General features: G+C 44.5%; 1 protein-coding gene and 1 non-coding gene across 4 annotated transcripts; both read left to right on the plus strand.

Annotated features, from left to right (window-relative positions):
* The first annotated feature begins 6,274 nt into the window (after positions 1-6,274).
* Positions 6,275-108,543, plus strand: Susd6 (sushi domain containing 6). 3 transcript variants are annotated; one of them, XM_036206063.1, is made up of 8 exons: positions 6,275-6,617; positions 22,069-22,237; positions 23,594-23,711; positions 53,851-54,076; positions 95,257-95,454; positions 96,405-96,543; positions 101,654-102,081; positions 104,762-108,543. In XM_036206063.1, the coding sequence occupies exons 4-8, from the start codon at positions 53,956-53,958 to the stop codon at positions 104,785-104,787; spliced, it is 912 nt and encodes a 303-aa protein (XP_036061956.1). In that variant the 5' UTR covers positions 6,275-6,617; positions 22,069-22,237; positions 23,594-23,711; positions 53,851-53,955; the 3' UTR covers positions 104,788-108,543. The 3 variants fall into 3 exon arrangements, with proteins under 3 accessions (XP_036061956.1, XP_036061955.1, XP_036061957.1); XM_036206062.1 differs by lacking the exons at positions 22,069-22,237; positions 23,594-23,711; XM_036206064.1 differs by lacking the exons at positions 6,275-6,617; positions 22,069-22,237; positions 23,594-23,711 and adding an exon at positions 53,570-53,588.
* Positions 108,544-120,090: 11,547 nt separating this feature from the next.
* On the plus strand, positions 120,091-120,209 carry LOC118595867. The gene has a single exon (XR_004946568.1). It is a non-coding gene; the product is annotated as a 5S ribosomal RNA (ribosomal RNA).
* Positions 120,210-143,735: the final 23,526 nt, after the last annotated feature.

The following is a 143,735-nucleotide window of genomic DNA, read 5'->3' on the forward strand; positions in this document are numbered from 1 at the left end:
TTGGAAAGAGATGCCTTAATAGTACTACATTAGTATTCCCAACATACAGATAGAGTAAATGCAGATAAACTTGACAGCAGAGAGAAGAGTACAGCGTAGTACAGTGATATTTTGAGTATCACATTAATATCGCACTTTATTAAGTTTTCTGTATGTGGTTTAATTTTGTTTAACAATCAACTTAGAAATTTGAATTATTTTTGTTTTTTGTCTCTGGGGATGGGACCCAGGACATTACACATGTAAGCATGTGAGCACTCTGCATGGTAGCTGTCAGGGCCTCCCTCCCCTAATGGTCTAAAGGAAGAGACTACTCCATTCCTTCATCTACCGATACCTCAGAACTTGCTAAACCAATCATACAGCTCTCTCTTCTCTCCATTAAGTCACGGGGAAAATGAACCATCAAGAAACCCGGAGGAGGAAGAGTCATCAAGGGACAGTGGTGTCAGAAGACCGAGAGCAGTGTGGGTGAGGTTTGTGGGTTGGCTGTAGCTACAAAGGCCTCAGGCCATCAGCTGCCCCCTGTTCCTTCCTCCTTCCAGGCTGGCTGTCTTCCAGAGTCCCTGCCCAGCTCTTGGGCAAAGGTGATCTGGTTGGCCAGCCTTGGGCGTGTGCCTGGGACAGGATCTGGCATTTTTCTCCCACTGGGTTACCACCTGGGCCACCTGAGGACGAAACAGATGGGCTCTCGTATTTGATTTCTTCTCTCCCTTCCTCAATTCTCTCTCTTCCTTACATGGTCGCATTGTGTAGTCCAGGCTAGTGGATGCCTTCTATCTGGCCTTTCTTTTGTGTGAAAAATGGGTCCAACCCTTTCACCCAGATGACCAGATCTGTGTTGGGAATAAAAATGTGGTTAGAGTTTGATGCTTCAGAAAATCAGAAATGTGGGCATAGTCCACATCAACGGGCCAAGCAGACTCCAGTACACATTTTCTTTCTTTCTTTTTTTTTTAATTTTTATTTATTTGAAACAGGGTTTTCTTTCTTTCTTTCTTTCTTTCTTTCTTTTTTTTTTTTCAAGACAGGGTTTCTCTGTGTAGCTTTGCACCTTTCCTGGGACTCACTTGGTAGCCCAGGCTGGCCCCGAACTCACAGAGATCCACCTGGCTCTGCCTCCCCAGTGCTGGGATTAAAGGTGTGTGCCCAGCCAGTGCATAGTCTAAGGATGGGGGCAGGGCTGGGGTGCACATAGCTCTAGTTATTGTGATTTGAACCTTGAGCTTTGCAAAGCCCTATCTGACTGGTTGTCTCCAGACATCTGGATATCAAGTCTGGCTCTCTCGAGTTCCCATCAAGCCGCAGGAAGGAGCATCCTCATGACAGTGCCAGGTCACAAACCCAGAGCTTCCTCCTTTGGATAGGCTCTTCCTCTCAGCTCAGGCTGGTGGGCCCCATGGCCATCGACACTAGACTTCTGCTTTCTTTAGCAACAGAATACTTCTGCTTCCCTTGGAGTCAAATAGGTTTCCTTTCTTGAACTGTGAAGGCTACCCAAGGAATTTTTAATGAAAACCCAAAACTGAAACCAATGCCTGTGTGAGATGAAATAAGCCAGTTGTCTCTTGTGGTAGTTTGAAAGAAAATGGCCCCCAAAGGGAGTGGCACTCTTAGGAAGTGTGGTTTTTTTTTTTTTTTGGTATGCTGTGTTTGTAGGTATGTTCTTGTTGGAGGAAGAGTGTCATTGTGGAGGCAGGCTTTAAGGGTTCCTATAAGCTCAAGCCAAACCCAGTGAGACAGTCCACTTCCTGTTGCCTTCTTATCAAGATGTAGCCAGGACAATGTCTGTCTGAATGCCATGATGATAATGGATTGAACCTCTGGAACTGTAAGCTGCCACCTCAATTAAATGTTTTTCTTTTGTAAAAGTTGCCATGGTCCCAGTGTCTCTTCACAGCCATGGAAATCCTAACTAAGACATCTCCTTACCTTAGCTTCCTTGGGTAAGATAGGGGATAGTCAAGGATCTTCGTTTTGTGGGAATGCTATGAAGATACAATGATCTGGTGTGTAAAGATGCCCTTTGAGAGAGAGGAACAGATAGACACACAAGAACCATTGTGTCATGTGTTGCCTCCCCCCCCCCCCCCACCCTCCGACCCTCTCCCACCCCTCCCCACCCCCCCATTCCCCCTACCCCCCGCCAGGGGTAGGAGAGGCTGCATGCTTTGCTTTTTTTTTTTTTTTCCATGGAAAAGAATGGCCTTTGGAACAGACAAGCAAAAAACTCTAGTTTTGCAACATACCTGCTATGTGGTTCTTTTGAAACCTCTCTGTGAGCCTCTCTGGTAAAATGATGTTGATGAGATGCTTGACTTGGAAGATTGTTAACAGAATTAGAAGTTACAGGGATAAAGTTCCTAACAAGTAAGTACCTGGCACATAGTAGGTGCTTTATAAATAGTGGCTATCATTGCAGCTGTTGTAGGTCATAAACACAGCAACAATGATGCCACACACTTATTCTGAGCCAACCACCCCTACTTTCCATCTCCCAAAGAGCTGGGTTTCTCTGTTCCTGCCCAAGGGCCCACATACTCCTGGCTGGGTTCCTGGGAAAGGAATGAATACTTTGCCTCTGGACCATTTCCTAAGGAACTGACCATCTTACCTGTTTTGCCCAAGAGGGTCCTAATTTTAGTGCTGGGTGTGCCACAAGTCAGGAATCCCCTTAGTCACTGACAAACTGCGATGGTTGGCTTTTCTACTTCTCACTGGGATTAGCCCAACCTCTCTGGCATAGATATTAGGGTGCCTAGATATAGAGTATTACAGTTTGTTTTGGAGGCTACAGAAGTAGCGCAGTGGCAGTCAGCACGCCTTAGCTCCTGAGCCCTGGGTACCATACTTACCATAGTGTCCTTTGGGGGTCCTGAAAATGTTCTAAGATTGACTATGGTAATAGTTATACAATACTGTAAATATATTTTAAAAACATCCAATCGTATATGTTAGATGTATAATTGTACATTTAAGCTGTGAATTGGTGATGAGCTGTATAACAAAATAAAACATTAAAAGATAATTTAAGGTTTTAAAATATATGTTTATGGGTGCTGCAGAGATGGCTCAGTGGTTAAGAGCACTGGCTGCTCTTCCAGAGGACCGGGGTTCAATTCCCAGCACCCACATGGCAGCTTACAACTGTCTGTAATTCCAATTCCAGGGACTCCAACACCCTTACACAGACATACATATGTGCAGTCAAAACACCAATGCACATAAAATAAAAATTAATTAATTAAAATGTATGTTTATACAACTGGTTTTTTTTACTAGTGTGTGTGTATATATGTGAGTGTACATCTATCTCTACCACCACACACAGATGGAGGTCAGAGGACAATTTGAGGAAGTCAGTTTTCCCTTCCTCCAAATGTGGTCAGAAGACCAAACTCAGGGCATCAGGCTCATACAACCTTTCCTGGATGATCTGCCTTGCCATCCTTAAAGTTTCAAAACAATTTTTAAATAAAATTGAAGGATAGGATGTCATATGTCTGTATTCCTATTTCTCAGGAGGTATTGGAGATCTTCAGTTCAAGGCTAGCGTGGGCTTCATAGACTCTGCTTCAAACCCAAACTGAAAAAGCAATGCCCGGAGGCCACAGATGCACAGCTCAGTGGTAAAATGCTTGCCTGGCACGCATGCAGACCTGGGTTTGGAGCACGCCTTTAATCCCAGCTCTCAGGGGTGGAGGGGCAGAGGCAGGCGGATGTCTGTGAGTTCGAGGCCAGCCTGCTCTACAGAGTTAGTTCCAGGACTGCCAGGGCTACACAGAGAAACCCTGTCTTGGTGGGGCAGGGAGGTGGGAACCTAGGTTTGACTCCCTAGCACCATTTAAATTAAAAGTGAAAAAAACTCTCCTCCTTAAACCAGTGTTCCTCTTATACGCTTGAGAATCTAGTGAGTCCAAATTATTCTTAGTTATGCTGTCACAATTTCACATAAGTACATCTGTGATACACTTGGATCATATTCCATCGCCCCATCATCCTCTTGTCCCCAGCCACCAAACCCTTTCTTATCAGCAGGTCACTTCTCTCGTACTTTGATGACTTTTTTGGTATGTGTGCCCTACTTCATTTAATTAGCGTTGCTTGTGTGAGCACAAAGCAGTCTTAACCTCCATCTTGGGGTATCTCATCATTGGCAAAAACAAAAACCAAACCAAACCAAACCACAACAAAAACTTACCCTAAGCCAGGAAGTACCATCTTCATTTTGTAGGAGAGTAGAGCAAGGCTTATTATAAGCCGGATATAAGAAGATCTTTGACCTAGATCTGTAAGGAGAATCGGAACGTAAGCTATGAGGGGTAGGTAGGAGGGAAGAGGTTGCTGAGCCAGTATTGACAAGCCAGAAAAGGGATCTTACCCTGGTCCTGATTCTGGCAATACAAGGCAAAAGGAATACTGTATAAATGAAGCTAAACCAAAGCACCACAGAGGGACAGAAGAGGAAGAGCTGCAGAGTGAGGAAGGGTCACAGGAGAAGGACACTCCAGGTCTGGGAGCAGGACTCAGAGGTGTGACAGGTGGTGGCTTGTTAGAGGTCTGCTACAGGTGGGCATGCCGGCTGGTGAGTTGTTCAGAGAGGTGATGTGGTTGGATTTCTGCCAGACTGTGGCGAGTCCTGGACACAGTCTGTGCTGCGGACTTTGTTCTCAGTTGTGGACTCTGGTAGGCTGCCAGCAATGATAATACCATTTCACACTGTGAGACGTGGCAAGTCCTTCATGAGGTCCCCTGTTAATGGTCAAACTGCTACACACAGCTGGAGACTCCACCGCCCTCTCTGGTATGAGCCTTGCCTTTTTTCATGCTTCCATTGGGTTTCTCCAGTCTCTCCTTTACTCTTTCCTCTGTTCATTTCTCTTTGTCTCTTGGGTGTTCCTGCTAGGACCCCAAGTTTTAGCAAGCATGCTACAGTCCTACAGAATTGCTTATCTTTTTTTTTTTTTTTTTTTTAGGCAGGATCTTGCTTTGTAACTGAGGCTGGCCTTGGCCTTGTATTTGGAATCCTCCTGCCTCAGCCTCCTTCCTAAGTGCTGGAATTACAGGATGTCCAGATCCTGCCAGGCTGTTTTTCAACCCCTTAATGGTCTGGGCAGTGCAGTTCCATTAGTGTGGGTTTCCCAGGGGAAAACAGGAAAAGGGGGAACACACCACGGGGTTCTCTGAGGTCCACAGGGAAGAGCTGTCTAGAGGGTGTGTGTGTGTGGTGGTGCTCATTCACAGCACCTTTATTGAAAGCTTTCTAGGTGAAAGGCCCTGAGGTGTAGCTTCGTTCAAAGGGCACCTGGAAAACAACAACAACAACAACAACAACAACAACAAACCCCACCTCCTTCCCAGCGGAGCTAGGTTGGGCACTTGCCTAGAAAAAAAAAAAAAAAAAAAAGAATAGGGCAACTCCGCTAAAAGGTCTACCTGATTTATGAGCCACTGATTTTCAAGGAGTGTCTCAACATTTATTAAACACCTCTGAGACAGGTCAAACACGACGACGTGGGCACAAAGAGCCACAGTTTCCACTATCATGTGGCCACCCCCCTGCAGTGAGAGGTCACCGTTGAATGGATACAGCGGTCCAGTATAAAGTTTGCTCACCCGAGATGTGCTGAGAGCAGAGCAAAGCTGGGGGCCATGCCTGCAGCTCAGGGTTCCCCAGCCCTCGCTGGAACGTCAGCTTTTCTCAACTTGAGATCCACCAGCTGCTTTTGAATGCGCAGCAATAGCACTTAGGGACATCCATTAAAAAAGATTCCCGAAGTCCACCCCAGCTTTATAGACTCTAAATGGCTGGATCTACATTTCCACACCTACCTAACCCCTCGGGGCACTTTTGAGGTAGTTAAGGTACACACCATAACCCAGAGTAATGCTTAATAGGGAGATAATAACCTGCTTCAGAGATAGGTCAGGCAACGTGTGCGAAGGAGCCTCTTAAACAGCCATATACTTGTTTGCAAATGACAGTAATTAAGACATCCAAATAATAACCAAACAATACAGTAAAAGAACTGGAGAGCGCTCTAGAAAGGTGGCGAACTAGAGTCCGTATTTAACAGCCAGTGTCGTCAGAGCGACTGTCTCTTTAAGGCACCCCGCCCATTTCCCCGCCCCCCCCCCCCCCCCGTCCCCCAGAGGCGTGTCAGACAAGGTCGGCTGCGCGTGCGCACGAGACTCCGCGGGGCGGTCCCCGCGCCGCGACGCCGCCGGCGCTTGTTGCGTGCGCGCCCGGCCCCGCCCAGGCCCCGTCCCTTTCCCTCCCCCTTCCCCCCTCCGCGGGGCCTCCCCCGCCCTCCCGGTACAGCTGGGCCAGTGACGCTGGCGCGGCGGCCGCGGCGCTCCATCCATCCTTCCATCCATCCGTCCATCCAACCAACCTCCGAAGCTGGCCCCCGCTCGCGTCCTGCTCCTCCCGTAGGCGTCCGACCGCACGAGCCGGCCCAGGGCACGCCAGGCGTCGCGGGGTCCCGACCGGGAGTGCAGCAGCCGGCCGGGCGGGCGCGCGCGTGCAGCGGCGGAGCGGGTTCTGCGGCGGCGGCGCGGGGTGCTGCGAGCGCCCTCCCCTCTTCCCCGGAGGTCTCGGCGCGGACTCCCCCTGGGTGAGTTGTCACCACCGCCGCCCCGGGGGCCGGAGGGCCGGCTTTGTGTCAGCGGCGCGCGGGGGCTGGTTGTCAGGGCACGGGCGGGCGCGCACCTCCGCGGGGACCCCCGGGCCTCGGCGCGGCCGCCTGCTCCCGCCCCGGCCGGTGTCAGCGCCGCGAGGCGCGCCGAGGTCGCCGGGCTCCGGCGCCCTGAGGGCGGCGGCGGCGGCGGCGGCGGCGTGGCTGTGCGGTGTCGGACACCCGAGGATCGGCGCCGGGCTCCGGGGAGCGCGCAGCGGGCCGAGGCCCTCCGTGTGGCCCTGCTGGCCCTCCGGCCCAGGGAAGCCGCGGCCCGGCGCGGCGGGTCGGGCTTGGCCGAGGAGGGTTTCTTGAGGGAATCTTGCAGCCGCTCGCCGGGGCGCGTGAGCTCCCGGGAGCCCCAGCGCCTGCTCGCCTCTTGAGTCGCAGAAACTTTATTATGTGGGCTGCAACTCGCCCGAAGCCACTTCCTGTTTTGTGTTTAATGGGACTGCATACAGACTTTCTGTTTTAATCCTTGCAAAAGTCGTACATGTTTGTGAGTCCGAACGGCCCCTCACGGTTGTGGTTGTGCAGCCACCGGGGTGGAAAAACTTAACCTGTAACGGAACTGGGAGGACAGCAAGGCCCAGGAAAAGAGGAGTCAAGTTCATTGGGAACTTCATGGCTCGACAGGAGAGGCCTAATGTTGTGGCCACACACTTCTATGGTGACAAGGCAGTGTGCTGCCCTTTGTTGCTTTTGCTGACTGGGGTTTGAAGTGCTGTACAGAGAGAGAGGTGCGGGGGACGTGATCCAGTTCAGTTAAGCCATGGGTATTTACTCCCTTCCAGATCTGCGGCGTCTTTCCACTCTCCACAGTGATCGGTTCGCTTTTTGCTGTTAGAATCCCTTGAGTTAAAAAAATTCACACACACACACACACACACACACACACACACTCACTTTTGTGTTCTGGGAATTCTACACCCAGATTGTCACCATCTAGTGGAGACTAGTAGAGACATGCCCTTGGCACTGACTTCTTAGTTTTCTGAGCTTTGCACTTTCTCAGTAGATGCAAATAGAGATGAGAATTGTCTGAGTTGCAGGGTGTTCCTGTACCTCGGTAAAGGAATCATTTCATAAAGCGGTTGACAATATGGACAACTTCTTGAGGGTTCATTGTGTTCCAAGCTGGTTCTAAAAAGTTTCACTTAAAAAAAGCTACATTTATTTGGTGTATGTGAGTTCGAGTGTGTGAGCTTGTGTTTGTACACGCCAAGGTGCTGGTGCAGAGGTCAAAGAACATCTTGCGGGGGCTGGTTTTCTGCCTCCCAGCGGTTGAACTTAGGTGATCAGGTCTAGTGGCAAGTGCTCTTAACCACTGAGCTATGTCATGGGCCCAGGTTTCACTTTGGATCTCATTTAATAACATTCGAGGCAGGGTGGATGTTATCCTTATTTTTCCAGTTGAGATAAAAGCCACACACGTTAAATAATTTAGGGCCACACATTAATTTCTGGAGTCCCTAGATCCTTCTCAAAGCTCCCCTACTTGAAGCTGTTTCTCTAATTATAAGCATCCCTAACTCTTTCCTGGATGCACATTTACGGTTGGTGTGCACAGTACGATGTGTTTCGTTCTGTTTCATGTGATCACAGCTTATACCAGTGGGTGCCTTATATTAGCGATACTGTGATGAGTAAAACCGAAACCAGACAGGTCTTCATGGTGCTCAGTTTTTTCCCCCTGTTTTGTTTTTTGTTTTTTTGGGGGGGGGCACAGGATTTCTTTGTGTAACAGTCCTGGCACTCACTCTGCTCACCAGGCTGATCTTGAACTCACAGAGATCCATCTGCCTCTGCCTTCCAAGCACTGAGATCAAAGGTGTGCGCCACCACACCAGGCTTGGTTCTGAATTTTAAATTTATTTTATTTTGGTTTATTGTGGTAATTTTGCTATTTTTTGGAACTTGTACCCATTAAGTGAGAGGACAGTTATGAGTTTGAAACCTGTAGATGGGAGTCCTGTCTCCAGAGGGACTTTGAAAATGTAATAGGAATGATATACGGGTCAAATCCTCACCTCCTGCTATGGAAAAGCCTCAGGGTGTGCAGTCCTGGGAGCAAACCCAGCACATGGCAGTTTGACCTGCTGTGCCCAGCTTCTCCAAATCTAGCATTCAGGCTCAGTGAAGGAAGAGGAGGACAGGTAAAAAGGGGTGCTGCAGCCTGGCAGGTGGCAAGACCTCAGCACTCTGGCGGCTTTCTGGCTGGTCTCCATGGTGTGGTGATTGATCTGGAGCTCTTATGTAATGATGGGTCTTCCTGACAGGGGATTTCCTGCTGCTGTAGCTGGGGCAGCAGTTCCTGCTTCCCCGCTTCCCCCAGACACCACACATGTGTGCAGAGGTAGCAATTCACTTGGCTTCTAAAAGTCAGCCTTTCTAAAAAGAAGTTTATTATTGCTCTTCTGCTCACATTATGCTTGCCCATTTCTCAGATTAAAACTTACCTTTGGTTGTGCAGTGTCTGTAATCTCAGCACTGGGGAGGCCTGAGGTCGGAGAGTCATGAGTTCCAGCTAGCCCTGCTACACACCGTGAAATCCTGTGTCAAAATCAGATGTCAAAAAAACCCAAACAACCCAATGGGCTGGAGAGATGGCTCAGAGGTTAAGAACACCGACTGTTCTCCCAGAGGTCCTGAGTTCAATTCCCAGCACCCACATGGTGGCTTACAACCATCTGTAATGACATCTGGTACCCTCTTCTGTGTATATAATAAATAAATAAATCTTAAAAAAAACCCCAAAAAACAAATTTCCCCCCTCCCCCAATATCCTTGCTCTCATTTCATACTTTTTCCTTGTGCTTTTTCTGTATCTTTGGCTCTCTTGATAGCTGTTCACTGCTGGTATCCTCTGGAGGCTTAGAGAAATAATAAAGTGTCTTAAAAATTCGGTTAGGGGGCTGTAGAGAGAGCTTAGTGATTAAGAGTGATGCTGCTCTTGCAGAGGACTGGAGTTTGATTCTTAGCACCGAACCAGCTCACAGTCATTCGTAACTCCAGCTTCGGGGCGGGGGTGGGGGGTGGGGCATGGGTGTTGATGCTCTTTTTTGGCTCCAAAGTGCACACAGACACCTACACAGAAACAATAACATCTTAAGAATTTTGTGGAGACTAGGCGTGGTAATGATGCCTAGTCTCTGGGAGGTGGAGGCAGAATCTGAGGCCAGTCTGATCTACATAGTGGATTCTAGGGCAGCCAGTGCTACAAAGTGAGAGCTTGTCTTTAAAAAAAAAAAAGAAAAAAAGAAAGAAAGAAAGAAAGGAAGGAAGGAAGGAAGAAAGGAAGAAAAAAAAGAAAAGGAAGAAAAAAAAAGAAAGGAAGTTAGAACATGATTTTCCTCATTTCGGTACCAAACAGGTGATCTGGAAGAATGAGGCAGAACCATTTGCCGGCAATGAAGGAATGCCAAAGAACACATGGTACTTGGTTTTCCCTTATTTCCATTTACCAAGTGTCACTTCATGAGAGGTAGTGGCAGGTCCTTGGAGCCCACTTGGCTTGGCCACCTGTCTGCCTTATATTCATTAAACATTTTACTGAGCTCTTGGATTGGCATGTAGTCTAGCTGAAGCTTATGAGCAGAATTCATTTCCCCTTTTCTGTCTGCCTGAACTCACAGGATTCCTGCTGAGAGCATTCTCTCAAGCAGTATGAGAATGGAGAAAAGGAACAGATAAAGGAATCCTGTGTCAAGTTCGAGGCCAACCTGGTCTACAAAGCAAGTTCCAGGACAGCCAGAGCTGTTACATAGGGAAACCCTGTCTTAAAAGAAAAAACAAAAACAAAAACAAAATAATTTCTTGCTGGGCAGTGGTGGCGCACACCTTTAATCCAATACTTGGGAGGCAGAAGCCGGCGGATCACTGTGTGTTCGAGGCCAGTTTGGTCTACAGAGTGAGTTGCAGGACAGCTAGGACTACACAGAGAAACCCTGTCTTGAAAAACAAAAACAACCACCACCACCACAACAAAAGAATTGCTGTGTTGCCGACTTGACTGTGACGATTATGACATTTGGGTTAAAGGCAAATATTGAAACAAATAATATGTGATAAGAGATTCTTTGGTTTCTCTGAAAATTGCTTCTATGCAGGGAACACTCTCTGTCTCAGTCCATTTCCTGTTATTGTAACAAAGTACCTGAGATGTGGTAATTCATGAAGAAGAGCAATTTATTTGGCTCAGGGTTGGAAACCAGGAAGTTGGGGAGCTTGGCACCAGCGTCCTGCATCATAACACAGCACAGGGTATCACATGGTAAAATGAACAAACCAGGTAACTGGAGTCTCTTCTCCTGTAAAGTCAGCATGGGTGCCCCACCCTGGGACCTCACTAATCCTAGTTGTCTGCCAATGGATCTGTTCACCTTCTAGTCCCAAGTAGACTTAATATATGACTTTGAGGGTTTTCTAGTACTTTTAGGGGCACATTCAAACCATGGGATGAAGAGGAGGGAAGATTCTGAATTCCAGGTTAGCTTGAGTTGTTTAGTGAGATCGTTTTCAAACCAACCAACCAACCAACCAAAACACAGCACCCACATATGTAATAACAAAGCCTTCACCTAGTCGAATGGTTTTTAGAAAATTGGTGCTCATAAGGTATATGGCCACATTGTAGGATGCTTAAAAACTTAAAGCAGTGGAAAATAACTGGTGTGGGAGAGCTGTTTGCTTGCTGATGGGACGGAAGGATGCAGCTTAGAGTTGGGGCTAGAAGCTTTGTGATACCGAGTATTTGAAGCTGTTGATCTTGAGACTCAGGAAGCAGTCAGGCAAACCTTGGAGTGACTGACCTTGGGCATGAAGGTCTGTTTACTAGATCATGGCTGAGATTCAAGTAAGGAGACATTGTTCCTTTGGTTGGTGTATGATCATGAGTGCTGCCCTGTAAACATTTTTATGTAGGACTGGCAGGCACCTGTTGTCTTCTGTCTTTATTCTCATATCTGTGCCTGTCTGTCTATACTACTCCCCCCCAGTTTTTTTTTTGGGGGGGGGCTGGAAACCAGTGAGGTTTCTTCATTTGCTCTTTGTCTTCTGGTTCTCGTCTGTGTGTAGAGGTCTCCAGGTACCTTGTAGATCTGGAAGTGGTGCTGAGCTGGGTCACTGCTGCTTCAATCCCAAGGCAGAGGAACAGTGGAGTTTGTGAAGGTGCTAGGTGTAAGAGTAGCAGGGAGTAGAGCAGCTACAGTGGGAACTGAGCAGGGGTTCAGACTCTGTGTTGTCTTGATGTGTCTCCCACCCAGAGACATCTGAAGGCTGCATGCCAAGCATTCATGCAGTACTCCCGAAACAGGATATTAACGAAGCATTCTCTCAAGCAGAAACAGATGTAGTTGCCTGTTACTGTGGTCAGTGTTGAGAGAGCTCTAAAATTATCTGGTAGCCATGTGCCCTGCCATACTCCCTCCAAGTACCAATTTAAGCGTTTTGTTTTTATTTTTGTTCTTCGCAGTGCTCCCTTGCTTGACTTGTGAAGCTAGCCTGGGATTCCTCCTGACAGCAGCAGACTCAGTGCTTTCTCAGCCTGCAGAAGTGGTGACTAGCCGGTCTTCATTACTCAGAGCAGGATCTTTTCTGTTGAGAAGTTAAACGGCTCAGGATTCTTTACTCCTGTAGGTTGAGATTGGGAGCAAAACCTCAAGGGATTTGAAAAGGGACTCTTCCATACTCCCTTTTCTTACTTTTGTCAAGGAGGAACATGTATCTCATCTCCTCAAACCCAATTTACCACCACTAGTGACTCATCCGCACCCACAGAAGTTTAAGATTGGAGAGGAGTTGCTGAAGTTCTCTCTTGGCTGGAATGGCTTTGGCTTTTGACGAGGCTGTGAATGAAACTGGATTTTGGGAACAGGATAGCTGCGTGTTAGTCCAGATCTTCCTCCTTTGGGTTGCTTTCAGTAGATCTCTGTAAACCACGTGGGTGGAAATCTGAAGAGGGGAACCAAGGAGCTGGGTTGCCTGTTTTGCATCTTAAATTGTAATTGTCTGTGCAGACTGTTTGAGGAAAGACTGAAGGGGAATTTTTCCTTTAATTGCCATTAAAGTAGGAAAGGGTTACAGAAAGGTTGGAATACAGGGAGAATAAAGATCATTATTGTGCAACCTAACATTCTCTGTTTCTGTTTCTAACATCCTTGTGGTAATCCTTAAACATCCAGTTTTGAATTTTGTTTTTCTCAGCATTATTCTTTAACCATTTTCCTTTGGTTAACCCTTAATAGTTCAAATGGCTTGTGGTTATATATATATTTTCTAAGTTCACCAAAGGAGTTTTTTTGTTTGTTTGTTTTTTTGGCATTTAGCACATTATTTTGTCATGTGACTTTTTAAAGAAATGGCTTTGTTGGCTAATAACTTACATGTCATAAAAATCCACCTATTTAAAGTGTGGCTTCTTTCACTTAGCATATTTTTGAGGTTTGTGTTATAGTATGTTATTCTGTTTATTACTGAGTAATATTTCTTTGTATAGATGTACCACTTTTTAAGATTGTTTTATTTATTTTTTGAATTTTTTGAGACAGAGTCTCTCTGTGTAACAGCTCTGGCTGTCCTGGAACTTACTTTGTAGACCAGTCTGGCCTCGAACTCGGAGATCGGCCGGCCTCTGCCTCCTGAGTGCTGGGATTAAAGGCATGTGCCACCACCACCTGCCTAAGATTTTTTTTTTTTTTTTTTTTTTTTGAGAAAAGGTCTTACAATGTAGCTCTGGTTGTCCTGGAAATCAGTATGTAGACCAGGCTGGCCTAGAATTCATAGAGGTCTACCTGCCTCTACTTCTTGAGTGTCAGAATTAAAGATGTGTGCCACCACTGCCCAGTCTATACCACTTTTTTTATGCATCAATTGATAGACATTTGTGTAGCATGACTCTTAAAAGTTCTTATTAATAAAACCAAACCTGGAGCCAGGTATTGGGGTGAATGCTGGAAGATCAGAGAAGCAGAACAAACCACAGCTTCCTCACTTTGCCAATTCCTCAGCTGATCCTGTTTCCTCAGACTGGAAGTTTCTGTGTCCTCATCCGAAATGGGTCTCAGCTGAACTGTGCTGCTCAAAAGCCTAAAAGCTTAACCAGCCAAATGCTGCTAGTTCCTGGTCCTCACACCTTATATACCTTTCTGCTTTCTGCCATCACTTCCTGGGATTAAAGGTGTGAGTCACCATGCTTGACTGTTTCCAGTGTGGCCTTGAACTCACAAAGATCCAGATAGATCTCTGCCTCTGGAATGCTAGGATTAAAGGCCTAACCTCTATGTTTAATATTGTGGCTGTTCTGTTCTCTGACCCCAGCTAAATTTATTAGGGTGCACAATATTTTGGGGAACACAATACCACCACACATTTGCATATACAATGCAACTGTTTTTTAGTATGTTTGCAGGATTGTATAAGACCACCCCAATTTAATTTTAGACTACTCTCATCAACCCTCAGTGAAATCTATTACCTATCATTTCTCTACAGTCTCCCCAGTCCTCAATCACCACTGGTCTACTTTCTGTGTATGTTTACCTTCTTGGACATTTCATATTGTAAGTATGGTATGTAGTCTTTAGTAACTGGCTTCTTTCACTTCTGGTTACTTTTTTTTTTTTTTCTTTTTAATGTGTATGGATGTTTTTCCTGTGTACCATGTTCATGTAATACCCGTGGAGGCCAGAAGATGGTGTTAGATTTCCTGGGACTGGTGCTACAAACTGTTGTGGGCCATTGTGTGGGTGCTGGGAATTGAACCTGAGTCCTCTGGAAGAACAGAGGTGTTCTTAACTGCTGAGCCGTCTTTCCAGCCCCATTTACTATTGTTAAGGTTTATTGGTGTTGTATCATTTATCTGTGCTTCAGTCCCAGTTTATTGCCAAGGAATATTTCTTTGTATAAATATACCACACCCTACTTCTGTATCAGCTGATGGACATTTGCATTGCTTCCACTTTTGGTTTTGAATAATGTTGCCATGTATTATGGTCTGTATATATATATATATATATATATATATATATATATATATATATATATCAATAATGTAGTCATTATTCTAGGCTAGCTTTGAATTTGAGAACCTCCTGCTTCAGCCTCCCGAGTGCTGGGATTACAGACATGCGCCACCACTGCCTGGCTCTCTTGGGGCTATATGTTAAGGCTGCATCTATAGTTCTGGTTTTAGGTTAACCTTCTTGACAATGCAGTTTAAGGAAAAACAATGTTAGAACAAAATCTCTTGTTCTGTTGTGATTGCCCTAAACTTTGGTGCAGAACCTAATGATGAGAGTTGACAGATAGAATGATATCTAAATTTAGTGTGCAAATACTGCTTCTTAAAGAAAAAAAAAAAGTAGAATATTTTCAGTGTGAAGCCTCAGTTCTTTTTTTGGCTGGGGAGGGGGGGTTTCGAGATAGGGTTTCTCTGGTGCCTTTCCTGGAACTCACTCTGTAGCCCAGGCTGGCCTTGAACTCACAGAAATCCACCTGCCTCTGCTTCCCCAGTGCTGAGATTAAAGGCTTGCGCCACCACTGCCTGGCTTATGAAGCCCCAGTTCTAAAGGGTCATTGTACTTTTCAGAGACATCTTTACCCAGTATGCCACAGTGCTTTCAGTATTAAATGTGATCTGTAGTTCTCAGCAGTTTTTCCTTTCCTTGTAAAAATTGTGCTGGGGTTCCATGTACCTTCTGGGGAGTTAACCAGTATGGTAGGGGAAGATCTGAAGTGGCCATGAGTGCAGTGACTATGTAGATGTGAGAAACAGTGCTCTTTAGGACAGCTTTCACAGTCCTCAGATAGGTGGACTTGGGCTACAGCTGAATTTAAAAAAAAAAGATCAGGCTAGACACCAGAAGGAGCAGATGGTGCTGCTGAGAGTGTCATTTCCTCTATGGGATCTAATCCTGAGCATTTACTTCAAGCCAGCCATCGTACTGGGATAATATAATGGCTTGTCTCCTTTCGCCCTTGTCCTATTTGGAACTGGCCTTCATAATCATCAGGTTCTGCTTTTTTTGCTTCTAGATCATTACTAAAAGCCCTTGAAACGACAGACACACTTACAGGCCACCTAGTAGTTGGTTTTTTTTTTTTTTTTTTTTTTTAATCAGAGTGTCAAGACAGTTTCTTTCTAGAGAAACATAGGGAAGGGCACATGCCCTCCAAAACACAAATATGGGGAACTTTAGTTAGCCTTCTCATTTCTCTAACCAAGCCAAAGATTAATCCTCCCGGAAAGTTCTTCAGGTGTGTGTATAAATATTCATGAATGCAGCTATAACTTACCTGGCTGAGTTCATTGTCTAAAATGTTGGGATTTGGAGTAGGCCCAACTGTTAATGCAAATTCTATTCCCGAGCCCTAGAGTTTCAAGATGCCCAGTGAAGAGTCAAATTATTTTTTATTTTTATTTATTTTGAGACAAGGTCTATTTAACCCTAACTGTTTGGAACTCATTATGTAGATCAAGCTAGCCTCCAATTCACAGAGACCTGCCTGTCTCTGCCTCCACAAGGCTCTGCAACACCATACTGGCGTAAAATTTCTGACTCTAGGAAGGTTTCTGGATTCCATCAGGTTCTTGTGCAATAAACCAAGTATATGAAGAGAGAGTGTAGGCTCATTAAAGTTGGGAGAATTGGACTTTTGAAGTCTGAGTCTTCTTTCCCTCTTAAAAGAAAAAGGAGAAATTGAGTCTCAGAGCTTACTTTGAAAGGATCAGTGGAGAAGCCAGGCTCTTACCCCAGTGTGATCACCTTGTCATCTTGTTTCTTGTCCTCCTCTGAGCCTGTCTTTAGAAAGTAGATTGGATCCCCAGCCAAGTTGGTGACTCATTGTTTTGTTTCTTTCTGAATAAACTCATGTTCTTCTATGGTGTGTTGTTTTTTGAGACAGGATATGTCACCAAGTCTGGTCTGGAACTGGCAAGTATCTGAGGATGACCTTGAACTATGGTCCTCCTGCCTGTTTGTCCCAAGTGATGAATTATAGGCTTGTATCTTGATTTGCTTCATAGTCGGGATAAAACCCAGGGCTTTATGAATGCTGGCAAATAGTCTATTGTCTAAGTTACCTTAGCCTCTGCAATGGTGGTTTTGAGTCTTAATAGTGAGCAACAAAGAGGAATGTGCCTTTATGATGTTTGAAGGAGTAGTTAAAAAAAAAAAGAGAGACTTTTTATTTTAGGGGGGAGAGAGAGAGAGAGAGAGAGAGAGAGAGCGCGAGCGAGCGAGCACGTGTAGGGGTATATGTACTTGAGTACAGGTACCCATAGAGACCAGAAAGGGGTGTTGGAGTCTCTGGCCCTGGAATACATGTGGTTGTGAGCCACCCAATTACTTTGCTGGGAATCAGTCTCTGGTGCTCTGGAGGCAGTACATGCTCTTAACTGCTGAGCCATCTCTCCAGCCCAAGGGAATGCTTTCTTAATATGGGTACAGTTGCATGATAGCTAGGCTTCTTCACTATTTTTTTTTTTTTCCTGTGCTGTGCTTTTTTTGTGATTCAGAAATGCTACTTGACCTCAGGCCAATGGGTTGTGTCCTCTGTTGTTTTTATTCTCCTTAGGTCTTCCAGGTGAGACCGTGGCAGGCGCTGTTGCTGTTAGCATCCTTGACACAATAGGATTACTTGAAGATTGGGAGACAGCAGTCCTGTGGAAGAGCCCCACCCCCCACCTCCTCTTTACCTTCCCCCTCCCCACTCTGCTCTCTCCCTTCCATTAGCAACAGAACCCCTTCATAGCTGTGGGTGTGACTTCCTGGGGTTGATGATGTGTGCAGTCAGCCAGCCACTTAAAAGACACCTGGACACACATCTGTAACAGTATGTCTCTAGTCAGCTAGGAAAGAAACAGCTCATATATTCTCTTTTCCCCCTTTCCTGAAAGCTCGTGAACAAAGTTTTATATTTGGTGCTGTTGTTTTGTTTTGGTTGGTGTTCTCAGGGCATTTCTAGACCATTAGTGAATGGTATGCTAACTGTTACAGACCCTTATTGTTAGTCCTTGATTATTTCTCATCCATCTGCAGGTAGACGCTCTATTCAAGAAGACCATCTTCTTCCTTGTTTAATCCTATGGGGATTTCACTTGGTACATATCAGGGTAGCAAGAAAAGCAGGCTCTGGGTTTTTTTAAGAGTTGATTGGGAGGCTGGAGAGATGGCTCAGCGGTTAAGAGCACTGGCTGCTCTTCCAGAGGTCCTGAGTTCAATTCCCAGCAACCTCATGGTGGCTCACAGCCCTCTCTGTAATAAGATCTGGTGCCCTCTTCTGGTCTATAGTCATATGTGCAGACAGAATGCTGTATACATTATAAATAAATAAATCTTAAAAAAGAGTTGATTGGTCCCTCTTTTTTCCTGTTTATGTATACCTTCAAGTTTAATAATTTATGAGGGGATAATCAGTTTGGGTTTGGACTGGTGAGAGGCAGGTAGTTACTGCAAAAACCAAAAGGAAGTAAATTTATTTATTCGGCATGAAGTGAATACATCAGCTTGGTGCCATATATACATTTTGTTTGTTTGTTTTTTGAGACAGGGTCACTCTATGGAGTTTGCTCTGTAGATCAGGCTGGTCTCAAACTCACAGAAGTCATTTTGCCTCTGCCCCCAGATTAAAGACAGGTGCCACTATGCCCAGCCCATATATACAGTTCTAAAAGAGAACAAAATAGTCACAATACTTGCCTGTATGGAGTTATCAGTCTGGGGAAATACCCAGGAGTTAATTTGGAGATCTCTGTTGTATACAGTAGACACAAAGCCTTACTGTTCTGGCTTTGTTAGTGGTTCTTTATATTGGGCTTACAGTCACCCTGAAAGGAAGGAGGGCCTGGGACAGAATCTTTGGGGAGTTGCTTAATCTCACTAACAATGAACTACTTGCTAGATCTAGGAGCTTGATCTGGTTGGTATAAGGCTTTTTTGTTTTACTTCACTTAATCACATTTTAATCTGAGGTGTTGGGACCCTGGAGTCTGTGTCTTTATGTGTGTGTTGACGGGGTGGAGGCTAAGCAGTGGCTCGGGCTGACCTGACCTCTGAGAAGAAATGACTCTCCACAGAGATAAAAATATACAGGGATTTAGGACTATTGGAAACCTGTGTCTTTCACTGTTTATAAAGCCACAGTTAAATAGTGTCAGGAAAAGATCTTACCAATTAATAGTTCTAACAGGACATGGCCCTTATCTATTACTTAGTCTATTCAGTCTGAGCCAAGGGACTCTCAAGTTTGAGGTCAGAAGCCATATGGTGAAACTCTATTTCAAAAATAAGTAAGAGTTGTACCATGTGTGTGCCTGGTGCCTGTAGAGGCCAGGATCCCTTAGGACTGGAGTTTTCAGGCTGTTATAGCTGCTGGGAATCAAACCTGGGTCCCTTGGAAATGAAGCCAATACTCTTAACCATTGAGTAATCCCTCCAGTCCTTGGCCTTGACATCTTGCCTTTGTCTCTCAAGTGCTAGGGGTTTTAAGTAGGTACTTTTATGCTTGGTTTATGTGTTACTGGGAATTGAACCCAGGGCTTTTTTAAAATTTATTTTTATTTTTTAAGATTTATTTATTTATTATGTATACAGCATGTATGACTGCAGGCCAGAAGAGGGCACCAGATCTCATTACAGATGGTTGTGAGCCACCATGTGGGTGCTGGGAATTGAACTCAGGACTTCTGGAAGAGCAGTCAGTGCTCTTAACCTCTGAGCCACCTCTCCAGCCCAAACCCAGGGCTTTGGGCATGCTATGTGTGTCCTCTACCAACTCAGCTACGTCCCAAGCTTTCTGTTGCCCTTTGTTTTCCGTTGAGAGAGAAAACAGTAAGCATGTGGGAGAAGGGAATAGATAGGATAAGTGGTGTGTATTCCATAGATACTTTTTTCCCTCTCTCGTTTCCCTCAAGTCTTCGTATTTTACTTTATTTATTTGATTTCAGGGACAGGATCTCATATATAGCAAGGGCAGTCAAAAACAAACTATAATGGACTGGTGAGATAGGCTTATCAGTTAAGAGTACTGGCTGCTTTAGAGGACCTGGGTTAAGTACCCAGCACCTACATCATAGGGGATCTAAAACACACTTCTGACCTCAGTGGACACCAGGCACATACATGGTGCATAGACATATACATGCAGGCAAAACCTAGACACATAAAAATAATAAAAAATTTTTTAAAGACACTACAGGTTCTTTAAGTGTTATGGTTGAAAACAAAAAGGTGTATTTGCTAATTTGCAGGTGCGGGTTTTGTTTATATAGTCTTGTTGGCTTTTGTAAAATCTTTGGTATCACTTATGCCCTAAAACTAATTTATAAGTTTGTTTTGCAACTTAGAGAAGTAAATATATTTGGCATGAATGTGAATTCAGTTATAGATAAGGAAATGGTTAACACAGGATGATTTGTTTCTTTGTTCTTCAGAAATGAGTAATTCTGTTGGTGCTCCTCATTTGTCCTGTGTATACTTATCTAGAAGTACATGCTTATTTTTAGGACTATAGATAAAGAGTGGTAGCATGAACAGATGTAAAAGCCATTGGTGACACCTCTACTAGGGAAGATCTAGATACGGTGGTGCTAAGGTAAGGAATTTTTCAAGTAATGCATTTCAACTCATGTGCTAATTGTTCAAGAATTTATTGAATGCCCTCTCCCATATTCTTTGCAGCACAGTTTAACACCTAATAATGTATTATTTGAATCATTCTCCAGTGTTTTCTTACACATTTCAAACCTCTTAATTTCATCTGTTTACTCTATGCTCTAGCAGCAAAAATGCAAAAATTTTCTGCATTTTATATGTTCTCACACGGGACATTTCATATAAAGCATATGTGCCCTCCACAACTTTGGGAGTTTTTCATCTATAGATTCAGCAAACCTTACATTGACAGTTTGCAGAGAGAAGAATGTGTCTCTGTTGGGCAATGTATAGACTTTTTTTCTTGTTCTCTAAATAATACAGCATGACAATTATTTGTACAGCATTAGGTCTTACAAGTAATCTAGAGAGGTTGTAATGTATATGGGAGGATATTTGTAAGTAACTGCTGTGTGGGTTTTTAAATAAGGTACTTGAATAGTCTCAGATATTGGTATCCATAGGGATCTTGGAACCAATAATCCTTGTGAATACCAAGGGACAATTGTATATCATTTTTAGCCCTGTTATACAAGTGAGAAAAGCAAAACCTTTGACAATGAGTTGAAATTTTAAAAAAAATTATTACTTTTAATGTGTGAGTGTTTTGCCTGTATGTATGTATGTAAGTGTGTGTATGCGTGTGTGTGTGTGTGTGTGTGTGTGTGTGTGTGTGTGTGTGTATATATATATATATATATATATATATATAAAATCACCTGTGTGCTTTGGTCCCTCAGAGTCCCTCAGAGGGCATTGGATCCCCTAGAACTGGAGAAAGTTACAGATAGTTGTGAGCTGCCATGTGGTTCCTGGGAACCGAACCCAGGTACTCTGTAAGAGCAGCAAGTGCTCATAAATACTGGCTATCTCCATCTCCCCTCCCCTGAAGGAGCTGCTATACTTATATAATTGAAGTGCTGACTCAGCCTTAAATCCAACATGCTCCTGCTGGGAAATGGAAACTTCTAGGGATTTCAGATCCATAGAACTTACTTGCTGAGTAACAGCAGAGTAATAGCAGTAGCGCCTTTCCTGTTCCCCTAGCTCAGCACAGGAGTCCCAAAGTCAATATGCTTTTGTGTGTTGATGGGGTGAAAATTCTAGTGTGGGCTGGGGAGATGACACAGTAGTTCAGAGCCAGTACTGCTCTTGATAAGGACCTAGCATCTGTGGATCCTCAACTGCCTGTAACTCCAGCTCTGAGGGGATCCAGCACCAACAATGACCTGTGCAGGCACTGGCACTCAGGCATGTTCACACTTGCCTACCGACACACACACACACACACACACACACACACACACACACACACGATAAAAATAAATCTGAAAAAAATGGGAATGTGTGTCATTTGAAAAGGCAGCCCTAATATCTTAAGGAAAAATGTTCCCATATAATACAAAAGAGGAGGAGGAAAGTCCCCAGAAACAGAAATACTATCTCAAAATCCATGTGGTGGACCATCAGATAGGAGTAGAACAAAGCAGAAATCCTGAGTTCATTAGTTTCCAAACACTACCCTGGGGATTTTGAGTGGCTCAGCAAGCTCACCCCAAATTAGGTATTCTTGGAATCTTGGTTCTGACTGTCCCTTTGTAGTCATCTGATGGTCTCTTAGCCTGGTGGTGCTTCTGGGCTTACATAGGCTTCTGAAGACACTAACTTCCTTTTGATATTACCAGGAGGAGACCAGCATGGTCTCTGACTCTAAACCATTGTCCTTGTATTGTTTCCAGAGGCCGGAGTTGAGACTGCGCTGTAAGGACATTGTAGCAGTGGCAGCCTAGAATAGAAGGAATATGAAGAAGGAGTGCCAGCACTCTTGGACCAGAGATGTACTTGGGCAGCCTGCCTGCTTTCTCATTTAGTTGGGAAAGTGGAGGAGTGAAGCTGGCGGTGGGCCAGGTACAGTTTCCCTGTTCCTGTGTCCTTTGAAAAGGACAGTTGTTTTCAGAAGACAGTACTTACTTACTAGGAGGAGCAGAGAAGGTAGTGGGTTTAAGTGACCTTGCTTCAGGCTCAGCTCGTCTACTTCCCAATTGTATGACCTTGAGCAAATTGAAAGTTGATTTTTTAATCTTTGTTTTGTTTTGTTTCTCGAGACAGGGTTTCTCTGTGTAGTTTTGGTCCCTGTCCTGGATCTCGCTCTGTAGACTAGGCTGGCCTTGAACTCACAGAGATCCTCTTGGCTAAACTAATTTCTTAAACTACTTTTCTGTGTTACTTGAATTTTATACTAGTGGTATGTTTAACTGGAATAACTTATTAAAACCACATTTCATGTAATTGATAAAAGATCAGATGGACATATTTTAAAACAGAAGGCACAGTCCTGATAACTAAATGATACTCAAATCAAATAACAGGTTGAGGAAGAAATGATAAAAGCAGCTAACCCTTGCCTTCATACTCTTAGTTTTCTTTCTGAGTACGTGGCTGTGAGTAATTCTTTTGCCAAGTCTCAGCTTCTTCGACCGAAAATGAGGTTAATAATTGCGTGTACCATAGGCATGGGTTTTGAGGATTGTATGAAGCAAAAACTGTGAAGTGCCTGGTATCTAGCACATGGGAAGTACTGAGCTAACATTGGTCTTGGCAGCTCTTATTCTCACAGCAATAGCTTGAAGTGAGGTGGGAATTTCACTTTAAAGTTACTGAAGGTGATTAAGTGACTTTGCCTCCCTCCTTCACACCCTCCTTCTTCCCTCTTTTTCTCCTTTTCTTTTTAGATAGGATCTTGCTCTATAGCCACTACACTGGGTTTCGTGTTTAGGAAGGCTTTCTGAAGGCCAGATGTTGTGTTACAACTGCAATAGCATTGATGCCTATGTGGTGCTTGGAAGCACCTGTTCTGCAGTGTAGACTGTGGCACACTGGAGGTCGTAGAGGTGTCCATGCATGTATTGGCCAGGGCTGTGGACAGTGACATAGTAGAGCACCACTGTTCTGGCCCCAGGGGTTAACAAGGCTCAAGTTTGATGGGACTGTGGCCAGTTTGGGACCTCATCATTTCCCCCACATCCTGAGTTACTGAAGGGTAGGACTTGTTTCCTCTCTTCCCCTTTCCACATCTACCTTGTTTGGTACATGGCAGACTCTCTATTACCGTTGTCCCTGTTTGTGGCTCAAGTTTCTGAACTCTGTCAGGTCCAGAACATTCTAGTCTGTCTGCTGTGGAGCTGTCCTCTCTTGCTGCTGGCCACCCTGATACCACAATACTGAACCTGTGCTTACATTCTTTTTCCCCCTTTGTCCCAACAGGCCTGCACAAGACAGGTTGAGCTTCTCCAGGGGAAGACCTCCCTCTCAATCCACTTTTGTGGTTCCATGATTATCTGCCTATTGTTGATGACTGAAAAGTTTAAGGGCCAGTCCTGAGGTACCAGCTTTTTCATACTTAAGACCATCCAGGTGCCTGTACCGCTTTAGCAAGTCTGTCTGCATCCCTTTTGGCTTGCGTCTTAGGAGGTCTCAAAGACTTCATGAAAGAGAACCTCTTTCAAAAATAAGAATCATTAGAGGAGAAGCATCCTCTTATCTCTTTGTCAAAAGTCCCTTTTTAAGCACAAGTTGCTGAGGACTTTTTTCCCTTTTCTCTAGTATTGATATGGTTTTTGAAGATAGTCTGTTTGAAGTAATTCTGGTTTTAAGGGTGATGACTGAAAGTTTTGGACAAGGTTCTTATAAAAGAACCAAGTTGTGTGTTTATTTCAAGGCTAATGATGAGTTTGCAGAAGCAGCTTTAGGATACCAGGAAGAGAGACCTGGCACAATGTTTTGGAGCTGTCATAAAGGATTCTACCTCTTGGGAATCAAATTATAGACAGTTCTTGGCCTCTGAAAACTTCGGATCTTACCAGAAATTAACCACATGGGGACCAGTAAGATGGCTTAGTGAGCTAAGGTCCTCATCCCCTGAGTTTGATCCTGGAACTTACTTAACAGTAGAAGGAGAGAACTGATTTTCATAGTTTATCCTCTGACCTCCACATTCATGTCCCCACTTACAAATAAATAAATAAATGTTAAAACTTTTTTTTTTTTTAATAAAGAAATGAACCAGATGGTATTTCTAATAAAACTGACTAATGCTCTTGCTGTTAGGATAAAATTAACCTGTAAATGTGGGATTGTGTGTTCTCTTGCTTTAGGAGTTTTGGTCACATGTGGCAGGTCTGTTCTTACCATATAGAGACTTAGTGACTCTTCATTTCCATCCCTTCTGATTAAGGAGGTAGATGCAAAGTGACCAGAAGGTTGCTGATAGGACCATGTGTCTACTACAGAGATAACATCACAGAGTGAAGCCACTCATTTAGGGTAAGACTTTGAGGGTTGAGGTATGATACCTTGAGTGATTATATCTAAGTAGTAGCATAAGGGGAGAAGGACAGTCCTCTGGGGGGTAGGACAAGGCAAGAACTATTGGATAGCACTGTGGTGGGTGTTTGACCTAGGCAATCTGGTTTCATTGGATAGGTCAGGACACCAACCTCAGTAACATGAAGTACTGTAATTTACTGTGTTGCAGCTAGAACTAAAATTGCAATGATTTCAGAGCCAGTGTTTCTTTCATGGAGGACAGTCTGCGAGGACAGGAATATTGAAGTGTGGGTTGAACTGGAAAGAGAGGCAAAACAGTTATCTGAAGAGGGCAGGGCCATGCAAGGGTATTTAGGAGTGGATTGTTTAGATGAAGAAGAGTATGGGAAGGAAAGGCCAATAAAAACAGGCTAGTGTGGAAATAGAGAAGTCGAAATATATTTGTGGGGATGCATGTGTGATATTTGAGCACAATTCTTTTGTGAGAGATGCTCCCTGGGGTTTGTTCGGGGTGTAGAGGACCAGATAGTCTCTCTGTTTAGGGAGGTGCAGTTGAGCCCCCACAGGAAACCTTTTAGTCCCTGGTATTTATAGACTGGCCTCAGCTCTGTAAAAGGCAACTCCCCCTTCAATTAGCAAGGCATCATTATGTGCCTCTGAAGCATATATGGATCCCCATTTGGCCTGGTGGGAGGGCTTGAACAATGTCCCATTACATTAGCCTTATTCCCTGCTGCTTCAGAGGTTATTTCTGCAGGGGCAATACTGACATTTCCCTCTAAGTGACCCCTGGCTGCTCCCTCCCCTCTCAGGAATGAGTTGGAGTCTGGCCTGGGAATAGTAGCCCTCTTGTCTGTTCAGGCTGGCTAGGAATGCCCAGGAATGATGAATCCTGTTTGTTCCCCATCCTCTGGCTACAGGGCTGGGGTTGTTCTGTTGTTCATAGCCTGACAATTGTGCAGTCAGTCTACTTTAACATGGATTTATTGACTATGTGATAGTGCAGGGTAGGGGTGGGAAAGTATTCAGAGATGGTGGAGACAGGTCTCTGACCTCAGGAGGGAGATTGCTGTGTATTTCAGTTCCTACCCTTTGCCTAGTTGTTTTTCCTTATAGCAGGAACTGTCTATCGGCATTGAGTCTGATCTGTCTTACATGGGTATTGTAATATATAGTCACAATGGATTAAATCACATTTAAAGTGCATAAAGCCCAAGTTTGTATAGAACTAAATTAATGCAATAAGATAGAGTGATACTAAATGCCAACATGTATAGAACGATGTTTTTGTTTTGTTCATTTTGAGTCAGCATTTTGAAATTTAGCCCAAAGTGTCTTTAAAGTTAAACATAACCAAGGCTGGTTTTTCACGGCTCTTTGTCTCACTGCTCTGAATTCCGAAATTTCAGCTATGTGCCATCATACTATTGAAAGCTTTCTTTGTGGTAGACACTGTTCTTACTGTTTTGTTCTATGTATTAATTTATCTTCCCAGCAACTTTGAAATTGTTTGTAACCATTCTGTACTTATTTATAATTTAAAGATTTTTTTTTTTTTTTTGGATAGTATTGAGTATTGAACCCAGTGCTTCCTGTACGCTAGGCAAATGCTGTACTACTGTGTTACATCCTAGCTCTATTTTTTTGTTTTTTCGAGACAGGGTTTCTTTGTATAGCCCTGACTGCCCTGGAATTCACTATGTAGACCAGGTTGGCTTCAAACTCACAGAGATCTGCCTGCCTCTGCCGCCCGAGTGCTGGGAATAAAAGTGAAGTGCTTCACTACCCCCTGGATTTTGTTGTTGCTGTTTTTTTTTTTTGTTTGTTTGTTTTGTTTTTGTTTTTGTTTTTGAGACAGAATCATGTATACCAGGGTGGCCACAAAGCTTTCTACATAGTCAAGGATAACTTTAAACTTCTGATCCTCCTGCCTCTACCCCCCAATTTTTGGGATTGTAGGTATGCATCATCATGCTCTGTTTATATAGTGTTGGGTTTGCAATCAGAGTCTTGTGCATGCTAGCGTGCCTTACCAATGAGCTACATCACTAGCTCTCCAGTTCTTTTTATTTTGAGAAAAGGTCTCACTAAGTAGCCTAGGTTGGCCTTGATTCATTATACAGCCCAGGCAGGGCTTTTAAATTGCCATTCCCCTTCCTCAGGCTCCCAGGTAGCTACTATGATAGGCCTATACCCCAGGCTTAGCTTTAAAAGGGTTTAAAATTAAAACCCTTGCCTGCACTGGCACAGCTCACAGGTAGCAGAACCAGGCTGTCTGAACTCTTGGCCACATGCTGTAATGATCTTGTGAGCTCACAGCACATGGTGGACACTGACTGTTGTTGGCGAAAGCACAGAGGCACAACTTTAAAGTGAGGGCATTTTTACTCCATTAACAAACAAGTACAGAGATCCCAGCAATACGCTTTGTGTTTAGACTCTTAAAGAACACACCACACCAAAACAAAACAACAAAAGCCCTCCCCTCTTAGCCATTTCTGTATATATGTTTATTAGGAATGTCTGAATTGGATCATCACTATGCAGTGTAGCCATCTTTGGCAGTTAATTTCTAGAGAAATCAGGCTCATTGGAAAAGGCAAATGCTGGTAGGTGCCTATCTAAAGAGCTGTCAGAATTAGTATCTTTGAATTTCCAGTACATTCGACTCCATGTGTCAGTACTGTGGCTTTCATAATGTGTGGGGTCTGTGACTGAAAGTGGTTGGCCCATCTCATTGGCAGCAGCTTCAGAACCCCCTAGATTACTCCAAAGTATCACCTGAAGTATGTTTTATAATCACATGGTCATATGATGACATGAAGAGAGAAGGGAACTTTTTTGGTTGAACAAGGAACTTTAGTATAAATAAGAGGCGGGGGAATAAGGAAGGCTCTGGGGGCTTCCATAATTTAACACCGTTAGAAAGCACAGACCATCACAAGGAATGGAGGAGTGGGGTTTGGTCTGGAGTTGGTGGGCCACACCCCTGCGCTGCCCTCTCAACCCAGGGACACTGTGGGGCTAAGCTGTTGTGGGTTGAGTCTCTCTGAGTGACTAGTCATATGCTGGGACAGGGATGTGGTTAACACTAACGTTTCAGAGGAATGGGTCATTGTACTTGACAGTGGGTGGGGGATAGGGTTGAGGCCACACAGGCCACTGGAAGGGAGACTATTTTGGGGGACAAAATGTGCTAAATCAGAGGACCAAATGGGGGATGGGGAAGGTGGTGATGAGGTAAATATGAACAAGATACAATAATATATAAAAATGTCATCATGAAACCCTTTGTATTGAACACTAATAGTTAAAAAACCAAACAAACCGGGAAGATAGCGCTCTAGCCCTTCAAGTCAGTGCTCTCATGGTTGGGCCCCTGGCATCCATGTGTTCAAGATTTCCTCTGCTCATCTGCTGAAGTTCCCAGCACCTCAGGAGCATGCACAGCTACATGCAGCAGTCTAAACAGACTTTATAACTTCCTGTTTTTCTTTTTATGACGGTGCATCCTAACTACAGTTTTTATTTTAGATTTACTTTTTTAACGTGTATGTATTTGTGTATGCCACATGTATGTGCGTGCTTGAGGAGGCCAGAAGAGGGTGTTGGGATCCCCTGAAACTGGAGTTACAGGCCATTGTGGGTTGTCTAACATCGTTGCTGTGAACTGAGTTCAGATCCTCTAGAAGAGCATCAAGGACTCTTAACCCTGAGCTATCTGTTCAGTCCAGTATGATGTTAACATTGAAAACTTAGAGTACCTGACATGAAACAAATTCATACCTCTGCCAAGATTGAGAGTGCTTAGTTTGAAATCTCACCCAATCTCTTTGTATGACCTTAGACTGGTTATTTAACCTCTGCTGCTAGGTTTCCCTGCCTAAACCAGGAGATAATAATTAGTACCTACCTTTTAAGGTGGTTGTGAGGGCTAGATCAGATAGTAAGTGTAAAGTGCTTAGATTCATGCCCAGCAGATAAGCAGTCAAATGTTAGTTAATATAATAATAATGGTATTATTATCTTGAATATCCTGGGATGGAATTATGACCACCTCAGTTATAGAGAATGAAAAAATGTCCCTCTCCCCACTAACAGCCAGGCCACGATCTTGTAAATGACTATTTGGTTGTCCATAGGAAGCCTGATCCTGGGGGAAAAAATCATGCAGTAACAAGTATTCTTGGGTCGTTTCCTTGATTTAGTTTTCTGAGGCTCCTGTGTGGAAGAATACAGTGTGACTGTTCTGGGGTGCTTGAATCTGTCGCTGGTGGGAGGAAAGTACTTGTTTAGAAAATGTCAGACAACTCCCTGAGTTATAACTAACAACACTTTGTTCTTCCTTCAATCTGCTCCCTTTCCCCCTTATGCTTATTTAATAGTCAGAAAAGTACTGGAATGCACTTTTCCTGTGTGAAGACACACATCTGAAATTTGTTCTTCCTGGATCTTGAAAATCTTTTAGAAATCACAGATTGAGGGCTAGTGATATAGCTCTGTTGGTAAAGTGCTTGCTTAGCATGCATGAAGCACTGGGTTTGATTCCTAGCATCACATAAAGCCTGGCTTGGTCATGAATGCCTTTAATCCCAGCACTTGGAAGGCGGAGGCAGGTGAGCTCTGTGAGTTTGAGGCCAGCCTGGTCTACAGAGGGAGTTCCAGGACAGCTGGGGCTACATAGAGAGACACTATTTAAAAAAAAAAAAAAAAAAATCAAAGTCAACTTCAGTTAATAGTAGGTTTCAGCCAGCCTGAAATAGATGAAACCCTACCTCAAAGAGTACAAAGAAAAAGAAAGAAGTTATAAGTAAGGTTTATTTATTTAAGACAAGGTCTTGCTATATCCCAGTCTGGCCTTTAACTTTCAGTCTACTTTGAGACAGGCCTTTTGTACCGTACCGTCTGTGTCCTCTCTTCCCTCAGAGTCATCACTGTGAACGGCTGTCACCCAGTTTTCAAGGATGCTGTGTACTTGGAAGCATTTTTGGCCTCATGTTGACACTTGGTTCCTGGTTTTGTACTCATTGTACACACTGAAAGGAAGTAAGGAATATTGGGTTCTTCATCTGTGCAGGAACCAGTCAGGACTTAGGCTCAGGGTTAGAAACTGTTGGTTCTCCTCCCTTCTCACTAAATGCATTCTGGGAAGGCTCTGCCAAAAGGGGAAATTGATTGTGTAAGAAGGGTACTTCCTTTATAGCTTTCAAAGCAAGATGCTTCCTTCCCCTTTTCTTTTCTTCCCATTACTGGAGGTACCAGTAACTGGTGCAGGACTCTTGAGATGTGTTTGTCATGTGTGATGGACAGAGGAGTTGCCTGAGCTTGTCCTTCCTTATCTTCTCATCGATCCCTTATAAACAAGAATTACAGGAAATCACAGCTAGCACATGAAACCACAGACAGATGGGAAGGATGGAATGTGTAACCCCCATTCCAGAAGCAAGCAGAGCGCTGAGCTGACTGACCTTAGCATTTGGCCGAGCCAAAGCATCGAGGTCTGAAGATAATGGCACCATCTGGGGATGGAAACCTGAATCTTCTAGTTTTGCCCAGTGCTCCTCCCACCTTCTGCAGACTCCTGTCACCAGTGTCCTGAGGAGGCTTCTTTTGTAGTGTTTGATTAGCCTTCACGGGGGGCTGCAGTTGCTCACGCCAGGGTCAGCTAGCTCCCTTTCACAGTGCTTAGCATCTCAGGGGAGTAGGTAAGAGAATAAAAACTGGGTATCAGGGTGTGGCACCCCTGTTCTTTCCTTCCTGTGCTCCTGGGGGCTTCTAGTTAATGCTGTGGAGTTGGATTAGGTCAGGTTTCCTGTTCAAAATCAGTTGTTTCTCACTGCCTACTGACCCGAGGGTGAGTTTCCAAGCTGGCCCTACCTGAAAAGTCAGTTGAATGCTTAATACTTTGTGGAATAACCAGAACCTGCCAGGAGACAGAAACTAGGGAAACCAGTAAGAATTGTTCTGAGGATTTTAGAATGGAATTTATTTTCTTCCCCGATCTTTGAACTTTCCCCATCTAGGATGCTTAACTTCAGCTGAATGTTCTGCTCCAAAAAGAACGTTGAATGTTTAAGAAGGAACATTCCTATGTGTGTCTCCCCCCTCCGTTTGCTTCTTGATACTTTTTAATTGTTGTTTTTAAGACGTGGCATTATTGTGTAGCCCAGGCTGGCCTCAAATGTGTGATCCTCCTGTGTCAGCCTGGGTTACAGCTTTATACCATTGTGACAGACTACCTCTCTGTACTTTGCCCTCAGAGCTTTTATGTTCAACCTCTTCCCTTTAGAAGGCCTTCTTTATTATCTTGGTTCAGATTAATATCTTTGTCCTCTATTGTTTTGCATTATTTTGTTCATAACTCATAAGTAGTTGTTGCTTATTCTTCCTTGTTTTCTCATTATTTATACTTCACAGTTCAACATTTATTGTACCCACTTGGGATATTGAAACAGATCCTCCTGTCTTGGTCTGCTGTCTGGATCTGGGGCCTCCTTAGCTATTGAGAGTTCTGGTGGGTCTGTGCCTTCTGTACATTTTACAGGCTACATAGAGAAGGTTATTAGGACATGATAAACAGGGAGTGTGGTTCTTAACGAGTTCAGGTGACCCAGAGGGTAGAGCAAGGATATGGAGACTTGGTGCCATCCAGGAGTTTTTAGGATGTTGAGAACTGGGAACTGAGACCTGAGAGAAACTGGCAAGTACAGGCAGGGTCAGACTTGCATCTCAAGAGCCTGTCCAACCTTGAGATTCTCCTAGAAGCTGAAAGGTTTGGGCAGCTTGGAGGTTTGAACTTGTGCAAGTATGAACAGCATTTTCCTTTGCTTTGTCACTGGTGGGGCTTATAGGCCTATGTTAGGTTTTTAATCCAAATAACAGAGTCTTGGATAAATTTAAAGTAGTGCCTTCCACTTTCAACATGGGGAGTAGAGTTTTGAGCATCATTGATTATGCCCACCCCCATTTCTACTCTTCTCTGAACTGTCGAGACTGTGGAGCATTTGGTAACAACTGTGGGCAGGGACCAGCTTCAGCTAGGTAAGGTAAAGTCCTTGGGTATATCCAGGTTTGCTGAAATTAGCTTGAAAATGTGGTTGCATAGACCAAACTCGGAGAATTGCCATTCTTGTGGAAATGAAACTAGTGTCAACTTTCTTCTCACAACCAGACCTTCTCCAGACCTTTCTCCACCTCTATAGGTCCTTTATTCTTACAAGTGGACTTGGGGGTGGCAGCTCTGCTGTGTTGTGGTGGATAAGCTAGTGAGTGAGTCTCAGAGTCCTGTGTCTCTGAGAAATGCTGCTGCCTCTTCCTACTCTTCTCTGCCTAAAACGATGACTTGAGTTTACCTAAATGTTGCAGCATTTTGTGATGAAGTTTAGTTCTTTGGTGGTGGTGATGGTGACATACAGTACCAGGTGCACTGATTGAGTTGTGAACTAGTATTCCTACTTTGTAAAAATTACTTTTCCTAATAATGTAAATTTTTTATAAACTTTATTATTAAAAATTGCAAATAGGAACATCACATGCCAAAATTAGCCAGACCTGAAGTCTGTATTACTCGATTAATTTCTATGTAGTTAAAGTAGTCATTAGAATGGAAACTCTGGAGCTCTACGTTTTATACTTTGCACTTGCATACTACCCAAAACAAAACTCAGTGGCAGAATTTGAACTAGAAAAACAATTAGCTTTATATCCTCTCTCACAATTTGTGTTCACTACCTGCATTCAGTTCCTCCTGGCCTCCTTATAGTTAGCCTTCTTCTCTTTTCTTTATGTTATACTATATTACCCACATGTACATTTGTTTATGTGTTTGTACATTATTGGTTGGATTCTGTATATGAGCATATGTGCATTCTTTTTCTTTCTGAGATACGTGATTTCACCTAATATTATACATTCTAAGTTCATCTGTTTCCTGCAAAATTTTAAACCTCATTTTCTTAAGAAATTTTTATTGCCCATTAGTCTGTTAATGGACAACTAAGTTGTTTCCAATTTTTTGCTATAATGAATAAAGCAGTAATAAATGCGAGGACTTAAATATCTCTATGGTAGGGCATAGAGTTTTCTGGATATATGACTAGTAGTAAAATAGCTGGGTCGTATAGTAGTTCTATTTAATTATTTGAGAAATCAGTTTGTTGATCTGTCTTCCTTCCTTCATTCCTTTCCTGTTTTTGTTTTGTTTGTTTGTTTGGTTTTGTGTGTGTGATTTTCTTTTCTTTTCTTTCTTTTCTTTTTTTTTTTTTTATGAGACAGGGTCTCACTATGTAGCTTTGGCTGTCCTGAACTTGATGTGTAGAGCAAGCAGGGTTTCCTCTAACTCACAAAGATTTGCCTGCCTCTGCCTCCTGAGAATGGGATTAAAGGTATATGCCACCATGTCTAGCTGCCTTCTCCCCCACTCCAAAATAGGTTATTATTGTATAGTCCAGAGTGGCATTGAAGTCACTATGTAATGTAGGCTGGCCTCAACCTACAGTCTTTCTGTCTCCTTTTCAATATTGGGAATACAAGTGTTTGTGTTTTTGTGTGTGTGTGTGTGTACTTTAGAGATGTAATCTGAATGAAATGTGTTTTCTCTTTGGAATGGGTATTTTGCCTCTTTTGAGGAAGCCTTTGCAAAAGTGTAATGGCTCTGGAACTCACAGTAGTCATCCCTTTCTACCCTTAGCTGCCCTTCCCTTATGGGAACATTCATATGTTTTAAGAAGCAGAGAAAAAGTTCCGGAAATTAGAGCTGTTTTTCCCTTCTAGGAGTTCAAGGTCCAGAGGCTGATTTTTATGGAGAGAAGGAAGTCTGGATAGAGTCATCTTACACAGATACAAACACCCTCACCACCACCCATAGCTTTCTCATGGTAGCTGTGAAGAAGTTCAGGACGCAAATCCCTGCATAAGTCAGTTCTTTTGTCAGGCCGCTTATGTGCCCTGGCTGTTCCTAGCTGGTTCTGGCCCTGAAGGCCAGGATCAGAAAGCCTTTACAATGACTTTGTGGTCCTGAGGATGAACCCAGGGTTTCATCTTATATGCTATATAAGTGCTGAACTGCACCCTCAGACCTCAGAGCCATCTTTTGGCAATTGCACTGGAGTTTGTGGTCAGAGGAGGAATCTGAGGGCAGTGGAGGCAGCAAAGGTATCTGCTCATTAGGCTGTTTTCATCATACCTTTGCTTCAAGGTCTTGAAATAGACGACCACCAGGCAGTAAGTGGGATAGTAAATAGATTTGACCCCTCTTTGCCTCTTTCTGCATACTAAAAATAAATACTTAGTGTGCATGGGGCAGGGTATATGGAGGTCAGAGGACAACTTGGAGTAGAATCTTTCCACATGGTGTTGTGGGTTCTAGGGATTAAACTCAGGTTGTCAGGCTTGGTAACATGCTTCTTTTATCAACTGAGCCTTCTTACCATCCCCTTTTCTACCCAGTTTTAACCAGCTAACCAAATGTTGACATGTAATTTTGTTTTGTTATAAGCAGAGAAGAAATTATGCTTTGGCAGTTGAACAGCTGTAGTTAACTGTCTGCTTAGAGTCTAGAGTTAAACTCCAAAAGTTAAGGAATGCTCTCTTCCACCCTACACATGGTCTGATGTAGAGTGGGCAACCTGGTTGAGAGCTGGGGAACCACAGAGCAATTGCTGTTGAAAACAGATTGAAATGACAGGGCAGCTGGGCCCTGGCACTAGGGGCTTGGCCCCTGGACTGATAGGTCACACCCTCCCCAAGGTTAGCTTCTTACAGTGATTGCTTCTCATAGCTAAGTTAGTGTGACCAGCCAGACAAGGAGGGTGGGCTCCTGGGGAATGGCTGTGGAGTCTAAATTAAGCTTGCCTGTACACCTCCTGTTCTGTACTGGTAGACTTCCCTCTGCTCTTAAATTTCCAGGGATCACATTTTTTAAATATTCTCATTCTCATCCTCTCTCTCTCTCTCTCTCTCTCTCTCTCTCTCCTCTCTCTCTCTCTCTCTCTCGTGTGTGTGTGTGTGTGTGTGTGTGTGTGTGTGTGTGTATGTACATACATGCATACTCATGTTCTGACACAGAGACAGCCTCTCTTACGCTCTGCTTCAAATGCCTGCTGTTCTTTCCTGAAGAGACAGGTTGGTGCCTTCTGTTTCCTTATAAGTTCTTCCTGCCACACTGGAATTCCTGGAGGCCAGTGTTACTGAGTTCCTCATCTGGTAGAGAGGCCTGGATAAGAGCCCTTCCAGAGGTGCTCAGAATACACCTAATCCAGGGGCAGCAGACCTGTGACTGATACTGTGTCCTTGAGGGTTTAGTCAGCAGCCAGATTCTGATTGGGAAACACCCAAGGAAACTGTTGAGTGAGAGAACTGGGCTCTGGCCATGGTTTAGGTACTCATAAGGCCTATATGCTTGGGCACATTACAACTCATGCTGAGGTCACAGTTTGCTATTAAATTGGATAGACAGGACATTATAAGATGGTCCCACTATTCATTTTAGGCGGTAAATGGTTAGGGTCTCATGCTAGTAGCAAAGGTGGGGTAGTTCCCAATTCTCTTCTGCCTCTAAATTGTTTCTTTTTGGAATGGCCCCTGTGCCTTTCACTACCTCTTTCATTTATGCCTGGCTAACCCCTGTAAGGCGAGGGTCAGTTTGGATTCCTGTATTCTGGGTGTCCCTTGCTCACACCACTGTTTTGCCCTGTTCTCAGCACTTCCTCACTGCATTGCCATCTGTCACTTCTTTACCCTGGTACTCAGTGAACTTCCTAAGAACAGATCGTCCTCTGTCACTCTTTCCTTGTTGCTGCACACTGCTTGGATTGTGGTCTATTCACAGTAAATAAATTAATGTCCCCCCAGGCCAGCATACCTCAATGCCAGCTGGGAGCTGTACCGGGTCTTTCCCTAACTCCAAACTCTTCACCCAGACTCTTTCTGAGCTCCGTGGGTGCTGGAGGACTTTGACTAATGCTATTGATTTTGAGCTGTGCCAACCCCCAGGCACTCTTGTAAGAAGTGATGGGCCTTAGTTTTGCCTTACTCTGCTCCATATTCAGCCATCTGCCTGGGGCTGGGGCCATCTGTTCCTTGTGAGTGACCTGAGCAGGGGAAGAGGTGTAGGGTGAGCAACAACCTATTTTTTTCAGAGACTAACTTGTTTGGATGGGTCCAGGGCTCCCTCCCCAACGCTGACTTCTGTTGCAGTGCGTGTTATACGCCCTAATTACCCTGCTAGGGAGTACCTTACCCTTTGCCCTGGTCCCTGAGAATCTTCATGTTATATAAAATAGCACAGCAGGAAGAAAGACCAGGAAAATAAAAACCTTCAGAAATGAAACTTAGTATTTCTTTCAGATGTAAATGATGAGCCTCTACCTGTCAATTTGTGTCTTTAGGTTCATCACCTTGCTTTCCACTTTTCCTCTTGGGATATCTTCAAACAATATCTATGGGCTGAATTACTTACTTGGAAGAGTTATAATTTAGGTTGTGGGTTAAGCTTGCCATTCTTTAGCTTTGTGCAGAGAAGAGGAAAGTAATGTGCCCTCATCACTCTTGGTAATCTTGAGTCTGGAGGTTCTGAGCTGGCATAAAATTGTGTGTGTAAACTACTAGGAGGTTTATCAAGGGAAATTGGGCAGAACATTAAACATTTTTTTCTTTGTTTTTTGGTGTTTTTGAGACAGGATTTCTCTATGTAGTTTTGGTGTCTGTCCTGGATCTCACTCTGTAGCCCAGGCTGGCCCCAAACTCACAGAGATCTGCCTGCCTCTGCTTCCCTAGTGCTGGGATTACAGGCGTGCGCCACCATCACCCAGTTAATCGTTATTTTTACTAGGTGAAGAAGCAACAGAACAGTGACTCAGAGTTAGCATACTATAAACTAAGATTCCCAGATGTTAATGTGCAGATGACTATCTGGGGAATCTTAGGAAATGCAGGCTCTGATTGAGTAGACTTGGGATGAAGGCTGAGAGGTTAATGTTTCTGAAAAGCTGTCAGGTGATTCCAGGGCTATGCTTGGGTGAACTTTAGTTGGAACAGCAAAGCCTTGCCCTTCTTTTGCCTTTTTTTCCCATCAGAAGGATTGAGGAGGGCAGGCTGGTACAGATTTTCATGTTTTACGTTCAGGACTAGCCAGTATCTGATAGCCTTCCTTGGTTCCCTCTTATCTGAGCTCTTGACTTTTTCATGCTTTCTTCATTGAGTTTGACTTTGACCTTCACAGGATATGGGAATCTTTCCCCCTTTTCATGATTTATTGTAAACAGATACTAAACCTAGATTTTAAATAGAATTTTCGATGCAGAGGAACTCTAACAGAATATTTTCAGAAAAAAATACCATGCCGTGCTAGAATTACACTCAGTGGCTGAGCTGAAGTAGCAAACTTCATTTCTAAGGTCTGCTCTGCTCTTCCTCTCCCTTGCTTTCAAAAATTAATTTATTGCTGGGTAGTAGTGGCGCACACCTTTAATCCTTTTTTAGTATGATCGTAAAAGAGGATTTCATCTTGTTTCACTTCTTGGAGGATACTGTAGTTGTAAATATTTTTCAGACTATTGAATCCTTGTGCTCAATAGTAAGCACCATGGAAAATATTTGAACATGTAATTATTACTGGTAGGGTGGAGGCTCCATTGCCTCTTGGCTTGCTTGGTTTCTAACAGTAGGTCTGCTGTAATCTTGGTTCCTCTGCATGTAGTGGATCTATCCTTGCCCCACCCTGAGTTGCTTTTAAAGTTTTCTCTTCGTCTTTGTTTTTCAGTATTTTGATGATGATATGCCTTACATTTTCTTTTTGTGCTGCTTCTTGAGATTTGATGAAAATCTTGAATCTATAGCTTAAAATTTTCCATCAATTTTTTTAAATCTTTGACTATTTTGTCCTTAAAGTATTTCTTTGTCTCACTTGACCCCCCCACTCCTTATTCCAGTTATCTTAGGCTATTTGATACTGCCCTATAATTTTTTTTTTTTTTTAAAACTCCCCCTTTCTTTTGTCTTATTTGGGATAGTTTCTCTTGTTAATTTTTTGTTTCTTTGTTTTTTTTTTTTGTATTTTGAGACAGGGTTTCTCTGTGTAGTCTTGGCTGTACTGGAACTGCCATTGTAGGTCAGGCTGACCTCAAACTCAGAGATCAGCCTGTCTCTGCCACCCACATGCTGAGATTAAAGGCGTTTGCCACCACCTGTTGAGGATTTTGTGTTTGAAACCCCTTCTCAGTTACTTTGCCTTGCAAATCCCACCCCCTGTCCTCCTCCAAATTCCCAGCTCCACCCACTAAGATTTCTGAACTCTGGTTTCTTTCTACTCTACTCTATAGTTTAAGACTTCTAGCCGGGCAGTGGTGGCGCACGCCTGTAATCCCAGCACTCGGGAGGCAGAGCCAGGTGGATCTCTGTGAGTCTACAGAGCTAGTCCAGGACAGGCTCCAAAGCTACAGAGAAACCTTGTCTCGAAGAAGAAGCTGGAGCACAGATGGTCTACTGAATTGGTGTCTGAAAACCATGCATCATCTGCTTTTCAGGCTGTTTAAAGGAAGTGCTAGTAAGGAGGTCCAGTGGGCAAGGGAGCTTGCCATGTCAGTTTGAGGACCTGAGTTCTAATCCTCAGAACCCAGGTAAAGGCCAGATGTGTTGCCCAAGTATCTGAAATCCCAGTATCCAGTGGGGAGATGAGCGGTGAAGACAGGAAAATCCCTGACTTCATGGACCAGTTAGCTTAGTCTCTGTAGAAGTAAAACAACAGAGACTTTGTCTCAAACAAGGTAGAAAGTGAGAACCAATAACCTGAGGTTGTCTTCTGACCTCTACATATGTGCTATGGCACATACACACTTGCATATTCATTCATATTTTCCACTCCCACCCATACACAGAGATATTTATTCTATCATAAATAAAGTAGAAGTCCCTCAGGCTGTTATCTCAGATGATTTTTTTTGGGGGGGGGTTTTGGTTTTTCGAGACAGGGTTTCTCTGTGTGGCTTTGGAGCCTGTTCTGGAATTCACTCTGTAGCCCAGGCTGGCCTCGAACCCACAGAGATTCACCTGGCTCTGCCTCCTGAGTGCTGGGTTTAAAAGGCGTGCACCACCACCACCCAGCTCCCAGATGAATTTTTAACATTAGCTGCTATTTTCCTTCTGGGTTCACTTGTTAAAATGTGCATCCACTTAGACATATTTTATTGAGAACTCAATCAAGTTAGGATTATGTTAATTTGTTCTTGAATACCCATTATATCCAGAAGAATGAGCATGTCTCAGTATTGTCTTGTACATGATATAATCTGTAACTTTGCCTGTATTCTGATGCTGCACAGTCTTACTAGAAGACCAAGTATGTGCTTCCAGGTATTACCCTGGCATGAATGTAACATATGTATATATATGGAGCTATTTTCTGGTATTTCCTGAAGATGGTATACCATTAAACCTAGCAGTCAATTGAACTAACAAGTCACAATTGATAAGCAGACATCGAGTGTTGGGCTGTCTGCCTATTCACTAGTTAGGTCCAGACAGCTCAGTGGGTATTCAAGTCTTTATGTGGCTGGCCTATTTGTCTTACCTTTCTTTCTCTATACCAGCTAATATATTGAATTTTAGAAAAAATATTCATTGGACTCTGTAATTCTATGAAGCAAATGCTGGTACTCTACTTTTTCCTTTTTTTTCCCCCTCATTAAGACAAGGTCTCACTTTGTAGCTCGGCTCCTGGAATTCACTATGTAGAGCAGGCTGGTCTCAATTCACAGAGATCTGCCTGCCTCTGCCTCCTGAGTGCGGGGATTAAAGGTGTGTGCCACTGTACCCAGAAGAACTCCAAATTTATGTGACAAAACTCATATCTATTAAGCAGTAAGCATGCATAAGTCCTGAGAGAAGCAAGAATCAGGATTTGACCTCTATTTATATGACCGAAAAAGCCACATAGGATTTATTAGACTATTGTTTGATCCTATAATTATCTGTTTCACTTTTGTCTTCTGGGATGCAGCTTACCTTCCTGTTTTGTCTTTGACATGTTGGCTGTGACATGTTGGCTGCATGTCTTTTTACTTTCTGTTTCATATTGTAACTCTTTGTGTTTCTTACACATACACAATATACAGGAATCTGTTGCCCCTTTAAGAGCACAGTGTTTCTTACACATACACAATATACAGGAATCTGTTACCCCTTTAAGAGCAACCTAGCACAGTGTTTCTTACACATACACAATATACAGGAATCTGTTGCCCCTTTAAGAGCACACGCTTTGGGAGAGCTGTTCCTATCATCTTTCATGTGGCTGGCAGGAGAGAAGTCTTCCCCTCCCCCATCAACGCCCGAGGCAGGTGGGAGAGCTGGCCCTGAGGTCCTAAGAGCAGAACTGTCCCTGCCCCTCACCAGCTGCAGTACTCAGGAGAGTGCCCCCTGCATCTTGCCTGGACAGCACAGTAGAGCAGGCCCTGAAGGTGTAGGTGTGGGAGAACTAACCCTGAGGATGTGGAAGCGAGAGAATTACACCCCCCCCACCCCATCCCCCTGCCCCCTGCTCATTACTGCGAGAGGTGAGCTAGCCAGGGCAGGGCAGGAGAGCTCACCCTGGTGGTGAAGACAGTAGAGCTGGTGGACTGACCAACCCTGTAACTACCTAGGCCCAGAACCAGGGTTATGTGTTGGCCTACCCCAACATCCACCCTATCTGTGATCTGCTCAAGTATTTGTGTGTGGGGGTGGGGGTGGGGTGTCCTGTGGACCCAGGGCTGCAGGATCTCCACAATACAGAGTAGCAACGGGATGTCCAGGAAGAGTCCCAGTGAGGGCCCAGTGTCGATGGTGTAGCAGAGACCAGGGGCCTCAAACCAGACCAGTGATACTTTGTGGGAAAGCCTACATGCAAAGATGTATGGATAAAGGGGTTAATGCGTGACTCACTGAGTCACACTACAGCTTCCATGACAAGATTTTCTCTTCCTTTTTTACTTCCTTTTTTCTCTTAAATTTTATTTTGGGGAGGGGGTTGCAGAAGCAGAGGATGGATGCAAGGGGACAGGAGATAGGTGGGATTGGGATGCGTGATGTGAAAGACACAAAGAGTAAACAAAAGGAGGTTAAAAAAAGACACATAACTTTCACCCTTTGCACCTTCATGGAATCTAGTACTTGAAGTTGCTCGGTTTGTATTCAATAAGCTCAGTAAGTTTCCCTAGGAAAGTGTGTTAGGAATGAGTTCAGAAGCCTGTCCTGGAGGGAATTATCCAATATCTCCAATAATTTAAGATGCTTTTTCCTTGGGCTGTGTATTTATCCTAATCCCACTCCCCTTTTTTTTTTTGAGCTGAGGCTCGAACCCAGGGCCTTATGCTTGCTAAGCAAGCGCTCTACCACTGAGCTAAATCCCCAGCCCCTAACCCCTTTTTTAAAAAAACATTTTAATTATATTTTTATACTTTGAGAGTTTCATACAATGTATTTTGATCTTATCCACTCCCTCACTCCTACTCCTGCACTTTAAGTTTTATTTTTTGTCTTTGTGTATATGGCGGTGTGTGGGTGCACATGTGTGCATCTTCTGTCGCATGAGAGGAGGTCAGAGGAAGCTAACTCTGAAGTTGATTCTCCCTCCTTCCTCAGGATCAAACTCAGGTCACTAGCTTGTGCAACAAAAGCACCTTTCCCCACTGAGCCATCTTGCCAGCTTAGTGTCTTCTAGGACACTGCTGATCTTTTCAAAGTTGGTTTTTTGTTTCGTTTTGTTTTTGACAGGAATTGTAGCCCAGATTGGCATTGCGCTTGTGATCCTCTTTACCTTTCATATACTGGCGCTAACTTCTTTTGGTGCCTTTGCCTGAAATTTGACAAATTCAAGATTACTTTTGAAGTCTCCCTTGAGTAGATTCACTCTGTTCCTAAGTGAAGACCCTACCTAGAAGGAACTTGAAATAAGATTTCAGTTGGAACTGGAACATACTGGCTCCATCCTGGTGAAAGATTTTATACAGTTAGATGTTATGTAGAGTCTTTGGGGGAAGTGGTGTGGGGCTAATTAAAGAGAAGGAGCAGTTGGCAAGTTTCTGTTTCTTGTTTTTCCTTGGACCTGGCAGTCCACCCTTGGTAGCTCACAAAAGTCTGAGTAGTTTGTGAGGAAGAAGACAGGAAGAACCATGGTTTACTTAGCAGGCTTGCTGGAACTCATATAAGATGGAGACTTTTTGGACCCAGAGTCTAGTTTGACTTGAGTGCTACCTCCTTGAGGCTGTTAAATATTAGTAGATGGGGGTGAAGAACATGCTTCTATCCCCTAAACTTTAACTTTGAGTAGGAGGAAAAAATAGTAGAAACAATAGTCATATTTGTGTACCTGGGAGATCCCTAGGCTGTCCATTTTCTCACTAATAGATCCTGCCAAAGAGAGCTCTCAGGGGAGATGTGGTGGGTTGGAAAGGCTGTTTTGTTGCTAAACACTAAAAAATGAGTACCTCTCTAATACAGAACCCCAGAAGCCCCTTGCTAGATTTTGCCAGCTGTAACTGCTAGTTCGGAGAGACTTTTCCTAATGGGCTCTCTGAGTTATTATTTGGATGGTTCAAGGAGCTGTTACTAAAATAATTGTGAGGCACAAGTCTCCAATAGGCTTTGTGCTGGTTAGTTTTTATTGTCAGCTCTATACAACCTAGAGTCCCCTGGGAAGAAGAAACCTAATTGAAAAATTGCTTTATTTAGATTGGCCTATGGCCATGTCTGAAGATTGTCTTGATTGATGGTTGATGCAGGAGGGCACAGAGCTCCCCCCATGTGGGCAGAATCATTCTTAGGAGGTGAACTTGGGCTGTATAAGAAGGGTAGCTGTACGTGAGCCAGGGAAGGAGACAGAAAGCAGGTTCCCTTCATGGTTCCTGTTTTTGGGTTCCTGTCTTAAGTTCCTGCCCTGATTTTCCCTCGATGGATGGTAACTGTAAACTAAGATACACCCTTTCTTACCTAAGCTGCTTTTGGTCAGAGTGTTTCATCACTGCAATAGAAAGCAAACTAGAACATCTGCCGTCCAGTCTGTCTTCTCACTTTCCAATCCCTCCTCCCAATTAATTTTGCCCTTTTTATCCATTTTTCTCCCTTAGAATTCATGCTAAAATCCATATGACCGATATGTATCATGCTAATGAAATTGCTTCTAACAAGACCACCAATAATCTCCAATCTTTTCTTTCTTTCTTTCTTTTTTTTTTTAAGGATAGGGTCCCGTGTGTTCCAGGTTGGCCTGGGACTGAATATATGGGTGAGGATGACCTTGGTCTCCAGATCCTCCTGCCTCCTAAATGCTGTTGATTATTGGTATATGGCCAGTTTTTTTTGTTGTTGTTGTTGTTATTGTTGTTTGTTTGTTTGTTTTTTGAGACAGGGTTTCTCTGTGTAGTTTTGGTGGCTGTCCTGGATCTCACTCTGTAGACCAGGCTGGCCTTGAACTCACAAAGATCCACCTGGCTCTGCCTCCCGAGTGCTGGGATTACAGGCGTGCGCCACCACTGCCCGGCCTGTTAAAAGACAGCAACACAACTTTGGTGGTAGGATTAATCACTATTAGAAATGTGGGACTGCATACTGTGCTATCTATCTATCTTTTAGGGCTTCCTTAAAAAGCTGCTGGGGAACCTTTATGTAGTGAAAGGTGAAGTGGGTAAAGTCAGATTCTGCTGGCCTAGGGCAATGCTGTCCTTGGCATTCATGAGAGTGCCTCATGGGTGAATATGTCACAATGTTACGAGTTTAGTGAAAGAAAGTACACAAGGCTTTCCATTTTGGAAAGTGATAGATCTCATTTTAATTTACTTGTGGATTTCCTTCTAGGTTGACTGTTTCTTACTGTTTCCAACATAGAGGCAGAGGATGTTTGTTCTGTCAGGCTTTGCCTGATATATCTCCCTTTCTAGTCTAGCACTCTTTAAAGAAAAATGGTAGAAAAAGAAGAGAAAGTAACAAGAATCATAGGATTTGGAGCAGAGATGATCTTCAAGTAGCACTTATCTGTCCCAACCCTTTGTGTCAAATATGATGACAATAATGATGGTGATGAGACTGCCATCGGCCCTAACAACAATAGTAACTACCATTTTTGATGACTAACAATGTGCCAGCATTATTCTAAGTATTTTGTGTTCCTTTCCCTATATAGTACTTGGAAAAGCTCTGTGAAATAGGTATGCAGATAAAGAAATTGAGGTTCAGACAGGTTGGATTATTCAGATGTTGGGGTTATGATTGCTGAAGCACGTCTTGTGCAGAGATGAAGTGCTTTTGTTTGCTCAAGGTCATTTTTCCAGTTAGAGGTGATATATAAGTAGAACCCAAATCTCTGACCTTGACTTCCTTTGAGCACTTTTTTTGTTGTTTTATTTTGAACTGAAGATTCTCTCTCTGTGATATATTTTGTCTTCTTTCTTGCTCTCTACCCCATTTAATTTCAGTGAAATTGACTGAAGTAGAGGGAAGGATGGTTTAAGTTTGGAGTTTTTGGTGAGATTTTAAAGTTTATTTTTAAGTAGGCAGCCTTCCAGACAGACTGGGAATGTAGCAGAAGGCCTGAGAACCAGGAAATGACACAGACCTGTTTATGTCATCCCACTTGAGGGCCTTTGGAAAGCCATCAACATAGATGGTAAAAAGTAAACACAACTGCAACAGCCTTTTCCTTTGGGCTTTCTATTTTTGGAGGAGGTGTTTCCTGCACAGCTATAACTACTTTGAACACTAAAATCTGGCTCCTAAATTTCCTTTCCTGTGACTTACTTAGATAGATAGGTATTTATTTCTTCTGTGATTCTAGGCAGACAAAATAGATTGTACCCCTCTTCATCCTTTTTAGTGACTTAGTCTTCTGTTTTGTTTTGTTTTTGTTTGGTTGGTTTTGTGTGTGTGTGTTAGTTTTTGTTTGTATTTTGTTTGTTTGTTTTTTATCGATGCAAGTAACTAGTTTCTGCATGCTAAAGATTGCCCTAGAGGAGAGGCTAGACTCTCCTTCAACTTGGTATGCCAGACTTTGATGACTACCCACTCTGAGGAGTGGATGGGGGTAGAGTGGGAGGGAGGTGAGGAGGCAGAAGAAGGGGAGGGAGGGGGAACTGGGGTTGGTATGTAAAATGGAAAAACATTTAGTAAAAAAAAAAAAGAATAGGAAGGTTTAAAAAAAAAAAAGATTGCCCTAGAAATGTGATCATCATTGTGTACTTAAGTACAGGGTACAGCTTACCCTGTCCCCCATACACATCAAAAGTCTTTGTTCTTAACTCCTTTGTTTTCTCTTAGCACTATAAAATATTTTTTCTTTTGGGTCAGTAACAATTTGAGTGCTATAGATAACATGCACTTCTCCAGAATCTTATGAATTCTGTAAGAGTAAGATACCACATTTGGTATCTGTGATCACCCAAAACTTTCAGAGAAGACAGCTAAATAAAGATGTGCTGAATTGCAGTATAGTAGTCCCTGGAAACACAGAGCCTGAAGAGTTCAGATTGAACAAATCACCTTCTTGAACTTTATTTGCAAAGTGAGTAGTAGAGCCTGTTCCTTTCAGCTCTGCTGTGAATCATAAAGAGGGTGTGATGACAAAGGATCTGTCTCTGGGGCCTAGAAACCAATTGCTGCTGTTTCTGCCAAGCATGTTTTGCTACCTGGTCAAAACTTGAAGATTGATATGCCCCTTCTCTCCTGTTTTATGCAGTGATTACCTGAGGTTTCTGTATGGCTTCAAGGAGGGCAATAGACTTGGTTGTCTAATGATAGAATTGACTCAGGAGGCAGAGACAGGTGAATCTGAGTTCAAAGATAAAACTGAGCTTGACCTTTTATTTGGAAAACAAAAGAGCAGGACACTCTTCAGCAGGCAAATAGGTACTTAATTTTTTTGTGGAGCAGTAGTGCTTAGTAAAGAATCCTTAAAAATATTTTGGCATTCAGATAGAGCCTTGTTTAAGGTTGAGGAAGATTCTCGTTAACTCATTGGCTGTTTTTCTTTTGTTTATTTTTTAAAATCTGAATTGACCTTGAGCCTTGAGCCTGATTTCAGGATGTTTCTAAACCACATGCAAAGGCTGCCCTTTGGGAGTCCAATGAGTATCAGCCATAGCATGATAGAAGAAAGAGCCCTCACCACCGGAAACTGAAGTTTGCAGTTTCAGATCCATCCTGTAGCTCATGTTTATTTATTTTTTTTTTTCACCTCATATAGTCCAATAGGGTCAGTATCATCCAGTTTGCAGATGGGAACCGAAAATGACTTTCCCTGTACCACCCAATTAATACAGTCTAAGTAGAGCAGAGATTCTGGCCTGGTCTTCTAGACTGTTCGTGAGAGATACTTAGTGGAGCAGTTTTCCTTTCGCTGATAAGGAAATTGAAGCACAGGAAGTGACGTTTTTGTCACAGGTCAGCCCATTGCTCTGCCCTGAAAAAAGTGGCTTCTGGACCACAGGCTAGAAACTTAGAAAGCAGAGTTCCTTGCTCTCCTGTTTCCTGTTGGAGTCCATTTTGCTTGCTCCTCCCCTTCTCCTGCACTTCCCCCTCACCTCCCTAGGCTCCTGCAGTGCTGCAGTGTTCCTTGCGTGTAGAGACTTGGGGAGGTTGGCTTTTTAGTTTTGTATTTTTTTTTTCCTCTCTCTCTCTTTGTTAGATGTTTGTTGTTTTTGGAAAGCACTTTGGGAACACTGTGTTCTAGATGGTGGGTACAGATGTGCTGGTGGATTGTTTAAGCTCTCAATGGGAAAGTAGACTCTCCTGAGTTTACTGCAATGCAGAGGGCAGTAGATACTTTAGTTTGGAAGATGAAGGGGGAGGATCTACTAGGACAGATTGAACATTTCTTCCTTTTAGCTAGAACTTTTGTTGATTTACTTTGTTGGAGGAAATACTTTTGGGTGTCTTCTAGAGGACTTTGAATTCCTTAGACCTAAAAGGGCCTTGGGAACCATCCAGGTCCATCCCTATGCACTGGGAAGACTGGGTGATGCTGAAGCTGGACCGAGCCGTCTCCTGCGTCAGGTCCCTGCTGTAGTCCAGCTGCTGCTAGGTCCTAGAAGAAAGGTGTTGGAGATCGAAGGAGAGGACTGAAGGAGGATATATGGTAGTGTATCTACTGGTGTTCCTGCTTGCCTGGATCTTAGGGGAAAGTGTGATGCTCTGAGTGTATCAACAGCAATTCTTCTGGAGCAGCACAGGGGTATAAAAAATATCAAAGCAATTCAAGAAAATCTCTGGCATGTTCTAGTAACTTTTATGTGGCTTAAGAGGAAAGCTGAGAGTAATTTTTATAAGAGTAGATTAAATTTCAACAAAAGTTAGTTTTTACCTTGGAATGGTGGAGCACCGCTATAATCCCAGCAATTGAGAGGCTGATGCAGGAGCATTACAAGTTCAAGGCCAACCTGGGTTACCTTGCCGAGCCCCCTCTCCATTGCCGCCCTGCCATACCTGCCTGAAATGGATAAGGTAATTTTCTGCCATATGTTCCTCAACCCCCTGTAGAAGAAATGTGGCAGTTGAAGCACTGACGTGTTAGTGCCTCAGTGGAAATAGAAGTCAGTGACTGGAAAGATCCACAGGAGGAAGAAGAACTAGAAGGCATCAAAAACCCCTATATTGTCTGTAGGGTATGGTAGGAGGTCCCGATGGTTTGAAGGTGAATGGGTGTGAAAGGGGGAATGTTAAGCAATCGCTTCTAAGAAGGTGAGAGGTAAGGCAGGGGAGTCACTTTCTGATTATTCTCCTCTGGGAACTTTGGACTTCTTATCGTGACATTCTTTAATGTAATCTGCCGCTTACATTCTGTTCATACTTCAGGAACTGCTCTTTGTTCTTTCTCATGAGGCAGGAGAGGATTGGTGTAAATGGTTGGTCAAAGGAATACGCTATCTTGTTCTAGACTCTGTTAGACTCCCTCCATTCCTTTTTATGTTAGTCTGAGACAAGAAAAGATTTCAAATTTGTTTTCTCTTCCCAGTTCCCTTTCCTGATTAATGGATAAATGATTATGGTTTATCGAATAATTTGTCCTAAAAATTATATGTGAACTGAAGCTGACTAGCCTTCCAGTATGTGGAAGTCAAGGCCTACTGAGTCGGGCCCTTCTGACTTCAGAGAGGAGAGCTCAATGTGACATAACCACACACACACACACACACACCCCTGCAAAACTGTGGCATTCTCCACAGGGGTGTTCTCCAAGGCATCTGGGCACAAGGACCAAGATGATATGTGCCTGGCTGCCTAGAGAACAGGGTGCGTGCTGTTTCCTGGTTGCCCCACCTGCTGCCGCTCTCTCAAGTATTGAGCTAGATGTGAAGGTGACTTTAGGGCACCTTTCACCTTTTTAGCAGGCTGTGTCATTTACCTGGAGACATTTATGATAACAACAAGCAAGTAAGCCATAGGAACTTTGGGCTCCAGTTTGCAGGTTCTGGCTAAAACTGCACAGAAGCCCCAGGTCTAGTTTACAGATTTTTTTCCTCATTTTTCTTTTTTGGACTGGCTGAGCTTCATCAGAGCCTAGTGAGGTCGTCAAAGACAACACTTTACAACACTCCCACTTTACAAAGGAGGAAAGAGGCAGAGACAGATAAGTGACTCCCCCAAAGTTAGAATCATAGCTTAGGGGCACTGTGGGAGCGTAGTGGCAGAAATGAGTGCTCAACACATTCTGCAGGATGCAGCCCCCAGGTTTTATTGTTGTTAGTTCACAGATGTGAAGGGTTAGCACCTTGTTCTTGAGGGGCTAACCGTCTATAGCTCATTGGGCTTCTTATGGTGACAGCAGCTGGGTTCCCAAGAAAGGAAAACCGAATAACGACTGCAGATTTTCCGTGTCTTCTCCTTCCCCGTATTTTGAAAGGGCAGCACTACTTGAGGAAGACCTGCATTACATGAAGAGAAATGTAGAAGCAAGAGGGAAGAGTTCTGTGGCTGAGAGGAGACCTGAGAATCGTTCCTAGATATGGAAATAGAAGCCAGAGAGCTCGGCCACCTGGGGCAGGAGTAAGACTTAGAAGCAGGCTCAGGTCCCTCACTTCTGCCCACCTAGAACTTCAGTTACGGCGTGCCTGTGAGGGGGGCGAGTGCCAGCTCTGAAAGCTGAAGCTTGTTCTTGTTATTTCTTTTCAGTCATATTGTATGTTTTGGTTTTGGTTTTTAAATAGAGGATAGAAGGCTGGAGATGACTCAGTGGTTAAGAGCCCATACTGTCTTCCAGGGGAACCAGTTCAATTCCTAGCATCCACACCAGGTAGCTTACAACTATCTAAAACTCTTAACTACAAGGGATCTGAAGCTTCTGGCCTCTGTGGGACCTGCATGCACCTGCATATACTTCCTACAGACACACAAGTATACATAATCAAAAATAATAAAAATAAATCTTTTAAAAAGTAGAGGAGGTGGACAGGTGGTACCATAGTGCATGCCGGTGTAATTCCAAATTCTAGTTCTCAGGGGCCAAGGCAGGAAGATGGCTGTAAATTCAAAAGATATCGTGAGCTGCACAGGGAAGCCCTGTCTCAAAAATAAACAGATTAATTAATCACATGGTCAGTAACCTACCAAAAGAATACTGATGTGTAATGGATCTTCCCCCCTTTTTGAACATTTTTAAGTCCTAGTATTTCTCTAGGCATAATGATACTGTGCTGGCTAGTTTTATGTCAACCTGACACAAAATAGAGGCATTTGGGGAGAGGGAACCTTAGGAAAATGCTCCTACCAGACTGGTCTGTGAGCAAACCTGTGGTGCATTTTCTTGATTAATAATTGATGTGGGGGCTGGAGAGATGCCTCAGTGGTTAAGAGCCCTGGCTGCTCTTCCAGAGGTCCTGAGTTCAAATCCCAGCAACCACATGATGGCTCATAACCATCTATAATGAGATCTGGCGCCCTCTTCTGTATACATAATAAATAAATAAATCTTCAAAAAAATAATAATTGATGTGGATGACCAGCTCACTTGGGTGGTGCCACCCCTGGGCCCTATAAGAAACAGTCCGAGCAAGCCAAGAAGCAAACCAATAAGCAGCATTCCTCCATGGCCTGTGCATCTGCTCTAGTCTCCATGTTCCTTCCTTGTGTAAATCCCTGCTTGACATCCCTTAGTGATAACTGTACCTGGAATTGTGGAATTGTGGGCTAAAATAGTCTCCTTCTTCTCCGTACCCGTGTGTGTGTGTGTGTGTGTGTGTGTGTGTGTGTGTGTGTGTGTGTGTACATGCATACCCCTGAGAGGAGTGTGGATGACTTTTTAGTGGCTACACTACTAAAGAAAGTGATGCCTCCTCTCCCAGTTTGGTGATGTTTGAAACAGTCTCACACAGTAGCCCAGGCTGGCCTTCAGGTTACAGCAGTTCTGTCTCAGACTCTTGAGTTCTGAGATTACAGGTGCATAGAGCCATAGCCAACTAAAGACTTTTTAAACTTCTGTTTAAAGCACATAATTCCTTATGTAGATTTGATTTACTATATGACCCTTCTCCACAGTAGCTGGGGTTTTTATAGCTGGTGGTACTCTGGGGTCTTGGAAGTTGACTTTGCCTGTTTACTTCTGAAGCAGTAACCTTTAAATAAATACTCCCTTGATAACACTTTTTTGTAAAATTCACTCTTCCACCAGTCTCTGCATTCTGTAGAGTTGATCAGGTATTTGGTTTCATTGGGTTCTTGGTTCAGGTAGCTGCCTCAGCAGTACGAGAGAAGCCAGCACTCGGTGAAACAGAACAAATCAGGCACTCATGCATCTCGACTTCCCCACTCTGTTTCTTCCCACAGTATTCAAGAGTTTGGCAAACATTTGCAGTCTCCTGTCAAGTGCTGGGGTTTTCGCTAGCTCTTAAAGATTCCTAAATAAGTGATTTACAGTCTCTGCCTTCAAGGAACTCTCAGTTCACCAAGGTGAGGCAGATAAACAGATAGTTGTACTACCTGTTCAAGTACTAAAGGGTTCCAAGGAGCTAGTTCTGGGGATAGGCATGATAGGAAGTGCCAGGAAAGGACTCTTCCTAGAGATGCCCCTAGACAGGAAAGTCTTGCTATAGTAAGTTGATTTGTATTTTATCTCTTTGAACAATTAATATGGGTACAAAGTACAGGGCTTAAGATGGAGAGAAAACATATAGTAACTATATAGTAAGAATTTTTTATTTTAATTTTTGCTTCCTGATTTTTAACCACTCAGTTCTCCTTCCTAAAAGCAGTGTTTCGTTTGTTTGTTTGTTTGTTTGTTTGTTTGTTTTTGTTTTGCATAGCACTTGCTATCCTGGAACTTGCTCTGTAAACCAGGCTGGCCTCAAACTCAGAGATCACCTGTCTCTGCCTCCTAAGTGCTGAGATTAATGGTGTATACCACCCAGCAAGGCTGTGTTTCTTATACATTATTCCTGAGGGGTTTTTTAGTGGATAATATATACCCTTTAAAAACCCAAGCATGGGCTGGGTGTGATAGCATACACCTGTGCAATCCTAGCATTTGGGAGGCTAAGGCAGCAGGATGGAGAGAGAGTTAGAAGCCAGCCTGGGCTACCTACCAAGGTCAGCTTCAATCGGGGCTACAAAGACTATATCTTTTTTTTTAAAGATTTATTTATTTATTTATTTATTATGCATGCTGTGTTCTGCCTGTATGTATGCCTGCAGGTCAGAAGAGGGCACCAGATCTCATTACAGATGGTTGTGAGCCATGTGGGTGCCTGGAATTGAAGTCAGGACCTTTGCAAGAGCAGCCAGTGAGTGCTCTTAACCACTGAGCCATCTCTCCAGCTCCAAAGACTATATCTTAAAAAGCCTAAATAAATTAATAATTAGATCATTAAAAAAATACAAATGTGCATTCAAATTTTTTCATGTTAATTTTAGAAACCTTTTTATATTAACAAAGATTGGAATGCGCTGTTTTTAAGCAACTGAACAATATTATTGAGTATACTCTAATTTAACCAATCTCCTTTTTAACTTTCAGTTGCTCCAGTCTTTTCCCTTTCTAAACAATGCTCTGCGTACCCTACGCATGTATATGTTATTGCACACGTGTGATTTCTGAGGACAGATCTAGAATTAGAGTCAAAAGGTCAGAGAATATATACTGTTTTGGACCTTACATCATTAAGTTGCCTTCCAAAGGCATTATATATAAAATATAAAATGTTAAGACTATCTTCTGTCATTTGGGTGGTGGCAGCGCAAACCTCTAATCCCAGCACTTGGGAGGCAGAAGCAGGTAGAACTCTGTGAGTTCAGGGACAGCCTGGTCTACAAATCCGAGTTCCAGGACAGCCAAGGCTACACAGAAACCCTGTCTTGGAAAAACAAATATATATATTCTGTCTCCACCAATTCTTTAAAATCTCTTCCAAAATAAAGTTGATCTCCTGAGGCTAGAGAGATGGCTTAGGGGTTAAGATTGCACATACTACCGATACTTCTTCCAGAGGTCAGAAGCTGCCATATCAGGCAGCTTACAAGTGTGTGTAACTCCAATTCCAGAGGATTTAACACCATCTTCTGACCTCCTGCTTTTCAGAATAGATTGTCAACTCCTTGTCTTAACTTTCCTCTGAACCTCCACCAGGAGTATTCTGAATCACCTGTATATGGTAACTCTGCCCCCCCCCCCCCCAATATCTTACACATCATTTAGGACTCAGCCGAGCATTAGCTCCTCTGGGTAGTGTTGTTTGACTCCTGATACTCATGTGCAGAACACCTAAGGCACTACCTTATATATCTCTGCTCACCACTTAAATATGTACTCTGCACGTGCTATGGTGTGGCACATGCAGTTGGCATTCTTGATGGCTCCCAGTTGTTGCTTTGAAGAGATGACTAAAGAATGCCTCATAGGGTTATCTAGTGTGGATGCACCACAGGTTCATTGTTAATCTGTCATTAGCCAGTTAGGGCCCTGGGCATATCCTTTAACATCTTTGACTTTGAATATCCCCCCACCTTTTTTTTGAAAAGCAGCTTAAAGATCCCTGCTCAAGCCAGGCAGTGGTGGCGTATGCCCTTAATCCTAGCACTTGGGAGGGAGGCCGAGGCAGGCGGATCTCTGAGTTTGAGGCCAGCCTGGGCTACCAAGTGAGTTCCAAGAAAGGCGCAAAGCTACACAGGGAAACCCTGTCTCCGGAAAAAAAAAATCCCTGCTCGGGTCTTATTGGTGACTGTAACAGTGGTGACAGTTGAGGACTATGCACTAAGGACAGGTCCCGGTCCCACAGCCTGGATGCCTCCCAGACAGTTCAAGCTATTCAGATGTCTCCTCCCTCCTTTCCTTTCCTTTTATTTTTTTCTCTTCTCTTCTCTTCTCTTCTCTTCTCTTCTCTTCTCTTCTCTTCTCTTCTCTTCTCTCCCTCCCTCCCTCCCTCCCCCTCCCTCCTCCCTCCTTCCTCCCTCTCTCCCTTCCTTCCCTCCCTCCTTCCTTCCTTCCTTTCTTTCTTTTTTTCTAAATAATACTTTCCACTATTCAGAAGCCAGCCTTAACCAGAATGGGTGGTGGGGTCAATTAGCAACTACAGCCTATCTTTCACATCCCACCATTGTCAAGCATAGTCAATAGAATGTCACCCCTCTGGTCACAGGTGTCTGGTCACAGGTGTATGGGTTGAGCCTTGAATAGTTTTGAGATTCATGGCTGTCGAGTCAGATCCTCAGGACTCCTTAGTCTCTGACAGGTTAGGCCTCTGTGGCCTTGGCTCCTGCTGCTGCATTCCTTCTCTAGGCGGTGCGGTTATTCCTTTAAGACATGTGCTCACTCTGTTTTTCCTTTTGGTTAGCTGAAGTTGCTTTGAGGCCAAGTGACATAGGCGTAGCAGCTCTGTGTCAACAGCTGCTTTCTGCTGGAGCCCATAAGTCAGTGGTCCTGGCAGAGCAGGAAGAAGTCTCTGAAAGCAACACTGACCTGGCTAGCCATGCAAGGGACGTCCAGGTGAGTCCCGATCCTTTTTGCAAGGGTCTGGCTCCTGGACCAGATTTTGACAACAGCTGGCAGCAAGCTTTGGCAGCTCTCCAGGAGGAGCTGAAAACCCACTTCTGTGCTTCTCTCTTCTCTTGGCAGTAAGGATTCAGTTGCTAGAATCCTTCCAACTTAGTGTGGGATTGTGGCTTCCTTGCAGAGTGCTTGTTTCTAACCAACTTATGGCTGAAATTTTCACTTTACTTAAGTCTTTTTGTCTGTTTGTTTGTTACAGGTGAAGCTGCTCCTGGCTGGCTTTGGGATTCTTACTTCTGGATTTTAAAGCCTCTCTTTTTTTAAATAAATAAATAAATAAATAAAAACATCGGACGGATAAAAGATGTGCCATGGCAGGATAGCACCAAAGAGCAGCTCAGTGTTTGTCGTGACCTCCGTGTGGCATGGAGTGTTCCTTCAGCTGGTGATCCTTAGCGCTCTGTTTGGAGATGGATTAACCTCCGGTAAGTCCAGACCTGCCTTCTTGGGGGGGGGGGCTGTATACCAGTGTTTCTTCTGGAGCTCGAGGGAAGGGCCTTGCCTTTTGTCAGGCAGTTTGGGAAGAACTTTTTTCTTTTTTAGACTGCTACTGGAGGGAGCCTAATGAGCTAATAGAAAGAGGTGGGGGAACCTGCTGGTGATTACATTATCTCCCTTTCTTCCAGCTCTTGACATCTTCAGGCAAGAGAGAGGTATAGGATCCAGGGCATATGATCTATAGGAAGGGAAAAGACTGGGATTAGATTGCCTGTGTTCAGAGCCCACTCCTGTTACTACCTATGATCCTGAGTAAATCACTCTGTTACTGTGAACTTCTAGCTTCCTCAACTGCAGAGAGGGTTAGTAACAGTACCTACCTCACTAAGGATTGTAAAGGTATTAGTGTTGCATAGAAAAAACACTTAAGAATGCTCACTCTTTGTTTTCTTGTTTTTCTTTCTTTCTTTTTTTTTTTAAAGACTTATTTATTATGTACACAGTGTTCTGTCTGCATGTATGCCTGCATGTCATAAGAGGCACCAGATCTCATAACAGATGGTTGTGGGCCACCATGTGGTTGCTGGGAATTGAACTCAGGACCTCTGGAAGAGCAGCCAGTTTTCTTGTCTTTCTATGCCTTTTCTCAGACCAGGTACATAGTTGAGATCCTGTATCTTTGTGAAAATAGGGCCTGGTAACAACCACTAAATTGAATTTTGGACAAAGCCACTTAACTGCCCCATAGTTCAGTTTCTTCATGTGCTAAACAAAGGAGTTGACCTTATAACCTTGAAGGTTACTTCTAGCTCCTCAGTTTGTACTTTCGTGACTAAGAGCTTTTTGATTAAGAATGATAAGCTGAAATGTTCCTAAAAGAGACTGAAAATTCAGGGGTGAGCCATTTTGAATTTGTTGGTTCTTGTTGTCTTTGACAGTACTCTAAAGTCCCCATCACTTCTCTTTGTGTGGTATCCAGACCTGGCATCCTTTCCCGAAAACGTGTGTTTGGGTGTACTCAGCAGGCCATTGGATGATATGCCAGAACTGTCTCTGGATCTGTGAGTCCTGACATGGACACTGATGTTCAACAGTAATGGAATCTCTGCCAGAGTTCTTAAGAAAGACCTAGATGGCAGTTTTCTTGGACATTTTCCCTGGAGAGGGATCACAGAGCTAATCTGGAAGGAGACTATGGTCTGATTTTCCTTTGAGCTGCCAATAACGTCACAGAGACTTATTATTAATTATGAAAGCTCGGCCTTAGCTTAAGCTTGTCTCACTAGCTCTTATAACTTAAATTAACCCATTTATTTTAATCTACATTCTATCACATAGCTGATCACCTCATCTCTTCATACTACTCATATTGCTTCCTCTGAGTCTGGCATGCATGTGTGACCTTCCTCCCAGAGTCCTCTCTGTCCCCAGAAGTCCCACCTATTCCTCCTGCCTAGCTATTGGCCTTTCAGCTCTTTCTTAAACCAATCACAGCAATAGAGCTTCACACAGTGTACAAATATCCCACAACAGAGGACCTTATCAAAGATGAGGCACCTTCTTTGTGACTGTGGACTTGTTGTAACTCAGTGCTTTCTCTTCCATTACTTACCATTCCTATTACCCGTTTACCTGTGTGTGCCGGTAATGGAGCAAGTTCACCTACTTTTAGCATTCTTCTGAGTTGTTGAAAGAAAGAGTTACTGATTCTGTTGTTCCATGACAGCCTTCCCTATCATGCACATACTTCCTTTTCTGTTTCCCTCCTCCCACCCATGGATGGTCATACCTTTCCTTCCTAGCCATGAGGAGCCCCAGTACCATTGATGATCAGGACTCCATAGTATAGGATCATGCTTGTATGAAAAGGAAAATAAGGCCTGACTATACCAGTCCTCTAGAAGTGACAGGTACATAAATATAGTGGAACAGCTGTCTTGCTTACTGCTCTTAACTCTAGAGTAGAAGCGAGCAAACTGTGGCCCCCATGATAATCCCCCCAACTATCTAGCCAGAGCTAGTCTGAAAAACTTGATATAATGCTGTAATGCAGATTGGCCTTGAGCTTGAGGTCCTTCTTCCTCTAACTCCTTAGTGCTGTGATTACAGGTATGTCCACCGTGCCTGGCTTGCTACCTGCTGTGCTAACTCTATTTTTAACTTGTTGAAAAAGAAACAGAAAAGTAGTATTTTGTGACATGTAGAAATTATATGAAAATCAAATTTCAATGCTTATAAGTAAGATTTGAGTGGAACATGGTATGTTCATTATTGAATATATTTTCTGTGACTACTTTTATGCTGTAATGATAAAAATTAAATAGATATATTAAAGACCAAATCTGAATCGTTTGGTTCTTTGCCTATAATCCCAGCATTTAAGAGACCGGGGCAAGAGTCGATGAGTTTAAGGCCAGCCTGGGCTGCAGGGTGAGACTCTGCATCAGATTTAGACAAACAAAAGATTTGGGTCTTTATCTGAAGTTTTGTATCCCCCTGCCCCACTCCCCACAGTTAGCTTAGAACAAATGGTGCTCAGTAGGTATGTGCTTGAATGGAACAACTGTCAGAGCTAGAAGGAAGGCTAAAAGTCTCAGCCAGATTTCAGAGGTGGTACATTTGCCTGAGGTCTTACAGCTAATGGTAGGGCCAGGAATAGGATCTGGACTAGTGCCTGGGATACCACTGAAAGCTGCCTCTCCCAGGATCTCCCCTGGGAGCTGCCCTCGCAGGTTAAGCAGCAGTATGGGAAGCAGAGTATGGGAAGTCTTTAGCTCCTTTACTTTCATCCGTCATCTCACCCACTCCACCGTTCTTTTTATTGGCTCTATGCTTTCTTCCTTCCATTTCCCGTCCCATACTCAACACCTTCCCTACTTTCCACCCGACGTTTCAGAATGGCTAAATAGAGGGATTATTATTTTTCAGGGTGGGGAAACTATCTGTGTATAATGTGGGCCCAGACTAGAATAGAAAAGTTGAAGCTGTTTTTTCCCCTCCCCTTTGCACAGACTCCTTCCTCCCCTATAACCCTAACATTCGAGTCATTTTTATTCCTCATAAAATGTGTCCTATCTGGGAGCTGAGTGCAGACAGGGAGAAGGGCCTTCACCATTACTAAGATTCAGTGTGCCAAGTTGCTGCCAATGTTTCCCTCTGTGAAGTGACTTCTAGGGAAGGGTGATTGACCCTTTTTGCCTGAAAACCCAGAGCACACCTGCATGGCTGGGACTGCCATGATCAGTGTGCCAAGTATACTCACCAGAAAACCAAAATTCTCAGATACAGTGAAGTTAAAGAAAGGCAGTTCCTTTCTTCATGTGTGCTTTGTGTGTGTGTGTGGGGGGGGGACAGAGGGTGGTTACATGCATGTGAATTTGTAAGTTCTTGTACCCAAACATGCATGTGGAGGCCAGAAGTTATCTGGTGTCTTCCTCCTTCATCCTCCTCCTAACTGACTTGAGACGACCTCTCACTGAACTAGGAGCTCTGTTTGGCTAGCTGGCCAGCCAGTGAGCTCTTGGGATCCCCTTGTCTCCACTCCACAATATAGACACACACTTTATAGGCTTTTTCTATGTGAATGCTAGGGATTCTAGCTCAGGTCATCAGTCCTTAAGCTTGTATAGCAAGTGACCCTAACTTACTAAGCCATCTCCTCCAGACCTCCACCTTCTTGGTTTCTTACCTGTTTTTGTTTGTTTGTTTGTTTTTGTAGCTGCTCCTGAATACCCATTTCAGAGATATTTATCCCCCATCCCCCACCCCCCCCCCCAGAGCTGGGGACCTAACCCAGGGCCTTGCACTTGCTAGGCAAGTACTCTACCACTGAGCTAAATCCCCAACCCCTCAGAGATATCTTAAAATGAATGTTAGTAAGATATATGGCCTTGTTACAAGTAGACCCTAGTGGATAATAGACAAGCTCACATGTCACGTACATTCATGGCTATGAGAATTCCCCAAAGTCATGGCAAGCCTAGTCTTGATTATAAACATCTTGTGCAGTCTTGGCTATAGTCTCAGGTTAAACAGAAAAGAATCATGTGTAAAGAAGCACTTGAGAATTCTAGGGTACATTTTCATTATTTTGGGGGTTTGGGTTCCATAGCCATTCTGCCTACCTGCCCTTTCTTCTGTCTTTTCTCCCTTCCTCCTTCTCCATGTCTTTTGAAGCAGTCTCAACTGGGTAGCCAGGCTGACCTTGAACTAGTGATCTTCAGCTTCTCAAATGCTGGGATTACAGCTTTGTGTTACCATACCCAGCCTCTTATCTATAGCTCAGGATTTGGAATTATACTAGGAAAAGTATTAGAGAAGCATTAACCAAGGGCCAGATTTTCCTGTTTTTTTTTTTTTTTTTCTTTAAGCAGAGAAGATTATTGAAGACTCCTTTTCAAATATGGCAAAGGAAGTATCTCTTGTTCTGCAGTCACATCATGCTGTAAGAAGACCAGAATTAAAAACAAAATTGTGGTCTGGAGAGATGACTCAGTGGTTAAGAGCATTGGCTGCTCTTCCAGAAGTCTTGAGTTCAATTCCCAGCAACCACATGGTGGCTCACAACCATCTGTAATGAGATCTGGTGCTATCTTCTGGCCTGCAGTGATACATGCAGACAGAATACTGTGTATATGATAAATAAATAAATCTTTAAAACAAAAAACAAAACAAACAAACAAAATTGTGTATATGCTACTCAAACTTCCTTTCTTGGACCAGAGAGGAACTAGGGCCCAGCTGCGGGGCAGTCTCTCCCAGCTCTCCCTGCTTAATCTGAAGAAATTTGAAGTATGACCTTAAGCAAATCACTTGACCTCCCCATGCTGCTACTAAAGAGAAACAAATGTCAGGTTGGTGTGTCGTATAGACTAATGAAAATGATTGGAGGGCACATGACATATAAAACATGATGTAACTTCTAAACAACAACAGAGTTGTTAAGTGACCTACCATTGAGTCACTGCACAGGAGACTTTGTGAAGACAACACCTTTGCTCTCATGAAAACACGGAACTGAACGTGCAGAGTCAGTGTTTGTCCTGATTAAGTGATTTGGGAGCAGGTGTTAAATTGACCAGCCAGGAAGGGTTGATTACTTGAGGAATCTCTTTTGTCTTCCCAAAAGCTCATGTTTGCACAGTTTGATGGTCTCAGTTGAGCTGGCCTGCTGGCACAGATCAAAAGTTTTGCTTTGCATTCCCTGTCCTGACAGTACTTACTGAAAAACCCAGTATTATCTTTGTTTCTGATCACCTACTCCCCCTGTTGCCATGACGCCTAAGACCATGTTAAGTATCACAGTTCACACAAAATGCAGTTTTAAGATAGTGAGGAAAGCAGCCATATGCATGTCTACATAGCAGAGTAACAAAGTTTTTTGTTGAAGATGGAAATTGTTAAGAACCAGGTTCTCTGTGATAAGATGTGGCTTTGGCCCTAAGCACTACTGTACCAGAGGGGTGTTGGCAGGCCGCCTTGGCTTACCTCGCAGTCTCAAAAGGACCTGGAGGTAGATAATGTACACTGATTTGGGACGGCAGGGCAGCAGAGAGGAGATGTACATAAGGAACACCATTTCTGTGCCACATTGAGTGAGCGATGAACTGAGTGGGGAGCTGGGTAGCTTGCTTGGACATATAACTGCAGGTGGTGGAACTGGCTGGGATTTGTGTTAAGTCTGACTTTGCTAGCATCGGCCTACCTGTACTGAGTGGTAGGGTGTCATTGGACCCATTTCTCGGTTTCCTGATTAAAAGACTCAGACCAGCCTTCAGAGACTTGTTCTGATAATAGGATGAAGACCCTACCTGTGTTCTTTCCTTGTGGATAAAAATGATACAGGAGTCACCCTGGGTTACCATGTTTCCCTCTGAGGCTGTGTTCTTATCCACAATGGCTTTTGGTTGTTTGGTTCGAGTTTAAAACAGGGTTTGCCAAGGCAGTTCTATTCTTGGAAAGGAACAATGGGAGCCATAGCAAAGTGTTTCTAAATGAGCATGTAGTTCCCAAAACATCCTCAAAGCATCTTCCTGTCAGCTGCAAATCCTACTGACAAAAGTGATGTAATCTCTCCATGGAGTAATTACCTGTGACTATAAAAAGACTTGGGGATTGTGGTAGGAGACTGGATAGGTCATTACTGGATTTGTTGAACCCTGTGTCATGAAAAGACATTGAAAAATTACTCTCCACAGACTAATTGTGTCATGTTTAGAACATTCAGGTACATGCTACTACCTTTGTACTGTCTTTCTAACAAATGATACCTGAGCCCACCAAACTGAATACCTGGCTGAATCTCATTTAGTTTAAAATCCTCATTAAACACAAACTTCATCTGTTCAGCAATGGTATCCTTTTACTCTGGTCTAACTTGTTAACTTGGAGGTTATTTTTGCTTACCTGTCCATCTTTTTCATCAAAAGGAGATTACAGGGTGCTAAAGGAGAAAAATAGAGTTGGTAATCAGAGTCTAATGATTGTGAGTTGGTTTCTAAATTAACTTTTTGTGTTACTTCCTACCTACTGGAAGATTCCATTCTTCTTTGTCACTCAGGAGTATAAGCCTCCAGAGGGTGTGAGCAGCAGCTTCCCACTCCAGGTGGCTTATGTTGCTGTGGCTGGGTGCCAGGACTATGGTCAGATAGGCATGACTTTGGCCTGCCTGTTGTTTACCTTTGGGGCTCAGAGGGACAGCAGTGCTCAGAAGACAGGCTTTCCATGGTATCCTGTGAATGAGAGCTTCATTGTAGCTTTCCTCAGCTCTTGTTCATTCAGCTCACTTGAGCAAATTACACACAAGGAGATCCGAATTCACAAGAAGATAAGGTTAAGATTAAAACTTTTTTTTTTTTAATTTAAAGAGGATTGTTTCAACAATTTCTTAGAAGTGTGAACTAGTGGGATGGATTCAATCTGTGTATACCTTCAGTAGCAGCTCTCATAGAGCTGCCGAGGCTAGTAGTATAGCTTTGTATTTATTATATGTAGCTACCATTTGGCGTTGCCTCCCACCTTCTGTTTTAGAGAAGCACTGTAGTCATTAAAAGTATGAACCCCAGAGCCAGGTTATCTGTGCTTGTATTTCCTCTGTTCCTTCCTATCCATGTTCCTTGGAGTAGTTTTCCTGACCCTACTCTGTATTCCCCCAGAATGGTGTATGATAGTACCAAACTTCACACATTCGTCGTAGAGATTAAATACAATGGCATGTATAGCGCCCGTGGAGTATTGCCTGGCACACAAAGAAGCAATTCCTTATTGGGAATTCTGATTCCTGCACCAGTTGATGCCATTGTACATTTTAGCTTTTATGATGGATCAGCTGATTAGTTCAGACCAATCATATATGAGGTAAGATGTTTCTTGTTCCTTCTGTGTCTCTTAACATTCTATTTGAATCCATTAAGTACAGTTGTGAGTAGAGTTATACCCCTTATAGTTTCCTTAACTGTCTAAATTATCAGATGCTGCATGTTGGCTGGCATCTTGTGTAAGATTAACATAGCTATGAAATAGCAGGTGATGCCTCTTTGAGCTGTTAGTGTCATTTCATGAGCAGTAAGCCTTTCCTTCAATGAGATTGTATTTTTTTGGCATTTTAGAGCTGTGGCTTGTTAGGAGCTTGGGAGTCATATTTGAAACCTTATATGTTAAGTTTCAAAATGCCAAGGATATTTTTATTTAAAGACAGTTTATTTCACTAAGCATAGTGATACAATTAAAGGATTACATTTTGAAAGAACCCAACACATACTTGGAAGAATTGGAATTAAAAGAAATAATCTCTATATTCTCTGTTTGGTTGTTTCTCTTTGTCTTCCTTTTTTGATACAGGGTCTTTGTTGGCTGGCCTCAATCCCCATGTCTTCCTGCTGTACAGCTTGAAAGCTGCGATCACAGAAGTAGACCTGTAATACCCAGCTTCTACCTTATAGCCTGTGTTTGTTGGTGTTCCTTTTTAAATTTTCTCTCGTGTGTGTGTGTGTGTGTGTGTGTGTGTGTGTGTGTAGTGTGCACATATATGTATGTGGGTGCACATGCACATGGAGGTTTGGAGTTGTTGTTCGCCATCTTCCTTGATTACTGTCTGCTTTATTCACTGGGCCAGGGTCTCTTCTCACTTAACAATAGCGTCCCAATCTGATGGCTAGTCTAGCTAGCCAGTTTGTTCTGGGGAAGCTCCATCTCAACCTTTCCAACTTTGGAGTTAATAGGTGGGCCTTCATGCCCACCCAGCATTAACAAGGGTTCTAGACATCCAAATTCCAGTCTTCACATATAGACAGCAAGCACTTTAACAACTGGGCCATCTTTCCAACACAGCATTTCTAGTCGTAAGAACTTTTCCTTTCCTACCTAGATTCTTCGACATTCTAGGGATGGAGATGTGGTGGGTATTGTGTTCCCCAAAATATTGTGTGTTCCCTGAAATAAACATATCTGGGGTCAGAGAACAGACAGCCACTAGAACAAAGCCAAAAATGGTGGCTAGAAAATGGGAAGAGTAAGCTATAGCAGAAGTTGGGCGGTGGTGGTACACACCTTTAATCCCAGCACTTGGGAGATAGAGCTAGCTGGATCTCTGAGTTCAAGGCCACTTTAGAAACAGCTAAGCATAGTGACCCACGCTTTTAATCCTAGGGAGTAGGGGCAGAAAGAGAAAAGTATATAAGGCATGAGGACCAGGAACTAAAGAAAAAAGCATGTAGTTAAGCATAACTGGAGAAGTATTCAGGCTTTGGAGCAGCACAGTTCAGCTGAGAGCCTTTGGGATGAGGACACAGAAGCTTCCAGTCTGAGGAAACAAGACCAGCTGAGGAACTGGCGAGGTGAAGAAACTGTGGCTTGTTCTGTGTCTCTGATCTTCCAGCAATCACCCCAATAACTGGCCTCGGGTTTGAGTTTTATTAATAAGAACTTTTAAGATTCCTACTACATGGAGATTTCCCTTTGTTGGACTTGCCTTGTTAGCTTTGCCAGTAGCCACATAATAAGGTACAAGTGTTTAAGCATTCAAAATTCCGGGCAGCAATACAAAGAAGATAAATACATTTTCTTCAGTTTTTCTTTTTCACAGAGCTTTTTTGAATGTAGAAAGTATTTTTGACATTTCAACTATTCGGGGGTGGGGCACAAATGGGTTTCAGGAAGTTAGGTCTGAGTATAGCAGGGTTACAAAATCTGCTCTAGCTTTTATTATTCTGAGTAACAAGGAACACTTTATGGAATGTAGAGGGTGAGGTCAGCTCCACATGTGTCGTGGACACATGTCTCCTCCAGAGGGCTTGGGACATGTGTTGTCACTGGCTTGAATTCTGACAGTTTAGCCTTGTTGACTTAGGAATGGCTTGGAGCACAAAAGTGTAGCTGAGATTATTGCCTACAGAGAAGGACTGAGTGGTCATTATGGCAGTCTGTCAGTGTTTCCTAAGTGTGGGGCCTAAGTTCAGAGAGGTTTAGGGTCAAGTGGGAGAAGAGCCTCTTTCTTTCGAGCTGCTCACTACTTGTGGAGGCTGGTTGCAAAGGACCCAGTGATGTTTTGAGCCGCTGTAGCTCACTTAGGCTCCTTGATAGCTATGTACAGTCACTCATCCTTGCCAATTCCTGCACTGTGAAGTTACCTAGAGATTTCTTAGGTTGTTTAGCTCTCTGCTTTATACGCTTTTGTTTTCTTAGCTTTTATCTGAGCTTTTTGTTTTTTGAGATCATTTATACTTAAGTCTATCTTCAGTTACTGTTTTTTCTTTTGGTTTTATATGTATTTGCCCTTAAGCTTATTGAAAGCAGGGGCAAAGTTATACGTTGTTCCTTTGCTATACCTAAACTAATAATAATCGTAAGTGTGTCCTGGGGAAAAGTCCACCTTGGATGGAATTACTTCACTGTCCTCATAGAGAGGACAAGCTGAAAGTCTAAGGCCTCATGAGAAGTAGCAGCACGGGGACCTCCCTGTTGGTTTATGGTTCCTGGTTGAGGCTTTTGTCTCCAGCATTCTGACACGGAAGTTAGAAGCACATGAAGATATTTTCAGGCTTCAAGAATGCAGGTGGAGGGGAAGGGACATAGTCAGATCCCAGAATCCATTGTAGAATAGGTTGATTTCCAGCCTGGTAGGGATCTTAAAGTCCAATGTAGATCCTGTTAGTTCTGGAGTAGAGAAAAGGGAGAGGAGAGAAGAGAAAAGAGGAAAGAGGACAGGGAGAGGAAGACCTTCATTGTTCCCAGAGGTGGGGGAGAGGTCAGTAGAAGAGTGTAAGTGAAAACCATGGCATCTCTGAACACTTCTCACACTGAAGAGTGAGCGTGGGGTAGTGTCTTTTGAATGGGGTTGGCTTTACATCTTCACCCATAGCTTCCTCTTCTTCTGTCCACACAGCCTTTGTCCCTAAAGGTCATGCTAAGGAGCGTCTTTATTCCTCTTTACGTGCACACTAGCACCTTGAAGCCTATTCCCATCCTGTTCTTCCCATGGCTAGAATCCCACCTGCCCCCCTGCCTTCCCACACTTCTCTTTATCCTGCAAGAGTCACCTTTTTTGTAGGACACCACCTGTCCTTACCACTTAGGAGTTTGAATGAGAAATGCCCCCCAAATGCTCAGGTATTTGAACACTTGGTTCCTGCTTGGTGGTGCTGTTGGGGGAGGTTTAAGTGGTACAGCCTTGCTGGCCGACGTGCATCACTAGGGCGGGACATGCATTGAGAGTTCATCTCACTCTTCCAGTTAGCTTCTCTCTGCTTTGTGCTTAAGGTAAAGGGTGTGATCACTGAGCTTCCTGCTCCTGCTGCCATGCCTTCCAGTTGCCCGTCCACCACGATGGACTCACCCCTCTGGAACCTTAAGCCAAAGTAAACTCTTTCTTCCATAAGTTGTTTGTCGTCATGATATTTTATCACAGTAACAGAAAAGAGAATTAATAGCATCTAAGGAAGAAAAATGGGCAGTGCTATGTATCTGTGCTTAAGTGGAATTAACAAGGACCTTTAGTCCCCGTCCTTTCTTTTCAGAGAATGCCAGAATTTTCTTAGGAATGGAATTCTAATGCTTGGCTGTCTTTGATTTGAAAGGATCAGCCAGTTGATAAGACTTAGGAAACTGAACTTAGAAGATCTGAACGCTCTGTTTTGAAGATGTATTATGATACATTATATTAAAATCCTAGAAACTTGCTCCAAACTCTAATGACCAAGTGATCGTTAATTTTGATTATCAACTTGATGGGATTTAGAATCACCATGAAAATGTCTGGGCGTGTTTGTTAGGGGTTTTCTACATCAATTTCTAGTTGAGGTGGGAAGACACCCTAGATGTGAGTGGCACTGTTCTGTAGGCTAGAGTTCCCAAACTGAATAAAGGAGAAAGGGAAATGAGCAGCAGTGCCCATGGCTCTCTGCCTCTGACTGGTTGCTTGACCTGACTGCTTCTGCAGCTGACCGGTTGCATTATAAACAGCTACATCACATTCCTGCCAAAAGCCACGATGGACTAGTCCCTCAAGCCTGTGAGTTAAAATAAATCCTTTCTCCTTTATGCTGCTTTGTCGGGTGTTTTGTCATAGCAACAAGACAAGTAACTAATAGAGACCCAGAGTTGCTGTGGAAACAGTTGGGGTTAGTATTTTCAGAATCAGCATTGCGGCCTTTGTTTAGCAAGTGTGTGTTGACAGAAAGTGGGCAGAGAGGGACACAGCAAGAGGTGTGTAATGGAATGGAGGGCTTTCTGGAAGCCAGATACTGAACTGGTTTGTGATGGAAGCTGTCACTTGTCAGCCTGTGAGATTATCAGTGGCAGCCAGGAGCAGTACCCTGCCCTGGGATGAAGGCAGAGCTGTAATATGGCACTCTGATTACAAGTATGTGGTGAGTACTTGGCTAGGATGTGGCACTACTGTGCACTGTGATAGTTCCATGTGACAGCTGTCTGGTCAGGGGGTTGAGCACTGCACTGGAATACACATAGAAGGGGCTCATAACAAAGATGGGATGATCATTATGAGGCTTTCCTGGGGGAGAGAATTCTACTGAGACCTGAAGGCAAAAGAGGCAAGATGGCACAGGAAGGTTAAGAATGCTGCTTCTTCAGCCGGAGTGGCTGGTATAAATCCTAGTTCAGCCATGAACATGGCTTGTAATTTTGAACTAGATTCTCAAACTCTGCTCTCAGTGGTTGAGTCTGTAATATTGAAATGGTACTGCACACACCAGGTACGGTGGTGGCAAAGATTAAATGTTCCAAATATCATCACTATTTCAGTATGTTACCTGAGGTGGACCTTGGGAGGGAATTGTAGTCAGGGCATTGAGTCTGATACCCATTTTCCTATTGGGAATGAGTCCTGTTGTAAGCTGGAGAAACAAGAGGCCAAGAAAGGACAGGGAGCAAAGTGCCAACAGAGTTTTGTTTTGTTTTTGTTTTGTTTGTTTGTTTGTTTAATAATATACATATATTTTAAGCTTTTATTTTTATTTTTTTTACAACTAATGCATTTTTTTATAATTTAATTTAATTTTACATATCAGCCATGGGTTCCCCTGTCTTCCCCTCTCCCGCCCACACCCCCCGCCAGCAGAGTTTTTAACTCTATTCTCTTAGGCTCTGGTTGACAGTATCTGGAATTTTGGATTGTGTACTACAATACTGACTTCCTGGTACACACTAATGGAAATCCTCTGGTGTGTGCCAGGGTGTTATCAGAGGGCCATAACACTTTCCGTCTTGAAACCCCTTCTGGATAGTAGTATTCTTCCTTAGTGAATGTCTATGTCAGTCTTGCTGAAGAACAAGTACTTAGCTGCCATGGATAGGATTTGGGCAGGATGGCTTCATGTCAAATCTCTAGTCATAGAGAAGCCTAGGTCCATTGGCCCACCTATTACCCACCTAGAAGCTGATCTCTCCAGCTAAAAGCTGGTATGGAGAGTCCTGCTTGATCAATAACTAGGTGAGGCCCTTCAAGTGGGGTTGGGGATCAGGCATCAGATTTCTTTCCAAGTCCATGCATGCTTCTACCCTCCATCATCACCTTGCATGCTTTGAGCCCTCAATGGCCTGGAACTCAGAATGTCTGCCAAGTTGGCCTCGAACTCAAAGAGATCTGCCTCCTGAGTGCTGAGATTAAAGGTGTGCACCACCACACCAAGCTCTTTTTTTTTTTCCTTCGAGACAGGGTTTCTCTGTGTAGCTTTGCGCCTCACCTGGATCTTACTCTGTAGCCCAGGCTGGCCTCTGAACTCACAGAGATCCACCTGGCTCTGCCTCCCAAAGTGCTGGGATTAAAGGCGTGAGCAGCCGCCACCACCACCCATGGTGAGCTCTTTTGTGTGAAGTCTTGAACCTACAGAACACAAGAATATGCTGAATTGAGAGGCTAGTCTAACTTTAGTGGCAGTTATATGGGCTCCAGGCTAGAAATCCTAGATGTCACTCATGTAAAGAGGCTTACATGTGAGGGCACTGATGAGCTGACCTTACAGGTTATCTATCCCAGTAAATAACCTGTAACTCTCAGATTTGAGTGTTCATATCCTCTGCAGGGTTTATTAAATGTAAATTATTGTTTTGCACAGAGCTCATTCGGTAGATCTGGGATAAAGTTTGAAACTTTTACATTTCTCCTGAGTTCTGCTGGTCTGAGAATCATATGGTAAGAACCACCAAATTACACATGGGGTGAATGGACCTATCTTACCCTTTTCAGAGCAATTTTTGGTCAAGTGGGGAAAGAAAGATATAAAGATCCTGAATCTACTCACCAACTTAATTTTAAAACTAGGAAAATCTAACTATTAGGGGAGGGTCTGCAGGCCTTTGTCTCGCCTCCTCCAGATAGTCCTGGCTCTTGCAAACTACCCAACAGAAAGGAGTTGGACCTGGGCTACCGTGACCACTTCCTGCCAGTGCTTTTCTACCCTTTCGGCAGATTGAGCTCCAAAAGGCTGCATTGCATTACAGGGAGCCTTTCCTCAGCTTGGGCTCCGTGGTATGAAGGAGTAAGAACCTGATCCTGGGGTACTTGCCCCCAGTCCCATTTCCGGGTGGCCTGTGATGATAAGACAGACCTTTCCCTATACCAGAAACTTAAGGATAATTGTTACTTGCTTTGCGTTTTTCCTGTGAGGACTGTTGATAAGCAGTACTGAATCAGAATGGTATCCATAAGTGAAAACAAGTTGTGTGTGTGTTGCTTTCCTAATACCTGCTTCCAGAGAGGAATGACTAAATGCTTCACAGGCTGATGATCTGTTCTTATTTCCAGGGTACATGGGATTGTTAGCCCACATCCTCCACTGTCTAGCACAGTGTGGGCTGTTGTGATGGGTTGTGGCAACAGGAAATTGTATCTGTGTCCCTTTTTCCCTCTCGTTTCTCCCTTAGTAAGACTGGATACAGTTGTCTTCCTCTAGCCTGCTCACTTCCCTCCTTCCCTCCTTCCCTCCTTCCCACCTGGACTCACGGTAATTCCTCCCATTCTGCTAGAGCTGCTTATGTAGTGAGTGTTTTAGAAGCATACACAAGTTGATCACCAGAGACCCTGAATACCTGTGACATGTCTCTTCAGGGCTCTCAGTCCCCTTCTCTTTTCTGTCCATGGTCTTCTGGGTAGCTATGATTTACAGAATGTTTTGTCCTAAAGGACTCTGCTGTTCTTCTGCAAGTTGAGTTGACCCTGTTTTCTGCCTTTATTTCCTGCTGGAGCCTAGTGATGTTTGTACTGGCAAGCTAAAGGACTTCTGACTTGAAAGGAATTAACATACTGCCTCGGAACCATTGTCTGGCCCTGTCTTCCTACCCTGTGACAAGGGAGCTAAAGATTTCCCAGCCCTTGTTCATTGTTGCTAGCCTCTGACCCAGCTGGGGCAGCTTTCAGGGAACTCAAGCACTGACTAGCCCAAGATCTCTCTTGAAACAGGGAAAGACTGAGGTTGACTTTATTCATCTTAAGTAAAATCACCAGTCTTTTGATGATTTCATTAATTTCCTCGCTTCGGAACGCCCTCTTGTTAGCAGTAATTGGAAATCCTGGCTGTTTCTCATTTCCCTTACCACACTGCTTTAATCTAGGCAGCTTGGTACCTCATTCTGCTTGTTCATCTGCTGCAAGTGTGGTTTGAAGGTGATTTTAATGACTGGCTTTGGCTGGATTTCCAAAAGCTGAGGCTGTTGCTGTGATTAAGTTCACACTCACCTGGAGCCTAGGTGGGACAGGTGGAGAAGGGCCCTCTCACAGAGTGCTTTCTCGTCCCAGGAAGTACATCTGCAAGTTTTTCATCGCTCGCTCGTTTTTAGCACTCAACATCTGTAGACCTCCTGGAATGTGCCCAGTACCTCTCTTCAGCCCGTGAGGGAAGGCAGGAGCTTCAGGAATTCAGATTCCAGCAGGGTACTGGCTACACAGGGCTCACTGGGCCTGCAGTAACATCTGTAAACATTTGCACAGTTGTAATTCTAGCTCCTGTGCTCTTCCATTCTTGACTCTAAAGAAAAAAAAAATACAAACCACCTCAGAGGCCAGAGACATAACAGAAAGTGATAGCTGTCTGTCACAGCTATAATGTAGAGCAGATTTATGCATATTTTATTATATTGTTATCTTTGTAATAAGTATGACACAGTTTATAAAGGATGAAGCTGGGATTTGAACTCAGATCCTCTCATTGTAAATCAAATACTTTAAAAAAAAAGATTATTTTTATTTTTATTTTATTTGTGTGAGTGTTTTGCTTGCACGATTGATGTACCCATGTGCATTCCTGATGCCTGTGGAGGCCACAAAAGGAGGTTGGATCCCTAGAACTGGAATTGCAGGTGGTTGTGAGCTGACATGTGAGTGCTGGGGACCCAGCCCCAGTCCTCTGCAAGAGCGGTAAGTGCTTGCAGTCAGCAAGCCGTTTCTCCAGGCCTCTAAACATTTTTTGTGCTACATCATTTTGCTTGTTTTGTTTTTAACACTGACCTCTCATGCCATTGTCTAGTATTGTTTTAATAACTTAAAATGTTTTGCTATTTTGAGACCCGGGATGTTTCCAAATTTGTTTCAGCCTCCTAAGTGCTGGGATTGAAGGCATGTTCCCTACCCCAGCTACTGGGGTATCATGGATCATTTGTGTTGATGTACTGGGTTCTCTCACAGGAAGGAGGGTCCTACAGTATAAGGGGGTGGGATAAGATAGAGAAAATCTTAGTTTCTCTTGAGTAGTTCACGCACTGAATGGCTTCTATTTAGCAAAGCTTTGAGAACAGCCGAAACTTAACTGGGGCTGGTAGAAAGGCAGACCCAAATCAGAAGGTTTCAGAGAAGGGGAGTTTGCGTTATTAGTTCACTGCTTGGCACTCTGGGGTGTAGGAAAGATGCTGAGGTTTGTTTGCATCTTCCATTAGACTTATAAAAACAATGTCATTTGAGGTGATGCTTTTACCAGTCTGCTGGGCTGTAGTGATGGTAGGGGTCTAAAGGCTCGACCTGTATAGAAATTGTGGGTGGCCAGGCAGGAGAAAGTGGCACTTTGCATTGTTGCAGTCCTCCTGTAGGCCTCTGGTGTTAGACTCAGTCCTACAAGTGGTATCTTGTGTGGTCCCAGGAAGCTGGAAAACGGATTTGAATCCAGATTCTCTCATCTGTACTAGTGTTGAGTCTGCATGTATATGTGTTCACCATGTGGATGTACATACAGTATGCTCACACAGTTCTTGGCTGTGGCTGGCATTGCAGCTTCTAGGAAGGCTGTGGTATCAGGATTCCTTAGCCCTTAACACTGGCCTGTGTTTCTGTTCTTGTTCCAAGGTCAAGACCTTTAGCCCTTCGACAGCTCTCTGATCCCCTCTGGCAACTAGAGCCTGCATTCTCTCCTCTTTGGCTCCTTCACTGCTTTTATCCTTCAGTTTCCTCTGTCTGCCCTCACTTGTCATCTCCTTCTGTGTCCCTTCTTCCTGCCCTGGCTTCTCTTAAACTGTTCAGCTGTCAAGTCGCCGGCCACCTAGCTGTTTTCACAGCTAGTCCCGCCAACTGTTTGGCTGGCTCTCCATACAACTGTTCTCAGCCTGCACTACTAAAAGTGGGCAAGAGAAGACCTCTTGAGAGAAACTTAGCCCTGTGCTGCAAGATTAATAGGAGGCAGCATAGGAGAGGTATTCCAGCTGGCTCACCAAGTGAGCCTGAGCAGCCTGCTTCTATAGCCCAGGAAGAGGTGCTTGGACTAATCACAGACATTGAGGCTTGTCTGTTGAACTAATCAACCTTGCTCCTTAACACCAGTCATCAGCTTCTCTGCTAGGCCACTAGCAATACTTCCTTTCTGGCCTAAGGTTGCAAGGTCATCTAGAGTTCACTAGGCTGTGATAGCAAAAGTTCTAGTGAAAACTGCTTGAAACAGCCCTTGCTCAGCCTTTAGGGTCCCAGGTCATTAGCTGCCATTTTCTCAAGGCTGGAACATTGTAGATGGCTAGAGTTGGTATAAGATAGTTGGGCTAGCTATTTGACTGACAGTTCTTTTAAGGTAGACAAGGCAGAAAGAAAGTTTAACAGCTGCCAATTAAATTGTCACATTGCTTCATTTCCCTACCATCTTTGCTTATTTACAGGAATGCTTATAATAAGAACTCATTAGTTCTAACAGGGACTTTAACAGTGCTTAACACCTGCCCAGTACCCCAGGGAGTGGTGGATCTTTTCCATCTGCCCCAGTACCTCTCTACCCTTGCTGTGCTTTTAAAATCAGATTCTTCTTACCCCTATATAGACCTGAGGAGCAGACCAGCAGCAACTCACATTCTTTTTTTAAGAAAACAAAAATGTGAAACATTCTCAGAGCCTCAGTTCTCTTCACTTTCAGCAAAGCTCTAGCCTGCCCATAGTTACTTGTGTTACTCTGATGGAGCCCTATCGGAGGTCTTAGCTTTCAGATGAGAGTGTTTTGGAGAGGGGTGAGGTCAGTCATTGGTAGAAATAGGTCTACCATAGGACTTGCAGTCTCAGTGAGTTCTTAGGATTTCTGTCTGTACTTGGAGAGACCAAATGGGACCTGGGGTACTGAAGATTAGAAACCAGTTTTCAGCTTCCCAGATGCCGTGGTGAGAAATGATATGTCTTAGCTTGGGGCATTGCAAAATACCATGTATAAAGAATGTTCAGGTCACCTTTGGTAACCTGAGGCAATAGCTGAAGAAGGGTTGGCCCCTTAGATGGGCCGAGCCCTGGTCTCAGCTCACCCCGACCTGGTTCTCGAAGAACTGCACAAAGTTGTGGTTGTGGTAACATTGCTTGAAAATATAAAAAATTGTTGGTTAAAAATATTGTAGATGAAAAAGAATATATATATATATATATAATCTTTGAGATATTAGCTACTTTTAAATCTGTTTTCATTTCTCCAAAAATTTGTAAACACTAAAAATAAAACAAGATAGTATATGTGCTTGGAGTCCCTACACTTGGAAAAATGAGCTGAGAGAATTGCTTAAGCCCAAAAGTGAGACACAATCTCAGAAATAAAACAACAAACCAGTGTGGTCACACCTGGGGTCTAGACTTTTGTGCACTTAAACATATATTCTTCAGTAATGTAGAGTGTTTTTATGTGTGTTTAAATTTTTTTAGATTTGTTCATTTTATTTTAATGTGTGAGTGTTTTGCCTGTGTGTATATGTGCACCACATGCTTGCTTGGTGCCTGGAGAGACCAGAAGTGTGTCAGATCCCCTGGAACTGGAGGTATGTGAACCGCCATATGGGTGCTGGAAATTGAACTGAACCTGGGCCCACTGAAGACCAACAAGTGCTCTGAATTGCTGAGTCATCTTTCTAGCCCCCTCTATGTGTTTTTTGTGGGGCTGGGGGAGTGGAGACAGGGTTTCTCTGAGTAGACCAGCTGGCTTTGAAGTCAAGAGATCCACCTACCTCTGCCTTCTGAGTGCTGGATTAAAGACATGCACCACCACATGCGCCCAGCTCCCTATATGTGTTTTAAAGTGTAGTAAGCTTTTATAACTTTTCACACTTTAAGAGTTGTAACATTGTACTTATTTGTAATTATCATTAACAGCTAAATTATAGTTGTAATACATAATTGTGTTAATAAAAATAAAATTGTCATTGATTTATCTTAAGTATTTTGTTTTCCACTCTTTAAACAATGCTGCAAAGAACATAGTTGTGCATGTGTCATAAGATGTATGTATGGGGTTGGGGGTTTAGCTCAGTGGTAGAGGGATTGCCTAGCAAGTGCAAGGCCCTGGGTTCGGTCCTCAGCTCCGGTTTAAAAAAAAAAAAATATGTATGTATGTGTAGACAGGGCTTGGCATGGTAGTGAACACCTTTAATCTGAGCACTAGGGAGGCAGAAGCAGGTGGATTTGTGTTTGAGGCCAGCCTGATCTACATAACAAAATCTAGGCCAACCAGAACTACACAGTGAGATCCTGTCTCCAAACAAACAAACAAACAAAAAAGCTATGTATACAGGGCATAAACAAACAAACCAAAACAAAAAAGCTGTGTATACACCCCTAGCAGCAGGACTGTTGGATTGTGGGAAATCTTGTCAGTTAGCTCTCCAAAATAGTTGTGCCAATTTAAGATTCTACTGAACTATAAGAAAATTATTTTTCTCAATTTCTCAACATACTTGTTACAGTTTATATTGTGTTTGCCCATCTAATGAATAAGAAATGAAAGCTTTGTGAGACTTTAGTTTATTCCCTTTATCATTTCCTAGTTTATAAGTTATTTTAACTTTTTCTAGAGGGGACTTTGAACCTCGACAGGGTTGAAACCATTTTCTTATTACCACTGAGTTGTTATTTGCCCATTTTTGCACTCATTATGTATGAAGCTTATATTACAGAGGCTATGTGCTATCATGATATCATTGACAGTGTTACTGTCCATTTTTTGTGGGTTTTTTTTAAGAATTTATAAATAAATTAACTTCTCAATGTGATTACATGGAAACAGTTTCTGCTTTAGTGGCTCAGGGTCCTTAATGATTTTGATTTTTTTTCTTTTCCCTGTAAGAGGTATTCCTTCACTGTGTTACTCAGACTGTTTGGCCCCATATGCATGCATAGTACTTTCCCCCCTACTGCTAATACCTTTAATAATGGAAAAGGGACCTGAGAATAAAGAATTTGAGAACTAGCACTGTGTTAACTGTTACTTTTAGTAGTATGTTTTTCTCTGTGGGATGTGCTTTCTTTGTCCTGTTTCAGATACTCTTCTCAGGATATATGAAACGGTAAAGGTGCTTGTCCTGCAGGCCTGGGGGGAAGAGAGAACCAACTCTGACCTCCTCAGGTACACCGTAGCACATGTGCCCACACACACAGTCTGTGTACACACACCCTAATAGCCATTTTTATTTATTTAGAAATTATTCTCTTATCCTAGTTTTATAAAGATAGCCTCTAATATTTTCTTCTAGAAGTTTTAGGGTTTATTTTATAACTGACACCTTCCATTTCCCAGGACTTTCAGTTACTAGAAATAATGTTTAATTTATGTCTTCCCCCAACACATAAAATTGGTTTGGAGATGGGGTGTGGGTGGGGATGGGAGCAGGGATGCAGAGGTTCCCCCACTTTCTCCAGACTGTCTGTAAAAGGGACAGCTGGCATTTTGCAGACTATAGCAGTGAGGTGGTGCATACTCTTCACTTTGAATCCCTAGTTTTGTAGCTTGCTGTCCAGAGGCCAGAATCTATCAGTGACAGAGATTCTAGAGGCATCCACTCTCCAGAGGCACTGGTGTTCTTATTCCTGGTGGCATCTGTGGGGTGGACAGGTGGCCCCCAGCCAGGAGGTTCACTGTAGGCAGGGGCTACAGTTCATGATAACCCACTCTCAGCAAGAAAATAGCTGACGTCAAGGTCGAAGGCCTCTTACTGGTTTTCCTGTCTCCCGTATCATCTCTGTTGCTCTCTCCACACATCCCCTTCTATTATGCTGCCAGAATACCTCTTAAATCTGAGGCTTGGCGTGATTACACACATGCAGTTTTATTAAGCCTATGATAAGATCACATTCCATAGCAGCATAACCCTCATCTTTCCTTCTAGCTTTTGTCTAGAACTTACATCCCATCATACATCATGGCCTGTGCCTCCGGTGCCTTGCTTTCCTATGCTGTTTTTGCTAATTCAAATGTCCCTCCATTCGTCTCTCAGGTCAGTGTCCCACAAAACTCAACTCTGTCGTTCTGAGGGGATGATTCCCTTAGTCTCTCTGTTAACTCAACCAGTCCAATTAAAATAAAGCTTTCAAGTTAGCCCTCCATACTGGAGGTGGGGGCAGGGTGGCGCTTGTGCTTAAAGCATCACGACTGAACTAAATCCCTAACTCCTCCAAGTTAATTTCTGTCTTTGTTTTAGTTGTGGCTTAGTTAGAGGAAGAAAGATGATACATCTCTAACCCTTCCCTCAAGTTCCTTCCCGTAAATTCTATTTATAGGGTTGGCCCCTGTCATTTTGCAGCCCAATTTTTTAGTAGCTGCAAGAAAAGAGGATTTTTTACTTGTAGTTTAAGCAGCGGATGGAGAGACATCCTAATAAATTGTCTTTCAGTGTAGTTTGCCTACAAGGAGGGGTCACATTGAACAGACTCAGAGAAACACTTAAGTTCTGCCTTTCCCCACTGTCGATACACATACTGCTCATTTTAAAAAGTACTAAATTGAGCCGTCCAGTGGTGGCGCACAACTTTAATCCCAGCACTTGGGAGGCAGAGCCAGGCGGATCTCTGTGAGTTTGAGTCCAGCCTGGTCTACAGAGTAAGATCCAGGACAGGCACCAAAACTACACAGAGAAATCCTGTCTTGGGGAGAGGGGCAGAAAAAAGTAACAGATTGATATCTGGTATATTTTTAAAGTGATGTGTGAGTTGTCTTTAAGTTACTGCTGCCTTAAGGAAGGCTCCAATCAGAGAAAGAATTCTGGATGGTACAGCAATGCTCAAAGTAAAATTTAATAAACTTGGGTAATAAAATTAAAGCAGCTTAACTTCTGTTTTCTGAAATTGTTTTGTAGCAGGAATCCATTTGGTTACCCAGAAAGCAAGCTCCTAATGTATGGTGTAGGGCCCAATGGCAGCCGTAGAGGAGGATGGACTAGAGAGAAGGGGGCCTACAGAGACACTTTGTGGGCATTCTGACATCCAGTGGAGTTGGGCTTGCTTTAGCAGCTTGTTTATGACCTGTTCATTATTCCTGAGAATAGCTGCTATAAAGATAAGTGGGGCAGTAAAGGGGGGAGGGGTCACGTGTTCACCATGGGGGGGGTGCTTAAAGGGGAGGAGGGGTCACGTGTTCGCCATGGGGGGGTGCTTAAAGAGGAGGAGGGGTCACGTGTTCGCCATGGGGGGGTGCTTAAAGGGGAGGAGGGGTCACGTGTTCGCCATCAGGAAAACCTCTAGGGGTCACGTGTTGCAAGCTGCCATCTAGCCCAGGCAAACCGGCTAAGTGAAAATGAATTCTTAGGTTTGGTAAAGGTTTTATGCCAAAGAAGTAGAATTGGAACCCTCTCAAATGCTGTATGGATGTATAAAGTGTTACCAAGATTTGGGGGCAGGGGGAGGGTTGGGAGGGGCGCAGAGGTTGCAGACAGGAACCTGAGGGAAATTTCCTTTGTGGGTGATGTTTTTCTTTTTTCTCACTTGACTGAGGAATATTTCCAGTAGCATAGTAATATAGTAGTTTAAAAAGTGAAATAATGGGGATTTGATAAACCTTGCATACCAAGCAGATTGATAGGAATTTTCTATTTTTCCTAGTTTTATATATGTACCTGCTCTGAAACCAGCCACTCTAATATAAGTGAGAAAATGAGGACTGGAGAGATAGCTCAGCAGTTAAAAGCTCTGGCTGCTCTTCTAAAGGATCTAGGTTCAATTCCCAGCACCCACATGGCAGTTCCCAACTGTCTGTAACTCCAATTCCAGGATCTGATACCCTCACACAGACATACATGCAGGTAAAACACCAATGCACATAAAAAAGAAAATAAGCTGAGCGATAGTGGTGCACGCCTTTAATCCCAGCACTCAGGAGGCAGAGGCAGGCGGATCTCTGTGAGTTCGAGGCCAGCCTGGTCTCCAAAGTGAGTTCCAGGAAAGGCGCAAAGCTACACAGAGAAACCCAGTCTCGGAAAAAAAAAAAGAAAAGAAAAGAAAAAGAAAACCACCTTATAATCTAACCAAGTATATGAAATGCAAAATGTACTCTCCCTCTTCTTTTTCCTCTTTAAAAAAAAAATAGTGTGACTGTAGCAAAAGTATTTTACCACCCTCCAAAAACGCATTGTACAGTTGTTTTCATGGAACAAGAGCTGTGATGTATCTCCAGTGTGACTGCATTTGCACTCAGGTTTTTTTGACCACATCCATTGTTTAAGAATTGTAAAGAGGAGAAAGGGGACCTGGACTTGAGGGATCATGAAGGGTAGATGCATCATCTGATTATGCTGGGATTCTGGAAATTACAGAGTTCCTGTTTTTCCCTGCATGCCTCATCTCTTCTGTTCCTGTATTGCAGCTTTGCCAAGGATGAAGGGCCTAGATGTCAAATCCTTTTCTCTCTGCCTTGGCAGGGAAACTGTTCTGGTTTCCAAGAAGCCATTTTTGCACTTAGGGGCTTTTTTTTCCTTTCTCTTATGAGAAGTTGCTTCATCATTTCCCCAAAATGTACAGTACCTCTTGTTTAAACAGGGTGCCTTTTAAGAGCTTTGGAGCCTGCAGCAAGGGTGGGGTTGTGAAATCTTTTGTTTGATGCTTGATCCAAGTTGGAATGTGAGCTGTCTGTAGGCAGAAGTCTCGGCATTGGCTAGGACTGGGTCAGAAGTGGCCTGTATGGGAGCTATCTGCCGTCTGGAGACAGGTTCTGTCTGGTGTTTGTCCAGTGGCGTAAATGTGCTCCAGGTGGTGAATGTAGGTGTTGTTCTGGACAAGGAGGACACGGACATACACACACACACACACACACACACACACACACACACTTTAAAAAAGTGAACATACTATTGTAGGGTTGTGTGCTTGATTGTCAGTATTGGAGATGAGGTCAGAGGAGGGAATTTCTGAAGGAGATGCTAAGATACATCTCGTGTTTGATTTGGGTTTGAGTCCACTGTGGAAAGGCACATATTTGGCAGAAACGCTGAGACTTATAGAAAGAAATTGGCGTATTTGAAAGGTTCTGGAAGAAACATTGTGAGGAAAACTGTACACTTAGAGAAGGTAGCCTGTGAGTGCAGAGTGGAGTGTCTCTATGTAGACAGCAGGGAGAACGCCAGCTGCCCGTAGCTGAGAAGGAATAGAGTTAGGCATTGGGAAGGAGGGGTGGCTGACAGAGGCTGCTGCTTTTGTCTTGGTCTTGGGTGGTGTGCGGTGGTGGTACCCGTTTCTCTCATGGGACCTAGCAGTTAAAGCCCTAGGTGGTTGCAGGCTTTCTGATCAGCTGTTGGGTACCACCACTCTGAATAAAGCTTTCACTAGGTCCTGCTCCAGGTGGAGGTGAAGTTCCCAGTAATCCCAGTGGAGTCTATCATAACATGATCGTTTTAGGATGAGCTTGGCTAAAGATTACTGCCCAAGTCCTGGGGACATCAGTCACCTCGTACGTGGTTGGCAGTGAAAGAATGTTTCTGAAAACCCTAGCCAACATTGAGTGAAACAGCCTTCCCTTGTATCTATCTCCATAAGAAATTTGGGGAGCCTTGGGTTTTGACTAAATTAAAAGAGATAAGTCAAAGGTGTTCTATTTATGTATTTATTTATTGGGGGGTTTGGTGGTTTTTGTTTGTTTGTTTGTTATGGTTTTTGTTTTTTGAGATAGGGTTTCTCTGTGTAGCTTTGGAGCCTGTCCCAGAACTCGCTTTGTAGACCAGGCTGGCCTCAAACTCAAGAGATTCGCCTGCCTGCCTCCCGAGCACTGGGATTAAAGGTGTGCACCACCACTGCCTGCCTGGCTGGTGTGTGTGTGTGTGTGTGTGTGTGTGTGTGTGTGTTTAATACAGGGTTTCTCTGTGTAGCCCTGGCTGTCCTGGAACTGGATCTGTAGACTAGGCTGGCTTCTCAACCAACTCAAGAGATCTGCCTGCTTCTGCCTCCCCAGTGCTGAGACCACTACCAGCGCCCAGCTAAAACTGTTTTGTTTGGCAAGAAGGTGTTTTTAATAGAGAGAATGTAGCTGTTGCTCTTAGTAAGAAATGGAAATTAGAAAAATTAATATTTATTGAGAGATTATGTAGGAATGAACAAGCATAAACATATTCATCTCAAAAATCTATTAATTCCTCATAGAAATGGGGAAGGTAAAATGATTTCCTACAGAAAGTGAATGCATTCCTCTTTCAGCGGCTGGTGCTGAGTAGAGCTGCCACCGCCTTTCAGACCTGACTCAGGTGCTTGGCAGAGACCCAAGGCATGGCCTGTAGCCCTAGAAAGTGAGCATTTCTTTGCAAATCAGCCCCATTTGTTGCCAGGCCGCCAAGGAATGGGGAGCTTGTAAGGCGAAAGAAGTGCTAAGGAGGAGCCCTGCGTTTTTAACATTTGCCCCGTTTTCTGCCCTGAAAGAGCAAACTCTTTCTCTTCTCTTGAAAGCTTCTGCTTGGGTTTGCGTGTGAAGTGTCTCATGGTTGAGTTAACAGCCCTCATCTGCCAGTTACAGAGCTTTGCAGTTTGTCTAATTTTGTCCTACTCTGAGAAGATTGAGGGTACTCAGGAAGGGCTCAAAGAGAAAGCACCAGGCCTAGAGTCCAGAATCAGCCCTAAAACATATGTGCCCTTTTCAGCTGAGTGGTTTTGTTTGGTCTCACAGGCAAAGGACTGACGTCAGAGGACGTTGTCCACTTGTGTGGAGAGGTGAGCACATTCTGTCCGCCACAGGCTGAATTGCTCCCAGCTGGGAAGAAAGTATTGTGCTCCTAATACTGTTCCTCCAGGATGCCTCACTGGAAGCCTCTTCAGGGCCTTATCTGCAGAGCTGACAAGTCTTTTCAGCAAAGTGTAGGAGCTGGATAAGCCCAGGATGAGCTGTCATGAAAAGAGCAGGCTTGTATAGGCGCTGACTAACTTTCCTTTCCTTATGAGGCACAGCAAACCTCTGACTATGGATGCAGGCCTGCTTTCTGGAAAATGCAGGTGTATATGTTGAATGCCAGAGATCCTTGGTCATAGCCACATTCTTCACTTGCTATTGAGGGTACCTAAGAATATACTTTCTCTAGTTGTACCACAGTGACTCTGGGCCCTTGGAAGTGAGGGCCTCCAAAACAAAATTGAACAGTTTGCTTCTGGACATTTAGGAGCAGCCTGCTTTCTGGTCTGTTGTAAATCAATACCCAAATGCCTCTGAATTTGGACAGTTTTGCAGGAGCTGATAAAGAACTCTGACCTATGTTGTTGGTTCTGTCTACTCTGCAGCAGATCTTTTGGAATTGAACCTTTATTTTGCAGGGTTAAACTGGAAATGGTAAATGAAATTGCTGGTTCCAGTTATAAGAAGGGTAGGTCTTATAAAGTTGACTTACATACTTGAAAAATTTGGAATTTAGTCAGTGAATGTGCCAGAGGTGACGGGGGAGGGCAGTGTGGGCAGAGTATTTACTTGAGTGTGAGTCAGCTTCCCTGCTCAGCTATGGAGAAGAAAACACACACAGCTACAGACTGTTGTTGAAATACCCAGATTGTACTGTCCCCAGTTATAGTCAAGAGGCAAGGTATAATTAGGCATTTTAGTGTCTTTTTCTGGCTGAGAACAGGACTTCCTTTTAATATGTAAGTCCATTGTGTGGCATTGAGGGACCACTGGGGAAGTAGGGGGACAGGTTCTACTATAACTAAGTCATACAGAAATAAAACTTCTTTGTAAGTATAAAGGCCTTTCTAGAACTGAAATAAATTGTGTGGGTACCTAGCATCTTCATGTATGAATGGCTGCACATTGTACTCATTCGTATATACTCATCATCTTTATTCCATTTAGATATATTTAACCCATGATTTTAAGTCTAAAATAAATGCTACTCTGTTCAAATATTGTTAGCTTTCTCTATTGAAAAGGCTCAAGTTTGAGGAGCCAAGAGAGCCATCAGACAGTAAACCAGCTCCTAAACTGTGAACTTTTCTAATTTCTAGCCCTTGTCCCCAGTTTTGTGAGTATTGAGTTGTTAAGTATGTGCTTTAAATAAGAAGGTTTTTAGGAAAAACTAATTAATATCCCACACTGGGTTATCATTGTCCTAGAAAAATCTCTAATTGTAATAGTATTCAGAGCCTCTTCAATGCCTAGCTGGTCACTGAGTAGAGTCAATAAGTATACAGTGTCTTTCCTACTTGCTGTTACAAGATTTTAATTAAGAGAATTCAGCTGTGGCACCAGCTGGGGATGTCTGGTGTTGTGGAAGATTGCAATTAGATCTTCTGTCTTCTTTTCCCCTTCAACTTTGGTGGAATGCCTTTGAGAAGGAGCTGTTAGTCTCAGCAGTATAAATACTTTAATGTGCTTAATTGTGTAATCATACAGTTACACTCCTCTGTGTATATACACGTCATTTTATGGATTCTTTAATCCCTCTTCTAATACTGAAATGTCTAGCCTGCTTTTTGGTGGGAGACAAAAAATGCATTGGACAAGAAAAAGAGAACCAGAGGCATTTGGTGATTTTCATCTAGTTATCCTCTATCCTTCTGTCTCCCTACTTTATGATCATGTTCTTTTAGTCTGAGACAATTAACATCTCATTTTCCTAGAAAATTCCAGACAATTTATGTAAAATTAGGTTTTTATAATTCTCTTATCTTCTATTAATTCGCAGGTAGAGTCTTTTAAAGTAAGCTATGTCATTTTTCCCAATCCTCTGTTCCAAATACATGTAGGGCATAAGCCTGGAATAGGAGAGTCTGACATGCAGGCACAATGGGACCCATTGATTTCTGGCATTGAGTTTGTGCAAAGAGGACCTGCGACCCCAGCTGTTTGAACTGGAACTGGGAGCAGCTGCTTTCTGGAACCCGGTCCTCTAGGGATGCACTCCATCTGCTGCCATGTGACAAGTCCTGGGAAAGAAATTGACCCCAGTCACCTTTATATTCCTTTTCTCATTCCCCTCCGGTTCTGTCCCTGTCCCCCTGCAAACCTGAGTAGCAAGATGAGAATGTACTTCCCCATTCTTCCCCTTCCCTCATTCTGCCTCCCTGCCCATCCAGTTCCATCGGGAAGCACTTGTATCAGGAGTATGTAAGCAGATTGTACGCTTGGCTTCTTCTGGAAGATCAGTACCATAAAGCAGACTGTCATTTTACTATGAACAGCACTTCTACATTTTAGGGCTAAAAGAATTCTTTGAATGTTCATCACTTGGGACAAGAAGAACCCAAAAGTTCACATTTTGCTTGCATTTAGGGCCTTCCCGAATTATCTGAATCAGACACCAGCCTGACATCCCTCGCACTGCTTTCCTCTAGATAGGAGCTGACTATGTGGACCTGGCTGGCTTGAACTTGCAGCCTGCCTGAGGCTTCTCAGTGCTGAGACTAGAGGTACATGCTGCAACACCTAGTTTGCCAGGCTGATTTTCCAGATCTCTGTCTCCTGCTAATACTGGACGTATTTGTTACTTCTTACACACAAGCCACCTCTTTTTTGCTTCTCTGTCTTTGCCCTGTTTCCACCCGCAGTGTGTTCTTTCTGCTCTGCTTATCTCTGTCACAGTCCTCTATCCTGCGGTCACAGGTCCTGTTACCCTCCACCTGGAACTCTGACTTCTCCCATCTCTCATCACTTCTCCCCTGGGTTAATCCTTTTCAAAACCTTGTATCCCATATTGATTTGTGCTGTGGTCACTCACTAGACACAAGTCCCCAAGAGAGTAGGGCCTCCGTCCTTTTCATCATTCTGCCTGCCTTCCTCCATTGCCTGGCAGAGTGCTTGGGACTTGGTAAAACCTCCTCAAGAGAATGGATGGATACATGTAATCCTTAGGTGAACTCTAAAGTTTAAACAGAGAGGAGATGTTATTATTACTGTATCCTACTTAGGGCTCTTGTCTATAACCCTAGAGAGACTGGGTTCTGTCTCTTCAAGGACAGATGCTGTATTGTTTGCTCTTGAGTTGTAGCACTACTCTGGGACATAGTAAGTATTCAATAGATGATGTCTAAGTTAATGAAGGAATTTCTGCTAGGAAGGTAATTTCCAGTAACAGTAGGATGAAGACTCTTGATTTTTTTTATTGTCTTCTAGATAAAGGTTATTAAATCTACTCTTTAGAAAGATATATGATTGAAGAATATTTCTGTTTATTAAATGTTGCATCTGTATGTTACTGTCTGTAGACACATAGAGTAGGTAAGGCTCATCTGTAGACACAGAGTAGGTGAGATTCCATCAGATAATATCTCCTGACCAGGACTGTTAGACTGGCCAGTCCAAAAAAAAAAAAAAAAAAGGCTTGCCAGAAGCTGAGTCCAGTGGCATATACTATAATACTAACTACTTGGCAGGGTGAAGCAGGAGGATCTCAAGTTTGACTATATATCGCAAGGCCTCATCTTTAAACAAATAAACGAAAAACAGCAAAGGCTTTTCAGGATTTAATAGTTACCGAAGGGAACAGGGTCATGGTCTTCAGCCTGATTTAAAGCCAACCTGTTCTGCATAGAGAGTTCTAGGCCAGCCAGGGCTACATGGTGAGACCCTGTCTTAAAAATAATAAATAAGCCAGGTGTTGTAGTGCATACCTTTAATTCTAGCATTCAGGAGGCAGAGCAGGCAGGTCTCTGAGTTCAGTACCAGCCTGGTCTACAGAGTGAGTTCCAGGATAGCCAGGCAGACGTAGAGAGACTGTCTCAAAAAACCATAATACTATGCTGGGCAGTGGTGACAAATGCCTTTAATCCCAGCACTCAGGAGGCAGAGGCAGGCGGATCTTTGTGAGTTTGAGGCCAGCCAGAGCTGTAACACAGAGAAACCCTGACTTGAAAAACCAAAACCAAACAAACAAAAACCATAATATTAAATGAAACATTGAATTGAGACTGTATAATTTGTCTAGGCCCAAAGTTTCACAAATCAGATACAGACTGATTATTGTATGAATGTATGTATATGTTTGGTTTGTTTTTAGACCAGATTTTACTGTGTAGCCCAGGCCAACTTTAAACTTTGTATCAGCCTTTTCAAGTACTGAGATTACATATCTATGCCACCATGCAGGCTCACAAATTGAAGTTTTGAGGTTGCTTTATATAATGGTTAAGGGACACATTCCAGAGCCAGACTGCTTAAGTACAGGCTCATAGAACAGGCAAATCCTAGCTCTTTAGTAATGATCAAGCACTTGCTTTGGACTTGCATGAGCTTAGACTACATTGGCTGTAGTTCAAGGCCAGCCTGGACTTCATAGCAAGTTCCAGGTAGCCACTGCTACCCTGTCTCAAAAAAACAAAAGAGAGAAACTTAAGTGTGGCTGAAGAGATGTTAAGTAGTTAAGAGCACCTACTGCTTTTGCAAAAGACCTGAGTTTGGTTCTTGGCACGCACATGTGGCTGCTCACAACCACTTCTACAGGCACCTGCACATACAGAGACACACTTATACACATAATTTAAAATAGAAACTAAGTGTGGCTTCCTCAGAGAACAGTACATGGAAGGAGTACCAGGAGAGAGCATAGGAAGAGTAGAGGGTTTTTCTGAGCCTTTACAGAGCAGCCTGATGGTCACCTTGTTGGATGTCATCATGGGACAGAAGGGAAGAACAACAAGAACAAAACCAGACAGGACTGGCTGCTCAGTGGTAGTGTTTGCATTGTATTGTGAGGCCCTAGGTTCAGTTCTCAGCAGCACAGAACAAAGGAACAAGACTCCACAGCCCTCAACAACAATACAAATACTCTCACCGTTTGCCATCCGCTGGCACAGATTCTCTTGTGGGGCGTGCAGATCAAACCATGACAGACTGCTTTTATGGTGATGTCTATGTGAGACAAGGTGATTCAGAATCTCGGGGCTTAACCTTATTTAAAGCTGAGACTTCCATCCCTGACAGCAGTGCTTCTCAATCATCCCATTGCTGTGACCCTTTAATACAGCTCCTCGGGTAGCGGTGACCCCCAGTCATAAAATTATTTCACTGCTACTTCACAACTGTGATTTTGCTACTGTTATGAGTAGCAATGTGAATATCTGATATGCAGAATACCTGATACAACCCCTGTGAGGGTTAAGACCCGTAGGTTGAGAACCACTGTCCTATAAGGTGGAAGAGATCAAGATGTTGTATACTTTTTGACTCTTTCTACCCATATACTTTCATTGCCTTGTTCCTGAGATGTTTTGGTTCTGAAAAAAACCAAGGCAAGACCTATACCCCTGATAGCACCCTCCATCTCATTTCTATCCTGTTATCCGTGACTCATGAGAGGGTGGACAGACACACACGCTCTGCAGAGTGCACAGAGCTCACTTCATAGTATGTCTTAGACTGAGTCTCATCTCCTTCTTGAGAAAACACTGTTCAGATCTCTACCCCCTAGTTCCTGTGGGTGCTTTTCAAAGACCAAGGACATGTAGCCACTGCCTCAGCAGAGCTTTATGGCCACTCGTAACTGGGGTTACTGAATGCTTCATTTTTCTAGGTTGTCCAGGCCTCTGTGAGTGCTTACTTGTGCCTCCTGAACCAGTGGAAGCAGCATGCACTGCCTGTCTCCCTGGTGATACACGGTAGGGCTGTTTGAGTTTCAATAGAAGTACCTCAGTGGCCCTGTGTATTCTGCATTTAGTGGTAACATTACTTTGCATTTCACTTCTAAAAATGCCCCCACCGCACTAAGGTGCAGCTTTGGTATCTGTGATCTTTAAATAGTTCACCTGTAGTGAAGGAAACTGCCTTTTCTCCCGCGCTTTGCTGGGGAAATACTGCCTGCTGATAATGTGAACACAGGAGGCCTCTATGTTTACAAGCAAACAAACATCTTTACTGGACTCCAGACAAGAGTTGCAGCACCTTGTATTCTGTCTCTTATCCCATATGATATATTGCAGTTTGGGGGAGGGTCTTTTGTTTGTTTGTTGTTTGTTGTTTATTTATTTTTTGAGACATCTTGTAATCAGGGAGATTCCATTAGCAAGTACATAAGGGAAAATCAGAATTTGAATACAGATTTGACAATTTAGTAGCCATGTTCTATCAGGCCATTACTAAATTTGTCAGAGTCTTAGTTTCTTAGTCTGACTAAATTTCCATTGCTCCTTCCTTGTAGGGTGGGAGAATTGAGTAAGATCAATGTAGTGCCTGTTGATAAATGTTAATTCTCTTCCGCATTTGCACCTCATGGGACAACAGAGACTGAGTTTGTTTTACACTTAAATGTATGCTTCTTAAATGGGCGTGCCTAGACATGACTTTTTAGATGGTAGAGGAAATGAAGTCATGACTTTGACCTTTGCACTCAGGCCTCTAACTCTGTTTTCTCTGGAATCCCTCAGTTTGTTATCACAGTTCCCCTGACAGTGGCTGAGCAGCTGTCTGGGGATTCCTCCTGCAGATAGAATTCTGGAGGGCTAATGCATACCATTAGAAGACAGCTAGGTAGGAGCTAGGGTGAGGAGAGGAGCCTGGGTAGCCATTGCTACTGAGGAACAATATAAACTCCTCTGATTTCTCTTGACCTCTCTCTACCACTCAAAGGTAGCACAGTAATGTGTTAGCACACCCAGCATATCCTGACTCCTTAGCTTTGTGCTCATCTTTCTGTCCTGGGCTAGCTCACTCAACTGGGAGACTGGTGGGCTGGACCTGGAGTAGCAGGGTACAGGAGAATGCCCTCCTAGCCCCTTCTTCTAGCAATCATAACAGTGGGGAGGGGAAAGGACCAGCCCAACTGCCAGCCTGGTCGTCCCTCCTTCCTGAGCTGTGAAAACAAGAAGAGGTAAAAGGTAAAAGACCGTGTGGAGGTCATTTGTCAGCCGAGTGCAGCCTAAGCCCTGCAGCTGAAAGGGGAGTGGAAAGGGGCTAGCCCAGCTGCTGAGATGGGCTAGAGAGCAAAGAAGCAGCCCCCATAGTGCTTCATCCTGATGTTTTCTGCCTGTCCCTCTCTAAACATCAAGAAATTCTGAAATCGTCCTTTTCTACTGTAAAGCCTTTGCCCTGCCCCATGCAAAACTCAGAAGTATGGGGTTGAATTTACTCTGTGAGTAAATGTAAAAATGTTTTAGTGCCTATTATATGTGCAGCATGATACAAGCATTTTTCATGAATATTGTTTTTATTAATTAGCTCATCACACTGGTAGAACCATATACTGCTATTGAATAAGACTCAGAGGAAAACAGGACAGTTGACAGGCCACAGAGTGGACCCTTGGGTCAAACTCAGATTCATTTGTTTGAGATCCAAGACCATGCTCTGCTCCTTTGTGGCCTGACCCTGTTGGGCAGACAGTATGTTTTCATGATTAGCTAGATGCCGATTTAGAGAATAAGAGATTTACTTGCACAGAGATTCTCTCTATTACGTGGCCCATTCTAGTTAGAAGCAAGACAGGATTTGCAGTGGACAGGCTTTTGTAAGCTCATACAATTTTCTACTAAGTATTTACTATCTGTCAGATTACTTATGAAGCGTTGGGGACCAAACCTGAACAAAACATCCCTATACTATAGTGTGGACAGATGGGTTGTGGCACTTAGTGGAGAAATGGAGGAAGGGTGACCTGTGGAAAAATAAATGTAAAAACAGTATTGTAGTAGTTTATCAGGAGGAATGAAGTTGTTACAGGAACACAGAGGAGAAAAAAAAATAAAGTTCCTGCTTACTGAACACTGAATATGTAACAGACCCTGAACCAGGTACTTGTCCTATATATTGGAATTAATCTTCACAGCAACTATGTGAAGTAGAATAGATCTTTCTAAGACTGTAATGGATAACTTTTGAAGGCAACAAACAAGGTAGGCATCTAATTCTGGACCCACACTGACAATTCTAGCCTGTGCTCTCTGGCAGTGTGGCTGGAGAGGTGCTGAGGAGCTACAGCCTTGTAGAAGTGGGAATTTCCCCTGGGTTGGTGTGTGTGCTTTAAGGTCAGGACCCTCAGCCAAGGTAAGCACCACCTTATTCTGAGTGACGAAGGGGTTTTTGTGCCTCTCTCCAGGAATAAGAGTCGCCATGTTTGAGGCAATATAAGAAAATACTTTTCCTCCTTCTGAGGCTACTCTTTGTAAAAGAGGGAAGGAAGGAGGGGAGGAGTCTGGTCCTAAAACAAGGACAGTCTCTCAGCCAGACTTGTCTGCCAGTTGCTGATGTCCCAGAGCAAGGCTTGAGCTAGGCCTTTCTTTGGGAAGATGGTGGGGACTGGAAAAGGCTGCAGGGAGACAGCCTTAGTCTGTGGTTTCTCCCTGTGCTCTCCTATGCCAGCACCATCCACACCCTGGCAAAGGCTTGAGCTATAGCAGGCTGGCCCTACCCCCAGTGTGTGGGAAGTTCTCTAAGAAAATATTCTGGCTGGACAGTGGGCTTCCTGTCTGACTGCTAGAAGATTTGTTTTATATGAGAAGGTTGCAAATGGCGTGAGAAATCATCTTGACTCCCTCTCCCTGCAGCCTGATTTAGACTTTTGATTCCTCAAGTGGTGATCAGTAATGCAGAAGGCCAGGAGAGCCATTGGGAAGCAGCCCTAGGTGTCTGCTAGTAATGAGATTTCTGTTTTCTGGCTCCCACAGCAAGCCTGTGGTAACAGTCTGTTCCATTGAAGGAGCTCTTTCCTCCGTGGACACAAGGTGCTGCCAGCCCTTCATACCCAGAGGTCAATTTAAAACCACTTGGCGGGGCTGGAGATATGGCTCAGAGGTTAAGAGTACCGACTGCTCTTCCAGAGGTCCTGAGTTCAATTCCCAGCATGCACATGGTGGCTCACAACCATCTGTAATGAGATCTGGCACCCTCTTCTTTATACATAATAAATAAATAAATCTTTAAAAAAAAAAAAAAACACTTGGCTGTAGGATTTTTATAAATGAACCTCTCAAAGAGGTGGTGAGGCTAACTACATAGTCAGCTTCAGACAGCTTTGTAGTGTCAGAAGTGACTTCAGAGGTGTTTTAGTTTAGTGCCTTTGCGTATTAAAACAGGCCTAGAAATGACCTCAGTGTCTGCTTGCCGTGTCCAAATTGTCCTTGTTGCTGAACTTCTCACTGAAACACCTATGGCAGGTTGAGGTTTGGAGGAGAAGCTAGACTCTGAGACCCTCTGATATTTTGCCCCAGCCTTACCTGCTGGCTAGCATTGAACAAGTATCTTGACTTCTCTTCCTTAATTTGCTCATCTGTGTTGTGTTGTGAATATATTTAAGGCGTGTGTGTGTGTGTGTGTGTGTGTGTGTGTGTGTGTGTGTGTGTGTTGAAACATAAAAGAGTTCTACGCATAAACTCCTTACAATAGTGCCTGGCATATATCAGTAAGCATAAGCTATTAAGACTCAACTTGTGAAGGATACCTCACAGAAACCTTTGACCACCACCAGATGTATTTTTGGGTTTTTTTTTTTTTCCTCCTCCTTTCTCCCTTTCCATATTTATAATGCTCTAATTCCAGCTTGTCTGGGATGCTTTTTCACCTTCCCTTTGAACAGGCACATAGAGGTTAGCCTTGGAAAATCACTCAACTCGGAAGAGTCTCTTTGTCCTCATGTATAAAATGCTTCATGTAGAAGGAATTCAAGAAGGTGCTTGGTACGTCTAGAAAGCTGTGTACAGTAACTACTGCTTCCTGCACAAAACAGCATATTTGAACAACTTTACTTTCTATAATCCCCTTGTCTTTTCTCTGGCTCTGCTGCTAATAAACTGGAAGTAGAAATTGAACCTTTACATATCAAGAAAGAGTTTGACAAGTGAATAAATAAGTCCTCTTTTAAATAACCTTAAAGGGTCCTCTGTGCAAAATGCTGGGTTTTTACGTGACTGCTTTTGGGGGGCGGGGGGCAACATCTCAGTGTGTAGCCGAGGCTTTCCTTGAACTCAGAATCCTTCTGCTTCAGCCTCCTGATGCTGGAATTACAGGAGTGTGGCCATGACACCTGATAACGTTTCATGACCATCATATAGATCTGTCTGCTGTTTGGGGTCTGCAATCCTATCTTCCAGTATTTAGCCAAGGACTCCTTTCACTAAGGCTCTGCTGACATTAGCCGTTACTAGCCCCGTTAGTTCGCTTTCGTTATTGTGACAAAATGCTTGAGAAAAGCAAGTTAAAAAAGGACTCACCATTTCAGTCCATAGTCCCTTGAGCCTGTAGCAGGGCAGAACATCATAGTGGGAACACATGATGAAACAGAGCTGCTTTTACCTGGGGTAACCAGGAAAAAAGGAGATGGGTGTGTGGTGGGAGAAGGGGAGGGAGGAGGTCATACTGCTAAGAAGCCAAGGAATTTGGACCCTGGGCTCTATTCATAGGGTCATGCCCTGCCTTGTTACAGTCTTTATAGCCCCCCAAGGACACACGTGGAAAGGGACCCCTCTAATTGTTTTCTGGAATTACAGCTCAGTAGGACATTAACAGTACTACCTCAGCCCTGCTCCAATGATCACCTCTCTAGAATTGATGCTTGGGCCGGGGACCCTCTTCCTCTCCCCCTTCCCCATCCTCAGTCCCCATGTGCTGCCAGGAATGGAACCCTGGTCTTCCGAAAGATCAGTCAGTGCTCTTAACTGCTGAGCCACCTCTCCAGTCACCTAAACACCTATTTCTTTGTGCTCATTCATATCCCAAATGCTAACACACTGATTTTAGTGTGAAACTGTATTATTTCAGACCTGAGAGTGAACGGTTAACACAGAACAGTTGGCTAAGCCTGTGGCTCCTGTGTTTGACAGTGTAGTATTTTCTTGGTGGCTGTTGGCCAGAAACCTTTTGTTTAGTCTTTTGAAAATATGCTATATATTTAAATGTATTCCGGCCCTTCTCACCTTTAATCCCTTAAAGACCCAGAGGCTGCATACCCCTATTTTCTATAGCTTCGTACTTGTTTTGAAAGTGTTCAAGTCTTCGTTCTATTCCCCCCACCCCACCCCACCTCCGAGGTCTTTCCTGGAGTTTTATTTTGCTTGTTGAGCTATTGTAAAAATGAGTTTTCTACACAGAGAAACCTTGTCAAAAAAAACAAAAAACAAAATGAGTTTTAATTTGTCTCCTTCCTGATAGACTGGGCACCAGAACAACAAAAGCAGGACAGTTAGAAAGGCTTGGGGTTCTTGTTGGTTTTTGAGGAATCTGTTAGGTCAAAGTGACCCTAAAGTGGAAACTTCAGCCGGATCATTCCTCTCTAATGTGTTTCCCCACTGCTGCCTGGCTAGATGGTCACCGAATGTTCACAGTGTGTTAGTGCCCCTGGAGACACTGTCTTCTGATGGGTCAGCCCCTTCCCTTGAGGGTTCACTTTGCAATGTGGAAGTAAACAGAATTATCGATATCTGTCATGTACTTGGCATGGTACAAGACAATTTCAGATATGACTTTACTCAGAATCTACAGAGCTGAGTGTTGCTGTAGAGAAAGTCTCAGAGGAGAAAGGACTTTTAACACTAGGGGCCTAAGTATCTGTGGGAGACAGTAGAATGCAGAAGCAGCTAGGAGAATGAATTTTTTTTCCCTGTAAAGTCACCTGGCTTTCTATTCCTCTTAAAAATTAAGTAGTATTGCCAAATCAGATGAGTTCATTGTCTTTCCAGGGTTAAGAGCAGAGCTTGAAATTTCCTCTTTAAGTGAGGAATGTTCAAGAAAACCTGAGGTATAAATTGTCAGCCTCCTGGCCAGGACCATGGCTCCCAGAAGTTGCTAGGTGTTCTATTTGCTTTGTGGGTTTTGGTTTTTCTGGATGTTCTTCCCTTTCCTGTGAACTTAAGGTTTCACTGAAGGCCTATACTTTATCTTTTGCCCGTGGCCACATTCCACAGTCTCCTCTTTGGATTAAAGAGCAATATTTGTGTATGTGTGCCCTTGATATTTCAAAGTGACTTTGCCTGCTCTGTTTGCTGACCCTTCATTCTACAACCTCTTTATTTTCTTTTTTTGGGTTTTTTTTGTTGTTTTTTTTTTTTTTTTGGTTTGGTTTTTCGAGACAGTTTCTCTGTGTAACAGTCCTAGCTGTCCCGGAACTCACTTTGTAGACCAGGCTGGCCTTGAACTCACAGAGATCTGCCTGCCTCTGCCTCCCAAGTGCTGGGATTAAAGGCGTGCACCACCACCACTCAGCTTTTTATTTTTATTTTATTTTATTTATTTATTTTTTATTTTTTTGGTTTTTGGAGACAGGGTTTTGGTGCCTGTCCTGGATCTTCTCTGTAGACCATGCTGGTCTCGAACTCACAGAGATCCACCTGGCTCTGCCTCATGGGTGCTGGAGTGCTGGGATTAAAGGCATGCGCCACCACCGCCCGGCACTTCCTTACTTTCTTGAACCTTGGTCTGACTATCTTAATGCTGAACCTGCTGTATTCCGGCTTGCTGCTTTTGAGTGACTTTCATAGATTAACACAAAATAATTTTTATACCAAGTTTATTTTTGCTGTACTGCTGAAATAATATGGTCCACCTTAGACTAGATTCAACTCTTTTTATAAAGAATCTTAAACATAAAACAAGCCTCTCTTATTGTGAGTCAAGGTCCTCTCTAAGGTTTTTGTTAATAGCTCAGCTAAACTGGGATACTTCGGACTCTCTGGGTTTAGCTCACACTCAATCTCATGCGTTTGCTTCACATTGCCCTTCCCTCCTGAGGAAGAGAAGTCTCACTGAGATGCCACTTCTCCCAGTGTTGTTCTGAGCCTCGCACAAGCTGCTGTCTCTGCTGCTCCTACACTCCCTCTCTTGAAGCAGGAATTCCACTCTTTACATATCACCTAAGTCTTCCTGCGGAGATTTTTTAGAAGCATAAGGGAAAACTACATGCTGAGTATCTTTGGAGGGAACTGATTGGCCAGAGCACAAGAAGGTGTCTGGCTTTTCACTGTACATCTTATTTTACAACTTTGTGCCACATATATACCAAGATCCTATCTATTTATGGGGTTTACAGGGGGGACTATGGAGCAGAGTAGACATGGCTCTGGAATCCTAGCCCTTCCTCTGAGAGCCTCTCCCAAGCACAACGGCCTCTGTGGGTCCTGCCTACTCTCAGGAGCTGTCCAGAAGAATGTTTGGCATTAGTTAGCCCAGGAAATGAACCAAATAGACACACACTGCAGAGAAACAAGAGTCAGTCAGAAGGTCTGGGGGGGGCTTACTACTCTGGACAAAAGATGGAAAAGGAAATAGGAAAGCAGCTGACTGCTGGCCAGCTCTCTGAAGGAGTTAGGCACCACTTTGAGAGTTACAGAAATGTTTGCGTTCACTTCCCTCCTGTTTGGGACTTTGAGCTGGGTGTGTGGTAGGGATATCAGAAGCATGTCCTTCAAGGGGATAGGGTCTCATATTTGTATTCATCTTCTAGTTCCATAGTTGCTGTCAGACTTCTAGATCCTTTGTCAACTTTTAAAATTAGTAGCTTTTAAAAAATTGTTGAGCTGGAACTGTAGCTCAGTGGTAGAGTTCTACTAGTATGTATAAGGGCCCTGAAATCACTTCTCAGTACTACCAAAGGAACATATAAATTGGGAAAGTAAATGGGAGTGTCTCAGTGATAGAGTGCTTATCTAGCATGGACAAGCCGCTGGTTCAATCCCAAGAAATGACCAAGAAAAATTATAAATGTACTTAAATGACAAAACAAAAGAAAATGTATGTTTCTACCTCTCTCTAGGGATGTGCAGCCTGAGGGCGAGGATCTTTTTTATATCTAATCCTCCCCCCCCCCCAACTTGATGTCAGCCTGCATAATAGCATTCTGGGTCAGAACTAGAGGGAGGCTGCAGGGGTCGGCTGCAGAATGTGGTCTGTGGGGCATTCACATGGAAGTGAGCCAGGGCCTTATGGTGATAGTCAGACACTCCTGTGTAATTCCCAGTCACTCTGAGCCTGTTGGAGGAAGTGAGAAACGGAAACCACATTCTGACTTCCACATAGACGGCTCTGCCATACAAGGATAGGCTGGCATGTAGTCAGCAAAACCGAATTTCCTTTGGAAAAATCTTTGTTGTATCTTGTGTTTGTAAAACATTTGGAAAGTTGGAGGTCATGCTGTCTTCTCCCAGGCTAGTCTTTCATTGGCTCCTTAGCGCCCCCACTGGACACCTCAAGTGTGGCTAGATACACTTCCTTTCACTACCTGGCTTGAGATTCAGTTCTGTAATCTGTCAGAAATAGAAATAGTTTCCCTTCTAAAAGCTGCTCAGTCCTTCCAGCTCCTGTGATCCTGTGACAGCTTCTCTAAACCACAGTCCCGCCACACCCACATCCTGTTCGCCATGTCTTTAGTTGACCAGACTGAGGGAGTGAAAGGAAGTGATCTTGGTACAGAAAACTTTACAAATCAATCGGCTCATGGGATAGGGACTGGGTCTCATGGGAAAGTGAGCTCAGGGTTAGAATCAGAGGGCCTGGCTCTGGTCCCAAGTTGACATTCACCCAATTTTGGATAAAAGTTGTTTCACTTTGAGGGATGTAATGTCCTCATCATCAGAGGAAAGAAACAATAACTATCGCACAGAATCCTAAGAGATGATGACTCTAAAACCAGATTGTCATGCCTAGAGGAGGCATGTGGAGTTTATTATGGGACAGAGGCGAGTGAAGCCTGGCAGACAAGAGAAGGTGCACAGGGCTTGGGACGCCTCCCAGGAAAGCTCTCAGAAATCTTCTCAGAAGCCAGACTCATGCTTTGATTATACCACGGAGTCCTTCCTGGCAGTGATGTTGTAAACAGCCTAACACTTGCCATAATGAGTTGCCCATGCTTTATCCCTCTCAGTCTGACTCACTGTTAGTAGGCGCAGTTAACATCAGATCCAAGTTGCAGAGGTACAGATCTTTTCTGGAGTCTGCTGGCCAGCGGGGAGGAGAGATGCTGTAAGCAGCCAGACTGACTGGTGCACTTCCACCTCTGTCAGTGACAACTTATTTCCATACTAGTTCAACAAGCTTTTCCAAGGATGGTTCTAATGCCCCCGAAATTTCAGGGTCATGCTACTGAGAGCACATGCCCATTGAAAGCCTCCTTGTGATACCATCTCCTTCTGTCTTTGCAGTGTGCCCTCTGCCCCCAGAGCCAGAGAATGGTGGCTACATTTGCCACCCCCGGCCCTGCAAAGACCCCTTGACAGCAGGCAGTGTCATCGAGTACCTCTGTGCAGAAGGCTACATGTTGAAGGGGGACTACAAATACCTGACCTGCAAGGATGGCGAGTGGAAGCCGGCCATGGAGGTTAGCTGTCATCTCAATGAAGGTCAGTCTACAAGTGAAGTGGGGTGCTGCCTGGGTCCTGCTTTTGTCCCAGTTTCTGGGGAATGGCGCATGCTTTCTTGAGAGCTCCCTTGGCTGTGTTAAGCCCTTTGGCCTTTCTTTCTTTGGTATCCCATGTCTTTGTGGATGTCATTGGGGTTGCTGGTGCATGTCAGTCACGTTGCATTCCACGGAACCATTGAGAAGCTCTGGGTCTTTTTTGAGGCATCTGCCTGACTATGTAAAATTCCTTTGATGTCAGGATCTCTGTTTGCCTAGTCAGATGCTGACAACCTTAGGCTGTGTTCTGTCTGCTAGCATAGTGAGCAACGAGCACAGTGCTAACATATTTCCCAATGTCTCTTCCATTTTATTTTTCTCTTGAATAGAAAGTGACAGTTTTGTTATGGAGTTACAGCCCTGCTGCACTCTATCCTCCTTTTTCTTTCCTGCCTCTTCTTGTCTTGTATGACAGGAATATGCAGATTCCTAAAAGGAAATGTGTGCTGTATGGCCTTCTCTCTGCTTCACACTTGGGCTTCAAGACTAGAACATGCTTAACCCGTAACACCTCAGAAGAGGATGGGAAACAATACGAGGTTTACAGTGAAGGCTGAGGGGCTTGGAACAGGACCTTATTATTTGCCCACTTCTTAGTTATCCTGCTCCATGGGGGAAAACATGGTGGAATTCAAGGTGGTAGAAACTTCAAAGTTAAATGAGTTTAGGTACCACTTGATCGGGGTGTGTGGTGGGAGGTGGAGATCTTATTCAGGTAACAGGAAGAAGAAATGTTTCCAGAGACACCATATATACCTAGGCCACTTTATAAGATTTTCCTGAAAAGGCCCAGCTGTCTATATTCTGCAGGGAATATTTGGCTACATCATCTGTAGAGCCCATGTGTTATGATACTTCTGGGTACCAAATGTTTGTGATGACTTGTTTCCATAGACAAAGAAACGCACACGTCACTCGGGGTCCCTGCACTGTCCATAGTGGCCTCCACTGCCAGCTCTGTAGCACTCATTCTTCTCCTCGTGGTGCTGTTTGTCCTGCTGCAGCCAAAGCTGAAGTCTTTCCATCATAGCAGGTGAGCACTGTTAGTCACGAGTCCCCGTGAGACCAACCGTGCACTGGTTATAGGAAGCTGGTGGCCCGTAGCCGCTGCTAGTCTGTATCTCAGGGAGGTGGAGAGGAGGGTCCAGCTGTGCTAAACTCCTGGATGTGCCTGGCACTGTGCTTGTTGGTTCACATACATTGCTTTGGTCCTGGTGGGAACATTACAGACAGAGAAACGGAGGCATTCACGTTATACCTCAGGATGATTGCAGAACTGAGATTTGAACCTAAATCTGTCCAGCCTCAAAGCCATGGCACTTCACTTGTCTCTGGAGTGTGGGTTTAGCAGCATTGGCTGAGATACTTTGGAGCTAAGGCACAGTGATAGGATTTATAGCCCTTTGTATGATGCTGATACATGCTTGTATTTGCAAGCTGCCTCTTCCTGCTCCTGGTTTCTAATCCTTAGTGCACCTCGGCTTCCCCCAAATTCTAATTTATTTGGTTTGGAGTGGGACCCAGGCCTTACCATTTTCTAGAAAGCTACTCAAATAGTTTTAATGTGTAGTAAGAATCCAGGATCATAGTACCATTCTGAAATCAGAAAGAAGAAGTGGGTTTTCTTAGCTGCAGATTCTCCTTTTTCTCTTATAGCATATTATCTATTAATCAACCCAGACTCAGGAGATGGGGGTGGCAAGTGGTGGTGCCCCAGTGGGAATGGCCCTGAGTATGTCTCTGATAGGGGACTTTTCTCCCGCCCTAACTTGGCCTCTGTAGTTGCCTAACTCTTGAGGGTGCCTCATGTCTTTGAAGAATAGATTGTTGAAATTCATTCATAGCTCTGCATTAGTCACTGTTTTAGCTCTCAGGCACAGCAGTTCAGACTAGCCACACTCTATAAAATGTTCCACATTTGGAACTTAAAGATACAGACCACCCTCAGGTTAATTTCTGTATAGGAATGTGATTTTCCCTTTCCCTTCTTCCTCTTGTTTTGTTTAGAAGAAATGAGGAGTAACAATTATTTCTAAAGAAAGAGGTTTTTTTTTTTTCAAGATTATTTATTTATTATGTATACAACATTCTGCCTCTATGCCTGCCTGCACGCCAAAAGAGGGCATGAGATCTCATTACAGATGGCTGTGAGCCACCATGTGGTTGCTGGGAAATGAACTCAGGACCTCTGGAAGAGCAGGCAGTACTCTTAACCTCTGAGCCATCTCTCAAGCCCCCTTAATACTTTGAAGGGAACTATTTATTTATGTTTACTATGTGAGTGGACATGTGCCATACCATGATGTACATGTGGGGGTCAGAGGACAACATACACTAAATAAATAAATTAATTTTTTGTTTTTGTTTTTGTTTTTCAAGACAAGGTTTCTCTGTGTAGCTCTGCCTGTCCTGGAACTCACTCTGTAGACTAGGCTAACCTAGAACTCAGAGGTATTGGCATCCCTCTGCCTCCCAAGTGTTGGGATTAAAGGCATGTATAACCATGCCTAGCAAAAAAAAAAAAAAAAATTAAGTTTCCTTTTTATTCAGAAATCTGGGTACTTTTAGGGATGCTAATTGTCTTCAGTGTGTGTGTTATTTGAATTGGGCAATGTAGATTGTGTCTGTCAGGTACAGGTAAGGAACTCAAGAGTTGTGAGCATGGTAATGCCAGTGTAGGCTGGCATCTGTACATGCCTCTCATCAAATTCCCTTCAGGTGCCTGCCCTGAGGAGATTTCTCCCACCCAGTCCTGCACTACAAGCAGCAAGGATGCTAATCTGAGGGATATCCAATGAACCTACTTACACAAAGCTCCTTAGTCCATACACTTTATTCTTCTGAGCCAGAATCTGTCTGCATAGCTTCAGCCCTGCTCTCCTCTCCGCCCTCCTCTCATGTCCTCCCATGGTCCCTTCTCCGTTCCTTCATCTTAGCTCTCTCCTCATCGTAGTTAGCTCTTCTAGTCCTCTCTCCAGCTCTGAGGCTTTCAGTTATATGCCCATACAAAGCATCAAATCTCTGGCCAAAGCAAGGTCACAAGGCTTGAATTATTTTACTTCAGGCAGTGACTGTCAGGCTTTCTTTTACAACCCAAGAGGAGAGTGGTTAAAGGAAATGGGGTCAAATAAGAGCTAAAATTGGTTAATATATCAAAAAGGGGGGGGTTTATGTGCTCAAACTACATTCCTAGAAGTGGTTAGGTAAAATGTTAGGAGTCTATAATGTTAGTATAGATAATGAGTAAACTAAAGCTGCCTATATTTCTTTAGGAGCTGTAACTGTCACTGTAAAACTTGGCAAGGGTAACTAGGCAGCCTGTGTCACAGCTTGATGTACCTGGTATGAAAAGGCCCTTTTGTTTTGAATGTCAAAAGGGAAGTCTAAAGATAACACTAAGGCTGTGTAAGAAAGGAGGGTCTGAGCTTAATTTGCACAGAAACAAAGCTATGTACTTAACATCCACCTGACCTAGGCAGTGTCTCCATACGGATATTTACCTTAATTCAGGAGACTAGCAGGTTGTCTGGAATGCTTATTCTGTCTGTCCTTGGATGTTTGAGAGGTATCTCAGATAAAATGTTTTTTGTTTGGAGCTGGCCCTGGTTTTGAATGCTAGCTAAAGGAGATATCTGATTCTAAAGCTAAAAAGGAGAAACAAAAAGCCTGGAAGAAGGAAGCCTTGCCTGTGTGACTGCTATCCAAATACCTTAATTGTATATGGAAAACTGTACCCAAAGAATGATCACTACACTGCAATAGCACACGAGAAATTCATAGCAGGAAGTGACTAATATTCAAAAGCCAGTATTACCAAGAGTCCTTAAGACTTGGCTTTATCCTCTGGAAGGCCCTTGACTTTGTCATAGTCAGCCGAATTCCTACTTTATATTTCTGCAGCTTGTAGCAGCCTCTCAGTGTGGAAAATTAAAGAACACATCTTCCCTCGCCTGGACACTTAAAAAACTGTCAGGATCTCAAGGCTGGAGAGATGACCCAGCAGTTAAGAGCACTGGCTACCCTTCTAGAGGACCCAAGTTCAATTCCTAGCACCCACATGATGGCTTACAGCCATCTATAAATCAGTTCCAGAAGATCTGACACCTTATTCTGGCCTCTGCAGGTGTTGCACCCATGTGGGGCACAGACATGCATGCAGACAAAACAGCCATACACATAAAATAAAATAATTGTAATTTTTAAGAAATGTCAGTGTCATAAACTCTAGTGGATACTCAGATGAATGGAGAGGAAAGAAACAAGACAACTAAGCATAGAGTGTGTGTGTCTCAGGGTCACTGATGCTGGGACCAACTTCCACAGCCGGAATCCTTCACTGAAGGAGGCATGGACTGAAATTTAAACAAGGCAGGAACCTGGAGGCAGGAACTGATGCAGAGGCCGTGGAGGAGTGCTGCTCCTCATGGCTTGCTTAGCCTGTTTTCTTACGGAACCCAGGACCACTGGGATGATCCCACCCACAATGGGCTGGGCCTTCCTACATCAATTGCTCATTAAGGAAATACTCTGCAGGATTGCCTACAGCTCAGTCTGTGGAAGCGTTTCCTCAACTGGGATTCTCTCCTCTCAGAGGACTGCAGCCCAGTGGTTCTCAATCTGTGGGTCGCGTCCCCCTTGGGTTCAAGTAACCCTTTCATAGGAGTTGCATATTAGATATTTACATTACAGTTCATAACAGTAACAAAATTACAGTTACAAAGTAACAACGAAATAATTTTATGACTGGGGTCACCACTATATGAGGAGCTGTATTAAAGGGTCACAGCATTAGGAAGGTTGAGAACCACTCTTCTCGCCTATGTCAAGTTGACATGAAATTAGCCAGCACAGTATGTTTGAAAGAACAGAGCAGCAGTGGGTAATTTTACAGTTGGTTTGGGAAGTTTGTATATAGTACACTATTGTTAAGTTTCTGGAATGTAAAAACACTGTAAGTTATATGGGGAAAAAAAGTCCTAAGGCTTATACAAAATTATGTCTTCACCATGCTTTCAAATGGTTCCAGAGAGGGGGAAAGGTGTGTATAACAAGAGTGATCCCCAGAAAATGTGTGTGTATAAATAAATCTCACGATGTTCACTAAAAAGAAGCCAGAGGGGTTGCATGTCTAAACATATAAATTTAAAGCTAAACCAGTGTTGAAGGACTTTGTGTAATAGTCAAACTATTAAATACAAAGGAAGAGTTGGGTGATGGGTGACAAACGCCTTTTGTCCCAGCACTTGGGAACCTGAGGTAAAGTGACCCTGAGTTCAGGGTTTGTCTGAGCTTAAATAGCAGCATGACATGTCTCTTTAAAACAAAATCAGCTGGTGTGATTGATGGTGTATGCCCTGTCTCAAAAAAAAAAAAAAAAAAAAAAAAAAAAAAAAAATCAGAGAAGTGGTTTCCATGTAAGTCAGGACATGGTGGTGAGATCCCTGTGGTAGTGGGGAAGTGGGGGCAACTGGGCTGGGCACAGAATGTCTGGGCTGCAGTTCCTGGCCTCAGAGGGAGTGTGCACCAGTGCCACCTTTGGCTCATGCAGGGGCCTGTATGCAGACTTTGCCACATGTCCTTTCCTGCATTTGTGTTGAAATTCACAATTTTATGTATATTTTCTTTTTTAAAGACAAGAGTCTCATGCTGTAGACCACTTGACCTCAAACTTACATTTTCCTGCATCTGCTTCCCAAGTGCTGGGATCAAAGGCATGCACTACCATGCCCAGCAAGATGTATGAGTTTTGCCTACAGGTGTGTCTATGCATGATATGTGGATACTGGAAAGCAAACCCCAGGTCCTCTGGAAGAGCAGCCAGTGCTCTTAACCATTGAGCCACCCTCTCCAGCCCAAGAACACAAGTCTTTAGAAGTATGTAAAATTGGATTCAACCCCAAGTCCATCCCTTACCAGTCTCTGACTGCTAAGCAGTTAGATTACTTCTCTGAGCCAAGCCCACATTCTTGGTGAATCCCCAGTGAAAGGACTCGGTGAGGCTCTAGTCTGTGCTAAAGTGTTTAAGGAACTTCCTACTTGCTAACATATAACAAGTACTGGAAAACGAAGGATTTGTTGCTACAGTGTTATTGGTACATCTCTGTGTTGCTCAGATTCTTTTGTCTTTGTCTTTTCTGATACAGGCGTGACCAGGGTGTTTCTGGGGACCAAGTTTCCATCATGGTGGATGGGGTCCAGGTTGCTCTACCTTCATACGAGGAAGCTGTGTATGGCAGTTCTGGTCACTGCATGCCACCGGCTGACCCCAGAGTACAGATTGTTCTGTCGGAAGGTTCTGCACCTACTGGGAGGAACGTGCCAAGGGAGCAGCAGCTGCAGGGCCAGGGGGCCTGCTCCTCAGCAGGTGGAGAGGATGAGGCCCCGGGCCATTCTGGGCTGTGTGAAGCCTGGGGTTCCCAGGGCTCAGAGACTGTGATGGTGCACCAGGCAACCACATCTTCCTGGGTGGCCGGCTCAGGGAGCAGCCAGCTGACACACAAAGACACTGCAGACTCGGAGAACAGTGACATACAAAGCCTTTTATCCCTCACATCAGAGGAGTACACAGATGGTAAGCGGTCTTTGCTAAACACGGATTACTGGCTGTTGGAATCCTTGCTGGGAATGAGGAAGCCCTGTGGGCCACTCTGATAATTGGTGTATTTTCACCCTCCCCACCCCCCACCCCCAAAAAAGGGTAATAGCCAGAGTATTAGCCTACAAAGTAGGATTTGGTCTTCAGAATGCCAGGTAGAGCTTTGGGCTCTCCTAGGGAGACTTCATTGTTAGCTATGAGTTTTGATGGCTCTGGAGTCTAATATTATTCACAGCCATAGGCTCTGCTAAACCAACTGGATGGGTTTCGAGGTATAGGACTATTAAAAAGTTTTGTATTCACAAAAGGCAGAAAATAACAAGGAGAGCTTGTGCTGTACTGCTGAGAAAGTAGCAGCCTGCATGTCCTGTAGAGAAGACAGCCACTTCGTTCTACCCAGGAGTACAGTGTTGGTTTCCTTGTGCTGTCCATCTGGGTTAAGCTTGACAGTGAGTGCTCGGTATTTACGACCGTCCCCATTTTACAGATGGAGAAAATGGGGCCCAGTTTCATTTGTCATTATCACTGGTAATTGACAGCTGAGATGTAAAACTGAATGATTGGCTCTAAACCAGCATTTTTAACCTTACAGTGTCATGATGGCTCCCAGGTAACTCTAGCCCCTTTGTGTCAGGCTGGCCATAGAGTGCAGTGGTTGTTGCCTACTGACAATCTGCCTTTGCTGGAGCCTGGACAGTTTAACTATAATTCAAATCTGTCACTTTAAAGAGTATCTATAAGTGAAATCTCAGACAAAGCCTAGAAGCTCCCAGTTGATAGTAACAAGTCTTTCTGAAAGATCCCCAGAGGAAATTTCACAAATCCTGGTGTCCTGGACAGAATCTGTGTCTAACAAAAGAATGTGTCTTTTGGTAGCCTGCCTTCTTTGCTCTTTGGAGAGAGATGTCAAGGACCCTGTAATAACTGACCCAGTTTGAATGTGTCAGTCAGTGACCTCTGGACCCTCAGGCACATGTATTATGAGATGTGGCTAAGGGCACATGGCATCCTTTATCCTTCCTCAGGAGCCAAGGAGGTTCCCTGTTCTTCCTTGATGGCTACTTGTTTTTGGTTTGGGGGCTTTTGTGTTATTTTGTTGTTGTTTTCAGAGACGGGACCTCTCTGCATAGCCTTAGAAACCGTTGTCCTTCTGCCTCAGCCTCCCAAGTCTGATCACAGTGGTCTACCATGTGCTGGCTTAAGCAAGCTTTTTTTTTTTTTTAAAGACAGAGTCTCACTATGTAGCCTTGGCTGGCCTGAAACTCACTATGTAGACCAGGCTGGCCTCAACCCCACAGAGATTGACCTGCTTCTGCCTCCAATTAAAAATATTCTGCTGGAATTAAAAGTATGTGTCATTACACCTGGTTTGAGCAGACCTCTTTGAAAGCCTCATCTGTGTTTGGTGCCAAATGAGGAAACATGCTCTCTGCTGCATGGAGTATCAGTTGAAAAGACAGTGGGGCCTGCACTGAAGAAATTGTGGAACCAATAATTGCAGTGCTAGCCAGATATGGTGCCTCAGGCCTGCAATACTAGCATTTCAGAGACTGAGACAAGAGGATCGCAAGTCCAGGTTAGTTTGAACTGCATAGACCCTGTCTCTAAAATAAGTAAGGTCAGCAAGATGACTCAGCAGGTAAAGGCACTTGCTACCGAGCCTGATGAGTGGAATCTGATTCCCAGGCCCCACATGGTAGAAGGAGAATCCCGAAAAGTTGTTCTCTGACCTGCAGGTACAGATGCACATCATCACATACTTCCTGCAGTGTACAGATGTATACACGCACTAAAAAATAAATAAAGTTTGGGGATTTAGCTCAGTGGTAGAGTGCTTGCCTAGCAACCACAGGCCCTGGGTTCAATCCTCAGCTCAAATAAATGAATGAATGAATTAATTAATTAATAACTAAATAAATAATAATTTATTAATAAAATAAATAAATAGTTTTTTTTTTTTTTTTTTTTTTAAGAATAATGGCCAGGCGGTGGTGGCACATGCCTTTAATCCCAGGAGGCAGAGCCAGGCGGATTTTGAGGCCAGCCTGGGCTACAGAGTGAGTTCCAGGATAGCCAGGACTGTTTACACAAAGAAACCCTGTCTCAAAAAACAAAACAAAACAAAAAGAATAATGAAATAAAAATTGGAGAACTGATGCCATAATGAGGTATTCAGAAAACAAGATACTTAAGACTGATGTCCTAGGAACTCAGGAGTTTGACACATGGATCTAACCTTCTTCCCTCTGGTGATATGAGAAGACCAGGACCCAGAAAAACAAAGTGATTTGTCTAGGTTCACACACGTGGCAAGTGGCTTTAAGGACATGCTGGGACTTTGTGGAGGACTTTGTGGCTTCTTAGAGCAAGATTGGAGAATTGAAATTAACTAGACCAGCAGAGAAGAGAGGCAGGGTTGTATTGGTGGGACCAGAAGGTGTTTGAATGCCAGGCTCAGCATTGAGATTTTATCATTCAGGCAGTGGGAGAGATGAGGCAGAAAACAAGAAATTCTGACTAGCTTAGATGTACACAGCAGAACGTTTTATTTCTTTGAATGGATGGGGGCTGTGTGGGGGTTCCTAAGGTAGAATTGGGGTGATATTGAGAGACACCTTTAGGTAACTACAGTCCTTTCCTCCCCATCTTTCCACAGATATCCCCCTATTGAAAGAAGCATGAGGACTGCCCGTCCTCTCTCCTCTCTGCCCGTCCTCTCTCCTCCTGTGGGTTTGAGAACCATGTCCTCTCCAGTTGCCCCACCTGGATGCCTGAGCTGCCACCTGTGTATCTGTGTGTACCTGAGGGCCTGCAGGCCACCCCGCTGGATACTCAAGGAAGATTCTCACCATCTGCCCACTGAACAGCTGGAGGACCTGGCTCTTTGCCTGGCCCAGCCTTCCCATCTGTCAGGGACATGTCTGAATGTGCTGGATTGAATCCTCCCTTTCCCCAAGCCACTGGGTCCCTTGCAGCCAGCTCTCTGGTGGCAGCCCCACAGTCATGAGGGCCTGAGCACTGCTCTGTTTACTTGTGCCTTCCCCCACCCTGTCCAGGTTCCCTGTGTGCAGGTGGGTTGCTGTCCACAGGCCTTAGTGGCTGTTGCTACCTGTACATAGGGGCTGGTCCTGGGGCTGCAGAAACAGAGTGAACAGTAAGGCCCTCAAAGCAGGAGTGACTCTTACTGGGGCCTGAGTGTGGGTCCCTGAACTTGCCCTGTGTGTTGACATTGATGGCATCTTCCTTGGCTGAGGATAGAAGGTTTGGGAAGTCGTGCCAAACCTGCCCGGCACTCAGCTGTTCAGCTCGGATGCAGGTTCCTGACTCTTTGGAGTTTCCAAGGAGCACACAGAAGACCTATGGGAAGGAAGAAGGTTGTCAGATAATGATTGTCTTCCTAATATGCAAGTTCTCACTTCCTGCTTCCAGCATTGGCTGCCTTGGCCTTGGTTTCTGTTCCTGAATAAGGGGAAGTTGCATGCTGTCTCCTGGATTTCGTCCTAGGTAGCTCTGGCTTCCTTGCAGCCCACAGAACCCCAAGATTTGCTGAGATGCCAACAAAAGCTCATCTGGGTTTTGGCAGTCTGAGCAAGTTGCCTGTTTCTAGGTTTGTGGTGATGGAGGAGAGGTTGAGAGGTACAGACCAAGTCCCCCGTGGCTGCAGGCAGCTCCGGCCAGGTCCCGAGGACCCTCCTTACCACAGTCATGTGCCTTAGTAACTATGCCCAGGAAGTGGCCCGCTGTCCCGCTGCTCCTCTCCCTCTGCTCTTCTCCACACTCTTCCACAGAGCATTGCTGACAAGCTGCTCTACCTGTCCTCCAGGCCTGAGAAATGACCCCAGCACCCTGGCTTTTCCAGCTAATGTGGGTCGGTGGGTTCCCAGAAGCCTGAGAAGTAGGCCTTGGGAGTGGGAAAGTACTGGCCTTGGAGGGGTGGGTGCTCTTCCTATGGCACTGAATGCCTGGCTAGCTGAGCCCCACCAGGTTTCTGCCATCTTCAGAAGACATGTGGTGTTAGGCTCTCCGTCGCGCACGCTCTTTCTCTCTCTCCTCTCTTTCTTCCTTTCCTTCTTTCTTTCTTTCCCTCAAGCATCAAGGCTGGGAAACGTCAGAGCCAATCCTGGACTGCACCTGTGATGTTTCTCCCTGAGCCTGTCTGGTAAAAATAGTAAAAAGCCCAGTGTATTTATAGTTCCTGACCCAACGGGTTAGTTCCAGGCATCAGCGGCCTCAGATGGGGGAATGCCATCCCCTACCCACTGCCCACAGCCTCCACTTACAATGCACTTTAGTCCCTGGCATGCCTGGTTTCCTGCCATACCCTCGTCTCCTTTCCTCTCAGGGTAAGGGCAGTGCCTGCTGTCCCTGCTGGCCACTCTCACATCCCCAGAAGGCCAGTCTGTTGTGCCCAGTGTCCAGTGTGGTTGGCTAGGCCTGGAGAAGGTGCTAGAACTAGAAGACTAAAGCCCAGTGGAGACAGTGCACACCTCAGCAGCTGCCGTCAGTGGTCACTATGGTTCTCCTTCACCCTCCTCCAGAGGAAGGCAGGGCAGAGGGCCGGGAGTCTTCTGAATGAGCCCTCTGCTTGCTGCTCTTCTGAAAATCTGAATTCTGCTCTAGGACTTTTTAAAAGAAAAAAGGAAGATCCCTCCCTTTCTGTATCTTTACTCTGGGTTTTTGCCTCTTAACAGATTGCACTTTTTGTTTTGGATTTATTTAGCTACATGGTAACTGGCTTGGCCCTTGGGTAAAAGAACCTCTTGGTGCCTCCTTCCTTCCTTCTCCCGATCGTTAACCTGCTCTCTGGGGATCACAAGCCAGGTCATCTGACTGGGGGGTGAGGCCATATTCCCATCCTCCTATCACTGGTTTCAAGAAGGTCTGTTCTTAGAGTTTCCCACCTGCTGCTGCTGGCATCTGTGACTTCCTCCTGTGTTGTTCCTTCTTCTGAAGCCATTTCTTAACCGTCAGCCATGTGCTGTGGTTTGGGGGGCATCTGTACTTTGTCCCTTACAGAGGGACTGGGGGACTTAATTGCCTTGAGGTGGAGCCTGGCTAGAAACAGGGTCAGTGGCAGGTGCCAGGCTGTTAGGCAGGAAGGAACTTAGAGCAAGTGGGAAGAAGCTAGGCAGCTTGCTTTGCTGGGCTCACCTCCAGGGACATCCTGCAGACTTGTCCAAAAGGCAGTTGGCACCAAAGGACTTTTACACAGAGGTGTGTTTTGTTTTTTTGGTTTGGGAGATGATTTTGCTTTTTCATATGTGTGCTGACTCAATGCAGGTTTTATATCCTGGTGACTTGCTGTCATAGTCTATCAATTTCCAAGGGTGAAATAAGTAAATAGAAAATTCCGTCCCTCCATGCCTTAGTTTAACAGGTAGGCTCTATCTGCCCGGGTCTGTATTTTGTGTGATGTTTCTATATTCCTGTCTCACTGGGTGAGGACTGTGAAATGGGTGGAGTCTTGACCACTTGGTGGATTTGTTTGCTTTTATAAGGCATTTCACTGTACATTCAACAAGCACTCCATTTGCAAAGAGAACTTTCAGTAATTCGTCTTACCTATTCCTCTTGCCCTCCTGCCTCCACCGCCAGCTTTACAGTCTAGAGAAGCCAGGCTACGCGACAAAGGTATACTTTTCCTGCTCTGTGAAGTGGCCGAATGGGGTAGATGGCAGCTGGCCTTTTCCCTCCCAATCCCATCAGAGCTCTTGAAATACTTGGCTTCCTACCTAACAATGTCTCCTCTGTTCCTGAGGAACATTCTAGATTAGAAAATGGAATATGCTGCAAACATTTCTAGATCCTTGCTCCCTTCCTCCTCCTTAAAGAGCAAAGAGAGGCTAGAAGGGACAGATAGCATGCCTACTACACGGCTTAATTCCAAGTACCCTTGCGCCTGGCAGTGTGGCTGGAGCCTCCCTGAGGGGCCTGCTGGGTCTAATGCAGCCCTAGAGAATAATTTTCTGGGCAGATATTTAGGCTGACGATGTGGTAGCTGGTTCCCTGGAAAGCCAGAGTGGCGGAGCCAGTTTTTCTGAGATGTGATTAATTTCCAGCTGCAAATGTAGTAGAGTTTTTAACAAAGCTCCTCCCCACCCCATCCCACCCCCAAAAAAGCTCACCGGGTGTGGTGTGGGAAAAGAGCACTTAGACTGCCAAGTAGGGAGAGGAAATGGCTGTGGGCTGCATGGCTGTATGCACACTAGCCTGGCTTCTTAAGGTTGTGCACCACTATGGGATCCTTTGCAGAATGGTACTCATGTAATGGTTTAAAACAACACATGCATAATTGATTGTGCAGGATGTCAATCAATCTGGGTTTGCTTTATTTTATTTTATATATATATTTTTTGGTATCCTGTACATTGCAGTGGGTATGAAGATAGTATTTTAATATTTGTACAAAGTTTAATTTAATTTTAATTGTTCTATGTATATAACTGCATTTCTAAATAATAATAAAAATTCTTATGAAGGCAGTTTTGGGAGATGTAGTCCTTTCCAAAAAATTTGACAGAGCTCTAGATGATTGACAAGAATAGGGGGGCAAAGCTCTAGCTTGGGGTTAGAGTTCTTACCTGGCGTGGTTCAATCTCCAGTACACAAAAGGAAGGAGAAGGTAGGAGAAGAGAGAACAATTGGTAAAGTGTTTGTAAGCATGAGGACCTGAGTTCAGATCCCCAGCACCCACATAAAAAGCTGAGTGTGGTGATTTGACCCTGTAATCCTAAAATGAGGCAGAATCAGCTTGGCCAGCCAGTCTAAGTAATTAGTGAGCTTCAGGGAGAGACTGTCCCAAAAAAACAAGCTGGACAGCAATAGAAGGAGACTCTTGATGTCATCCTTTGGCCTCTGCATGTGTGTACACACACACACACACACACACACACACACACACACACACACACACGCACACACATAGTAGATGTGGGCAAGAGCTACGAAGAGATGTTGTACTGTGAAGAGGCTTTCTGGCAATAAGGTTAAGGAAACTAGACAGACTCATAAACTACTCAAGAATATAGAACCAGGGCTGGAGAGATGGCTCAGCGGTTAAGAGCACTGGCTGTTCTTCCAGAGGTCCTGAGTTCAATTCCCAGCAACCACATGGTGGCTCACAACCATCTGTAATGAGATCTGGTGCCCTCCTCTGGCAGAACACTGTATACATGATAAATAAATCTTAAAACAAACAAAACATAGAACCAACAGTTTGGTGATTGGATGAGGGGGCTTTCTGGGGGTGCACAGACCACTGCTGGCAGTGCAGAGGAGTGTGGCCCTGGAAGAAGGACTACCAGCTGTCATCACTGGAAGCCCATTGTCTCTTGATGGAGTATCTTTTCTCTCAGGGTGCCAGCCACTGTACTTAAGCTGGGATTGAACATTGGAGCCTGACGTGGTTGGGGCCAGCATAGACTGTCAATTGGGCCAGGAGAGTAGACAATGAAAAAGTGTGTTGTGATTGATAGAAGCCGAAACCTGCAAGAAGGTGGGATGGGGTACTCAAAGAAATCTTTGGGACTGAAATACAGCTAAGCTGTGTGAAGGAACACAGACATGAGCCTGGACAGGCCAGGTATGGGATGCAACTCGTGTGTAGGCACAAAGGGAGCCAAGTGCACATGAGGTGTAAGAAGTTATTCCTGAACTTGAGGGGACAGTGACTTGGACCACAAGAAGATATTATGGAGAATGGGGAGCCTCGGCAGCCCACTAGGGATGTGTGCATACCCTGAATGCATAGAAATCACCTTGGCAGGTCTTAGCAAGAAAGTTGAAGGGATTGGGAGACAAGTCTAACTGCATAAAGAATGGATTTAGAGGTATAAGACACTACTGAGCTGGGGAGATGACTGTTGGGATGGGGAGAAACTGGTAAATTTATGAGGCACTTGTTAAGTACACGAAGAACACAAAACCAACAGTGTTGACTACATTGTGGGGAAAATAGACATCTCAAGGGTGCACAGACCTGCTGGCGGTGCAGAAGCGAGCCGGAGGGAAATAAAGAACTGTGGGAAGACCAGGAGTGTGTTGTGTACCTTTAATACTGCCTTGCAGAGGCAGAGGCAAGATTGGGCGTTGAAGGCCATCCAGGGCTATGCAATGAGACCCTGCCATTTAAAACCAAAACAAAAATTAAAATCAAAACAAAACAAGGGCTATGTGACTCAATGAAACAGCACTTGCTTGCCTGGCATCCTTAAAGCCCCAGAAGTTTGAGCCCTGGCACAACAAGGAAAAATGGTGGTTTAGGGAAGAAGGCAGTGAGGTCTGAATTATACGAGGAGCTGGGAGTGGTGGTGCACACAGATCTCTGAGTTTGAGGCCATCCTGGCTTACATAGCAAATCTCAGGCCAGCCAGGGATATATAAGAAACATAGGTGGGTGGGTGGGTGGGTGGGTAGGTAGGTAGGTAGGTAGGTAGGTAGATATAGAGGGGCCCATTCCTGTTACCCAAGAAGCTATAGCAGTGATGATGGTCAGGTCACTAAGCAGGCACAAGAGAGAAAGAAAGGAACTTAGGTGTGGTGAAGTAATGGAGAGTCAAACAAAAGACGGCAACCAGGTATCTATGGAGTGTGTTCTTGGCTCAGTCTACACTCAGTCCTCTGGTCCCCAGCAACTTGCTGGGCAGGCAGAGATGGGGAAGTGGAGTAGTGGCAGGCCGCTCCACCTGATGAAGTGAGCTCAGAGTTGCAACTGCTGGGTACTGGTTTATGGCTAGCTTGGGCTATATATAGCAAGTGCCTATCTCTTTTTTTTTTTTTTTTTTTTTTCAGCTGAGGATAGAACCCAGGGCCTTGCACTTGCTAGGCAAGCGCTCTACCACTGAGTTAAATCCCCAACCCACAAGTGCCTATCTCACCAAAATAGGGGTGGTGATTGGCCCAGCAAGCGCACAGTCTTGTGGTCTGTCCCCGTACCGCAATAATGATTAATAACAAAATTGAGAAGTGCTTTATCATAAGGTCACAGTACTGTGAAGTGATGGATTCGAACATGACTATCTTCCAGCCCACATTCTTGATATATGCCTCAGAGAACTCAGCCCATACCCCAGGCTGCCCCGTGATGCAAGAACGGAAAACCACTCAAAACCAGCTCTACCAAGACAGCTTGAAGGTGGTTACCCCTCACCCCCTGGAACTCACTTCAGTGTTAAAAAAACGAACCAGACGCCCACAGTGGTCAGGTCGCTTCCCAGCTTTGCAGATGAGAGTACTGATGTATCCAGCTAGGTGCTGACCGGCCAACTGGCCGAGCAGGGATGGAGTTGAGCACTGCTGTGAGGGTCTCTGTCCACCACCCTCAGCGAGTCTACACTTCTCATTTCTGCTGGCTTTTTTTTTTTTTTTTTTTTGAGAAAAAAAAGTTTTAGACACTATATTTTGATCATGTTTTTCCCTCCCCCAATTCCTCCCAGATCCTCTCACTTCCCTACCCACTCAACTTTTAAGTTCTCTCTCTCTCTCAAAAAAGAAAAAAAAAAAAATCCAACACACCCATAAAACTACAAAAACAAACATCAAAATAAGCAAAAGACCAATAAGAAAAAAAAAAGCCCAAACAAAGCAAAATAGACCAAAAAGTCTACAAACACACCATTGAGTCCATTTTATGTTGGCTAACTTCTCCTGGAGATGGGTCTGTCCTGAGGTGTGTGGTTAATATACCCAGGGAGACCTCACTCGAGAAAACACATTTTCCCTTTGCCAGCAGGTTTTAATTACAGATAGCTCCTCCATCAGGGGTGGGAGCCTGTGTCTACTTCTCCCCCTTATTGCTGGGACCCTCTCTGGCTTGAACCAGCGCCTGTCACCAAGGACTCTGTGAATTCATGCATCAATCCTGCTGTGTCTAGAAGATGCTGTTTCCTTGGAGCCGTCCATCACCTTTGGCTCTTCTACCTTTCTGCCTCCTCTTCCACATGGTCCCTGAGTCCTGTGGAGGGTGGGGTGGTGTGGGGGGGTTGGTGAAGACATCCCATTTAGGAGTGAGTTCTCCTAAAGGAGCACTGGCTTCATATTGTTCAGTTGTGGATGTCCATGTTGGTTCTCGTCTGCTGCAAGAAGCAGCTTCTCTGATGAGAGCTGATGGGAGGCACTGATCTATGGGTCTGGCAGTCATTAGGAGGCGCTTTTCTGTCGTGTGCCTTCAGCAGATTTGTGATTTTAGGTTTTTCCCAGGCTGGTGCTTAGTCTCCGGGTCTTGGCCACCTTATCAGTGTCAGGTATGGGTTCCGTCTCATGGACTGGACCTTAAAGCTAACCCGGAAGTGGTTGTTCACTCCTCTAGCATCTGTGTCGCTCTTGCACCAATGTGTCTTGCAGGCAGGCCATTGTAGGGGGTTGCAGGGCTCGTAGCTGGGAGATACTGATGATTGCTTTTTCCTCTGGTAGCATGCAGAGCATCTTCCAGTACCTTGAATGCTAGTCAATAGGGGTGATGGTTCTCGCCAGACCTCAGCTCAACTTCTCTGTGTTTGATGATATATGTAAGTTTGGTCTTCAGCAGTAGGACCTTCAGGTGGTGGAGAGTAACCAATATAGCCTTGATCTGCTTGCCTTTTTGTTTTGTTTTGTTTTGTTTTTGTTTTTCAAGACAGTGTTTATCTGTTTAGTCCTTGCTGTCTTGGAACTTGCTTTGTAGACCAGGCTGGCCTCGAACTCAGAGATCCGCCTGCCTCTGCCTCCCAAGTGCTAGGATTAAAGGCGTGCGCCACCACTGCCCAGCTGATCTGCTTGGCTTTTGAGTGAGGCCTTCATCCTCCTCGCCAGCTCATCTTCGCTTAGTCTGCAGAGCACCCACTGCTGCTGCTTGTTTCAGGGAAGTCAGCTACCTCAGGCAAGTTCAAGGGAAGTTGCTCAGCAAAAGACTCAGTTTGACTTGAGGGAGCTCATCGCCCCCTCCCTGGCTTCCTCAGATAAGGCCTAGGGAAGAGGCACAGAGAAAGAAGAGCCCAGCATGGATAGGGAACACGTCCCAGAGTCCTAAACCTAGGCAATGCCTTCTTTATTTAAAATTCTGCCTCTCCACTTCCAGATTAGACCTCAGTGCCAAAGCTTCAGCTGATCCTCAGCCTGGACTGGACTGATGGGTGCTAACCTCCTGCCGGGCAGCCTTTGTCCCCAGGCCTGGAAGTAGCAGGTTCTGCTTTAGGATAATAGGAGAGGAGGGAGCTGAGACTTGCCTCTTCTGCTCTGACTGGTCAGAAGATACTGGGGAACCCCTACTCAGAATGCCAACGTAGTCACCTCTACATTCTGTACAGCCTAAGACCACATAAGTTACCAGTCACCCACTGAGCTAGTATTTGAATTCAGGCATGACACCCTGAACTGGATCCCAGGGGATCACTAGTCACCTCTACATTCTGCTTCCCCCACCCCTGACTAACCCTAACCCTAACCCTGAGGTCCAGCTGGAAGGGGACACTCTCTCTGCTCCCGAAGGCCTTGAACATAAAACAAAGAGCCAGGAGAGAATCTGAACAGCCCACCCCACGGCAGGAGTTGGTGGCCTGCCTTCTCAACACTAGCCCAGGATAAGAGAAACATACTGTAGTCCATGCAGTCAGGAAGCCCAGCCTTCCACGGACAGTCTCGGGTCTGTCTTCAGCACAAGAAATGTTATTGCTAATACACTTGTGCCCCAACAGGGACAGTGGCCTGTAAGGAAGCCACTTTTGCAAAGCAGAGACTATCCATTTCACAAGTGAAAAAAGCAAAACTCAGTACAGCCTAAGACCACGTAAGTTACCAGTCACCCACTGAGCTAGCATTTGAATTCAGGCATGCCACCCTGAACTGGATTCCAGGGGATCACTAGTCACCTCTACAATCTGTTTCCCCCTCCCCCTGACTTCCTAGTCACTATTCCTGGGAACATCCTCCCCAGATCCTGGTCCCATTCCACCTATCATCCTGGACACAAATTCCTCTCCAGAATTCCCAAAGCCAGGGCACCAGCCTCCTTAGAGCCAGCCCTTCAGTCTCTGGGGTGTGGCTTTGCCCCAAGGGTCAGCATGGTTCCTGGTCCTAGGAGGGTTGCATGAGCCATGAGACACCCTGCATCTCCTGTCTGGCCCTGGCCCAGAGGAATGCTCTGAATTTCAGGATCTAGTGCTGGGGCATTGGCCAGGGTTTTCCCTTTTACTATGAAATGAGATTTCATTGGACTGTGAACCTGCCTTGGGACAGGACACATTCCTGAGCTGGGCTTGGCTCTCCTGCAAGCTGCTGGTGATAGAAGAACATCATAAAAGCACAAGAAGAATCCCATCCCACACCCAGGAGAGGAACAGCTGCCTGGGTTTCCAGACATCCCCTGATTCCCCGATGTCCTCAGAAAAGGAAATTTTGCAACTTAGACGTGGCCCCTGCAGTCTGCATGGGCAGCTTTTGTATGCCTGGGATAGCAATTGTTCCAGGGTTCTCAGCCCAGCAAGGCAGAGGGTTTGGCAATTGTGGACATCCCCTCAGCAGAACTTTCCCAGGGGAGTAACAGTCTGTTTGTAGAAGAAGCCTTCCAGCCGAGTTCAACCTCTGGAGAGACTGAGCAAACCACCAACCACGACTGCCTCATTTCTAGAGGCTACTGGTTTCTTGCAGTCCTTAAGCAGCTGTGCTCAGAGACTTTGTGGGACTTTGTACTACCACCACTCTACAGGATGGCTCCGCCTCTGCCTCAGTCATTTCATTGTTCATTCATTATTTCCTAAAGTGTTCAGTAAACTGTTATCTGGCATTACGCAAAGCTTGGTACTAGCTTCTCAGAACACAGTGGTGAGTAAGACTTGGTCTACACCCTCAAAACGTGTGTAATGAGGGAAGGGAGGGGTTTAACAGCTACCTGGAATGTAAGACAAAAGCTTTAAAAAGAAGGAGGAGAAGAAGGAGGAGGAGGAGGAGAAGGAGGAGGAGGAGAAGGAGGAGGAGAAGAAAAGGCTGTAAGGATGGATCTGCAAAGTGGCTGGGGAGTAAAGAGGACGGTCAGTGCTTTGGGGGAGGAGCAAGGAGTCCCCAGGGAAGAAGATGCCTCTTTGTGTCTTAAAGGATAAATTATGTTTTAATACTCTTCCCAGAGAAGTGAGTGAGCAAGGGGCTGTTGGATGAAATGGGAAGAAGGGGGCCTTCCAGGCTGTAGACATCCACACATCCACAAGAATTATATATATATATATATATATGAAGTGAGGAGCTACAAGAAATTGTCCCCTTCCCTTTTTTTTTTCAATTTTATATTAAAAGAATAAAGCCAGAGATGAGGCAGTTTCAACCAAACCTATTATTATTTTGAAACCTGCTCAAATTGAGTGCTTTTTTTTTTTTTTTGGTTTTTCGAGACAGGATTTCTCTGTGTAGCTTTGTGCCTTTCCTGGAACTCACTCTGTAGACCAAGCTGGCCTCGAACTCACAGAGATCCGCCTGCCTCTGCCTCCCAAGTGCTGGGATTACAGGTGTGCGCCGCCGCCGCCAGGCGAAACCTGCTCAAATTGAGTGCCTTTCTTCTTAGGGTTAGACTTCAGTGATTTTTAATCAAAGACGCAGGAATGGGTTACCTACAAACAAATGCTGAGGGACTTCCCTCCTGAAGTCTATGGTTTACTAACAGAGGAGCAGAACTTTCTGGGGACCAGCCAGCTCCTGCCTCTGCAGATGAAGGCATCAGATGTGTCCAGTACAAACCAAACTGCTTTCTCTCTGGCTGGGACAACACAAGACGCACCTACTGCTTGCTGTGACGTTTCTGCCAGCAACAGCCAGGCAGCTAGCTACACCAAGTTACAAGTTCATCTTTTTACTCTCTTCCTTAGAGCTTTTCCAGAAATGAGAGGGAAAGCCAAGCCCCATGGCAGAGGTCTGGAATCCTGTCTACTCAGGAAGCTGAGGCAAGGGGATTGGAAATTCAAGGCCTGCCTGAGCCACTGACTTGGTTCAAGCCCAACCTGAGTAATTTACCAAGACCTTGTCTCAAAATAAAAAAGATGTAAGATTGAGAATCTATCACAGTGGTAGAGTGCTTGCCTAAGCTGCATGAGGCCTACATAAGGCCCCAGGTTCAAACCCTAGTGCTGAGCCCAGAGGGACAGTGTTTACTCAAAGGGACAGTGCTGAACATGTCTGATTTCCACCCAGTTACAACATTCTTTCCTTGTCAATTTCCATTCGTCACTAGAGGCATTCAGAAATGTATCTAGTAATAGTGGCCATTAAAGCATCAGAAATAGGGCTGGAGAGATGGCTCAGAGGTTAAGAGCACTGCTTGCTCTTCCAAAGGCCCTGAGTTCAATTCCCAGCAACCACATGGTGGCTCACAACCATCTGTAATGAGATCTGGCATCCTTTTCTGGCCTGCAAGGGATACCTGCAGACAGAACACTGTATACATAATAAATAAATAAATCTTAAAAAAAAAAAAAAAAAAAAAAAAAGCATCAGAAATAGCCGGGTGGTGGTGGCGCACGCCTATAATCCCAGCACTCAGGAGGTTGAGGCAGGTGGATCTCTGTGAGTTCGAGGCCAGCCTGGTCTACAAAGCGAGTTCCAGGAAAGGTGCAAAGCTACACAGAGAAACCCTGTCTCGAAGAAGAAAAAAAAAAAAAAGATTACAACGTAGGTCCTCATTCTCTCTCCTCTCTTTGAGAATTCATTCATAAAGACATTGTGCAGCCAAAGCTGCTACTCATCTATTATGAAGACCCAAGTGTAAGTCCCAATGGTTCACAAACACCTGTAGCTCCAGCTGCAAGGGAAACGGTATCTCTTCTCTTCTTTGCAGACACCATCCTCCCATTTTTTCCATGCCTGGAGTTAGAGGCATGGCTAGCAGTTAAAAGTATTTGTTGCTCTTGTAGAAGACCTGATGGCAGTTCCCAGCACCGTGGCCACAACTGTCCATAACTCCAAGGAATCCAATACCGCCTTCTGATATGTGTGGGCACCAAGCATGCAGGTGGTGCACATACATACATACATATAGGCAAAACACTCATACACATTTTTTTAAATCTTTTAAAAAAATATACTGAATGGTGCTGGGTAATTCATGCCATTAATACCAGCACTCTGGCACCAGAGGTAGGTGAATCTCTATGAGTTCCAGGCCAGTGTGGTCCAAATAGTGAGTTCCAGGCCAGCCAAGGCTACATAATGAGACTCTGTCTAAAAAAATAAAAATAAAAAAGAATTCAAAGTCATTCTCTGGTACATGGCAAATTTAAGGCCAGCCTTGGCTACTAAGTCTCAAACAAAAACAAAGCATCATGCAGTGAAGAGAAGGGGATCACAAACGTGAAAGTTAGGAAGATCCCACACCAAGCCCCTCCAGGAAAAAACAAACATCAAAAAAGCCAAAAATAAAACAACAAGAAAAAAACAAAAAAAAAAACCAAAAAACAAAAAACGGGCCCCACGGTGCCAGATTACAACGGGCAGGAGAGTAATCTTATGGTTTTCTTTTTTTTCTTTCCTTCCTTCCTTCCTTCCTTCCATCCTTCCTTCCTTCCTTCCTTCCTTCTCTCTTTCTTTCTTTCTCTCTTTCTTTTTTTGAGGCAGAGTAGCTCTGACTGCCTGTAACTATTTAGCCCAGGCTGGCCTCTAACTCATAGATAGATCCGCCTACCTCTGCCTCCCAAGTGGCAGGACTAAAGACGTGCATCATTATACCCATCTAAACTCATGGTTTTCAATGGGCAAAAATTGACAGAGCCCCCTTTGATAAAGCAATGCAGAAATAATGTGGGTGTGCCTATTCACACTTGATGTATACACAGATATTCGTCGGTTCTTCCCAGGGGACTTGGGAGCAGTGACACCCGAAGGACAGTGAGAAAAACACACTGAGATTAGAGATCATTGCTTTTGTTGTATTATTATTGTGTGTGTGTGGTTTTTCTTTCTTTTCTTTTTTTTTTTTAGCTGAGGATCGAACCCAGGGCCTTGCGCTTGCTAGGCAAGTGCTCTACCACTGAGCTAAATCCCCAACCCATGTGTGTGGTTTTTTAAGACAGGGTTTCTGTGTAGCAGTCCTGGCAGTGCTGGAATTCACTCTGTAGACTAGGCTGGCCTCAAACTCATTGAGACCTACCTGCCTCTGCCTCCCAAGTGCTGGGATTAATGGCATGCACTGCCGCTACCACCACCCATACTTCTATCTATCTATCTATCTATCTATCTATCTATCTATCTATCTATCATCTATCTCTATTTCATTGTATGTGTAAGAGTGTATGTGCATTCTGTGTGTGCAGTACCATCAGTGGCCAGAAGAGGGCAAAGAATCCATTTGGACTGAACTTCCGGATGGTGTGAGCCTCCATATGGATGCTGAATATTGAAATGGGGTCCTCTTGGAAGAGCAGTCAGGGCTCTTAGCTGCTGAACCATCTCTCCAGCCCCAGTTTATTGTTTTTAAAAACTATTTCCAGGGCTGGAGAGATGCTAAGTAGTTGAGTGCTTACTGCTCTTGCACCTGGGTTCAGTCCCCAGCACTCACATGGTGGCTCACAACTACCTTTAACCCCAGTTCCAGGGGATAGGACATCTTTTCTGGCTTCCTTGGGCTCCTGCATGCACTTGTGGCTCAAAAATTCATGTAGGCACATGCATACGCATAAATATAATTAATAAATAAATAATATTCACACTGAAAGAAACCAGAGCCCCTTGGAGAGAAATGGCTGACCCCAAGGAAGTCATTTTATGTTAAACAGCAAAAAAGTTTTCAAAGACTAGTAGATATGTGCCCGAATGACTCTCACGGCAAGTAACTTTTTTAAGGATTTATTTTATGTGTGTGAATGTTTGTCTGCATGCATGTTTGTGCACCACATGTGTCTCTGGTGCCTTCAAAGTGCAGAAGGGGGTGTCAGATCACCTGGAACTGGAGTTATAGATGGCTGGGAACTGCCATGTAGATGCTGGGCACCAAGGATATGCTCTTAATCACTGAGCCACCTCTCCAGTTCCTCAAAGTCAGAGATGGTTAGATCATCAAAATAATGCTAACAATAATAAAAAACATAAAACCTAAGGGGTCCATACATTGTATAGCCATTCCCTCTGGATTGACACATCCCCTTCTGTAGGGAACAGGGAAGCCCATGAAACTCGCAGTAACCTAACAAGTCCCAGGGCTCCCCGTCCCTTCCCAGGGGTTATGAAAGCAGTAGACAGTTGTTATAATGCAACTTCCATGAGTCCTCACCCATGCTGGGTGGAACTTCTCTGTGACACAGCTGCCTCTGAATCACCCACACTCCCTAAGTAACTAGAATAAATTCATCAGTTTCCCCCACCAGGGCTGGGACACAATCTCTCCTTTATTCTGTTATCAATGCTGCCTCTGGGGTGAATGGGCATCTTCCCCCTGTGTCCCCCTGGGGAAAAAAAAATACGGGAACACCATATAGAAAACCTCACGGTGAAAACGCCTGGCTGACCTTGCCCAAAGGGACAAATCAAAATTATCTACCACCTGACAGGATGCATCGAGAGCTGACAGCGCCACTCTCTGGATTTCCTCTGCAAATGCACCCACATCTACCCAGCCCACAGAGAGTCTTGCTTATGATGTCTAAGCTATTTACTGCATCTATTAAATAAAGCAAAACTGAGAATAATGATCAAGAGAAACTAAAGACAGCTGATGCCTCATATACAAAATGGATACAGGAGAGAAAAATGAGACCGCTAAGAATGCTTTAAAATCGAGGCAAACCCCCAAACTGAGTCATATTTTACAGACTACCTGGCCAGAAGTCTTCAACATGTCAAAATCATGAAGATCAAGGTGAGACCAAGGTACTGCTCTATCCTAAGGAAGCCCAAAGAGACATGAAGCAATAGAGGGCCTGTGATTCTCAGCTGAGTCTTTTCTATCTGTCCGTTTGTCCGTTCATCCATCCATCCATCCATCCATCCATCCATCCGTCTATCCATCTATTTATTTATTTTGCATAAAAGGCATTTGTTGTCTATGGCCATACCTCCCTGAACACACTCAATCTCGTCTGATCTCGGAAGCTAAGCAGGGTCGGGCCTGGTTAGTACTTGGATGGAAGACTGCCTGGGAATACCAGGTGCTGTAGGCTTAAAGAAAAAAATGGCATTTGTTATCTGGTTAAAAACTGAATAGGGGTGAAGGTTAGGTGGTGCTGCTGTGCCACTGGTGTGTGTGTGTGTGTGTGTGTGTGTGTGTGTGTGTGTGTGTGTGTGTGTGTATGTACTTGACTGGAGGTGCCCGAAGAGGCCAGAGCCACCAGATTCCCTGGCACAGGCAGTTGTGAGCTACCTGATATGGGCGTTGGGAACTGAACTTGGGTCCTCTGAAAGAGAGTATGTGCCCATAACTGCTGAGCCATCTCTCTAGTCCTAGACCCTCTTGCACTTTGGAGTTTTGAATCAAATGAGTATAACACACACTCAATAAATTACCTGAATTACACACACACACACACACACACACACACACACACACACACACATACACACATACACATCTCTGGATGAAAGGCCTGAGATTTGTGGATGACAGAGGGATCAGAAGGATTACATCTCTAAGGCCAGAAGAAACAGAAGGTACAGCATGGCAGTGAACTAAATGTGCTGATATTTTATTTGGCCTCTAATAAATAAAGCTTGCCTGGAGATCCCAAGGAAAAAGCCAGCCATTATATTAGACACAGAAGTCAGGCAACAGTAGCACATACCTTTAATCCTATCACTCAGGAGGCAGAGATCTGTCTGGATCTCTGTAAATTCAAGGCCACACTGGGAACAGTCAGGCATAGTGGTACCCACCTTTAATTCCAACACCAGTTAACCATAAAGGTTTGGAGGTCTGTACAGACAGACAGGAAGTGACAGAACTGGGCAGGAAGAGAGAGCAAATGAGAGCGCAGAACAGAAAGGTATATAGGCGTGAGTGTACAGGAAGTAGCTCTCTTTTGGAAACTGAGGGTCAGTAAGGTGAGGTTGGCTTGTGGCTTTTTCCTACTCCTCTGATCTCTCAGGTTTTCACCCCAATATCTGGCTCCAGGTTTTTATTTAATAAGACTGTTTAGCAATTCATCTACAGCTAATAGCTTTGGTTTGTAAGAAAGCATTCTGGAAGCCCATGCAGCGAGCCAAGGCATGTGGGACTCAGGCTGTCACCAGGGACTCAGAAGAAGACCCATCACATGTGTTCTTGGGGGATGACCAAAGCTTGTTTCAGGTGAAGTAGAGGTGGTTGGATTTGTAAGATGGGAAGGATGTAAGGAACTCAGAGGAGCAGGGACAATCTACCAGTCAGGGCAGAGCCAGAGGAGGCAGAACCCAGCTCCTCTCCTCTCCCCACGGAACCCAGGGTTTTACAAGGTCTGATGCAAGCTTACTACATATTTACATTCCTGGGATGGAGAGTCACATTATTCCTGGAAACACACGCACTTAGATTCTCCTGGGCCAGCTCTGACGCACAGTGATTACCAGATGTGTTATTACCAAATGAGTACAGAGCATGTCTGCGCAAACTCTGTGAAGTATAAGGACACTTGATGGGAATGAGATCAGCAAAGTCCCCATCTTGAGACAGGTGGTCAGCCCACTCAGGACAAGATTCCTTGAGAGAATGATAGTTGGCACTTTAAATCATGTAAACATTAGCTAAGCAAGAAGAAAGCTACATGAGATGTGAGGATGGATGATCTGTGCCACTGCTGAGTTCTAGATTTCATGGCTGCATCATGGTTACTGATGAGAGCATCCTTGCTACTAAGAAACACATAACAATATTTGGAGGGAGTCATCCACACGGTTCAGGAAGCTTTCTGTAAGTGTATGATTGTATTGTTTGTTTTCTGAGACAGGGTTTCTCTGAGTACTTTGGCTGCCCTGGAACTCACTCTGTAGTCCAGGCTGGCCTTGAATTCACAGAGATCCGTCTGCTTCTGCCTCCCGAGTGCTGGGATTAAAGGCACGTGCCACCACTGCTTGGTTATGATTGTTTTTAAATAAAATTATTTTACTTAAAGTAATTTCAATTAAAAATGATTATGACAGGGTTGGGTTTTTAGCTCAGTGGTAGAGCGCTTGCCTAGCAAGCACAAGACCCTGGGTTCGATCCTTAGCTCTGGCAAAAAAAAAAAAAAAAAAAAAAAAAAAGATTATGACATACCCTCAATCTGAAGTTCTGTCTCAGTCTACTCCTGTTGTGTGGGGGACCTGCCCCCACTTTTCCCAGGGTAACTGTTGAGGAGAGAGGGATACAAAATATTAGGTAGAGAGATCTAGCCAACGAGAGGAAAGACGGAAACACAACATAGCTTCAGGAGGACCTGGGTCAACACCCAACGTCCCAGGACTTCATTCAAAAAGGCTTTTTATAACAATGCCATGGAGTGAGGCAAAAAGACCTCCCTCTTGCTAGATATAGTCAAGTGTAGACCCTTCCAAACACCTGGTACCCAGGCCTGTAGTCCAATCATCCCCTTATGCAGCCCTGCTGGTAAAGCAAACTCAGATCTCACTGTGGGCTCCCACACTGCTGCTGTAACACAGTCCTTTAGGGTGATTTATAAAGCACAGAAATTTACTTCTCACTGTCTGGAGGCCAGGAAGCCCAAGCCAAAGCCCTGGCATGTGAGACCAGTATTCCAGACACCCTGAAATAGGAAGGGGCATGTGTCGAGGAGGAGAAGAGAGGAGTAAGCTGGTACTGGAGAATCAGCTAGTGACTGGTAGCTGAAATATATATATATATATATATATATATATAATATATATATATATATATATATATATATATATATATATATATATATATATATATATATATATCACCTAAGAGCCACGGGGTGCCACAGAGGGACTTCAGCAGGTGTGTATTCTCCAAAGGTTCTTACTGTGTTGAAAATGGATGGAGAAAGGTGAGGAGAGACCTCAGCCCCGTCAAGACACCCAGTATTATTTGGGAGTTTGTTCAAAAGCAGATCCTGACTCAAAAGGACTCGGGTGGGGCAGGGATTCTGCATTTCTATCAACGTAGGAGCTACCAAGGCTGGTCTGCAAACTACCAGCAGAGGAGTGAGGGACTTGTCTCCATAAGAAATGTGATAGCCTGAACCCTGAACCCAAGGGTGATGGGGAAGCTAAGAGCAATGGCCAGACTTTCTTTAGAGGTAGACACTCCAGATCTTTGTGACAGGTCATAGAGGAAAGAGCAAAGAGTATTAAAAAGAACCTGCCAGGCGGTGGCGGTAGTGACGCCTTTAATCCCAGCACTCAGGAGGCAGGCGGATGTCTGAGTTTGAAGCCAACCTCTACAGAGTGAGTTCTAGGACAGCCAAGACACAGAGAAACCCCGTGGAGGGTGGGGGGGGGGCAAGAAAAGACCGAGGCGGCTCAGTGGGTAAAGATCATCTAGTCGACATTAACCCTGACCCCAGAACCCACACAGTGGAAGAAGAGATCTGATTCTTGCAGATTGTCTCTGATCTCCACACATCTGAGCACACGCACAAAATTAATTTTGTTTTTGAGAGATGTCTTAGTGGTTACGAACACTGGCTGCTCTTCCCAAGGTCCCAGGTTCAACTCCCAGCGCCCACCTGGAGGCTCACAGCTACCTGTAACTCCTGTTAGAGAATCTGATGCCTTTTTCTGGTATCTGTGGCCTCTAGGCAGGCTTGTGGTATACAGACGTGCATGCAGACGAAACACTCACATACATAAAAATAAAATAAAATGTTTAAAAAGGGACCCACAGCTCTGGAGTAAATTCGCTGAGACTGAGAGTTCCCACCTGGATTTCGACAATTTACAGATGCCTGTGATTTGATGCGGAGCTCTGCCTGTCTTTGCCGCCCTCGGCCTGTCCCCTGCCAGACAGAGGTCTTCACACTATGGGAAGTTCACCCCCAAACTCCTCTGGCAAGCATTTCTGCATCCTCGGGCCTCCTGGCAAGGAGGGAGGCCTCTTGCCAGCCTGGGAGGCAATAGGTCCCTGAACTGTCACTCAAAAGCTGAGGGTGCAAGGCTGCGAGGATACAAAGCGGGAGCCAGAGCTAGCAAGGCAGTTTTGAGAGGGGAGGATCTGCTTTCCTCTCCCTGACACCCCTTTCTCCGGAAAGAACCATCAGCTTGGAGATAGGATCCCAGCAAGTCATGCTGCACCCAAAATCAATCCCCTTAGCGGCCCCAGTCAGAGCCTTATAGGAGGCGCTGGCCCAGCCCTCTAGCGCCATCTAGCGTCGGCGGAGGAGATGGCCTTCAGGCAGGGAGGGCGGGGGCCTAGGTTGAGCTTCGTCCTGAACTTTGGGCAGCTGGAGTCTGAGGATGGAGATGAGAGCCAGGAGTTCCAGATAAATCGTTTTCTAGAACTGCCTTAAAAATGACCGCCACATGGGATGTTTAGTGTAACAGGATTGTATTGTCTCGGTGCTGAAAGACATGCCCCAAATCAAGGTGTTGACAGGGGTCCTGATGTCGCTGAAGGCTCAAGAATCTGCCCCTGCTTCTACTTAGATTCTAGTGCCGCTGGTCATCCTTGGCCTTGGATTTCTCCGCTGGCTCCACTCCTGGCCCTGCCCCGTTCTCACAATGCGATGCTCCTTCCCTCTTTCTGTAGTCACCGAACTGAACGGCCAATAGAGAGGCAGGAGAAAGGATAGGCAGGGCTGGCAGACAGAGAGGATATATAGAGGAAGAAATTTGGAAAGAGAGATCAAGGAGCCAAGGAAGGAGGAGGACATGAGGGTCCAGCCACCCGGCTACACAGCAAGCCATGGAGTAAAAGTAAGATTTACAGAAGTTAGAGAACAGGAATAAGCCCAGAGGCAAAAGGTGGACGGGATAAGTTAAGAAAAGCTGGCTAGAAACTAAGCCAAGCTAAGGCCGAGCATTCATAAATAAGAATAAACTTCCATGTGTGATTTGGGAGCTGGGTGGCAGGCCCCCCAAAAAAGAGTAAAAAACAAAGAACAGGCCAGGCTGCATGGACTTTGAGACAGTGACTTGGAGACAGTCCTTGAGGATGGTGAAATGTCCTGTAGGTAGATGGACCCCATATAAAGTTTTAATGCATACTAGATGCCATAATTACCAGGTGTCAGGCAGAGAACTTTGAAAGTTATTAACATATCAAGAGCCTCCAGATGGCTGAACACCTGGAGATTCCAGTCAGGTGCACACCCAGAGAAGGCGAGGAAACCCCCACTTTCTCCCCAATGCCTTCATCTGTATCCAGCAAACACAAATCCCTATGTGGTGGTTGGAATGTAATTGGTCTCTATAAGGTCATAGGGAGGCGTGGCTTTGTTGGACTAGGTACAGCCTTGTTGGAGGAAATGTGTCACTGTGGAAGTGGGCTTTGAGGTCTCATATATGCTCAAGCCACACCCAGTGTCTCAGACCACTTCCCGTTGCCTGTGGATCCAGATGTAGAATTCCCAGCTCCTTCTCCAGCACCCTGTCTGCCTGCATGCCACCATGTTGCACCACAGTGATAATGGACTAAACCTCTGAAAATGTAAGCCACCCCAATTAAATGCTTTTTGTTTATAAGAGTTGTGGTCATGGTGTCTCTTTGCAGCAACAGAAACTCTAAGGAAGCCACTCGGCCACTGTTTGAGAATGAGGCAGCTCCCAACCATCTATAACTCCAGTTCCAGGGGACCTGACACCTCTTCTGACCGCTAGGGTGCCAAGCACACATGTGGTGCCCAAGCATACATGCAGCCAAACACCCATCCACATAAAGTAAAATAAATAAATCGTTACAAAATAAAGAATATCCAATCCTGCTCTTACTCGTTGTCAGCACTAGTCCAGAATGAAACCGCATCACCTCTACACACCCCACCCCAAACACTTAGCACAGCCAACTTCATAATAACTGCCTTATGGCATCCTCTGGCTGAGCTGGCACTTCCTGCATGGCAATCCTGGCCCGCATGCTTGACTGTGGGTATCAATAGAGTAAAGGACATTTCTTTTCATTCCTAGATTTCTGGAAATTGTTAATAATAACCAGTGTTCCGCATTACCAAATGCCTTTTCTGTAACTATTAGAATAACATGTTTTCTCCCATCTTGCATATTGATAGTTTCCTGCTGTGAAAACATCCTTTCATCCCTTAGAGTCCCGCTAAGACTGCTTGGCTGTGATAGCTCACACCTATGTGTGCGTTCTGAAACACACCGCTGGGTTCTAGCTGTCCCTCTGTGTTCATAAGTGAAAGTGCCTGGGATTTTCTTGTTCCTGTCCTCGCTTGACTAAGTAATAGCCTCAGAAAATGAAATGGGGATGGGGCGCTTCCCCCTTCCTAGTTTTCTGAAGCTGCTACTGGGTGTAGAGCTTTTTGTTTCCTAACGTTTTGATATATCTGATCAATAAAATTGTACAAGCTTGGCTCTTCTTAAAAACAGGGCCTTGCTCTATAGCTTAGGCTGGCTTTGAACTCGAAACCCCCCTACCTCCGCTCCTCTAGTGCTGGAATTATAGTTGTGTGCAGCTGTGTCTGTTGGCTTTTGATGGGAGATCTTTGATTATGAGTCCATCTCACTGGCCATTCAGAAAATTCAAATTGGTATAAAATGGCCCAACGGAGCATTTAGAATTTAAAATTGTTACTACGTGTAAACATGTCCCTTTTTAGATTTCTGAATTCCTGGGATTGTTTGCTTGCAGGACTCTCTCTCCCAGTAAATCTCATCAGATATCAGTCTACTTCATTAACTTTTTTTGTTTTGTACTGCTTAATTTTATTTTTACTATTTCTTTACTTAGGACTTCATGCATCTCAGGCCATCCTTGAATTTGACATATAGTTGAGGATGACCTTGAACTTCTAATTCTCCTGCCTCTCCCTCCCAACTGTTAGGACTACAGGAGCACACTGGACATCTCTAGTTGTTCACTAACACGTAAAGTAAATTCACCATAGGTTTGGGTTGGGGCATTTTGTGCTAAGCATATATATACATCAGTTGTAGAGGGCTGGCCTAGCATACATGAGGCCTTGGGTTCCATATCTAGCACCATATAAAGTATGTGTGCTGGCACACACCTGTAATTCCAGGTTTGCCCTGATCAGATTGGCCTGTGGCCACACCTGTGGCTGATTGATGTGGGAGGATCTATCCTGTAGATGAATTTCTAAACAGTCTTATTAAATAAGAAACACAGAGCCAAATACAGGGGTGAAAGCCATAGAGATCAGAGAAATAGTGAGGGCCACCAACTAACCTTAGCTCACCACACCGCCATTGCTTCCCAAGAGAACCAACCTCTTCCTGTCTAACCTGCACCTTTATTGCCTTGCTGTTCTACCTTCTCATGGGCTCTTAGCCCAGCCACAACACTTCCTTGTCACTGCCTGTCTGTACAGACCTCCAGGTCTCTATGGTTGGTACTGGGATTAAAGGCATGTGTCACCACGCTTGGTCTGGCTCCTTTCATTTAGCACAATGCATTTGATTTTTCACCCATGATTTGTATGTCAGCAAGTCCTCCATTGAAACGCCAAGTCCCAGTTCATTATTTAGATGAACTTGTTCCTCTAGTCACTTGCCAGTTGATAAACACTTGGGTTCTTCCCATTTTTTTCAGTGATTATGAATAAAGTTGCTATAAACAGTTATATAAATTTCTTGTAAACATAGGTTTCTAGTTTTCTTGGACATCCAGAAGTGGGATTGTTGGAGTGTATGACTAATACGGAGACGGTTTTTCCATTTTGTACTCTCACAAGCATCAAATGAGGGAGGGCTCCAGACACTCTGAATCCTCAGCAGCACCCAGAATCCCCCAGGTTGTCCTCTATTTCAACTATTCTGTTAGGTGTTATGGTTCCTTGTTATGTTTTATTTATTTATTCATGTATTTAATATTTTAAAAATGTGTGTGTGTGTGTGTGTGTGTGTGTGTGTGTGTGTGTGAGAGAGAGAGAGAGAGAGAGAGAGAGAGAGAGAGAGAGAACCTGAGGAATCCAGAAGAGGAAATCAAAACCCTTGGAGTTCCATGTGAGTATAAGTTGTAGGACAGGGGAGCTAGGAGCAGAACTCTGGTCCTCTGCAAGAGCAGCACCCATCACTGCTGAGCCATTTCTCTGTCTCCTTATAAATTAATCTAAAGACGTGCTCGCTCTCTCGAGCTCGCCTTGATTTGCAACCCTCCAGCCTCAGCTTCCTGAGTCCTGGGACTGCAGGTGTGTCTTGCTGGTCTGTGTGTGTATTTATTTGCAGTGTTGGGGATGAAACCCCAGACCTTGCACATTCTAGGTAAACGCTGTGCCGCTGAGCTGCATCCCTAGGCACCTGTTTTAATGTGTAGCTTTTGATTGACTTTCCAATGATGCCAAGCGTCTTTGCATGAGTGTGTTTGTCATCCAATGGTTTCCTTTGGCATAGAGCCTATGACAATTTTGGGTTTATTTTAAAAATTGATGACTTTGTTACTATTGAGACATGAAGGTTCTTTCCTGCTGTCCATGCAAGTCCCCTTTGAATATTTTATTATTTTTGTAAAAATTTGTGGGTTTTTCTTTATTTTTGAGACAGGATCACCTGTAGTATTTCATGGCTTTGAACTCAACTATGTATTTAGGGATGACCTTGAACTTCTGATCCTCTTGCCTCCATCTCTCAAGTGCTGGGGGATTATAGGTGTATGTGTGTGTGTGTTGAGACACTGGAGGCTCGGGTCCTGGAACCCTGGATAGGGACATCCAGGGAATGAAGAAAAGACAGGCACTAGGCCCACACAATGCAACTGGGACCAGGTGAGGTTTTCTAACCTCTGAAACCTGGAACTGCAGGGTGTTAAATACAGCATGGGGGCGGAGTTGGCAGTCTCAAGCAGCCCTGGAGGAAGAACTCAAAGTTGCAAGTCTTTGCACACACTGATTCTCACCCATCTTTGTAGCTGGAGTTTTTCTTGTCCTGCCCTCGGTCAGGACAAATCTCTCTCACCCGCCAGGCCCGCAGCTGCTCAGACCCAACCGAGTAAACACAGAGACTTATATTACTTATAAACTGTACTGCTGTGGCAGGCTTCTTGCTAACTATTCTTATATCTTAAATCAACTCATTTCTATTAATCTATTCCTTGTCACATGGCTTGTGGCTTATCGGTACTCGCTTGTCATGGTGGCGGCTGGCAGTGTCTCTCTGCTTCAGCCTTCTACTTCCCAGAATTCTCCTCTCTGCTTGTCCCACCTATACTACCTGCCTGGCTACTGGCCAATCAGCATTTTATTTATACAGAGCAATATCCACAGCACATCAACACTCATACTCAGACTCCCAGGAGAGCTTTCTGATCCCTCTTGAGCCTGGCCCATATGGGTAATGAGTTTGCCAATTTCCCATAAGCCAATTGGTTTCAGAGTCCTCGGCTGTGTCCACGTCAAAATCCACATTCCCTCAGGACTTCACTTGCTCAGGGCTTCCTCTGCTCCCTACAGGTGTGCAGCAGCATGCTGCATTTGAAGTGGTGCTGGGGATGAAATGCAGGGCTATGTGCTTCCTAGGTAAATATTTTGCCAAATGAGTTATAGCCCTAGCCCAAGTCTGTTTTTTAGTTCTAAAGTAGAACTATGTACATTTACAGTAAGAGCATTATGTTTTGATATCATGGTGTCTTGGAGTTTCTGTTGCTGTGAAGACCATGACCACCACAACTTTTACAAAAGAAAACATTTAATTGTGGTGACTTGCTTACAGTCCAGAGATTCAGTCCATTATCATCATGGCAGGACATGGCAGGACACGGTGCTGGAGAGGTAGCTGATACATGTTGATATGCAGACAACAGGAAGTTGACTGCCTGTCACATTGAGGGAAGCTTGAGGAAAAGAGATGTCAAAGCCCGCCCCCACAGTGACACACTTCTTCCAACATGGCCACACCTCCTAATAGTGCCACTCCCTTTGGGGGGGGGGCATTTTCTTTCAAACCATCACAATTGGGATGACTAGATTAAGCTATTTAGCATATGAGCGATCTCATATACCAGTTTCAGTTTAATTTTTGGTGGAAACATTTAAGACCTCCAATATTAGCAGTTTTCAAATACACGGTGTCAGATTGGGCTTGGCTAAGGTGATGTGGACATAAACTAAAACTGACCTCAACAAGGGCAGATTGTCCTCTAATTAGAACAATACAGGGACTGACTCTCTCTGAGGGAGTGGAGACGGTGTGCTTGGGCACAGGGGCTTGGAGTTTTGTATAGGAGGAAAGACTCCTCCAGCAGGTGAGTTCCTTGGCAGTCTGAGAGGTAAATGCCCATGAGCTTGCTTCCTGGATCCTAACAGCACAGAGGTGATATCAGTCATACCAGCTGGCCTTTCCACCTGGGCCTTTCAGATCACTAACCCTTCATACCATACATGGTTAGTAACGATAAACAGTCATGATCATGTACAAAACCGTACTTCTTAGTGTGGTGGTGCACACTTGTAATCCCGGTATTTAGGAAACTGAGGCTGGAGGATTGCTCCAGTTTAAGGCCTTGGCTACAGTAGCAAGTTCAAGGTCAGTCTTGATTTACTCTCTCTCTCTCTCTCTCTCTCTCTCTCTCTCTCTCTCTCTTTCTTCTTCCTTCCTTTCTTTCCTTTTTTTTTCAGACAGAGTTTCTCTGTAGCTTTGGAGCCTGTCCTGGACTAGCTCTGTAGCCCAGGCTGGCCTTAAACTCACAGAGATCTGCCTGTCTCTGCCTCCTGAGTGCTGGGATCAAAGGTGTGTGCCACCACCACCCCGCTCCTTTTTTGTTGTTGTTGTTGTTGTTATGTTTTGTTTCTTTGAAGCAGGGTCTTGCTAGGTAGTCCTGGCTGTTCTGGAACTCACTATTATTGGAAAAGAATAATTCTCAAAGAAAGATATAAACAAAAAGAAAAGGATCAGGTAAGGCAATTTCTTTTTGCAAAAATGCTGTGCCATGGCCAGGAGGCCGTGGCACATGCCTTTAATCCCAGCACTCGGGAGGCAGATCCAGGAGGATCTCTGTGAGTTCAAGGCCAGCCTGGTCTACAGAGCAAGATCCAGGATAGGCACCAAAGCTACACAGAGAAACCCTGTCTCAAGAAGCAAAAACAAAACCAAACCAAAACAAAACAAAATGCTGTGCCATGACCCAACCAGGCTAGTAACTGCACCATGGCAGGATGTTCACTAAGTTTTTATTCTAACACAGGTGGTGACTGTGTCTTATCCCATTAACAGGGTTGGATTCCACAGTCTCTTGTGATTGGCTAATTCATAATCGGCAAAGGAAATGAAGGAAAGCGAAAGGCATCAGCTTCTCCAGGCTCTCAAGTCCCGGTAATACAGTCAGGTCTTGGTGTAAACAGGTTTTTACCAGGTTGGTACATTAGAAGACTTGCATAAGAGTTTGCAAGTCAGGAGATGTTTATGAAACATTAGCCCTTGGGGGGCTAGCCACCTTTGATAAACAAAACCAAAACTGCTTCCCACACTGCAGAGACCAGGGTCGCCTTGAACTCCCACCTCAGCCTTCTAAGTGCTAGGGTTACAGGTGTGATGTACACTGTATTGATAACTTGTCATGTATTTATGCTTTCTCAAAGAGAACTGGAGAACTCTCTTGTCTAAGTTTCCAACACATTTGTGTCAAGAAACCTCCCAAATTCCCTGTCCTGAGTCAGCTGCAAGAGCAGAAACACTTAGTCCTTGAGTACAGCGAACAAATAAATGATTAACAACCCATTACTATCATTTTATCATAATATAAAAGTGCCCGCAGTGGGAAAGAGAAAAGGTAGATGCTCATTGATGGAAAGAATCTTTTGATGTCTGGGGCTCTCATACAGGACCTCCCGCCGATTGCTTCCACGGGACCCCTCCAGTGGATCTGCTGATTTGTTGTTGTTGTTGCTAATGTTATTCTCTCAATTGGGCAGCTCCCTGGGGTGATCTCTGTGTATCTGCTGCTTCTTGCTACCTTTATTCCTATACTTTCGCTTGCTGTATATTTAAAAATCCACTCATTCAAAACCCACCCACAGCTATGGGAGATCATTCTCTGGACTATACAGAACAACAGCCATGAGCCATCATGCCCAGGCTTGGTTCTCTCTTTAGATTTAGTCTATAGTTCTCTTTGTGTCCAATACCATTTATTTATTTTCACTTGCTCATCAATAAATGAATCTAAGGCCATAATGTTCCCTCTAAATATCACATTTCCCTATAAAGCTCTACCCTATAAAATTTGATGAGTGGTATTTCCATTGTTTAGTTTTAAATAAGTATAGCCATGAGTCACTAAGAGGAAGTTTTTAGTGGTGTGCCATACAGAGGCAGGCAGGTCTCTGAGTTTAAGGCCAGCCTGGTCTACAGACTGAGTTCCAAGATAGCCAGAGCTACACAGAGAAACCCTGTCTTGAAAAACAAACAACAGCAACCAAAAAAATCAAGTTTTAAAAAGCAGGTACTGCTCCACTAGAGGACAGGCGTTCAGTTCCCAGCAACTGCCTATAATACAAAGTCAAGTAAATCCAACGCCCTCTTCTAGCTTCTGTTGGCACTGCATTCATATGCACACACCCATACACATATACACACATAACCAAAAATAAGATTTTTGTTTGTTTGTTTTCATGTGTGCTGTATTTTTGGTGCAAGATTTTATAGTTAAAGAAAATGCATAGAACACTGTCCAACACTAATAAGCCTTCACTGGATTTTAGCTTTATAGCATTATAGCTGTACTAATTACTTTCCTAGTAGTTGAATCAAATTAGACGACAAAGCAGCTTCAGGAAGTCAGAATTTATTTTAGTTCACAGTCTGAGAGTATGGACCACAAGGACGGGGAAGTCACAGCGGCCTGAATGTGGAATAGCTGGTTCTCCTGCTTTCATAGTTCAAAAGCAGAGGCGAGGGACAGGGGCAAGGGCTCAGCCTGCTTTGTTCAAGCGTGGAAGGTTTATGCCTGTGTTGAAAAACACCATAATCAAGAATGATGAAAACATAAGACCTTTTTCTTAACCATAAAGCAGCGTACTCCAAAACAAGGCCACACAAATAGTATACATTTTCCCTATGTTGTTATCTAATGCTTTTTAAAATAGGAGTGAAGGGACCCCCATGCATTGTAGTGCTCCCTCCGGCAGCCAGGATGAGGCTCAAACCACACCCAAACACCTATTTTCCCAGAGATCCTTTATTAAGCAGGGAAGAAAAATAAAGTGGCTGATTTCTGACTCAGGCAGAAAACAGCAGCAAATGATCTCGCAGGTGTGATTTTTAAGAGGGGAACAAAAGGGGAGGTCTGTGTTAGAATGGGCCAGGATGTGGTGGTATATTTTGATTGGGAATGTTAATTAAGTTAACCCAAAGGGGGCTTTGATTGATGGATTTCAATACTTGGATAGGTGGATCATGGTAGTCAGCCTCAGGAGGAGGAAGTGGCCAAATAAGGGAATGGACCTTGGTGGCTAGCTTTAGGAATGTAATTTAGCCTGGCAGTGGTGGCGCACGCCTTTAATCCCAGCACTCAGGAGGCAGAGACAGGTGGATCTCTATGAGTCTGAGGCCAGCCTGGTCTACAGAGTGATTTTCAGGACAGCCAGGGCTGTTACATAGAAGAACACTGTCTCAAACAAACAAACAAACATCTCAAAAAACAAAACCAACCAACCAACCAACAACAAAATGACTGTAGCAAAGAAGAGAAAATGGGAGATGTAGCTGGGTTTTCCTCTGAGCCACCAGCTCACAAATAACGACAGAAACTTATTAATTATGAAAGCTTAGGCTTGTTTTCAACTAGCTCTTATAGCTTAAATTTACTCATTTCTATTAATGTCTGCTCTGCCACGTTCCATCATCCTGCTTCTTCCACGTCTCCTTGTCTCTCCTGTGCACCTTGTTTTCTCCTCCTACTTCCTCTCTCTTTCAGGAAGTCCTGCTTACACCCCCTGCTCAGCTATTGACCATTCAACTTTTTATTACACCAATCACAGCAGTACACATTCACACAGTGTACAGATATCCCACCACAGGGGGAAGAACAAGGCCTGTCAGAGCCATGTTTGCCCTGATGGACCTGCTGGGGCGCCTTCAATGAAGACTCCCAGGATGAGGTCTCAATATTTGCAATTAGTAAATGAAAACTAATTTTTGTTTCTATGCCAGTAAGAACTGCATTGAACAGACTGTATATAAAGTATTTATCAAGTTGGGTTTTAAAAACTTTAATATGAAACAATACACTGAAGGCTTCCTATCCATGAAGGGCCCATTTTTCAGAATTTAAATGTGATGCATGTTGGCATTCAGGCATTTCCACAGGCTTGTCCTCAAGGACTGAGCAACAGCAGGACGCATTATCATCAGCTGCCAAGATTCAACACTGTCTGCCATGAGACACACTCTCTCCCTATACACATACGCTATAACGCTATATCCCCTTATAAAAAGCAAGTGCCGGGTTGGGGATTTAGCTTGGTGATAGAGCGCTTGCCTAGCAAGCACAAGGCCCTGGGTTCGATCCTCAGCTCAAAAAAAAGAAAGAAAAATAAAGAAAAGAAAAAGCAAGTGCCTTCTCTCCTTGCTCTTTTCACCCTTATATCCTCACTCGGAGGCAGCCTCTGCACACACCCTCACCCCCAATAAACCTCTCACTGGACATCTGTTGCAAGGTGTGACTTTGTGGTGCCCATTGGCTCTGACCTACCAAGGTACCTTCTACCGCTAAATCATTACAATGAACAGAACAGAAACTGTAACTATGCCACAGTCTCACAGCCAGAAAACTCAAATGAGGTCCTGTCTTAGCTTGCTTTCTACTACTGTGATAAACCACTGGCCAAACACAGTTGGAAGAGGACAACCTTTATCTCACCATACAGCTAATGAGCCATCTTGAAGGGAAGTCAGGGCAGGAACTCAAGGCAGGAACTTCATAGAGACCAGAGGAATACCACTTCCTGGATTGCTCTCCATGGCTCACTAAGCAGGCTTTCTTATTGTTGTGTAGCAGTTTCCTCCAAGACTGAGACTTTCCAACTTGCAGGGAAACTCTTAAAGACAGAAAGTAAGCTGGGTGGTGGTGGTGGATGCCTTTAATCCCAGCACTTGAGAGGCAGAGGCAGGTAGATCTCTGTGAGTTTGAGGCCAGCTTTGGCTACAGAGTGAGTTCCAGGACAGGCTCCAAAGCTACACAAAGGAAACCCTGTCTCGAAAAAACAAACAAAAAAGACAGAAAGTAATTACTCAAAATAGCTTCAGGAAGTCCCTGAAACTGATCACATTCACTAGGCCCCTCCCTCCCAAGAGCTAACAATGAAGACTCCTGAGAGCCACTCTGGGACAAACCCAGCTGCAAAAACTCTCAGACAAGCCTGACTACAAAGAAGAAGCAGAGGCCAGCCAAGCTGCTTGGAAGAGGTTTAGTGCAGGATGGGGTGGTGGTGGTGGTGGTGGTGGTGGTGGTGGTGGTGGTGGTGGTGTGATGGGTATCTCTGTGACCTTCAAGGCCTGCAGATAGGCAATCTGCTGGAGGTAAGAAAGCAGTTTGGTTCAACATGACTTGGTAGCTGATGTTGGTTCAAACTCCTGAAGTGGTTTATTTTAGGCATATTTAAGCACAGCACAATTTGGTAAACACTTTTCTGGTGATAATTAACTCAGTCCCATGTGCCCAACAAAGCGCACATACATCTCTTTGAGGGACAAAGTCAGCTGAATAAAGATTGGGACATGACTACATTGAAACTCTTTGTACATGGGACTTCTTCCAGAAAGATAGGTTCTATAGACTGACTGAGAAAAAACAAGCTCATGCTAAGGTCTGGGGAGGGATCCAGTGAAGTCTCAGGTCACACAGACGGTTCAAAGGTCACCAGGGTGGGAAGCACATCCTTTCCCAGCATTCTGAGCAGATGATGGGCCTTGTGTTCCTTCCCTTGAAGGAACAGCCCTGTGTGCTTAACATTCCAGGTTCCCTTAGTACTTACCTGTGATCACAAGGGCCTCCATCCCCTCTACAGTTTAGGCCAACCGAGTCAGCTGAAAGGGGAACTCTCCAACTCATTGAACTACCTGTAGACTGCACAGTCGTTTCCGGTTCCCAGGTTACAAGTGTCATCTACGCTGGCCTTCGGAGATGCAGCTGTCTTTGAGTCTGCTCCTATAAGTAACCCCTCACCCATGTTCCAGTAAATAAGCCCAATAAAATTCACTGGTTCCCCAAGTTGGACTTTGGTAGTAACCTGTACATTGGTTTATCATGGGCTCCCTATTTGGGGTGAGTAGAGTTGTGTGTTGTGTCTTCCCAGAAAAAAAAAAAAAAATCTTGTTACACAACATAATTGGTTCCCAAACAGGGACTGGAGAAGTGAGAGCATGGTCCTGGGCATGAGGAGAAAGGCGTGCAACCAAGGCTGAGTAGCCTGAGAGGAGAGCATCCATGGAGAAAATTTGGGCACAGCTGTCTTTCCCTGTATAATACACGTGAGTATGCTTTTCTGCTGTGACAGTAGCTGCATGATTCTTGCTATCGGTAGTGATGATGTGGGATAAGGTAGGGGAAAAATTTTTTTTAGATACTAGTTTGTTTAGTGATTTACTTAAAATACCGTTTGTACTGTTGATTACAAACCGTGACTTCTTCATCTTGCTACCTGAAACAGAATGACCTGGGCAGGGCCCTAAGGCCATTGGAAAGTTTCAGTCCCAAGGTAATTAGAAAGGAGAAAAATGGCTGAAAGAAAATAGGTCGTTGCCTTCAGCAACCTGACCGCAAACGCTTACACCTGTCCATTGTGACATTGGCCTTTCAAAACAAAAGCCCCAAGCTAAAGGCTACAGAGGCTCCTGGAAAGGTCTGCTTGGCCTGCTTGCTTACCCGCTTGCCCCACGTTGTGGTTTTAGAGAAGCCATTTTCTTTTTTGTTTTGTTTTGTGTCCCCACGCCCCAACCCCCACCCCAGACAGGGTTTCTCTGTAGTTTTGGAGCCTGTCCTGGAACTCGCTCTGTAAACCAGGCTGGCCTTGAACTCAGAGATCCATCTGCCTCTGCTCCCAAGTGCTGGGATTAAAGGTGTGCGCCACCACCAGCCGGCCTTTCAACGCAAAGTGAAATGAAAGTGCAAACTGGACCCGGGGCGAAGTCTTTCCGGAGCTATCCGGGCTTCCGCCCACAGCGAGTAAACGCCTCCTCTTTCATTCTCTATGGTGTTGGAGTGAAGTGAGACTCTCCTTCCAGAGAGAGTCTCACAATAGCGAGCCATGCGACAAAGGCTGAGCATCAGGATGTGAGGCGTGTCTGTGGGAGGAATCACAGCCGACAGTCTTCCTCTCCATTGTATGGGGTGGCACACCTGCTGGATACACGCGGGCTCTGGCACAGGCATATGGAAATACCCTGAAAACCGTTAAAGGTTTAGAGGAAACTTTTCAGTCTTTTTCTTGTCTTTAAAGATTTATTTATTTATTATGTATACAATATTCTGTCTGCTTGTATCACTGCATGCCAGAAGAGGGCGGATCTCATGATAGATGGTTGTGAGCCACCATGTGGTTGCTGGGAATTGAACTCAGGACCTCTGGAAGAGCAGTCGGTGCTCTTAACCACTGAGCCATCTCTCCAGCCCCCCAACTTTGCAGTCTTTTAGGACACAGGGGTCAAGGCAGTTGGCAAGCCGTGGTAGAGGTTGACTGGCCACTGTTGTGTGCAGTTAGAAACGCGTCTGAGGCTGAGATGTAGGCCGAGCAGGAATGTGTTTGTGTAACAGCAAAGGGAGATGTGTCTAGCGTTTTCCTCGGATTTGGCTAGTAAATTGGATAAACGAGAGAATGAGAGAGACAAAGATGATAGCAGACACCCATCAAGTCCCACCTTTAGTAGGAAAAAAAGGGGGAAATATGTGATCCAATGGGCGCCTGAAAGATGGTCCAGGAAACAGCCCTTGAGCTGCTGGAGTTAGGGGAAACTTAAATAGGCAATTAAAATGAACCTGTCATCGCCTGGCTTGTAAGGCTGTGGGACACAGGAGTGGATGGGATCAGTCTGATTGCCATAGAGGAGGCAGAAAACTGAGTAATGTAACTACCCTTCTCTCCTCATGGTAAAGGCTGCATAACCTGAGACAGTGTGACAGAACTCAGTCACCAAAGGACTGGCTTCTCAGAGCCGTTTGGTAGGCTTGGTTGTTTCCATTTGAGATGCCCAGAAATACCAGGGCCTGGAGGACGCTAGCCGGTTGGCGGCCAGTGGTGGTACATGCCTTTAATCCCAGCACTCGGGAGGCAGAGGCAGTCGGATCTCTGTGAGTTCGAGGCCAGCCTGATCTACAGAGTGAGTTCCAGGAAAGGCGCAAAGGGGGTGGGGGAAGGTTGATCCAGCAGGGGCCGCAAAGCTTGCATGGACCTTTTTTTTAGCAGCTTTCTTAGCTCTTCTTCTGTTGCTGTGGGGAGACACCTGGACCAAGGCAGCTCCTACAAAGGAAAGCATTTAGTTGGTGGCTTGCTGACAGTTTCAGAGGGTTGGTCCTCTATCTCCATGGAGGAGAACATGGTGGCAGGCAGGAAGCCATGGTGCTGGAGCAGCGGAGGGGAAAAGAGATGAGAGACAAAGAGAGACAGAGAGACTGAGACTGGGCCTCGTGGGCTTTTGAAATCTCAAAGCCCACTCCCAGTAGCATGTCCCCTCCCACAAGGCCATAGCTGCTCATTCTTTCCAAATAGTTCATCAACTCGGGACCAAGCATGCAAATAAATATATGAGCCTTTGGGAACCATTTTGATTGAAGCCACCAAAGCAGCTTTGCGGAGCCCTTTGGTGGGGAGAGATTTTTATAAACTAGGAAAGGTTTGGTGACTCTCAGTGACTTAGACCAGCATGTAAAGAATGTCCATGATTTAGAAGAGCAACCTAGAAGAGAAAATAAAGAGGCCAGCAGAGGGAGAGATCTGCCTGGGTTATTCAAAAGTTAACGCGGCTAGCTCTGTGTCGAGCCAGAATTTCGAGGAGAAAAAAATTGATAGAAAGCCAAACCATGTGCTAAGGAGTTTCTGGGGAGCTGTAAGGACTGAGGAACAGGTCACAGAAGCTATCCATGATAAGACAATACAGGTGACGATGACCAAGCCTGTCCCAGGAAGGTAATTATCCCCTGAGACTAAGCAGGGTGTATTTCTTCCTTCCTTCCTTCCTTCCTTCCTTCCTTCCTTCCTTCCTTCCTTCCTTCCTTCCTTCTCTCTCTCCCTCTTTCTTTCTTTCTTTCTTTCTTTCTTCCTTCCTTTCTTTCTTTTTTTCTGTTTTTGTTTTGTTTTCTTTTTCGAGACAGGGTTTCTCTGTGTAGCTTTGCGCCTTTCCTGGAACTCACTCTGTAGACCAGGTTGCCCTCGAACTCACAGAGATCACCTGAGTGATCTCTGAGTGCTGGGATTAAAGGCATGCGCCACCACTGCCTGGCTTGCAGGGTATATTTCTTTCTAGCAAAAGGTTATGCTAGAGGCTGAGAGGGTTTGCCTAGCCAGGATTTGGTGACTAGAGAAGCAACAGCTTTGGCTGCAGCTACAGTGCCAAACCAGGGCCTCTCTGACTCAGGGAGCCTGCAGATACAGCAGGGAAGAGGAGGGCCATGTTCCGGGATAGGTCTAAGCAAATTACACCAGGCTCGCTAGTTCATCAAGGGTGGAGAAATGCAGGGAGGCACCCTGGGTAGAGCTGAAAGATTTCCATGATATTCGAATATAATGGCCCAGACAGAATGAGTGAGGAGTACAGAGAGCGAGTTAAATTAGCACCCCCTACCCACACTTTGGTACCAACCTTGATCTGTCAAGGAAGCAATTGATACAAAGGGATGGACCCTTTTCACACTGTCTTGGGTCTTGCCTATATCTGACTTTAGTGTCTTCTTAGTTGTGAGCGTCTGGGATCGCCTGACACCTGCTCAGAACAGGTAGCAACGGACTTTCCGAGAGCTTCAGTGATGTTGTCTCTGTGTGGATCTTTGGATGGTGTTTCAGTATGCTGCCTTGTCCTGCCTGTTCTCTGGAGAAGGTTCTCTTGTACAGATGACATGAGGTTAACCTCTGAGTGTTTTGCCGGTTTGGGAAGCCATTGGAGAGATAACCAGGTGCATCTACAGGATTGAGGACAGGAGATGAGTCTGTATAAGGTGCAAGGGCTGGGGACAGCTGCAGAGTTCTTGGGGGTATTATGGTCTGGTAAGACATGTATGATACTTGACAATGTTTTGGATAAAACCCTACCACAGACTGTACCTGCTGTAAAGTAGCTACAGGCATTTTTTTTGGGGGGGGGGTCTCTTGGGATATTGAAGGATTTTCATAACCCATCTTGCCCAAGCTGCCCATCATCTGTAACTTGATAAAGGAGAGTATTTTATGAGATTGGGACAGGAAGGCTCAAGAGGCAAGCTGAGATCCTTGTAGGACAGGCTGGACAGCTGTGCGCCCCGCTACCCCAGTGTCCCTTCCTGTTAGAAGTTACCAGGAGTTCAGAGGGCTGTAGTTGGGGGCCTTGGCAAAAGCAGCCTGAGCAAAGGTCTCTAACAGGGCTCCGATCTCAGTCAGGGAAGGGAACAGAAGCTCAGTGCACAGCACTAGACTATTACAGGTTCCACCTCAGTGACTGGGAAACCAGCTCACCCCACAGAGGGCTGGACTGAAGGCTTTCCGGTCAGACCTCTTTCCGACGTGACGTAGAATCAAGCCCTGTAAAGGGGCACACATACTTACAGCAGTGAGGCACGGTATATGCAAGCCCCGCCACCAAGGCCATGCAGGCTGCCCTAGGATCAATGTCCTCTAAAGCCACTGCTCATCCCTCAGTAACTGAGTCAAGAGCTAAGCCAGATGAAGTACCAAAAGGGATCCCACCCATCCCTGCATGTGCTTGGTACACAGATGATACCAACAGGCATACCAAACAAGAATGGGTAGCTGAAGGGATATAAATAAACACAGATACCATGTGGCTAGAAAAGGGCAAGGGGAAAAGTAGCCAATGGGCTGAGTTAAGAGCAGTCCAGAGAGGAATAACTCAGGAGACTTAGCTTGTGACAGTCTCTACTGCCATTTGGTTTGTATATAGAGGCCGCGCTTTATGTATGGCCTAATGGGAAAAAGAAGGCCTGGCAGGCACTTCATTGGCCTCTGTGGGGACAACAAATACATAACAGAGTTCAACATGCAGGAGAATCCCTGGGAGTTTTCCATATAGCAGCCCACAACCCGTTAAGGCCCCCTGGAAATCAGGAAGCAGATGCCCTTACCAAAGCACAGACCATTTCCCATCAGGTACCCTTGGAAGCGGCCCACTGGGTCCTCAGGAAGCCTGGCTGGCACCAGGGAGTGAACACGGGCTGGAAAATAGTTACAGCTGCTGGCATTCCTTGAGATATGCTGATGTTTTTCACGCTGGCCAAACACGTGAGGCCTGTTCCTGATGCCAGCCTTGACAAATGGATGCCCTGGCGGGACACATATAAATCAACCAGCTCACCCCATAAAGGGCTGGACTGAGAGCCAGAGGTTGGCAGGTAGACTTCATAGAGCCTATGCCTGTCAGTGAGAAATGCAGATATTCTCTTACCCATGTGGATACTGCCACGGGCCTCTTACAAGCATTTCTGAGCAGGTGAGCAGCAGGGGGCACTGCCATTGAGTGTCTCGCCCAACTAAATGCTGTGGATGGGTGTCTGTGGTGACAGAAGAAGCCATTTCACTAACATTAATTCACAAACTGGGCTGAAGATAGCCAAGTTCAACCAGGTACTTCCATCTACATTACAACCCTACTGGGGCCGGGTTAATTGAAAGTAAAAATGGATGACTTCAACAATAGCCAAAGAGGTTAAATCCAAAAGGAACCCTGCATGGGTACAAAAGGACAGTCTCAGAGATTATAAGATTATTGAATGAAAAACCCCACTTGCCAGTGATGGGCTACTTCCCTAGGAATTGTTGGTCAGGGAAGCCCCTGAGACCCCACAAGTCGTAAAGATGATTATTGCTTCTAGTGTTGGCTGTGTGAACTAGACAGTAAGAGCCAATTGCTGGAGAGGACGTGGAGAAATCAAACCGGGTGTGACTGAACGGGTGCTCCCACCCTGCTGGCTGGTTTTCATGGTGCCCGAGGAGGCCATGCAGGCTGCTGGTGGAGAACTGTCCCCCACCATTCCTGCTTGGATTCGGTGTGCTACCATACTGACATGCCAGGCAGGATATGCCTGCTTGTGCAACAGTGGTTCAGCCCTCATGGGTAAGACTGACTAGGTTTAAGGCCCGTTCTACAAGAGGGAGCGCACATTTTGCATTGTACGTCAGGGCAAAAATTTGTGGTTGGAGAGGTCGTAGGTCCCAGTGAGAAGATAATCTCTGTTGTTTTATTAGATTGATGTGATGTGCCTGCCAAACTGCCTTCTAAGTGTGTGTTTATAGATCATAGCTCATAGATCACTCACTGTTGTTGTCAGCCTTAACCCATAACCAGAGGTGAAGCCCTTAAGAACATGTGACTTGTTGCTGTGGCGCAGTGGGTGGTGTCTTAGTGAAGGGCTCTAGTAGACCCAAGCATGGCCAACATGGCTCTGGGAGGTCCTGCCCTTCCCCTATACCCTCTCCATTTCAAACCATAGAGTTATATCCCTACAGCTAGCCACCAAGGTCTAGTCCCTTATTTGGCCACTTCCTCCTCCTGAGGCTGACCGCCAAGGTCAGCTATCAAAGTATTGAAGTCCAGCAATCAAAAGTCCTGCTTTGGCTCCCCTAATCGCCACGCCCAATCAAAACAAACCAGCTCATCCTAACATGGAGTTTCCCCCTTTCCTTTTATAAACCGCCATTTGCCTGTAGGTCACGTCTGTCTCCTCTCTATCCAGAGTCAGTCCTTTGTCCCTCTGTGGCAAATACCCCTTCCCCCTCTCCCTTGTTCCTTTCTCCTTCTTCCTCATTCTCCATCTCCTGTCTTTGTCTCTTAGTCCCTGTCCTCTGTCCCTGTGGGGCAAATAAATCTCATTGGTCTTGGTGTGTCCTGTGCTAATACCACTGGTCCTTTCACTTAGTGTTCCTAATGGCTGTGAAGAGACACTGTGATCATGGCAACTCTTATAAAAGAAAGCATTTGATAGGGCTTGCCTACTGTTTCAGAGGTTCAATCCATTATCATGGCAGACACATGGTGCTGGAAAAGTAGCTGAAGGTTCTACATCTGGATCCACAGGCAGCAGGAGCAGAGAAACTCTGGCCTTGGAATGTGCTTTGTGAAACCTCAGAGCCCACCCCCCAGTGACACACTTCCTCCAACAGGGCCACACCTACTCCAACAGGGCCAGACCTCCAATCCTTTCAAACAGTGCTACTCCCTGATGACTGAGCATTCACATATAGAAGCCTACTGGAGCAATTCAAACCTCTACATTTGGACATCTATAGTCGCTCCCTCGAAGGTTCAAGGGTCATTGCCCAAGGGGGGAGGGGCAGAAAGAGTAGACGAATGGGTGAAGGAGGGGAGTGCTGTGTAGCAGTTTTCCTCAAGTTGGAAACATTCCATCTCCCATGGAAATTCCATAATGCAGAAGGCCAACAACTCAAAACAGCTAAAGGGGGTCCTTGAAACGGATGAGATTCACTAGG

This window comes from Onychomys torridus, chromosome 14, assembly GCF_903995425.1.
Source record: "Onychomys torridus chromosome 14, mOncTor1.1, whole genome shotgun sequence".
NCBI classification, from domain to species: domain Eukaryota; kingdom Metazoa; phylum Chordata; class Mammalia; order Rodentia; family Cricetidae; genus Onychomys; species Onychomys torridus.

What these genes read in the sequence shown, in the direction of transcription:
- Susd6 (XM_036206063.1), top strand. Translation starts at nt 53,956, where the DNA reads ATGTGCCATGGCAGGATAGCACCAAAGAGCAGCTCAGTGTTTGTCGTG. An exon ending in TAGCTGTCATCTCAATGAAG is followed by an intron (nt 95,455 to 96,404) that starts GTCAGTCTACAA and finishes TTGTTTCCATAG; the next exon opens with ACAAAGAAACGCACACGTCA. An exon ending in ATCAGAGGAGTACACAGATG is followed by an intron (nt 102,082 to 104,761) that starts GTAAGCGGTCTT and finishes ATCTTTCCACAG; the next exon opens with ATATCCCCCTATTGAAAGAA.